Source organism: Nesoenas mayeri (genome assembly GCF_963082525.1).
Source record: "Nesoenas mayeri genome assembly, chromosome: 4".
NCBI lineage: Eukaryota > Metazoa > Chordata > Aves > Columbiformes > Columbidae > Nesoenas > Nesoenas mayeri.
In genome coordinates, this window is record NC_137540.1 from 33603338 (window position 1) to 33747516 (window position 144179).

Here is a 144179-nt window from a genome sequence, read left to right on the forward strand (position 1 = left end):
ATCTAGAGGTCTTTGATTCCAGCTGAGGCTTCACTGATGAGCCCACCCAGGCAGTTTGGAACTGAGTCCTCTGTGCTGGCAATGGGAGAGAGAGCCCTGATAACTCCCACATGCTCTGCGTTAGCGTCCAGGCCCTCGTGCAAGGATCGGAGAGTGGCATCAGACTGGCTGACAATAGTTGTTAAGATTAGATTAGAATGGGTGCTGAGAGGCTGGGCTGGGAAACTCCATAATAGGAATTGAGTGAGGAGTGCAGTGAGAGCACAGTGACTAAAGGCAGACTAAAGTAAGGACAGTTTGTGTAATAGACAAGGTCCAGGCAATCTGGGGTCAGACGGACAAGAGCCTAGCTAGGGATGTCTGCCTGAGATTTGGAGACATAGAAGCAGCTGGGAATGGATCTGGAGAGCAAGCTGCTGTGTTTGCACCACACCATACTGCAGCATGCCGCTGTAGAAAAGAACTATGACAAGACATTTGAGGGGAGGTTGAATGGCAACAAAATGTCACCCATTATCTGTTGTCCTGAGTTTCATGGCTGACGTATAAATTGAGGAGTGTAACTGCAGCACTGACACTATGTATGCCTTGTGTGATTTTGAGACCAAATTTCTCCAATCCATTTTATTTATGCTACCACTTCCCAGCAGGACACATCATCCTCAGAATCTAGGTCATTAAGTGGCCAGTATATGATATCAGTATTTCAGAGCCTCCAAATTGTCACTGACTGTAAGGAGCTAGATCAGATGAGTCAAGAGAAAAAGGGCCTTCAAGGATATTAGGGAAAGTTGATGTCATTTATAGATGCTATAAAGCCCATTAGAAATAAATACACTTCTCCCACCATTACTGCCAGCAGACCTACATAAAGAACATGATAGTTGTCCCTAATATCACTGCACAGTTTGCCGACAGCTTTACCCAGTTCTTTATGCCAATATGTGATACCATGACCTGGTCTCAGCTTCTGGTCCACACCAGCCACAGAGAGAATGGCTGGGTCCTTTGTCAGTGTAGCCTGAGCAGTGTGGCCTGTCAGTGCTCAGCTGCGCTTCCAGCAATGAGGGACTCTATAGTGAGACAGAAAACAGCTTCTGGAGGCTGGTCTCTGAGAGGTACTCAGGGCAGCTCTGCAGTCACATTCTCCTAGATGTTGGACCGGGAACCAGAAACAGTCACTGTCTGGTCTGCCTTCAAATAGATCTTCCTCACATGTTTAGATCCAGATACTGACATGCTAGCCTCAAGACCTCACAGATTATTATTGGGTTGACCAGGCATTAAGAAGGAAGGATTTCAATTAAGATAAGAAAATCACTTCTACTGGCAAACCTGAATGATTTTTTGAATTTATGAAATGAGGAAAACAGGAAAAAACAGGAAAAACTGTGTTCCTGTGCACACTGTGGTAAATACCTATGTATGTATACTGCTAGCTGAAGGAAAACAAAGATCTAAAGAGCCTGGGGTTTCTGACTCTTATTTACCCGATTCTTCTGCCCTACAGCAGCAGGAATTTGGTCCTTGGAGCTGAGCCATCATGCTAGACTTGACAGCTGCAAAAGCCAGTGTCAGACAATTTCTCCACAGTCTGACAGTTCCTCTATGCACTCAGGCTGCCACATATTCTGTTTTCTAATCTTGAAGGAGCAGGGCAGTAGTGCCCTTGATACATGCCTTATTTTAATAGACCAAGGTCTATGTAATTTCATAATGGTAATAAGAAATCCCTGAGTTGAAAACAGCTGGAGTTTGGATAGATATTTGGGTACAGTATAACACCAGCTGGTCCTGTTCATACTCTGCCCTGGCATCTGCCTGTGGCCATCACTGCAGACAGAATGTTGTGTTACAGGGTCCAGTGCTCTGAAGTAGCATGGCTGCTTTTATGCAGTTGTTTGACTATCTTCATCAAATATTCAATGACTGCATGGTCTTCATATGAACAGTATTGCAATTATATTGAATACAGAATAACAGAATAGTACTTTGACACAATATATCTGTCTGGGCAGGCAAATCCCAGCCCTAGTCCTTTAGGTGTTCAAAATGGAATATTTCCCTTGAGTTCTGCATTCAGAGTAACTGCAGGATCTATGTTTTTAACTACTACATTCAAGATAAGCACTAACATAAAATACAGATCCAAACAAAGCATTTCAAAGCACACTTAATGACATAAACAGTTCTATGGAAGGCAATGGCTCTACTGACTTGCCTAAGCTGATACCATAGTTAACCTATATAAAGGTAAAAATATAACATTAATCAGACATAACCTGAAAAGCAGAATGTATTTTTTCAACAATCAGGTTGTTTCCAGCATAAAAATACTCCTCTCTACCAACACTGATGTCAGATTCGTTAACATGCATGAGTCTCTCCTAGTTCAAGACAGGAAGGATAATGTCTTAGAGGAGAGAAAATTGTGCTAAGGATGAAGTAAAAGGTCAGTACATTCTTTAACGCTGAATGATCACAAATGCTAAAACCTCCGCTATCTCAGTTTACAGTTAGACATTAAAAAACAATTAGCAGCACAAGAGCTTTCACTGCAGCTCCTTGAACTTTCAGTGCTAGATTTACTTTTAATGTTGATGTAAGATATGTAATTTACACCGTACATTTTGGGCATAATGTGTAAAATGTTTTTTTCCATAACAAGCTGTCATTGTAGGGTGAATGGGATTTCTACAGGGGCTTCTGGGTAACATATTTTTGGAAGTTTCTGTTTTAGAAATTATTAATTGCTATTATAATTTCTGAGAAATCATGTAGAGTAATAACTAGGCATCAAGTGTATAATTATGATTACGCTGAAGTGTGTTTTTCAAACTAGAAGGACATGGCCTTTCTTGCATGCTTAATTGTACTTAAACCTCCCAGAAGTATATTCAGTCAAGAGGGTTCATATAACAGTGTTTGCTCCAACCCATAATTTTCTCCAACATTCCCTATTCTTGTGTCACATACCTGCATTTGTGACTCAGGCACCTGTTCTTCTTGCTGAGTGGTTTCATTCTCCAGGACTACAGATGATTGTTCTTCTATATTTTAGTTTTCATTGCACTCTTTACCCAAAGAATCAGCAGTCAGGGATCACCAGTTCTTCGGGTTTTCTGAAAGAAAAGTAGCAGAAGTTTAATTTCAGAGTAAATTTAATAGTGCCTTTTAGGATGCTCTAAAGCAGATCCTTTAATCTGCATGGGTCCTTCACACTGCTCTTAGGTGTGAAAACCCAGACATTCTCCTGGAAATTGCATTTACTAGGATGATGTCCATTTTCTGAACTGCTAAATCTGGATGAGGAAAAAGATCCTAAAGTTATTACTTATTATAGCACAAATGTAGAGAAGATCAATTTTCTGAACTAAGAACTAAACTAAGGCCTTATACTGAGATTCTGCTGAAAGAGCTGCCTAAAAGGTAAAAAGAATCTGTTTTCTTTAGGTAGCAGGCACACAATGAATTTTGAGGCTCATGTCCAGTTTGGAGTTGGAACCTGGGACAGGCACAATTCATTATAACACCATGACGGTGTTCTAGAAGTGTTCCAAAGACTGCGACTGAGCATCTTGTAGGTTGAAAGAAATTTGCCCCGCAGGCCTTTGGCACCATATGTGTAGCAGGTAGCTGACAGCTGTTCAGACTGAGTGCAAATCAAGATGAATTTAAGTAAAGAGCAGCTACTACAGCAAAGCACATCGGCAGCGTGACTTAGGCAGAATCCATGAGCTACGGTGGGTGAAAAGGGAATCTGAATATGACATTGCAGGCTGTCCCCTCTTCTGTCCTCAGGAACATCTACATAACTTTTCAATGCAGTCAGCCAGGAGTTGTCCCAAATCATACTTAAAACTTATTAGCTGGAATTGTCTTGGCTTGCACAACAACGCATCTGTCTCTTATTTTTGTTGCTTAAGCAGAGGAAATAAACACAGATACATAATCCTCATAATCCTGTGTAGCACTTTGCATGCAATAAGAGCCTTTAGAAAGTGTTCATGTTGCAGAAAGTATATAATGTGTTGTTGAATGACATTTCAATAACTGTCTTCACAGTTCTTTTCAAGCTACAGCTATATTCTTTATTGATTTCTACAGATAGAGCTGTGGTACAGTTACTCATGAGGCATACACTTCATGTCTGTAATGCTGATAACAATTACTAATCATGCATTAACTCTTCACAAGTCATTTACATCTACCATTTATGCATGAAAAAACACTGCCTCTAAGAACTTTGAAGCTGACAAGTTAATCCTTTTCATCACTGGCTTGTATCTCAATTCTTAAATTACAGTATTATCCACAAAAGAAATGACTCTTGCACTAAATGTGTTCAGCCAATTAATTAGTCAGTTTTACTGAAACACAGGGGTTAAATGTGAGCATAGGGGTTAAATGTGAGCATATGGGTTAAATGTGGATGCACCTTTTGATTTTTTTTTTCTTCCCTAAAACTGGTATGACAACCTTTCTGAACTTCCCAAAACATTATCTTACAGGTAGAAAATGAGCCTGAATAATTTTAGAGAGAAGTTTAGTGGATCTTTTAACATTATTATAAATACATGAATGTGTGCAAAACTTTTTTAAAGTTATTATGTTGACTGTGGGCATTACAAGGTACAGCAGGAGCTCAAAGTTACTTCAATGTCACTAGTAAAACACTCCAACACAAGGAGAGGTGTTTCAGATGAGAGAACACTTCTTTTGACAGTTAATACATTTCTCAGGTTAATTAAGCTGTCTTTCAGGAAAACACAGAACTTCATATAGGAATATTAATAATTCTAGGTACTAGTCTTATTTGCATAACAGGAAATATTAATGTGATCACTTTGGAGTCAGTTTTTGAGGTTGAAACCTCTGCAAGAGGTTTTCACCCACTAATATCAGCAATGCAAATCTTACTGACTTTGGTGACCTGGGATTCAACTTTAATGTCTTTGACAATGACCTTAGAGAACTGTAGAATCAACCTTTATTCACACATACCTCCCTTTTTGGTTTTTCTGTACAACACATTAATATCTGTATTATAATATGTACACCTCTGCTTCCTACACTGATCAACCCTTTCAGGGATTACAGGACGTACTCTGTTCTGTTGTGTGTTGGTTTTTGTTTTTGCTTTTTTCCTCAGCTTTGGGGTCATTGCTACAGTACTTTCATTTTAGCAGTAAGAGAGCAGGGAAAAAGAATCTTGAAGTCATACACACAGCTTGACAATCCTTCCTGCATGGAGATCTGTCAGTGAGGGCACAGCTCCATAGGAAATGCAAGTAATAAAATGCATAAGCCTGCAAGGAACTTATATTTTGGACATCTTGTATGATTTCAATTTTCTGTATACCCATGACAGCAACAAGACATGTGGCTACTTACTGTGAGGTGCAGGCATTATTAATATGATTATGTCTATTATGATCAATATATGCCATTGCTGTTTTGACAAGCTATTTAACTACTGGATACATAAAGCCGAATATAGCCCAGGCTTATTATACTTACCACCAATACAAAGTTTGAAGATGAACACATTTCTAATAGTTTTCTCATTTAATTTTAGTAAATGAGACACTTCACTGTGTACACAGGTCTCTCAAAAGTCTTCAGTTTAGAGCCTCCACCAAGGCATAGTAGTCTGAATTTGCCTGGATTCAGATCAACCCTGGAAGGATCATCTGTCACACTCGGTATCCGTAAAGGAGAGAGAGAGGAGGGAATTGGAACATTAAGGAGGTCAGACTATCATTTCCTTCATCTGATGGTTTGTCTGTTTGTTATTTTGTTCACTGCTGGGTTTGCTTCTGTAAGTTTCTGTATTTCAAAATGGAATGTACATCAGTAGTCTTTTCAGAAGGAAGGAAATCAGGTACCTTCCACAGTTCTGATCACTGGTACTAGAAGGGAGAAACCTTTCATACCAAATACTTATTTTGTCCCTATTTCCTACAATAACCTGAGGATATATACATCTTTACAACAGTAGTAAAGGAAAGAACAAAGAGCTTTCTTTCATCATCCTTTAGAAATTGGTCTCAGGAGCCCTTTAACCCTCTACACTAGGAGTGTCAAACTCATTTTTACCAGGGTCCACATCAGCCTCATAGTTGCTTTCAAAGGGCCGAATGTAAGTTTAGGACTGTATAAATGTAGAAGTTACATTTACACATTTACATTACAGCCCTGCTACATTCTGGATGATGACCAAAGTCCTCAAGAAGTGACAGGTGATTGAAATAAAAAACATCTGTAATCACAAAGGTTGCAGAACATGAAATCCTTTTTGAAATGATGTTTTGTAATTGTGTGAATTAAATCAACTCAATTTATAAGAAAAAATAGTTTGGTGAACTTTTAAACTAATTAAATCTGATTTCCAATTGATGCAGGCCTTGTGGCTGCCTGGTTTTTTAACAGAATTAATATGAAAGATAAGGCATGGGTTCTTCTGTTAATATAAATTTAAAAATACATATTCACTTTCCTGAAAAAAAACCCCTTGGTAAAGGCTTTAATAAAAATTTGTCAGCTATTTGACATTAGAAGTTCTGTTTCTCAGTCATAATTCCTCCTCTAGTCAAGCAGATACTTCATTAATTAAATATGTTTGTATTTAAGAATTTATAATAGCTTTCTCCCAAGTAGATTTTCTGGTGTCCAATAGTCACTCAGGCGAGCCTGACTTCTTTCTCATGTTTTTCCTTTCGCAGGAACATCGACTCAATCTGTCTTCCCAGCCAGCTGTCTTCACAAAACACACAGGACTTAAAACCTCTGTGATAGAACAGCAGAGCTGGACTGCAGGATCTTCCGATCTCTATGTTCCACTACTGCAAACTAAAGAAAGGACTAATATCCCCAGGCTGATCACTAGGAAAGGTCTTCATATATTTTGCCAATGGTTTACACAACCATTTTCTAGTGATCAGGATAATGTTTAAGATGAGGAATTCTTGGAATGATTCCTGAATCAAATAAATTAATGTGGTTAGATACTCCCAACAGTGGACACAACAGCAGTTGCAAGCAGAGGCAAGGCAGACGACTCCACCCCTGCACTGTGAAATACAATTAATCCTGAGACAGGTGGGTCTGCCTTTATACATTAATTTACTAGTAAAACTTCTATTTTATTTACTTATTTCTATTCAATAGGTTCTCCGAAATACAAAACACCGCCAAAATCAATCTGCAGAACCCGAACCATTATTCACGATCAACCAGCTTGCTGATATAAGTCTTTTATAAGAGGCTTTTCTCCCCCAGTCCTTCCCATTTGGGCATTTCTGCATCAGCTGCCACTGTGCTAGGACATCTGAATGGCACATAGGCTGTCCTGCAAGGTCCTGCACATGTGACAGCTTCAGCTTCTCTGCTGGCTTGACCAGAAGGTACTTCCAGGTAACAAAGAGGCTGTCTGTGACCTTGCCCAGCTTTTATATAGTGAGAGGCAGGAGAAGAGGCCTTTTCCCACAGACTCTTCGCTGCTGGCACTTGCTTGAGATTCAATACCTATTCCATTTAAGTGCATTAAAAAAATTCAAGGGTTATTGAAATATTTCTTATGAAACTTGATTTATTTGTGAAATGTAAGGCACTGAAAGATACTACATAGATACCTTTCTGAAGCAGCTCCCTTTTCTTGTCTTTGTCAAATATATCTCACTTTTATAAGCTGTAGAAAGATATCAGCTGTACACTCGAATTTTATATGAACCCAAGGGGTGGATGATATTTATTTCTATATTAGTCCTGTTGAGTTACCACAAATATTCATCCAACCTTAGGTGTCTACAACCACAGCTCCACCAGGAAGCATTTGCAAATACCAGTGGATTTGCTGGCAGCCCAAAGGAGGCCATGAGGTACTTTGTGTACAAGGGGAGGTAAGAAGGAGCCAGGTCTGGCAGCTGCAGAAGGCAGCAAGCAGAAAGTGGAACCTGTGGTGGCTGTGACAGACTGGTGCTGACAGCCATTTGTTCCTCTGCTGCCACTACTACAGCACGTTGCAGATGCTTGTTATGCTCTATCGTGTTAAGGCTTTCTTAACACAGAGGACATGTCTGTCCTCATATCTTAAGCATATTGGTGGCTTATTTTTCATGCCTCTGTCTCCAGTTTCACAACAAAAATGCAGAAAAGTAGAAACAGCATTTGGTGTGTAGCTGCTCCCGAACAGATTTATGCCAGTCTTCCTAGAACAACTGCAGCATCCTGGTTTCTATTCCTGAGATAAAGTTCAGAAGCGTTTTTAAAAAATAACCCCTTTTTTTCTTCATGGAGACTGTGCTATAGGAAGACTTCTGAGCTTTGCTTTCTGCTTCAGGAAACAACTTCACTTTGTTTAATTTGCAAGTTCCTCTGTTTGAGCTGGAAAACTGTGTCTTCAGAGACATGTGGCCTTAAACTGAGCCTTGGAAATAGATTTTTGCATCCGTGTGTGCATGTATGCATGTATATATATGGCACTGTATATATACTGTATGCCAGAATTTTCTGAAGGGCATGGAATTATTTTCAGAGTATATCTTTATTTCAGTTAGGACAGGAACATTGCTCAGAAGGTGCAGCTGAGGGTACACAACACATGGGTATTAGGGGATGTATGCGCTGCTGGCTGCCTTTCATGTCACATGCACCAGGCTATGTGAGCACGTACTTGCCATTTGCCAAAGAGGTGACTTTTTTGGTTTTTTTTAATCTGCCACTGTGGTGTAGCCCAAATCCCAACAGAGCTTCACAAAGGAAGTATGATGAGGATTACAGGACATTGCAGAAATTGTTCATTTATGTATCACACTTAATCATTGGATCCATTCTGAAGAATAAAATGTATTCTCCGGGTGATGCTGCTCTTTCATCTCATGGCAGAATGAAGCTCTGGCTGTGCATACTAGGAGTGGTAAGAAATAAGGCTGTAAGACAAAGACGACTTGGGAACAGTCATAATTTCCAGTGAGTCGGTCACTAAAAAGAATACGAGACATATGGGAGATAATGCCTTTTAACTATAATGGGAGGATGAGCATTTCCTAACCTAAGACCACTTGGCTGTATAACGACGTCTGTCCATTTCCCAAATTTAGGCCACATAGCTAACACAAGCAAGAAGTCCAGCACGTACCTGTATTTCTGCAAGTGTGAGATACAAGAAGCTCGGAAAAGAATTTTATGTAAGACATTTCCATTCCCGTCGGTGGCCCGTCTCCAGCGGCGGGAGGGCCGGGGGCTCGGGACGGAGATGCCCGGACGACCCCTCCCCAGCCCTCTCGCCGCCGGCGACGCCGCTCGCTCAGTGCCCATGTGCGGGCGAGCGGCCGGGACATGCTCACTGGGCGGGCACCGCGCCGCGGCTACCGCACATGCTCACTTGGCCGCGGAGGGCACCGTCGGAGGTAGGGGCTCGCTCCGCCGCCGGGGGAACCGCGCTTTCGCTCCGACCGGACCGCGACATGCTCCGCCGCCCGTTCCCCGGTCGCCACCGGCTCTAGTCGTGGCGGGAGCGGGGGAGGGCGCCGCGGCGGAGCGTCTGGCGGTGAGCGCTGGGCAGCGGCGGTGAGGCCGTGGCGGTGGCGGGGCTGCGTCGGGCCCGTGCCCCCGGTGGGGTGGGGGACGCGGAGGAGGGAGGGTCCGGCCCGAGAGCCGCGTCCCCGCCGAGCAGCAGCTGCCCAGGCCCCGTCAGCACCTCGGCCAGCGCCGGTGGCGGCGGGGCCGTGCCGCGGCGGTGGGTCCGGGGCGGGCGCCGGCGGGGCTCGGGGTGTTGCCCCGAGGGGGAAGCGGGGGGTGCGGGGAGCTCCGCTGCTTCCCTCCGCCCGCTCTGCCCTCGGCGCGCCGGCAGCGCTCGGCAGCACGGAGGCCGCTCTCTCGCCGGTGCTGGGGCCGGCGGGAGGCCTCGGGCCGGGCCGGGGAGGCGAGGAGGCCGGGAGAGGGGTGGGGGGCGGCGGGGACAGATCCGCGACCGTCGCCGGGAGAGGGCTTTGCGGGGGCTGCAGCTCCCGGGGTGGGCTGAAGCATCCCGGTGCCTCCCGGAGGCTGGGGGCTGGAGGGAGAGGGAGGCAGCCACTGCGCCTTAACAATCATTTAAAATAAATAAATAAAATAAAAGCGGAAAATGCAGGCGGTGCTGAGGCATCCGTGAGGTTCCCTCTGGCCTCGGGAGACCACCTGGGAAGTATCTGCGGGATGGCAAACAAATGGGAAGTGCCTGGGGTGTCGTGCAGCTGCAGGCAGGGGCAGGTGGGGCTGTTTCTGGCCGAAACACAGGCTCAGCCCCTGGCCTTCGGGGTGCATGCTCTTGCCCATGAGAAGTTAAAATGTTAAACTGAATGAGAAGTTAAAATATTAAACTGAACACAATGTAATAAAGGACAGTATTGCAGGTTGTGTTTAGTCATCTTTGCGAGGCCTTTTCAATGTTGACTGCAGCGAGAACACTTTGTGCAAAATTGCCATTTGTTTTTAAATTTGGTAGATAAAATTAAATTTGCAACCTTTCCTCTTAACTAGTGTTGCAATGATTGCTATTTTATCTGTGCAAGGTCACGGGGGGCTTGCAGTTCTCTGCCCTGCTGAGTGACTGGTCATATTTGTCCATACTTAATGCAGTTGATCCATGACATGTTTGGTGAGGAATTCTGTTTTCAAGTTTCTGAGAATTTTGAGTTAGGCAACCTTTGAAGGACATGATGTTAATTTCTTAAACACACTGGAGCAAACTTGCTTTTAAATCTGTTCCTCACTGTCAGTCTCTTAACTCTGGGAAGCTACTTGACTCTCAAAACTGCCTAAGTTGGTTCTATATCAAAGGTACACTTCTACAGACTTTCTCTCACAAGGCAATTAAGATCAAATTTCAAAAAAAAACCACCCAAAAATATTTGTTTACTTTTTGTAGGTATGTGTTCCCATTTGCTGTATCTAGCCCTACTAAAATAAAACTCTTTTCTTTTGCCATAGGTTGAAGATTTCTCTGAAGCTTTATCTTCAAGATGAAGTTCTTACTAGTGGTTTTCTTTTTCTTATTGTTCTCCTTATGGGTTGAAGAAGTCTATTCCAAAGAGAAGTCTTCAAAGAAAGGAAAGGGGAAAAAGAAGCAGTATCTGTGTCCATCGTATGTTCCTTATTTCTTTAATGCTTTTATATGATGGTGATCCTGCCATATTTTTGTGTGTTGAAATTATGTGGCAATTGAAGTAGAAGGTGATGCTTTCTGCTGAAAGAATGGGGCTCCGGGTGGGACTAAGAGGAAGAGGGTTTGACCAGCATCATAATTAAGTTCTCTCAATCAGTGTGTTTCTTCTGCAGCAGGTCTTCTGTTTTAATGGAAGGAAAAATCTAACCCATAGTAAATAATTTCTTTCTTTGCAGGGAATTCCAGCCTATTTATGGGGACAAAGTAATGTAGCCCCATAGTGCTATGCTGTCTAGCATTGTGCTGCAGGTATACTGAGAAAAGCGAGGAGGATGCAAACCCGTCGTACTGAAATTCAGTTTCTCGTTAGCTTAGTTCTGTAAGAAAAGGCTTGTCCTTCACACATTCTCACTGTGTGTTGGATAGAACTAATGCCTTCAGCACCTTCAGTGATTTACAGTGCTACAACATGGAGGTGGATTGACTGTTGCTGTAAGGCATGCCCTTATGGAATAATCTCTCTGTAAAAGTACAGAAATTAAAATCTGTGTTTGCCCAGATGATTAGAGAACCTATTCTGGGCACCTGTGATTACTTGATGTTAAAAATACTGCCTCTTTCTAATGCCTACCACGTTTTAGGTTGTGATCCATAGGACAATACAAAAGTTTTATTTTTGAGGGCCTCTTTTGTCGTTTTCTTGGCCAGCCTTGCTTATATTTTTATTGTTATGCTGTAAATATCTGAGGACAAGATCGATGGAGTACAATAAGTTGCCAATAAGCAAAGAAAAGCACTGTGCCTGAAATAGTAGAATTGTTTAGGCAAATTTAAAACACATTTGTTCTTTGATCATAAAAGAAGAAGACTGAAAGATGAGACTGGCTATTTAACATTAATAGACTTTTTCCAAAGAAAACGTAAAAAAAAAAAGTAAAATAACCAGACAGAAGCAATGTTTGAAATATACTTTTTAAAGTTCCCACTCTTTTTAAGTGTTGGCAGTGATGTTTATTTGCAAGCCAAAATCTTTAGAAAGCTTCTACATATGATGTTTTCATTCTTTTTTTTTTAATATCAAACCTGAAAAATGAGATATATCTTTGCATTTGAATACAGTAAGATATGAGTCTCAAATGTGATCATGATACATCTTAAGTGACCCCTACCCATTTTATCCCCTTTGAACAGCTAAGTTGAGCTCTGTCTGGAGCCTTTGATCTGAGCTACTGTGAGGATTTGTAGCAAAGAGAGAAATGTCATAGTTCCCAGGATGGGCGTAAGCACTGAAGTCCGCAGAAACAGTTACACAGCTGGGAACTGAATCCAAATCTTCCATGGTCTCATGGAAGCAGCCAGGATTTCCCCCCTCTTCTTGACTTGGTTTTAATTAAAATTCAAAACTTTGATGTCATTTTATCTTGATTAAGTGGGTAGTTTTTTGGTTTGTTTGTTGTTTTTTTTTCTCTTAAGTACAGTATTTCATGGTACTCTCTTCTTTGCGATAACAGTTGACTTTACAACCATTATATATTATGTCATTTGTCACCAAAAGACTTGAAAAGCATTGAATAAACGCTGTAATTTGTGAAGCAATACTTTCATGTTCCAGTCACTAGTGGAATCCAGTGTTTGTCTGATGTATCACATGTCCAGTGTTGCTAGCTAGAATTAATTGCCATATCAATTAGTCCTACTGGATTTTCTGAATAATGAACAAGTTGTCTGTATCTTACTTGGCTGAAGTTCATGGCCTGAGAGACAACCACCTGTAATGGCATGGTTGCAGGACTGCTGGTTTTGTGGCTGGCATCTAGAAGACCTCGCATATGAATGAGCAATGAAAGTCAATTCTGTCTTGCAAAAAATTATCTAATCCTTTCTTCACTCAGTCTACTGGTGGCAAACTTTTAGTCATCAACCTGTTTTTTATAATCTTTCACAAAACTTCATTACCTCATTACACTTTGTGTTATAAAAAAGGCGGCCTATGCTTAGTAGTTTTTTTCCTGTGGGGAAAAAAAAAAGTGAGGAATCTTTCCTCAGAAACAAACAAAACACACAGTGGAGTGAGAATTAAGTAACACGATAAGGATTGACCAAAAATAGTCTCAAAGGAAGCTGTTGAATGAAAAATTTACTAGTAAAGCACCAAAGAAATAATTTAGAAGAATGCAGTGTATCTTATTTAAAGAAAGTAAACTGGATTTTGCATCATTTATGAAACTGAATAATACAAATTTACAAGTTAAAGTCTTAATCTACCTTTGTTCTACACTGGCTACTAGTACAATAAAATTCAAAGCTTAATTGTAACAAATTATTGTCCTTTGTTTCCTTACAGCATGTGAAAAGCTAAACTTTATCTCCTCAAGAGAACAAAAACCCACACTATTAATTACATAAGGAATAGTCTTCTCTTTGCAAACTTTATAATCAAATTCAAATGTATGCAAATAATTTTTCAGGAAAGATTCAGGCTTGATCTGATGTTTTTGCTTGAGTTCCTTAGTTTGATGTTAAGAAATGGATGGTTATAAGACTGGTTTGGGACTTCAGCATGAATTTGTTTGTATGAAAACTGTGCATACTTGAACTTTTATGGCTCTCCAGAATACAAGCCTTTCACCAAATGTGCCCCTCTGGCATCAAATTAACTACTAATAGAATAAGCTGAAAACAATCTGATTAGAAACACCATGAAAAGTTCGTTATTGTCTCATAAACAGATATTTGCTTCCATCAGTTAGGAGAATTCTATTTTGTATCTTAGAGCAAAACCTCTTACTTGTGATTATTCATAACACTGTAATTCTCAGTGCATTATGTGACAGTGGCTTGATTGGCCATCTTATTATCTTTTATTTCTGAAACTGATTTTCTCAGATTTTTTATCAAGTAGTTTCATGAAGCCGATGCTTAAACACTTGGTTCTTATTTTAATTTAATGATTGCTCAGAACAGATGTAAGATTTCACATCTTACATTTAGATCATTTTCATTCTTACCTCAGGCTTTCCAAATGAAACATAGAGTAATTATACTTGTATCTGATTCCTGAATGTTTGTTGATTAACAAAGAAATTTATATCTTGGGCCTAAAATCCTATAATAGGGAGTATTGCAGCATAAATCTGAGAAGCCAGCTGCCACAGATGCATAGTGCCATAAAATCTACAGCTTTAGAGTAACAAAGCTCTTGCCTTTTGTATCCATGGAAAATATTTAAAGAACCCAAACAGGTCCACCTCTTAGCTTATTTTGAAATTCACGATACTGAATACAGATGATTTCAATATAGCTACAGATGGAATTAGTCACTTTATCTCTTTCTTGATGGTAGACTACCCATCAGCTGTGTTACCTCTATTACTTAGTTCTTATTAATTTCGTCATAGTTTCTCGTAATACCTGTTTATGATAAACATGTTGGATGCTTAGGTGTGACTTTTTCTCAGAGCACTGCTGAGAAATGTTTTTCCTTTTCTTAAATCATAATAAATACTTCAGTTATTTTATGATGTTTGAGCTACTACTGTTATCCCCACAATCCTTAATAGCCCAGAATATCTCTCCTCAAAACTACTTGTAAGATCTCTCGACAAATGAAATTATAAGGAAAGGGAAGTTTGGTTATGACTGTGTTGTAGAAGGCATAGGGATGTAACAGTGTCAAACAGCAGCTAACAAAATCAGTTCCGATTGTGCTCATAATTACAGCTATCCCTGTTAATTATAATTCTATTATGACTCTGCTGTTCACTTGCACAGTGTTCACTTCTGAAGATCCCACAGCATCTCTAATGCTACGGCAGTGTTGAGAGTATGACCTCAATCCCATTCTTTTGTCTGGAAATCAGGACTGTGCTTTTAAAATAGCATCCCTCCTCACCTTTATGCATTTTTTCCATGTGGAGGCTTATGTCCATGTAGAAGATTAACTAAAAGCTGTAGGATATCTATAGAGACTCTTTACCCACAAAGCAGGAATGCAAATCATATTTTGGCGTGTATTCAGTAAAGCGTATCAGCTACTTCAGAAACTGTGAAATGGCCCTCTAAGCCCTCCAGAAAACATGGCTTGTGCCATCTGCCAGGGCAGAAGCTTAGAAAGGTCACGGATACCAAGGTTCAATAAACAGCTTCCTTTTAAAAATAACAACAAAAGACTGGAACTAGGGGAAAAAAGCCTTTGATGTGTTTAAAACAGAGAGTTTTATGAAGCCTGTCCTAAAATGTCTCTTGGTTAACTGTCAGTTTCTGACAGACTCTTCCCGTAAAGACTGAAGTAGAAGTTCAAAGTGTATCTTGGATCCTCTTCATCTTCCCGTGGACAAGGATTTTTTTGATTATGTCAAGTGTTCGGGTAAACGTGGCCTCTATATCTGTAGTACGTGATCATCTCCAAAATGTAAATGATGGGCAAATGGAATCACTTCTGTCTTCATTCCCATCTTGTAGAAGACACTGTTGATTGTTTGTGAACATTTTTATTTATAGGCATGATGGGAGGGTTGGTACAGTTTGTGGGAGAAGATGTAATGAAGTTGAAAGAAAAGCCTGAATCTGGTTGTGGAAACAGTTACATCTCACAGTCATTCTGATGATAAGTACATTGCAGAGCCCAGGTCTGGTTTCTATAAAAATTCTTTTGCCTTATAGTTACAGCAGTTTGTCAATGGTTTAATTATTCCGTAACATGTAACTCTCATGGGAAGCCATGATACTGGACAGACAGGGCCACATTCCAGGAGGTTTGGGAATTTGTTTTCACAGTGGATAAACTTGCTGGGGAGTAAAAGATAAAGCTATGTAAGCAAAACCCAACTTCTCTTGTAAAACAGTAATTAGGCATAGTAGGCTGGTTCTCATTCAGTAATTCATCCTCTCAGTGAGCAGTGTTTATTCTAAACACTGTAGTGATGAGACACTACAATCATCTGGTAAAGTTACAGACTTTGTATTTCATATGTAGCCTCTGGACTGAGAAAATACTTGGATCTGCACGTTAAATCATATCCCCTAAACCTAAGTACAAGGAAAACCACAGGACTAAATTCTGTTCTCAGCTCCACCAAATGCATCTTTGACAGACATGTTACATAGAATGTACCTCCACCTATACCACCATACAAGGTGGTTACATTTTACCAAGATCCATGTATTACCTCAGCATTTGGAAAAAAGGACTGGGACAAGGAACTGATGTGGATATATTTTTTGTAAATGCCTGTAGTTCTGCTTAAACCTCTGGATGCTGATCATTTTTCGTGTCTGCATGCGATCGCAGAACACAGCAGGACACCTGTTATGCACAAGGGTCACTTAGGTGGTGACTTCGGTTGGATGCAGAGATGGCTAAGCTTGGAGCAAACATGCTCATTTTAAAAAAAGGAAGTGCAGTCAGCTTGCTGTGAGCAATACTAGTCAGGCTGGATGAAGTACCATCCTAACCTGGTTCTGCTGGTTTGGGAGCTGTTGTCTCTACAGCGGGCAGATGAATCAGCTTGCTTTTCTCAAGTTTAGAGAATAATAAGAAGGCACTTCAGAGGACCACATAAGCACTCCTTAAGGTGCCTGACCCTGGCAATGTTGAATGTGAAGCCACAGCTGGACTTTGGGAGTTTCTGATAGACAAAGACTGAAGTAGTGATGCTAACTGAGCTATTCACACCACACAGCTTCAGAAAGGTTATTTGCTTACTTTCTCACATTAGGAGACTCTGCTTTTTGGTCTGTCTACAGTAGGAGATGAAAATTGTGAGTTATTTCACCCCCACAATTCAGGGTTTGCAATTCAGGATGCCCAATATGGGTTTCTGTTTCAAATTCCGCTATGAAGGAACCTTTATCTTTGTTCACCACATTGCATTACCTACAAATTTAGGTACTGAAGTTACATATCTAATTTAAGTGTTTAGCTGGAGATCAATCGGAAGAATTCTATAGTATTTCATTGATTTGTATTAACCTGTTTTTATGCTTTGAGTTATTGCACTCAGAAAATAAAATGCCTGCAAATCAGAACACTGATAGTTTATATCAGGGAAATAGTACTTACAATATATGGTGAGATGACAGATACAGCATTTCCTGAAACTTATTCTTAACATTCTCAGATATGCGCTGCCATGTTACATGGCTAGGTTGTCAGTTTTCATCACATAGATTAGATAAACTGTACTAAAATCTGTTGTTTCGGCATTATATAGGAAATTTTACTGGAGATAACTGAACAGTGTGAGTTGAAATGTATATTTTTATACCTGTCAGACAGTAATCTAGAACTATGTGAAGGCAAAGCTTAATGGTATGTTATGCAAGCTATGCACTCTAAGCAAACACCATCAACAGACTAAGCACACTGCCTGGCTGCCTGGGCTGCAGTGCATTATAAGATGGCATGCAAAGATGTCCCCGTGACCCGCTTTTCTTGGTTCTTTTTAAATTGTCATACCATAAGAATAAAGTATATTCATGTTCTCTTCTAAAATTAAAGCTTCATCAGCATAATGAGATCTTAAGAGTAGGAACCAGGGCAGTAGGTGAATTAATACAACAGCAAAGGTTCTACCCCATTGTGTAGAATATTGTATGTATTTTTTTCTCCAGTCATCCTACTGTAGCACCGCATGTGATAAGGGCTCCTTGTAACTTCAGTCAGCTCTGAGAGACTAAATGTCATGATAACCAGCAGAGATATAATGTCTTCTGACACATTTGCTTAACGCAAATGTAAGGTAGCTATATCAATTTCAAACAAAGTGTAATATATGCTGCCTTTTGCCACGCATATCTGCTTATCTGAACTTCTGGATTTTGATTATTAAATTATGAAAATAATGATCTGTTGCCATCAATTGAAAATGTTAATCATTCTTCAAAGGCAATGATAAAATGTGTAGAGATGTAGTGGAAGAGGAGATGAAGACCTTACTGCATACCCTGTGAAATGCAGTATTTAAAGTCTTTCTTTTAGTTATCGATATCAGAAGTAACCTCCCAAAGACCAGAGAGAGGCCAGTCATATCACACAGAGATGTTATGCTGAAAGACTAACCATACTTTGTTGCATGTTTTTTTCCTGGCTTTTGAGGACATTGTTTGTATAAGTGAGAACACTTTTGAGAATACTGTTGGGGATTTTTATTATTATTTTATTTTTTCCTCTCCCAAGGAAAACCAAAACAAAAACATTTTTTTTCCCCCCAGAATTGTTACTTAGGCAAAATTCTTTTTAAGGCAATTTCTAGTTTTACTATTACTTGCTTTTAAATTCCCTGTATAGTAACTGTGAGTCTTCTGTTGCCTTACCCCTTGGTATTCACCATGTCTTGCTTAGAGCTCATCAATTACTGTGAGGAGTGCCACTGCATTTCCATTTCTTAATGCTTTCCAGCAGTTGCACATACATTCAATGCAAGTTGAAATAAATATATTAAAATTGCAATGCATGCTGCAACTGGTGGAAATCTAAGGGTAATCTTAGGCTAGTTATCAGCTTTTTACAGATGTGAAAATTGTAGGTTGAATAAGAAAAAGTGGTAAGTAACTTCTCAATTGGTTTGAGTATTGTTAGACAGGAATCAGACAGCCTTTAGGAAACTGAAGCACTGCTTCTTTCAGGAGGGAGATCTCAGCTCAAATTCTTTTCCTTTTATGTAGTGTACACATTTGCCTGCCATTAATTCATTCCATAATGGCTGATTAAGCAGAAATGGTAGTGGCTTTAGGTAGATATGTTAGCAGCATGAATAGTCACAGCCTGCTTCTCTAGGTGCCTAACCCATCCCATTCACTGTTTCCTTAATTCATTCTGCTCATCTGTCACTCTGAAAGTAGCATAACTACTTAACTCACCAAAAGCTACACATGTGACTTATTGATTTACAGGTGGAATTTAACAATTTTGATCAACAAGGCTGCCTGAAGGAAACACTGTCCTGATGCTCTTTAGTCACGGGTGCTGTTCAGTAATGGTAGTTCAATGACAGCATGTTGTAAAGGACCACAGTGAAAATATAACTGATATGCAGCAGAGGGTTTTTCTTCTAGTAGCTATTCCAACCATTCCGTTCAAATTCACCTTTAAAAAATAGCAATTACTGAGCCTCTGTTCTTCTCTCAACTCAAAACAGCCAATGCTTTTTTATATCACTTGGGTTTTGTATGAATGAGGATAAATGTGTGCACATTACACTCGCGTAAGTTCAAGACACTACCCAATAACTTACGGAAGATGTAATCATGATGTTCTTTACCAGAAGGCAGTGCTGCCACCTGTCCTTCATCCCATCACTGTCTTCCCAGTGCAATGAATCTCCTTTGCCTCATTCATGGATGATTTCTGAACAGACATGTATGTTAACATACTTCTGCAGTGCAACTCTGATCTCATGGAACTACAGCCTTATTCCTCTTACTTGAAGAGATAAATAAACCTGTCAGCTGTATTTGGCTGTCTTTTGCTGTTCGATGCTCACTCATTTCATTTCTCCGACTTCTTTTCCTCATTGCATTTGACAAGCATCTATATTTAATTTATGTGTCCATGTTATCCCATGTGGTTCAAATTACCATCATCACTATTTAATGAACTTTTTTGTATAATCCATAGCAGATTTAAAAAAAAAAAAAATTTAGATAGGACTGAAGCTTGTTCATTAGTTTTTTTGTTTTGTTTTGACATTTCATTAATACTGGGCATATATGATTTAGAAAGGAACTCTATTGGTTGCGCTAAGGAGACCCTGCTTTTGTAAATATAATTTCTCTAGGCATCTGATGTAGATGTTTTAAATGTTAAGATGTGCGACCTTCAAGGAAGCAATGCCATGAACCTTCTTGTATATGATATAGTACCGTGTTGCCTACCTTTCTAACAGTTAAATGAACAGTCTTTCCTGTTTTGTTCCTGCTACAAAATAGAAAATAATCTTAACATTTAAATTTAAGTTTTACTATTGTCAAATTAATGGTAACTGCAAAAAAGCATACAAAGTTGGTGTATAATATTTCTGTAGCAAAGTGTTCATTGGTAAAAGTCATGACTGAAAACAACACAAATCTCAAAATTACAGAAGTAAATTCATTTCTTTGCATAATGGTCCAGATCAAGTCAAATATAAAAGCTATAAACACAATCCTGGGAGAATTGTTTGAAGGTGAATTTATCAATTATTTGAGGGGGTTAGAACACCTATTACTCTTTAATCATTCTGATGGTAGGTTAGCAGATGTTTATTGCATACAGAATAAGGACATACTAGTGGAAGTTAACATATGATACTAAAAGTGAAAAATTCCGCATTTTATTAGTGAACCTTTTATCTCAGGATAAGTTCTGATAGAAAAAGTGGTTCAACTATGTGGTTGTTAAGTGTCACACAGGTTTCAGTGTGTTCGCAAGAGATGTGTGGGGAATTATATACTGCAGCCATTTAATGCTGCTCCACAATTTTTTCTTGTCCTGTATGTTATAGTTCAAACTATACTCATGGATACACATTTTTTGGTAGCTACATCTTTGGGCAACCTTGAGAATGCATGCTAATCCTGCTAGTGATTGGTGAGTAGTTTGAAATTTCAGGGAAGTTTGAGCGGTTATTTGCTGTCATAGCTGAGTTTAGACATGTTTTTCTCCCTTATGTATAACATCAAGCAAACACAAGCGACTAGTTAAACAGGTATGCAGCTTTAGGTTTCTTAAATGTGCTACATACAATAGGGAAAACAGAATTCTGATTATTTTGTTTCTGAAGGATAAAATGCTCAAAGGGTGTCAAGGAGGCTATGACATAATAAAGTGCCGTTATGTTTACATAAATGGTTGACGTGTTTTTTGATAATAGGGATCTCCTTCAGAGATCTATTTATCTGTCTTAGCTATTAAGTGTTAATCAAGGAGATTAAATCTCATTGTGGAGGCATAGCACAAATGCTACCTCGTCAGCAGATCTTATTCAATTGCATGATTTGTTTCCTTATGGTTTGAGTTAAAACAATTGCTTTTAAAGGTGGGGTTATTCATAAGATCTCTGCAAGAGCTGGGTTCTGCTCATCTCCAGTTTTCAATCAAACAGTGATATCATGCAATGGTGACAGTTATTAATTAACTAGTTAATTAATTTCCCCGTAGTCAATAAGGAAGTTGCTGAACGGGAGCTACTATAATTTGGCGTCTTAAAATCAGGAGATCTGATACATTCAAACAACATTTTTTTTTTTTTCTTTAACTATCTAAAAGCCTTCTAGAGAGTTAATATTTTCTTCAATACATTTTTGAATAATGCAGAAGTCCCAGAGGACATGAAGGAGACTGAAGGATGAGAAGAATACTAGAAATGAACCTAGATATTATAAAGAATAATCCATAAGTCTGTTAGCTGACATTGATCTGGGAATGAATAATGAAAAAAAGAAATTAAGTAGGGTAAAGTAAACAACAACAACTGATACTCATTATAGAAAACATTTAGGAAATAAACAGGATCATTTTAAAAAATATATTAATGCATTTGTTTGCTGGAGGTAGTAGTGTTGATGTATATGACTTATGCCTCAGTAGGGTGTTTGTCTTTACATGGCATCTTGGTCACTAAATTATAATGACAGAAAGTCAGCAGAGTAGTCATCATAAAATAAATGGAAAAGTGATTACAAGACAGGATTCAAAATTGGAAAACATCACTGGGCAGGTTCCACAGGCAACACATAAATTCATTTACATGACATTATCAGGCTGCTGGGTGCTTAAAGTACATGTGGCAGGGACTGATGCTCCGTTATTGCTTTTTATTACACTCAATTTCATGTCACCCTTGTAGCTACATTTACTTGTCACAGGTTCTTTTTAATTTTAGTGATGGTTTTTAATTTAACACCCAACACAATAACAGCCAGGTAAATGGAGATGTTTAAATCCCCCCTGCAAAACCGGAGGAGAGACCAAGGCCTCATTTCCTATAATGAAGCTTTTGTTAGCACTTGACAATGACACGATGCGAGGGCTCCAGCTCTCTGTGGAGGAGCTGGCGCAGGCAGGCGAGAGCCGGGGCTGCCAAAAGCCTCGGCGTGGTTTGGCACCTGCAAAGTGCCCGTCAGGTCAGTTACATTCTAATCTGACAGCCGCTAAAAATAGTTCAGGTGGCTGCTTTCTACTCATGAAGAAATCACGTCCCTCTGGATGTTTATATTAGAAGGGAGAGATTAAGGAATTATTGTTTATTTCCTTCCACGTTTACAGTTAAGAGTATATAGGAGAGCTTTCATGTTTGTTACAGTTTCTTGAAAAATACTGAAACATCACAAGGAAAGGAAGACTGTACAGTGTGGAATGTGAAAATATGGAACATGTGTTGCTCATGCAAAGGCATTTATGGCATGACTTTAAAATTACTTAAGTTTAAGCACACAGTTGTTTCTGTCTTAATAGTAACTAATGCATGGTTTTTTTTTTTACAGCCAGCAATCAGCTGAAGACCTTGCAAGAGTACCTGCCAATTCTACCAGCAATATCTTGAATAGGCTATTGCTCAGTTATGATCCCAGGATAAGACCTAATTTCAAAGGTTTGTCAGATATTTCAACCTTCTTTTTAATCTTTGGAATTTAACTTTTGCTCTTTTCACACATAGAAAATCTACATAGAGATAATATTCACAACCTGAATTGTGAATACAGTTATTCAATACTTTAAAGATATGTTAGTAAGACAGCTTACACACTTTGGGATTTCAAATAGGTGATTAATTTAAACACATTTTCTGACTTCAAAACATCTCCTTGGTAGGCAAATGTTGTAGAAGTCTTCCATGTAGGCAAATGTGATTTTCTTAGATATGCAGAAAAGATTGGAATACATATTCTCCAAAAATAATAATTTATACAGCTGTAAGGCATGCTTTCCAGGAACTAGATTATTTCCCTGCTGGAAAAAGGCATAGATAATTTTATTACTTTGCAGAACCTGCAGCTTGCATTTAATTATATGTACAGTAAGATACTTTAACATGCATATCAATAGTATGAGAAATTTGGAAATCTATAATCTTTACTGTACTTTTGCAGAGACCATTTTCAGATGTTCTGTTTAACTAAGTTTTATAAATATATTAAAACTTCTGTTCTTGGCAAGTGTCTTGCTTCTTTCTTATTTTCGGTAGAATCGTATTTATATGTTTTCAGCACTGAGCCTTGTCATGAAGAATAAATGTCCAGTCCCTGCTCTACCTGTTCTTCTGCATGATCAGCTTGTAATCACAAAGCATGTTGCAGATTTCTGTAATCACAAAGCACATTGCAGATTTCTTTATATTTTTGAGAACCCTACTGTCAGTCTGTTAAGAATCAAGATGGAAAGAAAAGGGAGGACAAGCAATGTTAACTCACAGGGAGGTGGAAGAAAAAGAACATTTTCTGACAAGTGGTTTGCCCATGTTATAACATTCCTCACACATGGCTGATTTTCTTGGATGGCAGTTCCTATTCAAATCTGGAAGAGATAGTACACTCTTGGCTACTAGTGATGTGGTGGGTGCTCTGACACATGCATCGGGCACTAAGCAGAGTATTATGCTGATTGCATAACCAAAAGCACCACACATAACTGGTCTGATTTAAAAATTAAAAAAAAAAAAAAGAAAAAAAAAAAGAAAAATTAAAACACAGAGCAAAAGAAACTGGTTTCATGGAAGAAAGTGAAATTGTATTTTAGTGATTTTCTGGTGACCGAAGAGAACTTGCTGAGTTTGAATTTATGTATGAAATGTACACTAAAGTATTGTATGCAGACAAGCAAATTATTAGATGTGGCATACATTACTTTGTATTTGCTGAATTAGTCAAAATAGTCTGCACATATTCTTATATGTCTTTATTGCTGAAAATAGGAAGAATTCCACTGAATTAAGTACTCGTAACAGTGTAAATGAGATCAGATGCATGCATCTAGTGTACATACTGACAATCTCTACATACAGGTGCTAAATAAAACCAGTGGACCAAAATTAGTTTTCACAACCACCAGGCCACTTCTCCCTGCTTTGTGATAACTCTCTGTTAACACCAGATTAAATGACTGCCAATCAGTTCCCACAGGGTGACAGAGGGCAGATGTAGCAGCTGTCACACCATCCCTCTTCAACTACAGGAATCCTGGCTGTGGAAAATAGGAAAAAAATCCAGTCCGTGTTAATATCTTCAGAGCTGCTGGCTTCTAGACATTTTTCTTGGCACATTCGTAACCATTGTAAAACGGAACAGCTTTCCAGCTCTCTTGCACCAAAGCAGGGTAGCTGTGAAAGCTGCATGAAACAATTTTTGTCTGCCTGTATTCATACTTTACAGTTATGTACTTGACTTGCACATAGAAGTATCCTCTTAGAATATAAATAAATATGTCATCATAAATCATAAACAGGTAATTTGGGTTGATAGATCATCTTTATAACCTTGACAGTTAAAAGTGTCTGCCACTAGAAATGTGAATTGCCTCTACCTATTACACTGTGTACAAAGCTAGTACTGGATAATGCATGCTTTGATAACAGAAAATCATGGAATTTGAAAATTATTCAAATTTATGATCTGTGGAATGCTTTAAGCTTAGCACTCTAGACTGAGGAATTTTTTTTCTGTTTTCTTATCACTAGGTTGAAAAGAATTTTTGTGACTTCTATTGATTTTCAATGGAAATAGATCAAACCACAGCTTTTGAAAACTGTGTATATACTAGCTTGAAAAGATAAAATGGTATGACCCTATAAAAAGCCATTTCATATTGTGATACCAGTATTAAGGAGCTTTAAAAGAAGGATAAGGTACCTTTACTGGATTGTGCAGTTCACTAGTTATCTTCTTTTTTTTTTTTTTTTTAAAGGAATTCCAGTTGATGTTGCAGTTAACATCTTCATTAACAGCTTTGGGTCAATTCAAGAGACAACTATGGTAAGACTGCAGTTAAATTAATATAGCACACACAGAGATTTTCTTATTAAATTAAATTTAAATTTCAGTCTGAGAATTATGAACTATAACACAGAAATATTTTTTATGATTGTAGACACTGAGAATTGAGTTTAGTAATTGACTGTGCTTTATGTCATAAACCTATTAATCTCTTTCACTCTATATTTGTCTACACATCGTCATAGCCTTTAGAATTTGAGGTGCATGAAATGAAATCCATGGTTTCTAAAATGCAAGAAATACACTTATTTCCTTAAGTTATTAAGTTCAATGGAAGAACACATTTGGTAGTATGAATTAAGTAATCTTTCTGGGAGTTAATATTTAGGTTGCTTAATGTATTACTAAAGAAGAAACTAGGGCTGTATGTGAAACAGAAAGAACATAACATAGATAAGGCTGAGGCATACAAGTTCTCTGTTTTATGTAGAACAGAAGAGTAAATCATGGAAGAATAGGAGGAGAAGGTGTAAAGGAGTAGGCCATCAATGACCTTACTCTAACTCCTGTTTATTTACTGTGTGAGAAACTGAGGAGTGAAGTTTCTAAAAATGTATTTCCCATTGTCAGAAGGTTTCAACGTGTCAATAACAGCACCAAATAATCCTCATTAACATTTTGATTTTTTTATTTCTGTAGGAAATAAAATCTATTTCAAAACAAGAAGTCATTTCAGCAATGCCCTTCCAAATATTTTGGGATTTGAATACCTTTTTTGCAATGGTATTTCCAATAAATACTGTCTAAATTACTGCCAAAAAAATTATGTTTAGTTGTTGAAGATGTTCTGACCTGATTAGGGTTTTCTTTTATGTAAAAAAGAGGGGAGCATACCATATCTTGTCAGTACGTGCGAAGCCACAGCCAGAGTGTGCACTCAGTGGGGGAGTTCTGAGGTGCTCCCTGAACATCTCATTTAGAAGTAACTTGGGTGATCTGCTGCATCCAAAGCATTGAGGCAGTTCCCAAAATCAGGCTGCTTTTTTTAATGCCGTGACAGCACAGAAGCAATAAAGCATAATAGGGCTAATGAATAATAAAACACCTTTAGTTGTTGTGGAATTAAGTACCCACTTCAAATTCAGAACCCACTTATATGTTACCCTAGTGACATCTCAGTTTGACTGCAAAGCCGCTCAAAGTCAAGCATGTGATGGCCAAAACAGCTTTTGAACAGCTTGGCCAGAAATTTCTGTTTCCTTAACTAGGGGTGAATAAAGATTTGCATTTGATTGCAAATGATAGTAAGTCAACTAATAGCATTAGTGGGAAATTATAGTAAAACAAAGAATGCAAGTATGCCAAAGATACCTTGAAATTTATTTCCTGGAAACAAAAAGGAGGCTGAAGTTTAAAGAGGGACAGGGAGGAGGAGAAGGAAAGTGGGAGTGAGATAAGTGTCTAAGGTGGCAGGTATATTAGGCCAGATGGCCCTTTCAAGTTTCTGAAATTTATTGCATACTTTAAAAAGTGACTTTTGCAGAGGCTTTTTTACAATTCACCCAGATCCAAATAGTAACAAAACATGAATGTAGGGGATGCGCTTCCCTGCCTCAAAATTAAATATGCTCCCTACAGGAATGTATGTCTGTGAATTCCTGATGTGGTCACTTACAAATTTACTGGGATTTTCTGTAAGATAAGTCATACTCTCTTTTATGTTTCTGAATTTCACTAACACCATCCTTACTTTGAGTTATGCATTTATTTAGATTTCTATGTCCAGCCAATCTATGTCCAGCTAAGCATGTTTGGGTGAATTTTGGATTACTACTTGGTTGCCTTAATGTATCACAGGAAGCAATGACAAAAGAAACGGTTGATCTATTCTTTCATGTATCACTTGGGAAACTCTTCCTGCTGCAGTTTTTGCAAAATCTATGTGGGGGTAAAGCACTTCGTTTTAGCCAAGCCAAAAGGACAGTTCCTTCTTTCGGGTGATGGAAGGGTGGGGAAGAATAACCATGGGTGCTAGGTGTTTGGAAGTGAGGTGGTAGTAGAAGCCTCGACAAATAAATGTGCAGAGTGCCTGTGAGAAATGGTTTGAATCTTATATTCAAGGTTTGTACTTGCAGTGTAACCTTTCTTCACTGACTCAAATGGCAAAACAATACTTCCTTCTTCTCCTTTACTTTAAAACACTGTAGAAAGGTCTTTTTAATTTTTAATTGTATAAATAAAAATGATTTCCTTATTTTAATCTTAAAAATTCAATTCTCTACTTTATTAAGAGACAGTGTTATTATGCTTCTTTTCTTTCTGTGAGTGCAGTTCATGTAGAAAAAGCCTGTCATGATCTTCTATGTGCTCCAGTTTGCAGAAAGAGATGTATTGGCTATGCCTGTTTTCTGGCCTGAGGAGTTTTTCTGGCTGCATGCCCACTGTTTAGTAGGTTGCATTTGAAATATTTCCTAGAATGCCTCCCCTTTCAACCTCCCTGAAAAAAACTTGCCTTCTGTTGGAGTTTCATGGGAAGACAAATCCCTGTGGAATACTTCTGTGATTCTTTTTACCTACCAAGTCCTCCTAGCTCTAATGCTGATGAATGTCTCTTCCACCACTGCCCCTAGTTTCAGGCTTTTTAATTGCTATTTAACTCTCCTTTATTATGAAATGCCAATCATTCTGCAATATTCAAAGAATGTTTGTAAAATTTCTAGGAGGAAAACCATGTGCTTCATGCAGACCACTTCTTTAGCCCCTATTGAATCTAATCGTAGTACACATACTGAATCTTAAAATTCAATGCCCAGGTTTGAGAGGACTGGTCGCAGGCTTCTTTCAAATTAGACTTGTACCAGATCATAACGTATACTGCTGTCAGATGCTGTAATAGTTCATATTCTTCTAAAAAGAAGCCCTTCTGGACATCATTGTCTGGCTAGCCACAGTTTTATATCCTGACATCTCTTTGTGTTCTTCTACATTTTCTGTATTGCCTCAAGTATGTTGGTGGCTTTCCTCTCCAAATACACCCTGTCACAAGTTTCTAGTCATTTAGGTGAGTTTGACCTTACCTATCTTACGTTAATGTGATTTTTCTTCCATTGCCTTAAATGGGAACAGAATCAAGTTCTTAAAATATTACAACATCCTGTTGTTAGGTATACTTAAGTTCATTTGTAATAGAGCAAAGAAGGAAATAACATAGCATCTACCTGATCTTATTTCCAATTCTTATTTTGCCAGTGCATTCTGCTTTTCAGTGACATAAACATTGCCTCCTCAATGGGTAAGCTGGAGGCAAGTGTTGGACAATGTTTATCATTTGCCTATGGCTTTCAGAAGGCATTTTATTTTATTAGAACTAGGGTAATGCACTAGTTTATGGGGAAATTAATTTTGCTGCAATTAATAGTGTAATGCTTGTGAGCATGAATGGTATGCAATATTTATCCCAAATGGTTTAATGTAATTGTTTTATTTGAGCCAAGAAGTGCATATGGAATGTGAACTTCAGCAAGAAGAAAGTAAATTTTCAATTATATACATATATTCGAAAATATGCTTTCCGAGATAATGACCTGAATTCCCTCCTGTTCTGACGCTTTTCTATGACAGCCTTCTAGTACAAAGTCACTTCATATCAACTATTATTTTATACTTCTTATTTACTTTGACAAGATAATATAGGTCTTTGTATAAATAAGAGTCAGACTACATATAGTTTTTCAAAAGCAGACTGCCAACAAGTAACATATCTCTCAGAAGTATGCATTAATAAATGTTGTCTCAGTTCTTTCTACTTCATTTTGCTGCTTTCATTTTCCTTAAAGGAAAAACATTACAGATATATTTTAATAAAGAAATACCTGGGTTGATCTGACTGGTGGACTGAACATAAGAAAGTGGGCACTGTGTTCCAAACAGCAGGTTAAATCAACAGGGTAAATTATTCTGCATGAGGTCTTAGCCAAGTGAACTCCTTCCTCCTGGAGTTAGCATGACTGTCTCAACATGGCACTTGCTTTGGACTGCAATGTATACATTATAGGAAGTACAACAGAACTCACATTGTATTAACAGAAAAATGTGTGAGAGGGCATTGAAGTGTAAAATAAACAACTTTATAAAATTAGTTTGCTATGCAGAATACATTAACAAACCAAAAATATGTTGAGAACCTTCACTCACAGATTTCTAGCATTTTGCTATAACTGTAAAGCAGTAGCCATGTTTTCACTTAAAATTGTAAAAGACACTGCCCTTATCTCAGGATGCTTTGTACCTGATAGAGAATTATAAAAAAAAAAAGAACCACACCATGGAAGTCAACTAGGAAGACTGGAGATAGACTTTACCTTACATGTAAAATTTTAGTTTATTTGGGGTTTTTTTTGTGTTGCTGTTTTATTTTGGTTTTTACTTTACTTTACTTTACTTTTACTTTACAATACCTTTATTATTTTTTTCTATATGCAATATGCCTACTTTACATACACATAAAATAGAAGCACTGAGTAAAATGTAAATGTAAAAAGCAAAAAGACTTAGAGGTAAGACTGAAAGATCTTAACTGACATACTCGGTCAGATTTTTCCTTTGGTTGCACACAGCTTTCACTAAGGACAGAACGCATGCGGGTATCATTTTGCCCTGAGACACATGCTACTCCAATTCCTGAAGGCAAAATTAGGCTCTCATTGAGCATGGCTCTACTATTGTCCATCCTTGAGCAAGAGTCCTGCTGAATTCAGAGGGAAGTTTCCTCCGTGTAAAGTCTGATTCTGTCTCTTTGAGACCGGCTCTGTTTCTGCTTTCATCCATGCTACCTCAGTACTTGTGTTGTGAGCTGGCATCAGTTTTCCTCAGTTACCAAAATAGTCTCAAATCACTGTTGCAAGGTCTGAGGCTGTATTCTGGGTGTGTAGTGTAAACTGTATTATCGACCTGGTCTGTTTTCTGCTTTTATAGTGTGGTATTTTGCCATCTGTTTGCCACTTAACCAAATGGAGAATAAGCTGGAATTTTCACTCACGGGATATCCTGACAGAAGCAATGTCGTGCCTGCTGCCTGCAGCAATTTGATGTAGTCAAGTTATGGCCCGCCTCTGTCCTGCTGTGTGCTTTTCTCTATGCTTAGGGAACAGAGGACTACTGTCAAGGAGAGAGAAAAATGATCCCAGGGGAAGAATTTGGCCCTTTAAAATAAAAAAAAAAAGTTACCATATTCAAAACATGAGCGAGACATCACCTACCAATTTGTAGTGAACTTAACACTTGCCACTGTGATTACTGTCTTTGTGATTAAAAAAATCAGGGCATAAATTGCTTTTCTCTTCAGTCTGATATAATGGTTGACTTTCTCTATGGGTTTCTGGCTACATTTTTGGCTTATCTAGTGTTCATGTGTTCTTCCCATCAGGATTATAGAGTCAACATCTTTCTAAGACAGAAGTGGAATGACCCCAGACTCAAACTGCCCAATGACTGGAGGGGTTCAGATACACTGACAGTGGACCCAACAATGTTTAAATGTCTTTGGAAGCCAGACTTATTCTTTGCAAATGAAAAAAATGCTAACTTCCATGATGTAACACAAGAAAATATCCTCCTTTTTATATTTCGGGATGGAGATGTCCTAGTCAGCATGAGGTATTTTATTGATATATTTCTGCACTTTTTTTATTTTCAATTGCCTGATATGCAATATATATGCTGTTAGACTTAGGAATATAATACAGTTTATGACTAATATTTAAATTTATATGGCAGTATGTAAAAGATACTGCAATAAATTAAATGTGTGTAAAGAAATCAGATGACAATGATTTAAAGCATGTCAGTTGACAGCATAACAAGTACTAGAAATTTGAAGTATCTGTACATTTGTATGTCATGTTAAGCTAGCACATTAAGTAAACTAGTATTATTGGAAACAACATTTTAACCCTTTTGATAATTGCTTGGATTCCTTGAAACATAATGAAATGGATATCTGAAGTAAAGCCTTCAGCAAAACAGTATAATTTGCACACCGCTTGAATTTCTACATCAGCAAAAGAAAATGATGATTACTTATTAATGATATAAGGAAAGGCAGAAATTAAAGAATTTGTGAATATACATGTTTTGTAAAAGTATTGGGACATAATCCTGACAAAGTTCTATGCCTTACTGGATATAGATTTTTTCAGAAGACCCAAAAATGTTTAATTTCATTGCAATCAGTGTACAATTTTTTGTGGTTTGATTTGATTTATCAAAAGTACACCATGCCATAAAAATAGTCATCCACTGAAAACAGCAAATTGATTGATTAAAAAGGATGTCATAGTGAATTACAGTTCCAGAGAGTTCATAGACACAATGATTTTTAGAGATTAAGCTCGATTTCACAGAATGAGTGGATTTTCTTCTAGTGTGAACTGGAACATAGTGCCCTGATAGAGGAAAAAATGATTACCTGAATATACTGCAACTTTACCATTAAGACGGAACCACTACTGAAATTACGGTCACATGAGATATTTTTTCTTTGAGTAGAAGTGGCTAGAAAGTAGAAAGATGGGAGAGTCTGGGGTCCTTTTTGCCCATTCCAAATCAGGATGAAAAAACGCAGTCTCAATAATTTGCCAATAGTGATCAGAAAAGAAAAGATTGGGCAATCAAAGCATTTCATTTTGTTCACTCTGAATGTCCTGGTTCTGATTTCTGTTGTTTATCTAGCATGTTTTGAAGTCTGTAGAAATTAATATTTCAAAATAGAAAATCGCTTTCAGCTATAAAAGAAACTTCCATTTTGAAACAGGAAATGTTGAATGAAACATTTAAACTTTTTTCAAATATTTTTCCAGATGGAAGCTATTCATAAGTGAACTTAATTCAGTCAATAGGTTAGGCTAGCGAATAGTGAATATTGAGTGAATACTGATAAATGTGTTTCTGATGGAAAAGTTCTTCTTTGAAAACTTCCAAATAACAAAACCAAATCCAATAAAGTTTTAAAATAATGTCATCCTCTAAAAATATTCTGTCAATTTTAATAATATATGTTCATAAATGATATATGTGCAGGTAAGATTAATTTTTTGAGGCACTGTGCTTTGGTGACATGCTACTAAGATTTTCATTTTTTAAAATACATAATTGCTATGCCTTCTATTTTTAATTTATAGAGATGATATCCTATATTAATGAAAAAATCTCCAGTTATCAAAATACATGCTTGGCAAAATGCATGTGAGAGAAAGCTCTTGCTTGCATAAGTAGTTAAGAATTGGGAAACTGAATGTGGGAATAAACAGCTAGTGCTCACATGAGGGGGAGTAGGCAGTAGATTTCCACAGAAAAATCTCTTCTGGGGCCTGTGGTGTTCAACATAAATTATCTGGAAAACTGGCAGATGCTTTTGATGATGCCAGAATATTTAGGATAGTAAAGATAACAGACAACAGTGGGAATTACAGATTAATCTAATGACTAGGTAACAAACTGTGGCATGAAATTCAATGTAAATAACTGAAAATTATGCATGTCGGAAAAAAATATTTTAACTTTACATAAAAAATGGATGGTTTTGAGGTGGTTACCACGTAGGAAAAAAACCTTTGGGTAATGATGGCTAGTTCTCTGAAAATGTCCACTGACAGCTCAGTGCTGGTTGAGAAAGTGAATTAAATTCTAGGAATATTAGGAATTAAAGAGAACGTCATGCTACTGTATAAATTCATTATATCCTTGCATCTTGAATACAATGCAGTTCTGTTTTTCCTACTGCAAGAAGGGAGGCGTGGATGGTCAAAATTATGGAGCAACATCCTTTGTGAAGACCAACTAAGCAAGGCAGAACTTTTTGCACTGGAAAAAACAAGATAGTTGAGGCCATGAATGGCACAGAGAGAATGGATGAACATTGATTTTTCATGTTCTTTTCCAGAAAAAAAAAAATATGAGGCAGGCTCAAGATAGAGAAAAGGAGATTATTGGAGTGTGTGCAGCTTAGCTATGGCATGCCTTGCTGCAGGATGCTGTACATCATTAAAGTTGCACGGATTCCAGAAGGCAATTGGAAGCAAAGCAGCTTCTTGGAGGGAAAAAAGTCTATTGAGGTCCCTTAAATACTGAAGCATCATGTCTGGTTTCGGAAGCCCTTGAGGTGCAACTCTTGGGAAGCTGCTGGACATGTGGCAAAATACCTTTTCCTGATTGCTGTAGTCTCATATTCTCCTTCAGGAGTCTGCCCTGGGCCTCTGCTAGAGACAGGACTCTGCTCTGTATGGACCTTTGGTTATTCTTAAGACCTATATGTGTTCTATCATGTATTAGTAGATCTCTAATTTGTGAACTAGTATATTTTAAAACTCTTTATAAAATTCTGTTCCCTGACTAATAGGGATAGCTCAATTTCAAACTGCTACTTATTATAACTTTATTTTTTTCTGTTATTTTAGAAGCTGAAAATCGAATACCTGATTTTTTTTTTTTTTCTTACTGCAGCCTACTGCTTATAATGTTTTTAAATTCCATTTCTGTATTTTCAGATTGTCTATTACTCTGTCATGCCCTTTGGACTTGACCTTGTTTCCTATGGATACACAGCGCTGCAAGATGCAATTGGAAAGCTGTATGTAAATCAGTCAGTGCATAAAAACAGTGGCCTTCTAGGCATGCCTGAGAATCAAACAGAAAATGATCAATTCTGTATTGTTCATGTCAACATTTTTAATGAATCTTGAAATTAATATTCAGTAGTTCCTAGCAACATACGTTTCCCTATTAAAAATGTTTCTTTCATTCTCCTATCTGCAGTTATGATCCCCAATTCTACACAGTCCCTGTAGACAAAATTTTCACTGCCCAGTAATTGTTATCATAAAGGATCTTGACAGTTTTGTTATTTGCTTTATGTTCTAAGGGAGTGAGACTGATTTTATGAATGAAGCATTAAAACAACTGATTTTGTTTTATATATTATCTTCCATCATGGGGCTTTGAGACATTGTGATTTTTATTAAGTTGTTATGAATCTTAGAGAAGTTAGCTTATGAACACTTTAGATTTTTTAACCACAGCTGTTTTTCAAAGATAAAATAAAAATCTGTCTAATGCCTCCAGAAGAAGAAAAAGAATGGTTCTGTAAACATTTTTCAGAGGCTTTGAATTGCAAAATGGTGTATTCCAATGCCATCTTTTCTGTGTTTCCCCATCTCTGTTCCCATTTAACACGTACTGTGTTTGAGCTAAATTAATCCGTAATACACAGAAGACAGTAGAAAAATGGCATGTAGAATCGTGATTATGATTATGCATTTTTAATCAATATGGCTTTATGCTTGAATAGTGAGCCTACTTTCACCTAACTTTCTCACTTGGTGGTGTTGCATATATCATGATTTAGACACTCAGATGTGTGCTGAAGTCTGTCCTTACTTGGGGGATCATGAAGGTGCTGAATTGATTTCAGTAGGACTGAATGGAAATGCTTTCATGAATCAGGGCCTTTAATCTGAAAAACTGAGCAGAAAGGTTGTTTTGCACAAAACCCAAGATTCATCACAGTAATTGAGTTGTTAAATCCTTTTGATGTTACTGGGACTTGTGAGTGCTGTTACAGTTCAGTATATTTGTCATGCTTTGCTGAAGCAAAGTGTGAATGAATATGGAGGCTTCAAAGCCATGGAGAACAGAGCTTTGCTTTCCTTGTTTAAACAGTACGCACCGTAACAAACACCTCGGAATCAGTGTAATATTGCTGATACTGTGATGTTCCACCCACCAAGTCCTAATTTAGGTCTACATAAAAATTAAATTGTGGATTATTTCATTTTTGTATTTAATTATTTGAAAAGAAAATAGAAAGAAAAAGAGTGAAAGAAATATGATACATATATGCTAGATTTTCTTTTGAGTGTACTGTGATTGAGACAGTTCTTTAAACTATTATTGTTATTATTATTATTATTTTGTTCTTGTAGTTGGTTACACAACTGATGACTTACGATTTATCTGGCAGTCTGGAGATCCTGTACAGCTAGAGAAAATTGCTCTGCCTCAGTTTGATATTAAAAAGGAGGATATTGAATATGGTAACTGTACCAAGTATTATAAAGGCACAGGTAGGTAATATAAGTGGTAAAAGACTTTAAGATTCCTTCAATTAATGTTTATAGTTAATGGTTAATATTCCAGTTCATGTGTTAAATTTCATAGCATAAAATAGATTACTTTTAACTAACAAGTAGTCCGTGTGGTAGTATCATAAATGATTACTGCAAAATAATTGAAATATAGAAACGTCTATGTTGAAGATGAGATTAAATGCTTATCTTGGTTTTGCTTACATGTCTTTTGATCTTATTATCACCATTTTGTTTCTATAGTCCTAATGCACATTTATGCTTGTGTCTAACTTTTCTGAAAGGATGTTCATGTAGAATCATGCCAGTTGCAGCAAAGTAGGATAACTTTTATATTCTGGTCAACTTTTCTTCCAGAAGTGAATAGTATTAGAGTGTAACTTCAAATGATTTGGCCTGCAGGTTCTTCCTTTCTCTAAGTGTCCTGGAACATCTGTAATTAAAGAAAACTGCTTACAATCATCAGCCCTGTGTTTATTCAATCCTATGATTGTTTTCTGAGTGTGGCCAAAAATTTATCCAATGCTTTCTGTACTCTGGCTTCTAATGATTTATCTTTTCTACTTTGATTGATTCCTGCCTGTAATTATATCCAAAATACTCACTGGAAGGCTTTTTTACAACAACGGAAGTCAGCAGAGCATATTTTAGTCAGTGCTGTTGCATCATGTGAATAAACCTCCCATTAAAACTCAACAGGGACGGCTGTAGCACTGCAGATTCTGAGGATCCTCTGCAAGTTTCTCATTTACTATTTAGCTGAAGTCAAGGGTCCATTATTTGCAGCTGTTCCTGAGCTAGATCCCAAGCCTGAAGAGATCTCAAGTAATGTTAGGAGATCACAGAGTTAATGAATTTAACTTGAAAAATGTAATGAAAATTGAAACGAGATTTGTCTCTTAACTGCAAAGGAGAGAGTTTGTAGCCTAACTACATAATTCAGTATCTCAGGTGATTTACCATTCGTAAATAATGTGAAAGTAGCACCCCTAAGGAAAATTCTGTATTTATGAAAGCACAACCCACTGGCAATGATTGCATTCAAGTCTGAATCTGGGTATGGTAGAAGTTTATGTAGCAATGAAAAAAATATTTTACTCTTAATTAAACAATGAATTTAATTTTTAAAAAGGCTATAAATCCTTTTTGTTTGAAAACAACCATGTTAATCTCATAATCAAGACTGGAATTAATATTTCATTAATGTGAATGGAATATTTTAGAACTCTGAAATATTTTTAAAGCTTGTTTTCAGTAACCAGTAGTTTTTTGATTTAAAATATTTTAAAGCTTGTTTTCAGTAACCAGTAGTTGTTTGGTTTACTTTAAATTCTTATATTGAAGGTACTTTAAAAAAAGGAGATTTTGAGCACATAGAATCACAGAGTCACAGAATGTTTGGGATTGGAAGGGACCTCGAAAGATCATCTAGTCCAATCCCCCTGCCGGAGCAGGAACACCTAGATGAGGTTACACAGGAATGCGTCCAGGCAGATTTTGAATGTCTCCAGAGAAGGAGACTCCACAACCCCCATGGGCAGCCTGTTCCAGTGTTCTGTTACCCTCACTGAGAAGAAGTTTCTTCTCAAATTTAAGTGGAACCTTTTGTGTTCCAGTTTGAACCCATTACCCCTTGTCCTATCATTAGTTGTCACTGAGAAGAGCCTGGCTCCATCCTCATGACACTCACCCTTTATATATTTCTAAACATTAATAAGGTCACCCCTCAGTCTCCTCTTCTCCAAGCTCAAGAGCCCCAGCTCCCTCAGCCTTTCCTTATAAGGGAGATGCTCCACTCCCTTAATCGTCTTTGTGGCTCTGCACTGGACTCTCTCCAGCAGTTCCCTGTCCTTCTTGAACTGAGGGGCCCAGAACTAGACACAATATTCCAGATGGGGTCTCACCAGGGCAGAGTAGAGGGCAAGGAGAACCTCTCTCGACCTACTAACCACCCCTCTTCTAATCCACCCCAGGATGCCATTGGCCTTCCTGGCCACAAGGGCACAGTGCTGGCTCATGGTCATCCTGCTGTCCATCAAGACCCCCAGCTCCCTTTCCTGCTCTCTAATAGGTCACTTCCCAACTTATACTGGAACCTGGGGTTGTTCCTACCCAGATGCAATAATGAAATATAATGTTATAACGAAATATAACAAGGGAAACTGTAGAGTGTTGCATAGTTAAAATTAATTCAGTTAATTTTGTCAGGTAATCAAGAGACAGTGTTGCATGTGCAAGCAAATTTTGAAAGTTATGTCAGCTGCAAATAATTTAATCTTTACTGCCAGTTTATGTCAACTGATGTTTTATCATATTTACCTAAGCAGAAAGATGGTCAACAGACTTGGGGTGACTTTTTGTGGCAATAAATTGAATACTTATATTTGCAAATTGCCTATTATTTGTTTATGAAAATGCATGATAGATCCAAATAGGTCCCCGTCAGCTGAATGGTGGGAGCAATACATACTATTCTCTGCCTGATGAAAGATGATATAAAGCCACACAGAATGCATTTCTGGCATAAAGCAAGCAAAGAATGATTTTGAAGGTCATCCCTCATCTGAAACTAAAACCTAAAAGCATCCAGAAAGTGTTCAGAAATTATAGAGGGGAAATTTTTCAGACAACACATCATTGCAGAGGATAGAATGAACTATGAAATACCATATAGTCTCTTCTACACAAGGAAATTCTTCTTTAATGTTTTATTGTTTTGTTGTTTTGGTTATTGTATGCCCAAACAGCACCTTTAAGATGCCTTACCATTCTACAGTGGTTAATTGATAAAATAGAGAAGATAAATACATATATTTTTGACAGATTCAATCTTCCAAATCAGCTTTGCACCAACTTTATTTATAGATATAGACAGATCTGAATTTTGAAATTGCTGTAATATAATGTGGGAATGCCTTTTACTTGTGATGGAATAGTTTGTGAAGTTGTTTTTACAATGCCATTGTGTTAATATTAACATAGGAATTCCAGTTCTGCTAATTGAGTGAATATATGAATATAATTTGTTTTCTAGTTATTTGACTTCTGGATCCATCTGTTATCTCCAGTAAAACCTCTAGTGTCTGCAGCTTTATATTGAATTAATCTTAACAGATATCTTAAATGGTTAGGTGATTCAGATCCTTATTTTAAAAGACTTGAAGCAATATTCCTTGTTTTCAAAATTCACAGTTTTTAGAGTCTTTTTAAAAAAATCTGTACCAATTTTAGAAGTCACCTGTACCAGCTTTCAGTACTGCAGGAATCTCTTTGCTTAGAGTCATGTTCGGGTCACCTCTTTCCATTCTAAACTTTCTATACTAATATTTCTTAATTCCATCTTTTGCACAAATTAATGCTAAGTAGGATTTTCAGATGAGCTTAAGCTAGTATGACTGCTAGACCCCATTGGTTTTATCTAGACTGCATCTTGAAGCCATCCCTAACTTTAACTGCCTGTTACTGATGTGCTGTGAAAAGGCAGAGGGTGCCTTATGGAGCACAGAGAGTACCACATGCCTGACCACATGTGGTGGTTATATAGATCTGTGTTTTCATCATTTTTTTCCAAACTGAACTCTTTGCCTTTATAAAGAAAATAAAATCATTGAACTTTTGCTCTTAACTTAAATGGAAAAAGGCCTAAAAGATACGGATCTGAAGAGGTTGACCTGCAAAGCACATTAATGCATTTATTTCTTTAAAGGTTATTACACTTGTGTAGAAGTGATCTTCACCTTAAGAAGACAAGTTGGATTTTACATGATGGGTGTTTATGCTCCTACACTACTAATTGTTGTTCTGTCCTGGCTGTCATTTTGGATCAATCCTGATGCAAGTGCTGCAAGAGTCCCACTGGGTAACCTGCGTTTACACATACCATCACGATCCACTTTAACGCCATTGAGCCATTCTCAGTTGCTTTGACACCATGACACTGGACACTGAAAGCAACTTCACTTCCATTATCCGCTCATCGTTTTCACTGAAACGTCCTCATTCCTTGTCCTGTAGAATTCACCTCTGAAACTGAGACTTCTCTTGACAATGGTTCCAGGATTTACATGCTAAGCAAACTGTCTCTGCTCCTCCCAGCCCAGACAAATCTGATCTTACCTGTGTGTGGATGAAGCTGCAGACACTGTGGCAATATGCGGTTTATAGGAACTGGAACATCTGAATATCATTCAGAAAGCAGGAAGATGAGTAAGGCTCCAAATAGCTACCCCTTGGAGCAGTTTTTCTGAAGAGTAATAGAAAAAAAATTATGTCTGGAAGAGAATTAGCATCCTTGTTACCTGATTGGTTTTATTTCATTAGAAACTCAGTTCATGAGAGTACTTCAGGCTCATGCTTTCATGCTGCTCAGCACAACACAGTAGGCAAGCCCTTCATTTATTATGAGACAATAGGACACAGAATTAACTAAAACAATGTTATTTTGACTAATTGAATTGTACACGGGACTCCAGCTCTGGGCTGGCCAAACCCGCTGACCCCAAGATCTCAATGAAATACTGAGCCAGGTTCTTCCATCTTGATGCTTCTCGTATTCAGGTTCCCGTCCCCATGCCATGACCTCTCCTTCCTCATGCTCCCCTTTTCCCCGGCACTCCTTCACAAGTCCATACCCCTTATTTTCCACATCTTTTCCATGTTCCAGAAGGTTCAGTGTACCTGTTTTCAAGATCCCAGGGGCGCAGTTGCAGAACCCTTCCAGCCCCCCACCTTCTTCAGAAACCTCTCACCCACACTTGAACTTCCACACTCCCACAGGACATGAGTCCTGTGCAGCCTCATGTGTGTCAATAAGCACAGGAGACCCTCGGAGTCAGGACCTGCCACATCACCTTACCAGTCCCCTGTTGAGAGTGGGAAGGGTGCCTGCTAAGTTTTGTTAGATGGAAAAGTGTATGGGGATGATCAACTAACTTGTATAGCTACATCCTTGAAGATAGTTGGCCTTGAAACCTATTAAGATTAACATTTCTTTGTCAAGTGGATGATCTCTAATCCCAAAAAAAGTGTTATCAATGGCCGGCCGCTGTGCTCTCAATGGTTAGATATACACCTGATGAGAGATGTGAAGCCACTTCACATTTAATTATTAATATCATAATACAGTCATCCTTAGAATTAAGTATAGTGGGTTACTACTCCCTACAGCCAGTCATCTCAGAAGTTTCCAGGTGATTTAGGGACACAAGTTACTTTGCAAACCAGTAAGCAGCATATGTTTTTGTAGACTGATTAATGTTCTGGGAGAAGGATGTATGTTTGTTTGAAGAAAAAGCCTTTTTCCATGAAGGAACTAAACAAGTTGCAAGCCCTTAACGTTTCACCCAGTTAGATCATGTAGTGGTAGAGAAGTCCATGAAGGACTGATACATAAACAGCTGTTGCTAAGCAGTGTAAAGGCTGATATCACTGAATGCTTCTTTCTAATTAAATGCCGATGTTTCACCTTTTAATGAGCCTGACAAAGGACTCTCCACCTCTTTACAGGTGGGCAGTGTGCCAGCATCTGTTTAAAAAATTATTTTCTTTCCTTCACTGCCATGTGATCCCCAAAAGCAGTAAGATCTTCCCTGAAGCTGCAGGGATCTGAGGGGCATTGGACTGCCCAACAGCATGGAACATTTGTCGAGTGTGCAGGTGGGGGTACAATAGGGTACCCGAAGGCTTGGAATAGCGGTGATGGATTCCCATGTACAAAGCATAGCTAGGTCTGAGGCCAGGCATGCTCGTGCCCTGTCACTCCTGTCCTCACATCTGTATTCGTTCTTGTCATTTCATTTTATAAAATTGCAACAAATGTAGAGTCTTAGAGGAATTCATAAAGATATATGTTAGAACTGCAGTATGAAGAAGAATTGGCAAGAGCATGTCTTTTAGTTTATGAAGTTTAATGAGAGGAGAGAATGCATTAGAGATACCAAGTGATAAGGAAAGGAAGACAGAATATTACCTTTTTTCAATAACATCAATGAGATAAAGCCAGGCATTTTTAAAGCAGTAATATAAACCAGAAAATACTGGTTTATATAGCATATAATTAACCTGTGGAATTCACTGCCAGAAGATAGTGCTGAGGCAAGTAAATTTGATGGATTCAAAAAAGAGAGATTTATTTATCTGGCAGCACGTGCTGAAGTGCTTTGGTGGATTGGCACTTTCTGATACTATCCATATGTAACTTGAGGCAGTATTTTTTAAATAGTAGCCCTATACAATCATGCTTTAGGCTGGGTGCCAACTAGTCTTACTGATAAGCTAAACTTTGCTGTTGAAAGGGATGCCACAGTAGGGGCAAAAATGCAGAGGTATTTTCTAGAAAGACCAACTTTCCCAGTACTTTGCAAGTACAGAGGAAGAAGATCTGTCTGCTCTCTCTCTAGTGCTCCCTGAGAAGAAAAGGGGGACTTTGCTGTTTCCTTTTTTTTTAAATTAAAAAAAAAAAGAGAGAAAAAAAAAAAAAAGAAGTAATCTTGCAGTTTATTTATTCATTCTCCTCATTCAGTTTGAACCCTGAGCTTGGGACTGTGGTAGGTATGTACCTAGTGCAGCTGCTGCCAGAGGAGCAGCTTACAATACTCATACTAGGGTCTTCAAGGCTATACTAACTCTGATCTGGCAGCAAATGGTTGCTTAATAGAATATTTCTATACTTCTATCTCACTTTATTGTTACCTTGAAAACCTAGAAGTTTCTCGAACTCTGAGAATGAACTTTTCATCCTAGGAATCCAGGCAAATGGAAATTAGAGGTGGGTCACCATGATCTCAATTGCCATACTGAACAGATTGATGACAGCTCCATTAAAATATTTTCAGCTAGTTGAATTTGTAAGTTATTTTTATAGAATTGAATCCAAGATTGTAATATCTGGTATTTTAAGCTCTACAAAGTGATTGTAGAAATGTTTCAGTACGAGGCATGATAATAATGTTAGCATATTAAGATAATCAACACTTTTAAAGTTAAGCAGGAAAAAAAATACAATATCCAAAATGCTGGGCAAGTCTACATCATCATGTAATTCAGTTGTTCAGGCTTATGGTAGAAGCTGCCTTTCAGAAGTCTAGCATAGACATGCATAGCACATGATACAAAACACTGGTACAGAATAACAGAAAGCTGGGCATAGGTAGAGGTGTGCTTTATATTTTAAGAGACAGTACAGCCTTATATGTACCTGTTATTGCAGTTCATTATGATCCATAATTAGTGTTCAGCCCAAGACAGCTGTAGTTCGTCAGTGAAAATAAATTAGAAAAAAGGGACACTACTCTATGCTCACTTTCTGTCCTTATGGACGTGTTTGTACTTGAATGCTTCAGATGCAGTAGACAGAAAATAAGCCAGAGTAAATACTGAGGTTTGTTTGTTCAGTACTTGCCATGTCATTCTGATCTGACATAGTGCATCTGGCCATTCTGTATTATCCCAATGGCCACAAAAATCCAACTTTGCAATGATAAGTTGATATTACACATTTGTAAATAAAACACCATAAGATTCTGTATTTTAAAATCGTATGACTGTAATAATTTTTAATACTTTCTCTTCAATGTTTTAGCAACTAGTAAGTTGCCCATTTGAGATTAATACCAAATAAAGTATCGTATCAATCATTAAAATCCAAATGGGAACAGCAGCAAAATAATTTTGCTTATGGTCAATTAGAATTTAATACTTTCATAAGCTGATACAGATACTTTCAGTTTTATTAAGTTTTTCACATTCTCAGTTACTTAAAACAGATCCATAGAAAATTGTCTGCTTCATTGTTTGGATAGCAAGTGTGGCCAACATTTTTCTATAGACATTGATTACATTTTATGAAGCTGCCCATTCATTGTTGAAAGATTTTTGTCATTAGCATTCACAGAATCAAAATGGCACATTCTGAACTGGGAGTTTGAAATAAGTTTTCCCTATGTGAAAACCATTTCTAAAGTTAGAAATTTCAGTTTCATTGGAGCCTTTTTGAGATCAAACTTGTGTTTTGTCTCTTGCAATGTGAGCCCTGTGTTGATTTGAAAGCCTTGTAAGGAGGAATGCTTATTGTAACCTAGTTTGAAGATGAGTGTGACCTTTCAATAGCCTTTGCAGATGTGGATTTTTTTCACCATAAGGGCTTCCTGCAAAGCCCTTTATTTAGAAAGATTCCTCTAGATCCTGTAAGCTTGAACAGGGAATGATCATAGATCCTCAGTCACCTCAGTATTTTCATCTTCACAGTGAATGGGGAATGCAGAGTTTTTTATATGCTGGTACAGCTTTGCTCTTCAGCAAAACCTTCCCTTTTCTCTGTGTATTGCACTTGTGGGCAGGTCATTCAGATAAGTGCTCCTGCTGTAGCACAGTTCAGGTTTCTGGAACAAAAGTTGCTATTGAAGTCTGATTTAAAGGACTTGGAGACTTCTGATTGAAGTATCATATATTTCTCTTTCATCTCTCAGATATGTGTTTTAAGATAAGTCTTTCAAAAGCCCATTTCACAGTGGTATTGTGTGTGGTGGGGCAGGAAAACCACAGCAACCAGTTTAGCCTCACTTTTTTCTTTCTCCATTTATAACATGAAGTATTCCTTATTAATAATTCATCACTAACTGCAATATGCTACCTGAGTATTGTTTAACATGTTCATTAACTGAACGCATGTGCACTTTGTCTACCTCCTGTAATATACACCAACTGCATTGGGAAGCCTCAATCACTGTTATAAAACATCATTCAGTGTTGTCTGCTTCAGAGTAAGAGCACAGCTGGTGTCAATAAGGGCAAGTTTTCTTTAATCTATATATTGTTTTTCTTTTCGTAGGTATTTTCTCAGTTCTCAGCTTGGCATCTGAATGTACCACTCTTGCCGCAGAACTTCCCAAAGTGTCTTACGTGAAGGCCTTAGATGTCTGGCTGATTGTTTGCCTTCTCTTTGGGTTCGCATCCCTGGTGGAGTATGCGGTGGTCCAGGTAATGCTAAACAATCCAAAGAGAATTGAAGCTGAAAAAGCAAAGATTGCCAAGGCAGAGCAAGCGGAAGGGAAAGGTGGAAACACTGCCAAGAAGAACACTGTGAATGGCACAGGGACTCCTGTCCACATCAGCACTTTACAGGTACGAGCTGCGAAGCTGTGTACGCAAAATCAGCATTATCCTCTGTTAACACAGTTCCAGGAATATACTGTCATAATACAGGGTGTTTCAAACAGATGGACCCAATTTGAAATCACTATATCTCTGCAACCATGAATCGCCCATGAATGAAACTCTTACCACTGGGAAGGGCAGGGCATAGAGTTTCAAATTATTAGCACTTGATAACTCATTAAGCTGTTTGTAAATTTTTGTGTAATTGTAACATGTTGCCATTGTGAAATATACTACTTTGAAACTGGGTCCATCTTTTTGAAACACCCTGTGGTTTTGGATAGTGTTTAATCTTAGAAGTACCCAAGCCCTTAAAAATGTGCTGGTAATTAATGGCTAGCAATCTGACCAGTTGGTCCCTAGTTATTTGAGGTCAGATGCACTAGATGAAAAATTTGTCTCTTAATATCCTAGCGCCATGGTTGCTGCTGAGCTTCACGTAAATAAAGCAGCAAGAAGCTTTACAGTTGCTATATTTCTCATAGTAAATAGCAGCTGTCAAACCGTAACTATTCAGAGGACAGGACTCTCAGTCAGTATTTGCTGAGAGTGTACTCAAATAACACCCGTCTCATTGCTTTCCCGGGGATGGCCACAGCTGCACTGCATTGCATGTCAAGCATCTCTGAAGCCAGGGATCCAGAAGTCTTGGTATTTGTAAACAAAAGACAGGTCTGTTTGTCTGTCAAACAGTTCCTGCATTTCTTATGTTGCCAGAAAGAGTTTATGGTTAAATCAGATCAGATCTCATTATACAGATAAAGATGAGATGTACATCTCAGATCAGGCCAAACTTTCTGTCATGATGGTAGGTTCCTGGTGCTGTATAACTCCCCGTTTGTGCTCCAAGAGTTATCAGACATCCCAAGCCAACTGCCCCCAGTCCTGAGTGATATTTAATTGACATTTATTGTACAGAAGAAAATAGGTTATGCTACAACATGGAATATTAATTCAGCTTATAGTTGTCAATGACTCTGCAATTTTAATTCATAAAATAAAGCTATTAGGCCAGATCCAGGTGATTATATTGTTAGCATACAATGTGACTTAAAAGCTTCTTTAAGGAGGAAGTAGTTTATGCCTGAATGGTGGAATCTCTGTCCTAGCATCAGACTGGCATTGCCACATTACTAATTAGACCCAGTCCTGAGGAGCTGCAGATATCACACAGTGGTGCACTTGACTACCATGTTTCTCATCTGGTAGAAGAGTCTTCTGAGAACTGTTCTGGCAGGCAACCAGGCTCAGCTTAGAGCAACCCCATGTCTGCTTTGACTTGTGTTGCAAGTAATTCCCCAAGCCCAGGCAACATGGGAACTGAGTAGAAAGGAAGATAGCTCAGCTACAGTTTTGCTTCCCTGGAACTGAATGTGTTGTTTTTGTGTTCAGCAATTTGCAGGTCCACAATTCAGCTGTTTCTTGTGACAGAATAGTTGCACCAGTCCAGCACAGCAGCATAAAATTTATCTATTCCTGTTTCAGGTACTTAACAAGCGTAAGCTTGATCAATGACAAGATTAACAAAAAAATAGAGTTTTTCAGCGGTGACCAAAACCAAAATGCTAATTTACTGATTCTCCTCAGTGTATACAGTGCCCAAAGTGCTTGCCATCTTCATAGCCAAAAGGAGAATAAAATGATAACTTTTATCACCTGTGATATCCTTCCATCTTTTAATAATTATTTTCAAGAATGCAAGTTTGGGTGTACAGTGAATTTTAAGACTTAGAGGAAGGGGAGTCATTGTTCACAAAAAGTAAGCAACACTCCCCATGAATGGTGTCTAGTGATAGGCTAAAGTTTTTTAGGATTCAGACCTCAGTTTGCCCTCCAGGATCTTGCCGTGTCTCCCCTCCATAATCGTGCAGTTTCAGCTCCAGTACCTCACATTTGATCTGCACTTTTCAGGGTCTTCCCAATTTGTTCTCAGAGACCTTTAACATTCCAATATCTATAATGTCTGCAACAATAATCTGTGTTGGATTTATACAGAGTCCTGGGCATGCACGGCTTCTGATGATCTTTATATGAAGAGTTACTACACATTTGTTTGCTGAGACATATCAGAAATATATATTCATTGCTGTAAAAGTTCACCATGTGGCTGAGTAGTCTCCTGCCCTTATGGCTAATGATGGCTTGTATCCAGCCATCTGTTTTGAAATATAGCCTACCTGAGGAAGGATGTCCTGGGGAGGTAATTTCTGGGAAGATCACCAGGCTGAGATAGAATAAAGTCTCAGACCAATGAATCATTTGACCTCACGATGTGGTAGGACAATGATTCTATGTATTTGAATGCTCTAAATCTGCCTAGCTGAAAACTCCCTCTGAACCAGCTACCACGTAGGAGCACTTTGAAAGCTGTCAGCCCTGGAGAAGCCTGTACTAAACTCTTAAATCAGATCAGGTCTAAATCTTTCAGTAGCTCTGATACCTATTTCAAAACTAGGTCTGCCCCACAAAATTTGGATCATTCCCATACAGAGTTTGTCATGATCAAGAATGCATTTATCATATGGCAAATATGCAAGGGAGGGAAACATTAAAGAAACAGGTAACGGAAAAAAACTGTCTGTTGAAAGGCATAAAGAATATGAAACAAAAGAGGCCAGAGTGCTGTCCCAGAACTTCAGGAGCTGTTTTTCATCAGAGTTGTATAGGATTATGTGTGAGGAGAGAGCAAGTACTGTGCTAAATGTCTGGAAGGACTTAGACAAACCAATGAATAGCTCTAGAATAAAAGGAGGACAACTTGGAACTGCATCCCTCATGTGAGTGTGCATCCCATAGAAATGTTTGAGGATGTTCTCTTTCCATATAGGAGGGGATACTAAGGCAAAAGCAACTGAGGGTGTAGCTGGAAATCTCACCATAGCCAACAGGAAAGACCTGGAAGCAGAAAACTACAAGTGAGGGAAAACAGAGGGAATTAATAATTTCATTTGTAAATGTTTCCCCAGCTGAAATGAAGCACTTTATTATGAGACATTTACTGAATGATGCTGAGACATATCTGTTAGTTATTAGAGAGGAACCAAGTTCAAAAAGATAAATTGCTTTATTTCACTTGAAAATACCCCTGATCCTGATGACAGGCCAGTTTACCAGTGTTCCCCGAGCCGCAAGCTGCGCTCTTGCTGCCCATCGCAGCCATTCAGCATTGCAGAGTGATGTCTCTCCTGGAGATTTGATGAAGGGGCTGGTATGTAAAGTACAATGGGGTTGTGGGGGTGGGAAGGTCCCAGGCATGGGGAGGATTGGCAGGAGCACAGGGAAGCAAGTGGGGCGGTCAGACACCCCTGATTCCAGCCCTCATGGGATAACTTGTTTTCATGTATTTGATCCATTTGTTAAAGGTAAAAATGACATCTGGTCTGGAGACTTGGCATGTTTGATACTAGTGAAAAACAAGCCATAACTAAATCATGTCATCATCCTTAATAATAAAAGTGGCTGTTGTTCCTTTTTTATGACAAGAAATAAAGGGATAAACTTTTCAGTATATCCTAAAAATTAAAAGTTTGATGCCATTCGTAATTGAAAGTGAGGAGAAGAGATCCCCTGTAGCAGAATCTGTAAGGGTCCGCCTGGAAGTTTTCAGTGGAAGGCACTACTGTGTCACTAAGGTCAATGATCATGACCAATAGCCACCAACAGCAACAGTGAAAATGACAGGATGAAAACAATGCTCACAATCTGCGAATCAGACAAAGATGGAGAAAACCTTCCATGGATGCAAACTACTTTTCCTCTCCACCAAATCCTGGATACTGGCTGACGCAAAAGCTGCATGTTTCCAGCATACGCCAAACCCCCAAGTCCATGCTTTGTGACTCATGCCCCCTCCAACAAAAACACTTGAAATGTCAGTGCAATTTTAAGCCCACAGGTTTATCAATATGACTGTCTGATTAAAGTCAAGTGGTCCATCTGGCAAGATCAACCTGAATCTGTAGAAGAAAGTGAAATTCAGCATAAGCACTTCTGCTGTGTTTGCTAGGAGCTGCAGCGGCTATGCATTCAGAGGCAAGAAGCCGTAAGAACAGTTTGGCTCCCTTAGCTCATAGAGGCTGCAAGTAGATGCTGTTCTAAGCAGAGGAGAAAATTATGCAACCTGGTGGCAACTGCTGGCATGTGCCTTTTATTGGGAATCCTCAGTAGGAGTCTGCATGTGTTTCCTAGCAATGTAACATCACAGAGTGAGAAAAACAAGCAAAAAAGGAACTGTTTTGAAGATGAATCAGTTTTTTTGCTTTCACTGGTGGCGTAATTACAGGGAGAGATTGCGCTGTTAACTATAACAACACCCCTCGATTTGAAAAGTCACATTTTCATCAAGCCCATTTATAGAAGCTGTCCCCCACAGGTAATGTGCTGATGACTGGAGAGAACATTTGCTAAAAGAGTGGCTCTGGGGGATGATGAATAGTGCTATGCAAGCGGTGGTAACAGCTCTAAACCCAGTTATTTTTAAAAAGAAGTTGCTTGCCTTATCTTGTCAGAGCTGCATCTACGCTCTGAAACCTGATATGTTTTTTGTTCATCTCTACTGATTTACAATATACCTGACCAGTGGTGGTGACCTGTGGTGGCTTGATCTTCCCATAGTGTCTTTTCCCCTCGAGTGGCACTCCAGACTCAGATTTTTTTTGTAGAACCACCAGAAACTCAGTTCACATTTTATCTTGTACACAAAACCACAGGCAGCAATCTATTTTAATAGTTCCTGACAGCATTTCAGGTACAGGGTAGGTACTTTCTGCTCTAGTGACTCACGTATCTATCCTTGGAGATAATTCAGGACACAACTGTAAAAAGGCCCCAAGCAATCTGCTTTGAGCAGGGGGTTGAACTAGATGATCTCCAGAGGTCCCTGCCAACCTCAGCTATGCTGTGATTCTGTGATATTTTATGTATAAATATTTTTTGTGCTATACTTTGCAATTAGTGGGGTAATGAGAATTTGCAAGGAATATTTAGAATGTGATAGTGAATTCCTGCTGAGCTGCACCAGAAAATGTACTCAGTCTGAATACACACTAATACTAAATAATGATTATTTTATTGATGACCTACAAGAGCAAGAGAAGAGCACAAAACAAGTGCAAGAAAGATTAATGACAGAGTTTGTTAGAAAAATACTTCTTCATCTTGTATGGAAGACTCTTACACAACTGGGAGGACTAGTGACAGATCTGCATGCCAAAAGAGGTTGGGGGCAGCAGAAGAGATGATTTCGTTGCAGAGAAGACATGCTGTGTAGAGCAGAGAATGTTGCATTACAGTCAGGAGGTGCTTCAGCCTGAGGGATGGATGCTGAGCTTGAGAGAGTGCCAGTGCTACAGCATGTTCAAAGCTTTGCTGGAAATTATGGACAATACATTTCTACTCTCAATAATTCTTGAATCCAAAATGATGGCATTTAGTGTTAAACTTCATCCTGATGAATAAAGAGGAGTTGATCACAGGATGAAGAGTTGCTTGAAAAGGATCTTTATTCTATTTGCACAAAACAAATCTAGTCACGTTCCAGTATTTTTGGTGCTGTGAAAGAACAGATTTCACAAATTTGAAAACCATTTTTTCCTGTCTGAGTGGAAGAATTTAAACAAAAAATATGAGTGATGCTAGTGAGCTATCTGACAATGTTCAAAATAGCTACATACCAGAAGGGGAGCTATACTAATTTAAAACAAAACAAAAACAACAACTAAAAAAGCAAACAAAGAAACAAAAAAAATACCCAAGCAGCATGTTCTAAAACACACTCCCAAAGACTGAAAACTTACACAGCTTCAAGCATTTCTGTTTTCTTCTTACTGTCAAAAGAAGAAGTTGATAGCAATTAGTATAAGTTGAAATCCAGAAAATAAATGTAGATAATAGATGTCGATAACAAAATGGGTATGTGGTTAGCATAAGTGGGGGAATTGGAAGTTATTTTGCATGTATAGCAAGTATACAAACACCAGTAACAAGAATGTTGGTCCAATACTAGATGGAGTGTCAAGAAATAACAGAAAAGGCAAAAGTGTTGAAAAAACATTCTGCTCTGTGTTTGGAGAAAAGCCAAATATATGCAAACAGATGATGAAATAAGTTTAATTGACAGCTGCTAATGAGGATGTTAAACAGTAGCTGTTAGACATTTTACAACTAAGATTTCAGCTTAAGTTGCATCTTGGATTTTTTAAAGAGCTGGTCCACGAGTGCTGTGGAACAGGAATGTTGATTTTTAATGAATTCTTTAAAACTGGGAGAGTTCCAAAAGACAGTGAGAAGCTAACTTTGTGCCAGTACTTTTAAAGGCTAAGTGGCATAACATGAATAATTATAAGCTTGACATCAATCAGTGGAAAATATTGCATAGCTAACAGGTGGCTGACTAATCATTATTATTCATAAGTATTAATTATAATTAACATTATTCATAATTCACCCCCATGTTAGCTAGTAAATTTAAATGGGTCAGTGAAATTAAAGCTGACCTGTGTGTTTATTGATTTAATCAAACTGAATAGAATTTTTAAAAATATGATCAATTAGATTGACAGAGGTAATGATGTGAAGGTAAGAAACTCTCAAGAACATTTGACTTGGCTTCATATATCAACCTGGTTCCGTCATCTGAATTATGCAAAATCAAGGTTAGATCTGTTACCATCTGTAAGTACCAGCAGTTAATCAGACTAACTATAGTCACGCCTTGTGACTGAAAATTGAAGCTGAATAAATTCAGGTTAGAAATAAGGTACATATGTTTGTGAGGAACAAGGTCATGGAAAAAATTCTTAATTCTGGATGTTTTTCAAGGAAAATCTGGTATAAGTAGTTTAGGCAGTAAATGTGAAGTGATGAGGAGCACCATAGCAGGAGAGGCAACAATGGGGAGTTCCACCTTCCCATCAATTTGCATGCACAGGCAATGCTGCTTCTTTCTTCATCTCTTTCTCCACTTTCTTATCACATTATTCCCCTGACTCCACAAAGGAAGACTTTCTGAGATGTGTGTGTCTGCCGTAGTGGTGTGTGTGCCACAGCTCCGGCTGCCACAGCATCCATGGTAGTGTCAGGTGCTGAGCTTGGCAGTGGGCACCCATCAGCCTGAACTTTGGAAAAGGTGAGAAAGGCTCATCTTTCTGGCTTTTATGAGACATTTTTAGGTATTTCTGAGCTGTTCATCAAAAGGCAGGTGTCCTGTCTGATATATTGAACCTAGACAACGTGGCCCAGTCCTGGGAGAAATGGGAATGAGGTCTGTGTTTTGGCCCAAGCCCCCAGAGCCACTTGCCTTCCCGTGCCCTCCTCAGCCCTCCAACTCTGTGCTGGAGGGATGAGGAGCAGCTGCCCAGCTCCATGGGGGAGGCAGGGAGGCCCTGCACTGGTTCAGCAGCCTTCCCTTCCCAAACAGCTGCTCCCCATCCCCTGCGGGACCAGAGCCACAGAGCTGGTGGAAGCATCCTGTGGGCTGGGTCTGCCCCACGGGTCACAATGCAGTGGCAGGATAAGGCAAATGATATAAAATATTTTCCAGGGCCAAGTTCTATGTCAGGATGAGGTCGAAAGGGTGTAACATTTAACAATGTTTTACTTTCTTTACAAGTCTTCAGTGCAGTACTGTAAAATCAAGTCCTGCGCTATCATTTTCCACAGAAATTGTTCCTGTAGACTTTGGTAAGTGTCAGGGATATCATTACGCTTCTAGCACGAGCTAAGGCAGGATTAATAAGCAGTAGATAAACTACTTTTAATATATATTATCTCACTTTGTTTAGGGAAAACTGTAGGTCAACTGAAGTGAATTTAGATTAAAACAACAGAACTATTGGAGAGTTGAACAGCTGTATGGGAAGAAATTTAATAATACGTTTAGGCAGTGACTGAATATAGAAAAAAGAAAAACACATTAGATTTGTAAAGCCAGGGAAATGACATAAATTATTTTTAAATATTTGCTAAAGAAAAATTTGGGCCAGATTGCTCTTAGAAGGAAAATTGTGTCACCCTGACAAATCAGTGCTCCAGCTGACACTAAGCAGAACTCTTTGTGAACATGCTGTGAACAGTCCTCTGCTTGTAAGGCAGGGGTGACCCAGAAGCTGTTCCCTCAGTTCTCTGTCCCGCAAGTGAATGAGAACCAATGTGCAACAGCCTTTAAGGGAGCTCTCTCTAGATACTGCAGTTGAACAGGAACATTCTGTATTTTGAATCCGAGCGCCTAGGCTACAATTATTGTCACTGAGCTTTACAATGTATTGCTGGTAGTATGAGAAACAGATTACAAGTTTGCAAATTGAAAAGCAGGCTTATGATTTCATACACGATTCTATTTCTTGTAATAACCTTACTAAATCTTACTAGTTTGGGACATGGAAAAAGTGTAATATTCCTGTGACTCTTCAGTTAACATGCACCCCAATTCTACAAGTTACGCGTTCATTGAAGAAGAGTCTGCTTTGTATCTTCATTACCCATATCATTGAGTATGATCCGATTGGAAGGAACCTCTCCGATCACTGAGTGACGGCCCCCATGTCACCCAGGGTCACATAATCATGCCCATATGTGTCTCAATCACCGCCTTACTAGACAGTTTGTCCCTGCTCCTTCAATATTAAACACTGTCCCAGGCTGTCCCTGACTGCCTCAGTTCTTTTCATCCACGATACCTTGTCAGTTGTGACAGAAAAGCTAATAATGTTCTCCAGAAGGTTTTTCATTCATCTGTAAGTCTGGTACAATGTTTCACTATTATTATTTTAATTACAAAATGTGATGATGCCAGTGTGCTGAACCATCAGCCTAGGATTGCAGAGAACTCAGAGGTGGAGAGAAATGAGAGTAAAATGCCTGAAGGCTTTGTGGAGGAGTGATCAGCTACTGGGAAGGAGGGATAGGCAGCTTTTGGAAAAACCAAGCTTTAGTGTATTGGTGGCTCCAGGAAGCTCTAGTGAAACTTATGTTAATGTCAGTTGCCCAGGTATATAACCTAATTTGTGAACCAGCATTTTTTCCAACTAACTCTCAGGTTATATATGTGTACAAATAGCAGTATTAATAATGCAGTTAAGTTTCATAATATGTATTCTTTTTTCTTCCTTTTTTTTTTTTTTTCCCAAAACACTTCAGTTTGAAGGGTGCCAAATAGGTTTTTCTTTTAAATGTTCATTGTCTGTGGAAGTACAGTTGTCTAGTCTGTAAAAGAGAATGATTCACCTGGGGTGACCCCATAGCACAGTTGTACTTGATCCCCAAGAGCACTGGCAGAGCTGTAGAAAAGGCAGGAATTCATTTCCTGAGTTTAGATGTCCCACTTACACAATTCTCTTGTGTACCAATGGGAAGTGCTGAGAAGAGTGTTGCATCTTTGTTACGTGTCTTTAGAGAGGCACCAAGAAGTGCAGGTACAAAGGAAGTGCCTTCTCACCACGTAAGGTGGTCACACTGGGATGAGAGATGGGATCTTGAGCTGACTACATAGTAGAACCAGAATAAACTCTATTGTTGCATTAAACACTGAATTTTAGGCTTAATTCTGACTATAGCCTCAGGCCTCAGAAAAATGTAAGTATCGAATAGTATCTGTCTTGCAGGTTCATCTGCACAGAACTGATTTGCAAAAATACTCTCTACAGAAATATTCTCTCACCTTCTATCATCTTAAAATTAAGGAATTAACTATAGCAGGTTGCACAGCATGAGGCACCTTGTGCATGAAAAATTACACAATTAAGAATGTTTGGATTAGTTTATATGATAGACTGATCATATTTAAGTACCTTATAATGCAGCCATTCAGCAAATTAGGCTGATGTACTGCAACCCTATCAACAAGTAATTTCCTGTATGTTTGTTTGTGGTGTTCTCTAGCAGCTGCATTAAGTTTGTTAATGAAATACGGTGAGTAGATCTTGATTCCCCTCACACTTTATTTCATAGGTTGGTGAGACCAGATGCAAAAAAGTTTGCACTTCGAAATCTGATCTGAGATCCAATGATTTCAGCATCGTTGGAAGCTTACCAAGGGATTTTGAATTATCGAATTATGACTGTTATGGGAAGCCCATTGAAGTCAACAATGGGCTCGGAAAATCTCAAGCCAAGAACAACAAGAAGCCTCCTCCTCCCAAGCCTGTCATTCCATCAGCAGCAAAGAGAATCGATCTTTATGCGAGAGCACTGTTCCCTTTTTGCTTCTTGTTCTTCAACGTCATATACTGGTCCATATATTTATGATAAATCTTTTATTTATGTTTTTCATATGTGTAAAATATACCCCATTTCATTACTCCTCCCCAGTCATGAAGGCCGCTGTGTGAAATTATTTGCATTTGCAAAGCAATATATTGCATTTTGATGCCATGCGATTGTACTGAACATATGGCATCTGAAATCTGAATGAAAGCATGACACTGCAATGTCTGTGCTCCAACCAACGTTGTATATAAATGTACAGCATACATCCTGCTTTAGGAATATATATGAAGGACAATGCGTACTACATTACAAAGCTGAATAACGCTCTTCAGTTATTAGTAACATACAGAGATTTAAAGTGTTCCTAACAATGAAACTGATGTGCACGTTGAGTATTATTAAAATCAGTATTCTAGTATATGTAGTATTTAACAGCTTTTCTGCTGACTTCCAGAGGGGCAAAAAAAACCAACCAAACAACATCTTGTTCCTGCGTAATTTTAGATGGCACTGTTGAAGAAAAAGCTAAGTTGTAATTCATATTATTTAGACTTTTTAAGTGAAGGCAGCATTGAATAAGCTATCTTGTCTATGTGGAAAAATAAAGATCAGAGAATTACTAATTTTGTAGAATCAGCTCATTTAGAAAAAAGACAGCAATTGTATCCATCAAGCAGGCACACTTAAATGTGTGAGAATATGCTGAGAATAAAACATTTGGCCAAATTTTGACTTCTGTTTCCTTAGGAACAAACTAGATACAATATGTCAATTACAAACAGGCCACTTTCTAGATTGAAGATATCAGGAATTTTGAAGAAACATCACAAGATCCAGTTCAGTATCAGGTTATGTTATACTTTTTTACATTACACTGTCCTCTAGCTCATCTTCTGTAGTGTCTTGCAAGCCTGCAGTATCTAAGTCACAATTTTCTTGTTGTTGTGTTGGATACATCTTACTTGACTTGTTTACCTCCTTGGAAGCTTTCAGTTTAAAGAAACCAGTTACTGTCAAGATGGAATCCTATTTTTACCACTAGTTATGCTTATTTTTTTTTTACCTATTGTAGCACAGATGACCAAAGCTAACACCTAGCTACCAGTAGAAATGAAGAGGCGTCTAAGGGGCTGAGACTTTTAAATAAATAATTTGCCCTTGTGCCTATGTATTAATGAAAGGCTGCCCTCACCAACTCAGTGAGTTGACTGCTACTTACTGGGGAACAAGGTCCTATGCGTGAATCTGTTCTATAGGAGACTGCTCTCTATTTTCCAGTGGAAACCCCGTGACATGGAGCCTGCAGAAACATCATCTCCCCGAGGTGCGTAGTGCAGGACCTGTGGTCTTCTGTGGCTGCCAGAGCACACCCCTTTGTAAGGGCAAGTCATGAGGTGAAATGCAACCAAAGGAAAGCTGCTTAGATGTAGGCATCTGAGTAGTGTGTGTTCCCCAGGAACATGCAGGGCCTGTGCCTCAGCCCTTGTGAGCATCCCATAGCAATGCACATCTCTGCTTGTGAAACTGGGGCACAGTTAGTTAAAATTTGAAAATAAGACAGTTCTCAGTAACTTGGCAATTCATAAAAGGAAATATGGATTATTGGCTACTCATAGGCAAGGAATTGACTGAATTAAAGACCTGAAACCTTCCATAGCATGGAAGCAGACACAATACGACTTGTGCTACATTTCTAGTGCATCCAGGATGTGTTGAACCAATGCAGGCCTCAAGTGGACTGTCAGATCACTTGTGTATTGTCCACCAAGTGAATGTTGTCCACGTATGGCCAGCCTGTACAACCAGGAGGTCAAAAGTGGAAATATTTAAAAAAAGGCAAATCATGCTATGCTGGCTTTCCTGGGCATCTGGCCGATCTACAGGCACCCAGGTTGCGTGGCAACTAACCACTGCCACTTTGGGTTCAGCACCCTCATTGCTACAATTCGTGTTTGGGTTGAAGAGATCTGCTCTTCAGAATGTGGCCGCATGCTTCCCATCAGCTTCTTGGCCACTTTCTGGTGCAGATTTCATGGAGCCACTTTACCAGGTTGCCACAGTTTGTCCTTTGGATTTCTTTCTGATAGGAGGAAATGGAAGGCAGATCCCAAATGTTACTGAACCGTTTTGAGCAAAAGGGAAAAAAATGTATATATCTTTAAGGTCTAGTTCAAAGTTCCAGTATTTCTGTCTGATGAAGGTATTTACAGAATTGTCAGAGACTCTGAGAAGCAATAAGGGTAAGTCAAAGAGAGTAAGGAAGGGAGAGGTAATTTTTATACATACAATCAGAGTGCTATATTTATAGACATTATTTATTCTCATACTTGTATTTTTCTTACAGTACTGGAAGGCAAGAAAATAATTACCCTGTGTTGGAAATTATATGACTTTTGGAAGATTTTTTTTTGTTAGAAATCTTATTAAATGATTTATCTGTAATTAATGTCCACATTCTATCTGTATAATCTCAATTATAGATTTTATTGTTAAATTATTCTTTGTTCCTTCTTGCTTTCTTGCTTACTTGATGGCTTTTGTGTTTTATCATAAAACGTTTAATCAATAATACACTGTAATTGCTTTCCAACTCACACAAAAGGAAGCAAAAGGAATGTGCATTGTTAAGATAAAGGCTTTTCATTCATTACAGCACAAAGCCTAAGGACTGAAGCAAAGTTTAACAGCAAATTTGAAATGAAATTTTAAATAAAACAGTATCAGCTATAAAGTATTAATTTTCTTCTTACTTACACTAGATAATATTCCAATATTTGTATTACTTTAGAATATATTAACTTGTCCTACTGAGCAGTAATAATTGATTTATTTTATTTTTCTTCTTTCCACTAAAGGTCATTGAGAGTTTTGCATGCCTATTACATTATGGTCCTCCAGCACCCTCTAGTTGTAAAATTCTGCCTATTGACTTATTTCCAGAATGAGGTGCAAATATGAAACTGTATAGGCAGTATAGGATGATATTTGATAGTGACACTGTGAAGGAAAAAAAATATTAATAAATTAAAAATAACTGGACATAAAAGCAATGGACCACTATAGAAATTGCCATGCAGTATGAATTTAAAATTGTAGAAATTAAGACATTCAACTAGTAGTAAAGGTGAGGCTCATGAAGTACACATTAGTAACTAGATTAACTACTCATGATGTCTGAACAAACTGCACGACAGCAAAATCTGTTTCTGTGGGAGAGACCATCTGTTTTTCGGCTGACATTTACTTGAAGTTCTCCTGTTTACTGGTAGGAGAGTTACAAATTTCTGTTCTACCCTTAACAGAAACCTCAGTATTTCCTTGGCTCTTAAGCATTGAGAGCTAGGATCCAAATGGTTCATTCCTTTTCTAGTGTTAGGGCCCTTTAGATATCTTTCTATTTCAAGATTTTTGAACACATTCAAACACTGCTTGAGGAATTTCCATGGAGATGAATTAATTAATTTCTTAACTGCATCCACAAATTTAAGCTATGCAATAAGTAAGGATGTGACTTGGAAAGTGTATTAGCTGCTGTGTATTAATTGCCTGTTAGGCTGTGTGAAATGTACTGTGTGGAGTAACACACACCTCACTTGCTTGTACTGGTTCGACTCAAGTTTGACACCCAGTTTTGGGAGCAGCTCTGTGGTGTTTCTTGGCATCTTCTTTTGAGTCTCACATTAATTCTGGCTAAGAGGGTGCATGTGAGTGTTCTGTCTTTTGCGGGAGGAAGGGAGTTTATTTCTGTAAGTGCAGCGTACAGAAGACTGACCACTTGGAAACACTGCCAAGCAGCTTTCGTTCTTCAAAGTCTTCATATCAGTTTGGACTTGGTAAGAGGAAATGTGTGGGTAAAGGGAGAACATCTTCAGTGCCCTGTTACCCATTGAAGAGAAAGGAGTAACATAGCCTTTTGGGGTAGTTTTGATGAGCATGGCCCACGGAGATTGATTTGTCTATATCATCATTTTGAAGGAAGTGCGCTACCAAGTAATTTTTGTTTAAAAGTATTTCGCTCTAAAGAGAGGCAATAACTTACTTAAGCAGTCTATCCTAGCTGTTGAGGTGATCTATTAAGAGATGTTATAATACAGCTGAAATTAAAGCAGCTTACCATTATGATTATTGGGTGACTTGTGCTGTGGATATTTATAGAATAGATAACAGTAAATTATTTATTTCCAAGGCAGTGTAACCTGAATATATGCAATGTTAAGTGATTTTTCAGGCTATAGAGATAGCTTAGTGCTGAAATGAGTACAAATGCAGTGTATAGCAGATAAGGAAATGACAGGATGCTGTTACTTGATGCTTTGGTATACTTATTCTGGGATTAGGGAAGATAAGATGAGAAGAAAATGAAATTCAGATACAGAGAGATTGAATAATAGTTTTGCTTGTGTCTACAATTCAATTTAATTGTATCTAACAATTTAATTGCTCTGTAAGTAATAATATGCCACAACAATATTCCACAACAGTTACCTTCCTTTTATATAAAGAATTACTAAAAAAAGCTCATCTGTTGTGCCAGAAAGATACAGAAACTAGTTCTTTTTGTAGGAAGCTCTACAATTAAATAAGCAATGGAACATACAGAAAAAAATGCAGTTTTACAGATAAGATTCTCATTGTTGTGGTTTTGTCTGTACTGTTCTGTCAAATCAATCACAAACAATCTGGGCTGCTTGCAGAACCCCCTTGCATTTTGACTTACTCTGGAAAGTCACCTGCCCATCTACCTTGCAGCACCTGTCCTTAATCCATCAGTAGCAACAGTGCCAGCAAATATTTTTAAAAAACCACATGGCTATTTTGAAATCTTTCTGAAAACGCTTTCTTGCTATGAACTTGTCTACACTGCAGTCACTAAAATGTCTGCAGCTAATGCGGGCTTATCCAAATTAGCTTTAAACTAGCTGGCTTGGGGATGGCTGGCAATGTTGCCATGGTAACGGTGAGCTGGGCCGGGAAACCTACCTGCTGGCGTAGGGAATGAAATATATACTTTGGTGTTAACCCCCACAAAGCTTTGTGCTGCCTGGGCTTTTGCACTCGAACTGTTGGTTTAAAGTTAGCTCGTGTGGGTGTTCATCAGCCCGTGCCTGCGAAATGTCAACGTACGCTGCTGTGTGACGCACTCTGTGCGGCTAGAACCGAATTATTTTTTCCCACTGGTGATGTGGGATGCCACTGTAAACTATTCTCTTGACGGATCTTGATGACATACGAGATTTCTGCCATGTTTAATTTTGTGTACTGACGAAATTCTTCACTAGTGGCAAAAATGCAAGTCATTTTCCCGAACTACCGTATGTGTAAAAGAATGAGCTGGTTTCGCCTACCAGAGTGTGAATGATGTTGCCTACTGAGTCTAGGTCATAAGACTATCCCTTTTACACACTGAAAGACCCATTCTGTCTAAAGTTCCTCACTCTAATAGTGGATATTGTGTCATAGCCTTTTAAATGAATAATGAGACTGAGGAGACTAGTGAGACTGATGAAACTTACCCCATAAAAGCATTTTTTGGCTTCCATTTTGTTTATGGAGGTCAGCCCTCATTTTGGGGGACACTGATTGCTTTCCAGCACAGTGTTTCTCAACACATCATGCCTGTCAAAGTTCTGGAGAACAGCAATGACTGACAGCCTCCAAACAGGGAAGGTATTTGAAGGGCCTTCAAGCTCTTTAGTCAACTCTTCTTTGGAGTATTGAGGTAAATCTAAAGTCTGCCTCGCACGATTAGCTACAAAACAGAGACAGCACGTACATTAAACAAATGTATTTTAGTTCAATAAAATTTACAGTCTTTCACCTTATTTCCTGAAAGGATGGTTTACAGTGACAGAAAACAACCAGTAAGGCAATGTGGGTTAGTAAGAATTTCTGTCCCACCAGGCAGCTGCTTAAGACACATAATGTGCTGTGAAACAAAGAAGTGTGGGGACTGTGGAGTAGAAGGGATAAGGTTTTGGATAACTGTGTTCCACTTGATGAGTTCTTTGGGCTGTGGCAATGGTTAATGTAGATTTTTTTTTTTTCATATATATCTGTGTATGTCTGTTTCTTTCTACAAATACCCACAGTGGGAGTAATTTTTCACTTGAGGAAGCAAACCTAAGAGGTTTTCGGACCTAAGAAACCCTCCTGAGTATAGCAGGTCAAGTTGATGTACCATTGCCCCCTGCAAAAACCTTTCAACACAGAGGAATCCATCTGTAACACCATAAATTGCGAGAAGAATCCCTGCTGTAACTGCAGCTGCTGCTGAGAGGAAAAGCTGTGTGTAGGTAGGCAGCCCCTGCGCTTCCACCTTCTTTCACTGTAGCATACATCATTATAATCAATAGCACTGTTTAGCTTTTCTATTCTGCAGAGCACTCCTTTTATCAAGACTGAGTTATTTCCTCGGCAATATGCTGGAGCTGTCCTGCCTTTCATCTCCGTACAGAGCAGAGATCGTGCGTGTGACTCCAACAGAGTTCAGGAAGGCAAGCCAGGGTTGATGTTCAATGACAGATTAATGGTAATGTAAGAGAAGACCTGAGACTCCCTTATTTCTCAAATTTTAACATCATCTGTGTTATCCTGTTTCAGTTATGTCCCTATAACTCAGAATATTGTGTTATTTGGATAACACCTCACTACATGCATTATATTTTATAGTGAAGTGTATTGAATTGTTATTTTCTTGTCAAAAGCAGAAATGAAAAAAGTCGTTCATGTGACATTTTTTTAAAATGTTGATTTCCTCTATTAACCTTAAAACTTGTGGTTGACCCTGAGGCTAGGGAAATATATTTCTCAGTGTTTAATAAGCCTTACATTGTCATAACAGATTTATCAGTGTCTTGGGCAGGCTTGTTCTTTCAGATTAATTTGTTTGTTTCTTTGACTCCCGAAGGCCAGCTCATTGGAAAACACTAATTTGAAGACTGGCTGTTTCAAAGGCATCATACTGACAGGAACTGACTGTAAAGACTAATGTTTTTGACCAAGACCACTCTGACATCATTTTCTGCTTTTGACAAAGCCTATCTTGCTACCTGCTCCCGCTTCTGACAAATCCTGTTTAGCCTCAGCCTACTGGAGGGTGCAAAATCTTCATAGGCTTTTTAAAATATCTGTCTGATTGCGTTAGTTTCTGAGGCAGCTCTTTTCCCATTCCCCTCCTGGATGTGCTTCAGGATCAGGTTATTACAGAAACAATCTTCTTTTTTCAAACAAATACAAATGTTATACAGCATCCACTGTGAGCTATAATCTACTTCATGGAATTAAACCTTAGTCTTTCCTTATTAAGTCTTCATATTTTCTAGCTGACTGTTTCCTGAGTTGAAACCTTCTCAAATAAATAAATTTCTTAAATGAATAAACAAATGTGCATAATGGCAGGAGCGGATCACATTGGCCCTGCTTGTTTTCTCTGGGCTTAAAGCTCTTTCCTTGCTGTGGTCTTAAAGCCAAGACGGCTTCGGAGGATCTACTGCTGCTCAAGCCATTAGGGCTGCCCTACAGGAGCATGGACAAAGACAAGTTCCCCTCCCTGCGTAGGACCTGCCCTAAATGATGGCGTTCAGTGAAAAACAGCCAAAGGAAAACAGCTAGATTTCCCAAACCTTGTGCCTTTGCAGTAATGTGTTCATCACCTTCTCCACTTGATGAGTTTTCTTGCAACAGGGAGGCACTTTATTTAGAAAAATAACATCACCAATGCCATAGTAATATTCCCAGACACTGCAGTTTCATGGGAGTATTTTGCACCACTACTCTGGAATACTGAATATCATGAATTTCACCATGGGAGATTTTAAACAGAAAATGCGTATCCAAGTTGGCAACCTTTTATTATCTGTTACTCATAAGCATGACTTTATTGCTTTATTTATCATGTACTTCCATATTGTTCCTATTGTTCCTTAGAAAAATTGGGATTTTTTTCTAAGTATATGAATTATCAAAGCATATTGTGGTTTACCTCATTTTTTTTCCACAGGAATATAAGAAAGAGATAGTGTATTTTGCATTACAGTGCTCTTGCAGCAAGTTTACTAGTCTCTGTGAAGAAAGTCTTGATGAAATTAAATAGGTGGAAAAAAATTTCATGGAGTGTGCAAATGAAAGAGCCAGGAATAAATCCATTTATGCAAGACTCATGCTGAGAGTCTGATGAGCTTTGACAATTGGAATAAATTATTTTGGCTGAAAGGAGATTCCAGCCTTAAAAGACAGGACAACATTGAATCTTTCAACAGTTTTCATTTCTCGGCTGGAAAGGAAAACATAGCTTTATAGAAAAGACCAGCCAGTGTTGTCCATACTGACCTCCTGTCCGCACCTGACCGGCAGCTCTCCTGTAATATGGTCTTTCTGCCAGTTTGTGTTGCAAGAATTCAATAGAGGAAATTATTTATTCTCTGACCAAGCAGTGAAATGACTGCGGTTACCTGGCTGGTACAAGGTGCACAGCTGAAGAAGGCATGGCTCCATACACAGCGCAAGGTTGAACGTCGTGCGGGATGGTCTGTAGCTCGGCACAGTATCCAGTAACTAAAAAGAACCAGATGTCTTTTCTCCAGATCTCCTGAACTAGTCTGGCAATCAATTTCCTCTTTTTCTTATGTTCCTCTGTATTACATGATAGATGATAACAATGCTACTTTTCGTTGTGCTAGGGGCCTTTTGTTTAGATTGGATGTAGCTGGGATGAAAAATAATCTGTTGCTATATGCTGCACACTGCCTTATGGTACTACTGTGAGGAACAGAAAGAATAAAAATTATTTCAGTCATTATTAATAGTAGATTCAGTGGTATACAATGGTGATATCTGTATTTGTCTTCTCCGGGTCTCAACATTTCTGGAAGTCGTCTGGCTCTGATTCCAAGTGCCTGATATTCCCCCTCTTTTACATTGGCTTTACGCTCTCAGAGGAGGATCAAACCTACTGCATGTATACATTCTTCCCTTTAATATTACTCATTTCTGATCTCTAGAAAGGATTCTTAAAATAACCCCACAGTTTTTTCCTCAGATCCAAATTCCACAGAAGAATCTGCAGAATAACAAAGGAAGAAGTTGTATCTTTTAAAATGGTATATTTATTCATTTACAACTTAATGTACATATGCATAAATATTCATATTTAATATAATGACATGCTTAGGACTAAGTTTGCCTGAGAACAGTTTGTCAAGATTTAATAATTTGCCAGTATTTTCCCCTTCCATTATTATTAATTTGTTTTGCAAGTATTTTCAAAATACATCTATATCCTACCATGTATTTTTTCACTTCTCTGTAAAATAAATCATCCTCTGCCATGACACAGAGTGGGCTATGTGGGCCATGGCATATTAAATCACATGCTGGAGTAGCTGCTTCAATTGCAAGCTCAGAACAAGTTTTGTCACATATAATGTAATCAATAAGAACTAAGTGATTCATTGATATCTCATTTTTTCTATATTGTTAATGTTAGTAATGCTATATATAAATTTATAAGAGGGATATTAAAAGGTATGGATAAATTTTCTGGGGTTTGTTGGCTAAATCCTTGAGGTGGGAACCTCACATTAGGCAATACAGTCTCTCATTTATAGGACACTAATCCTACAGCAGTGTAGATATAATCACCTGGGGGCTCATTTATATGCAGAAAATTAAAAGAGAATGCCACATGTCTATCTGACTCGTAGATTGCTTACTGCCTTCACCAGGACAGAATGGGAGCCCAGCACAGCTCTTGTCAGAAAGCAGGGTTTTCCTTTGTGATTGACATTCAAAAGCAAAAGACCCTGGGAGCTCATGAAGGGTGGCATTTTCAACCCATTTAAGTTCACTGTCATTTCATGGGGTGATACTGTAGTTGATTTTCAGTATGCCTCGCACAATTTTTTATCAATAACACCAAATTGTCTGTTTTTCTAATGAGACACTGTATTGAGATAAGTTATAATTAATAAAATTATAAAATAATTAAATTGTGAATACAGAAAATTCCTCTCCAAAGCATAACGTTTATGCTACAGATACATTTTTTGTGCAGTGCTGCAATAGCTGCAAAGAAGTAATATTGCATTCTGCTATCTTGTTCAGCAGTAGCGCTCAGAGTGCTTGTGAGATTTGTGATTTTCCCTAACTGCCTCAAATAACCAAACTCGTCTCACTGTGAAGAAAATCTGAACATTTGGTACTCTTCTGGTATGAAAACATAAGTAAGAACTGGATTATTCTTGATAGATGTTTGAGGCTGGAAGATTCTAATGTCTTTGTATTTCCCTTATTTTTTCTAAAGGAGATATTGTGTGTTTAGGGTAAGCTCATTTCATTGCTTTTTACATTCATTTGCTATAGCTGACCAACCTCTAAAATTAAGGTCCTATTTTGTTACTACTACTAAAACCACAGGGAGTCCAGCAGAATACAGGCAAATGTTGGAGAACGTTCTCCTCCAGAAGATGCCTTTCAGTACTCATGTTTCCTTCAGATACCATCAGCAAAGACTTCAGATAGTTTTAGTTATAGAAGCTGAGAGCATTATATAACATTAGCAGATCTGTTTCTTTTAACAGAAAGATGTAAATGCTATATTGACAGTAGCTACAGCTGGTACTGACAGGTTGGGAACAACCAAAATTTGGGACAAAAGATGCTGGATCCTAATAGGAGTGTGCCTGTCGTTGGTCCACATATTCCCAGCTGTGGCATAAATGCTTTCACTATCTGTAGGTTGTTTTCCTTTGTAGCTGGTTTAGACTCAGGACAGTGATGTTTCCAAGTTCAGGTTAGGTTTCTGTTGTGTACTCTTAACTACTGTCTTTGAGCTGCCTTTGAAGCCCTACCAGCTTGTCCCTTTCTTGTTAAGCCCTTGATGCATTGTGCTGTGTATGTTGACCTGTAATGAAAGGAAACCACAAATTTAAAATTGTTCTGAACACAGCTACCCGCTCACATTATCTCTACGCATACATCATATTAGGGCAATGCAATTAGCAAGGAATAAGGTAAGTCTCAAGTTAAATGGCAACTACATAGACTCTAATAACAGCTCGCAGTTAATCTGTACAAGATAACTTTCCATTGTAACACAAATGGAGTTCAGTAGACACAAGCAGCATTGTTTAGGTTGTTTTTAATGCCACAAATATTGTAAGCAGAAATTCTTTTTCCTATAAGCTCTTCAATTAAAGCCTATCTTTAAAGCAAATTATGCAATTAGAAGAATGTTATTTTCTGCATATTTACTATGTTGTAGATGCATTTCTAGTCCAAAGTATGTAATCAAGTGCCTCAGAAGAATTGGGTTTTTTTTCTTACAATTCTGGTTTGTTCTTTTTCTTTCTGTGAAAGCTTGTCATTAACACCACACTTTATCACAATAAATCTCTGGCTATATATGCCTATGCAGAGGTGAAAGTAAAAATATCTCTTATCTGTGCTGTGAACTAGTTCTAGCACTGAACCACTGAAGTGGTTTTTCTGAACTAAAAATAAACTTCTGTTGAGACAACTCTGTATATTTCCATGATAACTTGAGTGAGCTGTTTCTTAACAGGATGATTTTCTCAGAATAAAAATTATTGATAGCAAACAAGTGAAGGGTGAAACCAAAAGATATTTCTGTTGCTGAAAGATCGTAATGATAATGATAAGAGAGGTGATGTTTCAAATCACAACAGTCCTTTTAATCTTATATCCTATTATTGATGGGATTTTTCAAAGAACAGCATAAAATGCCTGCAGTGGGTATTCGAACAAAACAAACAAAAACTGTATATCTTTTAGATATCTCCCAAAGAAAGGAATTATTATCTTGTCTCATGCAATTCTATCTATTCCTCGAACTTAATTTCTTTTTAATGTTGCCAAGTGCTTGAGCTCCATAGCATAATTTCTGGAACAGCACAATATGTCTCTTACTTATTTGTGTCATAAAATACATTACTTTAACATTTGCTCAAGTGTGGTTTTTTATGATTTACATTATTTTTCTATTATTTTTATGAAGAACATAACAGAAAATGCTTGACTGATTGGTGTTTCATCTCTCACTCACTATAGCTTAAATTTCTCTTTATTTTCCTAGTTACAGAAGCCATGACAAAATTATAAAACTATAAAAGTGATCTAAATAAAATGCACTGTAATACCATAACCATTTTTAAACTAAATCCATAACATGAACATGTATCTTTTGAAAAGAAGGGTTGGGTTTCATTTTGTTTTGTTTTGTTTTTTGTTTGTTTGTTTGTTTTTTGGTTTGTTTTTTTCAAAATTTAAAAAAAAAAAAGTAGCTTCACACAATTTGCTTATAAATAAATGTATGACCTATATCTCAGTTACCTGCGGACACAGGAAACCATATTGCGCCACCAGTTCAGCATGAAGTGGTTACAACTGTCACCGCTGGTGTTGGTATAAATGCAAACTGATGTCCATGTACCTTCTGATACTTCTGCAATGTTCAAAAGGGAAACAGAAGAAGAAAAATGGAGGTTTCATTTACTCGTGTGGTGACTGCAGTAGATTTTATCCTGCTTTACTATGGAGAGAGCAGCAAAGCAGTTTATTACCATCGTATGTTTCACCAGGTTGACAGCTAGCCAAATTGCCTGTGCTCTGCTGAGCAGACTGGAACTGGGCGTCCCAACCCCAAGGGACAGAGCTGACACATGGTCCTTTCTAGCCCCAAGGGATCAAGGTGACACATGGTCCTTTCCCCATCCCCTGGGTCGACTCCTGACCAGTTGGGTCTCCAAGCCAAGAGCAAGGTTAATGCTGGCATTATCATTGCAGCTTTTCTGCTTGTTCAAAGAGCTCTTGGCAAGCCTTGCACAAAGCATGTGAATGAAATAGTACAAATGTTGTTTCAGACAAGAGGTTAAGCAGGAGAGAGTCACTCCCTCTCTGCAAAATATTATGAGAAGCTGTCTTACATGGATTAAGGAGTTTAGTGTAGAAGTTAAGGATTCATTAGTTCTGCTGTGGTTGATAGCATCTCTGAAGAGTTTATTTGAATGCTCTCCTGGATGCTGTGTGAGGTCATAAACCAAATTAGAGTATTGACTAGCAGTGCAATACTGCCTGTCATGACTTCCATTCTCTATGAGAGTTCAGTGCTCATGCACTAATTTTACCTTGTCAGGATATAAAAAGCAGCCAAATCTCCGACATTCTCTGACCTGGTCAAAACACTGGATTTGCAACAGGTTTAAATTTGGAAAAGATCAGCTGATTTCTTCTGGTTTCTAAGGTAGTTGGAGTAATCATATATTTTATGAGTAGTTTTTATGAATAAAACATTAAGAACATGCCTTCTCCATCTCAAAAATTATCATTACACAGTCCATTTCCCACAGGCTGGTGTTTATCCAGAGTCTTTGTCCGAAGTACTGTCTCGGCACACTCACTACAACGACAGAAACATCTTTCTACAGTATTCATAATGTTAAGTGCAGCCATAAGGAATGTTTGAGCAAGCATATACAAAGGTGTTATTACCAACGGCATATTTCATCCTTGTTTTTCAATCTGTCTGTAATTTGCCGACCTGGAGCTGCTCCTCCCTGTCATTGCTTTGGATTCTCAAGATGTGAGATCACTGCATGGTGCTGAAACTGCTGAGGGAGAAAACACCTAGCTTGGGGGAAATTTCTTCTGTTGTACAGAGAAAACGTCCAAAAAGCAAGTGAATAGAAGTCAGAGAATGAGTAACATCAAAAGTGTACCACAGATATATCAATAGAGAGCAGACTATAACATTCTTCTCAGCTTGCCTTTTAACATTTCAGCATGTTTATGAACGCAGGGAACTGAGGTGGAGAGGCAAGTACTGCACCTCAACAGAGTACAGTCCAACAGTATATGAAATCTGATGTCTTCATCATCTTCATATCTCCAAAGTACTTTTTGTCATGAATAACAAGCAATACATTTCTCACAGGTGACAGGATGCAAGGCTAAAGAGGAATATCAGTGACTAAGATCTGACCTGAAAAATAGGTGTAGCGTTCATATTTCAAACATAGACATCGGCATAGAAAAAGGAACAAGAACAGGATGAGAATAAAAAGCAATGCTGGAGTCAAGGCTGGCATTGCTTGTGCAACAGATGGGAGAGGCGGCAGATGAAAAGAGAGAAGATCAAGGCTGTTACAGTCTAAAGAGAAAAACCAACACATTGGAATTAGCTGGGCTCTGCAAAGGGAATGGAGATGCTAAAATCAAAATAACAGCAGAGAAAAATAAATATTCTGATGGCAATGCTTTGGAAAACCACATGGAAATTAGGCAAGGAAGGAGACATCAAGGAAGAAGAGAAGTAGGCAGGAAAGAGATTTGGACAGAAATAAGAAATTTATTCCTTGGGACTGAGACAAAGCAATGGAAGTTATTATACTGTTGGAAGAAAAGGAAATATATTGACTGACAAGAATGGCAAATTTAGCATGCGTAGTCTAATCTGAAAGTATTCCTTTTATTTTTTCCTGGAACCTTAATGTGATTTGCTATGATCTCAGTAGAAAAAAAATGAAGTAATCTATAGCAGGTTTTCCATGCACATGGTTAGTTCATTATATACCTAAGAGATTTTATCACCAAAATAAATATAACATTTCTTGCCAATAACAAGAATGCAAGCAGCTCAAGTAAATATAGTAAATCCCAATTCACTATAAATTTCTCAAAATGGTTGGCTAGGCTAGCAACAAACTGCATTGTCACAGCTACTCTACAGCAAAGGGAACCTGAAGTTGTACGATTATCACTAATTATTTTACATTAGTTATACCACAGCATAGTGATGTTACTTTTTTCACCATCAGAATCATGTAACAGAAGCATAAGCTATTCCTTAGTGTGTGTCATCCCCCAGTATATATACTGTTAATGGGAACAGTATGTGGTTGCTAATCAGAAGAGGAAGCAGAACAAGCATGGGAGATCAGGATGTACTTTTTATTTTTAAAAAGACTCTTGAGATCTAGAATGAACATATGGAACTGAACAAATTAAGAAAGATTTGGAACTCGAAACTTTCATGTATATGTCCTCTTTATTTACATTTACTGGTATTTGGTAAATTTTTGCAGATTTGAAAAATCCAAAGACCACAATCTTTATTGAAGGGAAGAATTTCTTGACTGGCCATAGAATCAAAAGATGCATACATTGATACAGCATTTTTGCATCCTACAAAATCTGCATATTTTAAGATTTTTTTCTAAGGAAAAAATAATTACAATATTTCCAACTATAAAATCAAAATACCAATGGCACATAAGGCCAGAAGGGATCACTATAACCATGTAGTCTGAGTTCTTGCCAAGGATCATCTCAGAATTCAACTTTTCCAACACATTTTTTTGAAAGAGAATCTGATTTTTACTAAGCATTTTCCAGGGCTGAGAAATTCAATGCAATGCTCAGCATGTGATTGTCATGGTCAATGACACATTACTGAAACACCAAACAAAATATAAACTTTGTTTCTAATCTGGATATGGTAATATAATTAATATCAGCATTCAAATACTGTTATTTGTTTGTTTGGCTGGGGTTTTTTTGTTTTGTTTTTGTTTGTTTGGTTGGGTTTTTTTGTTTGTTTGGTTGGTTTGGTTTAGTTTGTTTTTTTTCTGCATCCATCTCCTCAGATGCTTTATATTATCAAAGTTACTTTCCCAAAGCATGTAGTTCATGTGATCAAGTCATTCCTGAATTATCTTTTTGAAAAGTATATGGAGTGATCGCTAAATGTTTCTGAGTGAAAGGCAAAAGCTTCCAGTTCTTCAGTCATTTCCAATTTTCTTTCCATATCTCCTATGCACCTGCTGAAACATATGAACATTTGGTTGAATTGCAGCCACTCTCTCAACCAGAATTTTGCCAGGATGAATTACTGAGGAAATGTATTCCTGATAAGCTCATATTTATTTCTGATTGCCACATATATTAGCACATTTTAGCTTCCTCACCAGCTTCTACCTCATGTTCAGAATATCATCCATTAGAACCTATTAAATCAAATATAGCTGTGATTGAATCCTGCATGCTTTGCAATAAATAGCAAATCTCTCCCAATTTCTGTGGAATCGGGATTAAGCACTTTGCTTTTTTTAGGGGTTTGTCATCCTATTATTTGATATCTGGCCTTATGTCATCTGTCATTGTTTTCATTATAATTTCACTTCTATGTTCCTTTCAACGAGTGATTGATGCTTATTATTAACAATCCTCCTGTTTATGCTTTGTTCAGATTCTGAACTAATGCATTTTTATATGAGCTTTTATCATGGATTTAGAAAAATGCATATAAAACTATAATCTTCTGGTTTTAAGATTACAATCCTTACCTCTTGCTAGACTCTCTTCATCTTCTTGTGGAAAAAAATATTGAATGTGATTTCCAGTAATGCAGTCTGATTTTTTTATGCAGAGTGTTAATGAGTATGCCTATTCTTAGTACATGGTCATAAATTACTATAACCTATAAATTTATTTTTTCTCCTTTTGTCATGGTTTAACCCCAGCTAGCAACTAAGACCATGATAGCCACTTGCTCAATCCCTCCACCCCCTTGAGTGGGATAGGGAAAAGAACCGAAAGAGAGGGGAGAAACTTGTGGGTTGAGATAAAAACAGTTTAGTAAGGCAACAAAATAACAACAATTACTCATTAAAAATACATATAAGATGATAAGATAAGATAAGAGTAAATTATACTCAGTGCAATCCTTCATGAAACTCCAGTCGAACCAACCAACCAGTCCCAGAGAGGGCACCCTGGTCCTGAACAGCCAGTCCCAGCAAGAGAGAGCAAAATGGGCAAAAATGCAGAAAGGCCCAAAGGCTCACTGCAAAATGGCAAAATGGCAAAAGGCTGAAGTAACACTGAACTCCTGACAGAATGGAACTTCCAATCGGAACTAACTGAACTAGCCAGGTAAACTGGCTCCAGCTTTGTACCAAGCATGGTGCTAACAGGAGGAAACATTTCACTGATCAGCCTGGATGTCAATCTAGGTGCTGCCCTGTCTGTGCCCCTGTCCTACCAATTTGCACCTGCAGCTGGATGGCTGAAGAAGTCCTTGGTTTCCCTGAAAACCGCCAAGATTTTCAGCAAGTTCTCAGATTTTCTTCATATTGACTCAAAAACATACAATAGCTAGCTAGTGAAAAAAAGAAAAAAAAAAAAAACATTAACTCTATCCCAGGGAAGAAGCAGCATTTTCTCATTATTCTTATGCTACATCCAAAACAAAAGACTGTGCTAGTTACTAAGAAGAAAGGATTCTAACTGCATGAAAAACTAACTTGATTCCAGTCAAACTAGCACATTTTTTGCCTGTTTACATATTTTTGATTAACATATGACAGTTATAAAAAATAGAGAGTTGAAGAAGGCCTTATTTTATCACCAGCATTTTTCCATGAGTAAGTTCTGATTAAACTGTTTTGTTGCTGATTCACTAGCCCATGCTGTGCTTTTGAGCTTGCTCACCTCAGTTGAAATATTTTATTTTTCTCTGGCTCTCCAACAGTAGATTATGGCCACCTAATCTGACATTTTTTCTACATGTTCCGACATGATGTTACAAATCTGTAATACTAGATGTACATACATGCAAACACATTGTAGGTGATGGATACATGTACATACAATTGTGTAATAGAAAAATATGCATTAGATAATCACCAGCTGGGGTGGTAAAATCAACAGTTGGGGTGGTATCAGTTGTGACTCGCATGGCAGTTGTTTTCAACTCACCACAAACAGTCTGTCAAAACCCCCAGTTTTAATTGGCAATTAACTTCTTACACAGGTCACTTTTATTTTACCTACCTGCTATGCTGTGTTCTGTAGGTCTTTAACTTGAAAGTTGCAGCGCGGACACTGTCATCACAGCAAGTGGGTTCAGGACCTTAATCTATAAACTGTTTGACTCAGGTAAAGGTGCTTGTTGTGTAGTGCCCACTACAGTGAGATCCAAAATTAGTTTAACATTTATCCACAGTTTAGAGTAAACAACAAAATAGCATTTTACTGTCTAACCAGATAAAACATGCATCGCCGTGCATTAATTCTTAGTGTATCTGTCAAAAGTCTTGATGTGCATGTGGAATAGCACTGCTCTCTGTGACACAAAATACACCCCAAAACAAACCAACCAACCAAAATAGCTTAAAGGTCTTTAAGATGTAAATCCTTTCCATAACTGTGAAGACAATTAGTTCAAAAAGTGGGATTCTTCTAGATTTCATTTTTATATTTTGCATCATCTCAATTGTTTTTCTATTTTAGTTAATTATGCAGCTTTAATATATACTGGCAATCAGGACTTTTTGTTTCATTATAAAGTATTAAAATAAAATCTTCAAACTGAGATCTTCGCTGCATTTTAACCTCATTTGATATACATAAGGGGACTCTTCAGAGCTGGGCGAAAAAAAAGTGCATGTTTATGATTTATCTTTGCTTCTACAAATGTATGGATACAAATTTATCGATTGTCACAGTGACACCTTTTGCTTCTTTTACAGAATTCAGCGGTGAGGGAGTACAAAACCTGACTAATGAGGGGGACCAAGCTGGGAGAAAGAGCAAGGAAGGGCTGTAGTCACTGTGCCATTGCACCCAAATAAAGTGATAGGGTCTCTTACATCACGATGTTGAAGCTCACTCTCTTCATCAGACTCATTATGTGGTGGGAGAGACATGATGACACTAGTATAGGCAGAAGCTTGTACAGAATTTCCTGGTGAAATGACTCAAATCAAACTAAACTCATAATGAATTAGTGATGGGCAATGGGCCTCAAACTGCCTACTTCCTTCAGGATATGTACTTACATTGTGATTATCAGAAGATTTGAGAGTTTTCCTTGTATCTGGAAAGGAGAATTAAGACAATTTAATAATGAAAATAATAAAAAAAAGAAGGAAATACAGTGCAAGATCCTTTCCTACACGGATATCCCTCATCTTTATTAACAACAACAACACAATTTTAAAAAATATACCAGCGAATGATCATTTAATAGCAAATTCATTGTCACAGTATTGCTACGCTGCTTCTTTTTCTGTAAGATATGTGTGTGTGTCCATGTGTGTATGTGGTGCATAGCAACAGACTTTGTGCCAAACTGAAAAATGTTAAATTTAGCTTGCAGGAAATAATATAGCTGGAATCCATCTTGAAGAAAAGAAAAAAAAAATCCCATTATCTCTGCAAATGAAATATCTGAGTAGGTTTAAAGTTTCCTGCATATTAACTCTTCTGTTTTGGTTATGGCAGATAAAAATATGCTTTTCAGGTAGATCTGAAAGGTGGCTACATCCAAATGTCATCCTAATAAAGACTAGTGAAATTGAAACAAACAAACAAACAACACACTAAAAAGTAAAAGGGCTTTAAAAAAAAATATTATTTCTGCTTTCTATCCAAGCAGACATACACCGCTGTCACAGAGAGAAACTGGCAAGTGATTGATTTACGTTTCTGATTTTTACGCATCTAGAGCGGTCCAAACGCGAGGCGCTCCGCATGCCCATCGCGCCGGGCCGCGGGGAGGCGTCCGGGCTGAGGTGCCCGACCTCAGACACGCTCCTTCGGGGAACCAGGCGCGGGGATAAAACACCCACCCGCGAGGCAATGCGGCCGCGACGGGACATAGGGCTCAGCCCCGGGGGAGCTGCCGTGGACACTGGCCGGTCCCGCCGCCCCCGCTGCTGCTCCCCTCCGCTCCCCGGAGCGGGGCGGGTCCAGGGGCTCCGGCGGGGCCGCCCCCCGGTCCCCACAGTGCCTCTGTCCGCGGTGCTGAACGGCTGGCGGCTGCGCTCACCGCGGCCGCGCGCGAAAGGGGCGGGAAGAGCGCGCTCCCGCCCGCCCCGCTGCTCGCGCAGGCGCGCCACCGCCTCGCCGGGTGCGCCGCCCGCCCGTTGAGTGCGAGGGAGCGCGGGCGAGCGCGTGTGAGGGCAGGGCCGGTGGCGGGCGCGCTCCGGCAGCGGGAGCGCAGCGGGCGCACAGCGGCGTCGCCGCGACCGGCACGCGGTCACCCCCCGGTATTTCCGGAGCCGGGACGAGGACCGGAGCGGCGGCAGCAGCTCTCAGCGGCAGCGTGGGGGCAACGGCTTCTCCGGCTCCTGCCGCCCGCCGAGGGGCTATTTTCCTTGCTTTCCTCCCGTGGTTGGCTTGCTCCCGCCGGCCGCTCGCCCGGCGCGCAGAGGATCTAATTTGCTGACGAGCGCGCTCCCCGGAGGAGGAGAAGGACGAGAAAGAAGAAAGGGCTGTTTCCGTGGCTTTGTGGATGCTCTACTTTTCTTGGAAATGCAAAAGATTATGCATATTTCTGTCTTCCTGGCTCCTGTGTTGTGGGGACTGATCTGGGGGGTCAAGTCTAACAGCATACAGATCGGTAGGTGCCCGCATGCCGGAGGACGTCGCTCTCCTCCCGACGGATCCCCCGCTCCCTCGTCCCCGCCGCCGTCACTCGGGCATCGCTGTCATGTCGCCGCGAGCCCAGCCCCACCGCGGCACCCGCCAGGCGCCTGTGAGGTCCCCTCCAGCAGCCGTGGCCACCGCCTCCCCCGGCCCCTCGCCTTTCCCCGAGCCCGCAGGCTCCGCCGCGGCGGCCGGCCACGGGACAGATCCGCAGCCAGGCTCGCTCCGGCAGCGGTACCCGAGCCGGCGGAGCCTCCCGGCACCCCCGCCCACCCGAGCTCCGGCGGCGGTAGGAAGGGACGCGGCCCCGGCGCTGCTCTGCCCGTGCCCCCGCCCGGCTGATGTGTGTGTGTGTGTGTGTGTGTTTCCCTGCAGGGGGGCTGTTCCCGAGGGGCGCCGATCAGGAGTACAGCGCGTTCCGCGTAGGGATGGTTCAGTTTTCCACTTCGGAGTTCAGGCTGACTCCCCATATCGACAACCTGGAGGTGGCCAACAGCTTCGCCGTCACCAACGCCTGTGAGTAACGGGCGCCGGCAGCCGCTGCGCAGGGCGCGCTGCCCGGCAGGCTGCTGTGGCGGCGGGGGCGGGGCGCCTGGGCACCGAGCGGCGGGGGTGGCCGTGTGTGGGGGAGTGCTCGTGCGGGGGCACCCCGGCCCGGTGCCGGGGACACGGAGCATGGAGTCTCCGTGCGCTTCGCCAGCCCTCGCGGAGGTTTAAAATGGTTCCTGCCGCCCCCGCACGGCTGTTCTCCCCACGCGTTACATAAAGATGCGCGGCCTCGGGACCGCCCGCAGTGCTCCCCTACCGCCCGAGGGCCGGCCGGGGGCTCTGCCGTGGCTGCGGAGCCTTCCCGTTAACCAGCGTGGGCAGGACTGGGGTTCCCTCTCGACAGTAGTCGAGGGGACGCGGAGCGGGCGGCTGCGGGGACGATCAGCCATTTTACGCCGCGCCGCCCTCCGGGAGCCCACCGCCGTTGAGAGGGGCACCGGGGCCTGCCCGTTAGCCGCCCTCTGGCATCCCCCTCAGCCTCACCCGCAGCCTGGCACTCCCACGGCTTTCGCGGGGAGCCGGCGCCCGGCTGCATGGGCGGCTGGCGGGGCTCTGCCCTGACACCGCCCCCGGCGAGGCAGGGCCCGGCCGCACGCGTGCCGCGTGGAGCGGAGCCTTCGCGTTGCTCGGAGGGGCGATGGGGAAGGCGGGGTGGTGCAGCCTCGTCGTCCTAGCGCGAAGAGAGAAGCCCTTGGGGGGTCCCACAGTGATGTTCGCTTTTCCTTGCCGCTCCGCGGCTGCCCGCCGGCAGCTGCCCGGCGTTTGGCCGGGTCGGCGTGCAGTTTGACCCCGCGGCGCGGCGTGGCTGTCGGGGGAGGACCGGCTGGGCGATGGGTGTTGCGCGGTGAGGCGTGCGAGAGCGGGCAGCTGCAACAAGGGGCGGCGGGCGCTCCCCGTGTGGGCGGTGAGAGCCGTGGACATGAGGCGGGCGTTCCCAGGCGATAAGGGGTGCCCGCCTTACCCCTCTGCCCGACCCGATGTGCCCGTTTCAAGCGAAGCCGGGGGCTCCGCAGCGGCATGGCCAGCACGGAGGAGGGAGCCCGTTCTTGTGCCGTCCTGGCCGCTCCCACTGACCTACGGCTCATCGGTCGCCCAATGCCGCCCTCTCCCGAGGCGTTTTCGCATCCCTTCTGGGGACAAGCCATAAGGGACAGTGAATCTGGAGGTTAGCTGTCAGCAAGAGCAATTTCCCTCCATTTGCGAGCTTTTTTTTTTTCTTCCTTTTTTTTTTTTTTTTTGTTGTTGGTTTTAATTTTTCTTCCCTATGGTAGGTGAGGTGGTGCTGAAAGAGGAGCGTCTCAGCACAGGCATTGGGATAGGTGGTGCAAGAGCTCAACCCAAGGAGCTTTCAGTGGCATGTATAAAGATATACGAGTGTAGCACGAATAGGAAAGGTCAAAGCACGTAGTCAGCCACAGCAAAGCTACTTCACTAATCTTTGCAAGATGTTTGGGGAGTTCTTGCTTCGCTAGGTAATGAAGGTTTGCAGCAGCCAGAACTGCATGTGGTTAGTATTTGCAGTATATGTTATTGGGACTATTGGTGAAGTAAGGCGTTGTGTAGTGGTCTAGGTGGCATTCTATGAAAATACAATAGGTCTTTCTGTGTTTTTCTATTTTGTGAAGTCAGCAAAATCCTGAAAATAATTTGTGTAAAACAATAGATTTTTTTTCTAGTACGAGGGACAAATACAGCCACCTGCTCTTTCAGAAAGCAAGTGATACATATTTTTTGTCCAGCCTCATAAAGTTTCTAGTGAATGTTTGCATGCATGCTCTGCCTTGTTCTTGAGCTTAGCTGTTTTCCTTGAAGAACTCTCACAGTACTCAGATGATGTGTAAGCTGTAGACTGCAGTGACAGACTTTGAGACTTCCAGCAAATGGGAGATGCTGTCCATGTTTCAGGTTTCCCTTTGTCTGAACCTGGTCCAAGGCTTCACTTTTCAAGCAGTTGGAAGAGCACCGAATTAAGACATGAACATGTACTTGCTTCTTGTCACCTCAGTCACCATTGATAGTTTAGTCAAGTCATCTTGTCAATTGGATTTAATTGACTAGTGAAGTATAGGCTAAAAATATGTATAGTGTTTCCTTGGTTACCTTCCAAGAAAGGTTTTATTGGAGAACAAGGTGTTCTGAAGACAAATGCTTGCCATATAAGAAGCCTTTTTTTCCCCCCCTTTATGCTTGTTCTCATTTGAAATATTGAAAAATCTGCAAAATCTGCAAGGTTGTTTGTTTGTTTTCAGAACAGTGTGCATAGAACCTGTGTCCAAACCCATCACTTTCAACAGCTGAACAGTGCAAGTGTAAAAGAAGGTCACAGCAATGCAGGCTAGTATGAAACTGAAAATGTTTTAGTATTTAGTCAGGTATTTCACTCCAGCAAGGTGATTTTCCTTCACAGAAATGTAGTGACAGTCTTATACTGTAATAGAGGTAATGAGCTTTTTCTCCCCCAAGAATAACAAATTTTCTAAAATCGACAACCAAAATATTTCAACTTTCAATTTAAAAGCCCCAAACCATCCAGGTCTCAGAAACCCCAGAGGATGGTGCGGGAGAGGTGATGTGCAGCCCGGCCACCCTCCCGCCGTTCAGTAACCACAGGGCAATTGGTACATACTGTTCATGCACTTTAAAAAGCAAACAAACAAAAAACCTACTGTAGAACTATTTAAAGGAATCTTAAAACTTATGTTCCACACCTGCTCAGAGTTCGTTGATGAAGCAAACAGTCTTTAGATGAACGAGTTGTGTTGCTAGTGCTACCTTTAAATTAGGTTCCTAAACTTACAGAAAGGATGAGGTAGTGGCCATGCACCACTGAAGGATGTTTGAAATGGTGTAAGACTACCCAGTCATTTAAAGGTGACCAGAAGATATGTGTAACAGAGGAGGAATGAAGACTCTGGGAATAGATAACCTTAACTCGTATAATAAATCCATAAGAAATGGTCACTTTAGGTTGCTGGACTGTTGGAAGTCTTGTGTAAAGCTGTGTTGACAGATCAGCAGGATGAAACCTCACAGGTCAGTGTCACTAGGAGGCTTAATGGTTTTGATTGAGAGATGATGCAGTATTTTTTCAGACCGATGGCACAATTAAGAGAAGTGTTCACTGCTGTGATTACTGTTACATTCTTCAAGAGGAATGGGCTAGATGTAGCCCCCTTTGAGAATTTTTGGTGATTCAGAGGATTATAGGCTGGGTGGTAAAGGCAAATGTTAACAAAGCGGTTCAGTTTGACAGAACCTCTTTGGCTTTTAACAGCTGGGGCAGAGGTACAGAACCGTAGGTAATTTGTAGGGTAGAACTGTAAGGTATATTAAAAAAAATGACTTTATTGTCCTTCAGCACAGTGTAATTAAGTCTAGTCTAATTGGAGAAGTGCTGACCACCAGCAAAATCTGATTAAAATAAATGTTAATTCTGTCAAAACAAGAAAAGAGGAAACTGCTGAAGATGAAGTCCTTTCCTCTTAAATCCATCAGCTCAAAGAGGAATAGTTGTATGATGTACTCGCATATATTTGCACTGAAAGGGTATTGGAGTCACCTAAAGAGAGTTTTCCTATGGAGTCCTATAAAACCTCCAAAACTGTAACGAGTTTTTCAAATACTGGTTTCAGCCCAAATGTAATATATGCACAATCTTGGATATTTAATCCTGCTGGCTCAAGAGCCAGTGTTGAGCTTTTCTGTTTTAAATCAAGTCTTGCAGCTCTGCAGGGATCACTGCACCATGACATTATGACAAGGGGATGCTGATTCATGCATAAACCTTAGATCCTTTCATTATATCTTCAACCAGCAGCTTTGAAAACCTATGAATACCTAGCATGTTGCAACTTGGGAGTCACGGCAAAGGTTTTCCCAGCCATTTTGGAATATAATGTTTTAGATTGCATTCTTAAATAGCAGTCAGCATACTGCTGGCAAAATGATTAAAGAATTTAGCAAAAAAACCTATCATGTAGTGGTAAAGATGGAAGAAATTCAGACGTGTTTATTGGAATTAAAATTACTCTGGACAAAGCCCAAATATATTTCACAATACATTATTAGAACTGATTTTAAAGGAAAGGAGGAATTTATTAGATGCTTATGTTTTAATTCTTTTGTATTCCTAGTCCTTCTTGTTTCCTTTTCATTAGGAAACGTTTCTCAGGCTTAGTGAGCAGATGTGAAATAGGTTCTGTACCCCCTTGTAGATAAAATGGACACGATCAGATGGGTTTCTGTGGTAAAACAATGCAGCAAAGCCGGGATGTAGCCTACAACAGGAACTCCTGTGCTTTGGTGCTTTCAAAACATTTCTCCCTTCAAAATCAAGCTCTGTAGCAAACTTTAAACATTCTTCTACTCCTGAGAGTTATTCGTAAAGAAGCCTGGGGTATTTATTGTATGACAGTGCTGTTCCTGCTGTGCATCTTTGCTCCTGGCTCGCAGAGCATTTTCACACAGCTGTGATCCAGAATGTGGGCAGGCACAAATATGACAGTTTGGCTTTTCTACTTCTCAGATTTTTATTATGTGATTATTGCATTAATTTTGTCCATATATCAGAAATAAGAATTTACCATGCAGTTTTGAATATAGAACAAATATATATTTTACTCTTATCAACCTTAAAGTGAGTTATATTTAATAGCAGTTTTTGAGTAGCATATCAATCAAGCCTTAAATATAGCAGTCAAGCTCTTGAATCAATCAATTTGTCAGTGAATCTCTTCAATATATTCATGTATTTTTATGTACTTTTATTTATATTTAATATATTAAAATGTAGTAACTTTTAAATATTTCTACTAATGAAAGCTTTAATTTACACTGACTTTGATAGGACTATTGACTGCATATAGCTGGGGATGTACTTAACTCCTTGCATACATAAGACTTACTGTACTCCCCAGCATGTGTTACACATCCTAAACCAAGGGCTACTGCATTAAGTGATACTGTTACTGCTGATTTCTTTATTTTTTTTAAATCAAACTTCTCATGATTCAAATACTTTTGAGAATTAAGGCATGTTAATCAGATATATAATTCTTTTTGAACAGTTGATAATTATTAGGGAAGAATATAATAGCTGGGAACATGTTACAAATTTGAAAATGCATTAAACAGGTAAAGAATATTCTGTTACCATTATGTAGAAAATCAAGATAATCAACATAATTAATTTATCAGGCATTTTATGTGAGGATATGATTAAATTGTAAAAAAATATTGTTTAAGGAAGATATAATTTTAAATTGATCATTCTCTAATATGGGCTGGCAAGACTACTTTTTATGAAACTAAAAGGGGGAAATTACCCACAGTAAACATAAGCATTTGTATGTATGTATGTGTGTATACACACACACATATAGAAATGTACATACATATATACATATAGAAATGTACATACATATGTACTAATATAGTGAACAATAGTTTATTTTGAATTTCACATAAATAGAAAACCAGGGCATTTATTAAACTCGACAATCCATTTTCTGAAGGGGATTATCTCTGAGCTCTTGCTAGTAAAATATTTTATCACTTTAAGTCAGCATTTTCACCTCTGTGAATTGAGTGCATGAATTACTCATTTTTTATATTGAAGGTTCATGCCCATATTCTGGAACCAACGTCACCGCAACTGAAGCCAAGGAATGTCAGGTCAGCCTGAAAATAACACTGAAAAGATACCTGAATAGGTAAAAAATTTAGTTGCATAGATCAAACTATCTCCATATGTATATGTGAATGGGCTTCTCGTATGACAATTAACTGGAACTTTCATTTCTGAAACGAACAAGATTTTTCCATTATTTTGTAACTGATCACTGCATTTATCAGAACATGAATACAGTGGAATCTGCTTTTAGAAGACTGTGGACAAAGGGTTAATTCTTTTTGCCATCTAGATTTCTGCAAAGTATAGGGCAAAAGCCTGCATGTTTTTATTCAAAATATGTAGGTTTGTGGAGTATCATTATTATTTTGTCTTGAAACCATCATGTTTTCCTTTATTAAGTTCATAAAAAAAATTCTGAGTGGACTGTAAGTGCATATTAGATGTAACCTTGTTAAAATGAAAAAGGATTTTGATATAAATGAATAAGTCCTTCCAATAATGGATTCTTTATGGATGAACAATAAGGAGTGAATAAAAGCATCAGACAAGCATAGTGAATGCACACTGTAAACCAGATAATCAGTAAGAAGTTAAACCAGGTTTTAAATGACCATGTGTTGAACTAATTCATATTGCAACTTCTAAATCAATAACTGTGCTTAAAATACTGCTATTTTATTTATTTGTGTGCCATTACAATACTGTTTACTTCTCTTTATCTATCTGTATCTAGGCCAGCCATAGAACATTTTTGTTTTCTAGTGCAATGCTGCTGTGCCTCCTTGTTTAACAATTATTCCATAACAGACAGTTTTGTTTTGTTTTGTTTTTGGTTTTTGGTGGGGTTTTTTGTTGTTGTTGTTGTTGTTGTTGTTGTTGTTGTTTTTTCTTTTTCAGTGTTTTAAGAAAGGTTCTCAAATCAGGCAGTTTATGGGGAGATTGCCTTTCTCCCCCTGAAGTGCCCATGTGGGAAATTAATATATACAGTTAACATTTCCATCCTGAATCTGATATAATGTACAGATGCTTAATGCATTTACCTATGGCTAGTTGCTTTATGAAAGTGTAAAAAAAATTTACAATGAAAAAGGTATTCATTATCATTGTGCAGCGAGGTGTGGTTCAGCTGCAGCTACTACTATCACCCAGCACCTGCTCCCAAACCTGACTAAGAGAAACTAACAGGATTTTTTTGAGGGTTGAAATGTTACATGCAGTTCAACTAAAGGTGACAAAATCAAACACAAAAATTGTCATATTTCAACTCTAATCTACTATTTCATTTCATCGGAGGAAGGATATGCAGATCTGTATTCATTAACTTAAATCAGTGTGTGATTGCTTTGTATGCTTGGGGTGCTGAGTCTGTAACTGAATTACAAATCACTTCAGCTAGTCCATGAATGACTTACTGGGCTTTATTACACATGAAAATAGTATCTTCATTATTTAACTGCAGAAGGTAAACATGCATGCATTTCACTGCTGAAAAGAAATAGTACCTTGGCATTCATGTTTTAAAATGGGCATATTTTTTCCAAATTGTTCTTCCAATAAACAAGAGTAGGACAAAATTCTGCAAAATGTTCATATTGACCCTGACTCATAAATGTACACTCACACAACTAGTAGAACAGTTTCAATGATCAGTATGGGACAATGACTAATTATATGAAATGTTCAAAATAAATACATGAACATGTGCATGTTATGCTATCCCACCTCTTCAGTTTAATCTCAGGTAGTTAATTTTGCATTGATTTGACGCTGCAGTTTTTCAGGCTGCTGTGGTTCTGGCTGTCACATCACTGCAATTTATTCTCAGTGCTAAATGTGTCTAAAAGTTTAAAACATGACTTGGGGTGGAGAAGATGCCTCTACTTATTGCAAGTGGCATGAACTGATTTTCTTTCACACACACTGAAAATTACGAATAACAGATTCTCTCTAAGCACTTGCTGTGGTGGATAATTTAAACAGCAATCTTTTAGGTAATGTGGAGATTTTCTCATCATCTTATACGGAGAAGGCTACTTTCAGAGGTCACGTCGGCAACAGGGTTGGAGAGCTCAACAGAATGGTATTACAACTGCTTTGCAGCCTGGAGAAAGGATTTGTTTTATATTCTTTGTTTTTCTGTCTTTTATGAATGCATTTGTTAGTTGTAGGACTCTGGTCTATATCCATAAAATGAAAAGGCTATTGTGGTTTACCATCCCATGTAATGTAGTTCTAAAATATTTGAATATGTTTTATTCCCTTGTATGTGTGTAAATTGTCTCAGAATGTCTGCAAATGTATGCTAATGAAATAGACTGGATAGCTCTAAAGAAAGTCAGAGTAATCTGTTCAATAATCTCATAAATCTTTGAAATGGAGGATGTTGAGTGTTAGCTTGCTCAAAATGTTCCTCTCTGGTTCTAGTTATCAGCTGTTTTTGACAAGATGTCTTCCAAGCCAAAATGCTGATTATTTTTTCCTTTATTTTTCCCTCACATGAATGTAGCAAACTCTATAATGCTTTAATAGTACAGTCTCAGAGGGAGTTCTTGGTACAAATGTGGGATCCTGCAAGCAGCAAAACTTTCCTGTATGATTGTGCCGTGTGCAGGTGTTTCAGGGAGTTTGTTCTAGGTATAATGTTTGAAAAGCAGGGTAAAAAAATTGCATGGCTATTGCATACCAAGCTCATACTGACATAGGCTACAACAACATTACTTACAACAGAAGCAGAATTGATCCACACCGACATTACGAGTGGTTTGGAGAATCATCCATTCATATCTTGTTCATGTCAGGCAGAGGACCTGAATTTAACCCTTTGTTTTTCACTTTCCAGTTGAATGCCCTTAGTGCTGGTCCATTTTTGTGTTGATGTCAGTCTCCCTCTTTGTCTGTCACTGTTCTACATTTTTTCTGCCTCAGTTAATTTTTGGTGAAAAAAATCTCTGTAATCTTAATGTTTGTCCTGAGGCAGGAAGGGAAAAAAGTAACTTCTAGGTTTTGGGAGCAGGAAGACAATTTCTTGCCCTTTGTTGTTTTTATGATAAAGCATAGAGGGAGAAGATGACAACATGAGGAAAATTGTTATATCAATTTAAATAATTGCTCAACTAAAAATATTAATTGGCCAGATTTATACACAGCTTTAAACTTTTGAAGCCATTTTAAATGAACAGCTGGAAACATAATAATATAATTATATTTAAAGACTAGATGGATTTGAGGGATCAGGAAATAGAAGAGACTGTGAGTCACTATACATTATAAATTGCAGTATAAGTGTGGTTTTAATTTCACTCACAGCCTTACATCTGCCCTATTTTAAGGTGCTTTCACTTGGTGATAGTGGATCATACTGAAATTCTCAAAAGTCATGACTGAAAAGTGATTCAGTCCTTTTACTGACTAATTGGATTAGTTCATGTATTCAGCAACCTGATCCTGTAGTCTGGGAGTCCAGAGTAATAAGGCCATACTATTTTTGCTCAGTCAAATATATGATCAAGGTTCCGCTCATGGCAGTAGGAATCAAAACAGATCCAAAATTCATATTATTTCTTTTTTCTGTATGAGTGTGGAAGACTGATCTTATTTTTTGTATATGGGGAGAGACAAAGATTAAAAAATTCCTAAAAAGAGCTAAAATGTTTGAGCATCTGTTGAACCTACAGAATATTTTTTCCAGACTTCAAGGTGCATGTTCTTACATGAACCTACTGTTCTTTAAGTATTGCACCTGCTCTTAAGTGCTTTGTCAGATTCAGTGTGGAAACCTTAGAAAAATTATTAGACCTTTTCAAATAAGTATAAAAATGTAAATGGGATTGTTAGCTAAGCTTAAAAAGGAAATATTTGGTCTGCGCTTGTGTAGCTGAAGAGGACAAACATGATGCTTGCTCCTTTCCTTTGTTTGGATTTGATCATGGATATTATTCTTTGGTCAAACCTTTACGTAAAGTTGAAACTTTCAGTTTTTCTAAACCCTTTTTTTCACATAGGAAAAGGCTTTTTGGCTTGACTTCATAGAACTCAGTAGTGTACTTCTGCTAGAAAAGCAAGTGTCAGTGAGCTGCAAATATTGCACTTTTAGCAGGCGCAGCACTTAATGTTTCTTTGAGATTCTGCCTTCTATTTTGATATGACACAAAGATGTTATTCAATGTCTCCACCTGTGGGGGCCCTTCAAATTCACTTGCTATTAATATACCTGAAGACCCAGTTTGTGATACTTGCACTATCCTGTGTGACCTCAAGGTGCAGCTCCAGAAAATGTGAACGTCCTTTAGGTCCTGTAGCACATCTGGCAGCCTTTGGGGATTCCTCAGATACTTCAGTGTCTAAAATGGCAATTGGTACATGTATTTAGTAACCTGAATAATTTCCTGAATTTCACGAGAGAAGAGCATCTCTGTAAACAGCCAAACAATTTTGAGGAACTCTGACATTTTTGTAGGCTGTTAAGTAGTGTTGCAATTAGTTGGCATTTGTAGTGCAAAGCATGGATCCTATTAAGTCATTACTTAGACATTCTGAATAAAAACATACTTTCAAGGATACTATATGCCTGTTCCAACATGATGAAGAGCCTCCAGTATTACTACACATCTGCTTTTCCTGTTAGTTTTGTTGTTCTGGAGATGCAAAAAATGCTTCACTTCACTTTAGGATTTTTATTTTCCTTTCTGTGTGGAACTGTTTCTGGCTTCCTTTTGAACCCATCAGTATGGTGGTTCAGTCAGTGTTGAGACTCCTAGCATTACTTTCCATTTTCTGGTATGCAGAATTGGAATTTCTTCTGCCTGTGTTTGTGTCTTTATCTTGCACTCCAGGAATTTGAAGTGTTCAGTTTTTGCAGTATTTTATTGTTATGTGACATCTTGAAGTGTATATGTTGCAGCCTTTAAACTTTCCAAGCTAAATATCAACTGCCTTAAAATTCAGATGTATTAGAAAAAAAGATCATTTGGTATGTTTCCTCTCTTCATATAGGTGATATATTTCAATAACATAGATCTAACTGGTCTAACTGTGAAGCTCCTCTCCTCCTCTCCTCTCCCTCTCCTCTCCCTCTCCCTCTCCCTCTCCCTCTCCCTCTCCCTCTCCCTCTCCCTCTCCCTCTCCCTCTCCCTCTCCCTCTCCCTCTCCCTTTCCTTTTCCCTTTTTTTTCCTTCTTGTTCTTTTCTCATAGCACTTTAAAAAATTCACCAAAACAAGTGTTGCTACTACTGAGTTATTAAAAACACTGTGAAAGTAATTGTGCTAATTATTTACTTTTGCCACGTCTGTGGTTCTGTAGCAAGAAATTTGTGCCATCTAACTATCTTTGGTTTTGATTTATTTATTTTTTTTTTCCCATTAAGACAAATTCTGGTTTTCTTCTGTAGCTCCTTCCTTTTCCTTCCTTCACCTTTGCCAATCTGTTGTGACAGGACAAGGAGGAATGGATTTAAATGGTTTTAATGTAAAAGAGGGTAGAGTTAGGTTGGACATAAGGAAGAAATTGTTTACAATGAGGGTGGTGAAACACTGGCACAGGTTGCCCAGAGGGATAATAAATGCCTCATCCCTGGAGCACTCAAGGTCAGGTTGGATGGGGCTCTGAGCAACATGATCTAGTTGCAGATGGCCCTGCTCATTGCAGGGAGGTTGGACTAGATGACCTTTGAAGGTCCTTCCAACCCAAACTATTCTATGGTTTGGGAACTGTGGTGCATAACACTGTCATGTGTACAAACTAGGAACTTACAGGAGTCCAGGAATGGAACTAGGCTGAAGGCATCTGTGTTAGCCACAGTGGTGAGAATTAGATGTGTAACAATGACATTAGCAACAGTCAGCACCTAATGGGAAAGACACTAAGTCAGCCTAAATGATAGAAAGCTGCTATTTAGAAGCTTCTGACTGAAACAGTAAAACTGAACCTGTCCTTCCTCTTGAGTAAATGACCACAGGTCTGAGGCAAACAAAGTGGGAATAATGGCCAGAAGCTACTTTTTCAACTATAGTGGCTATAAATGCTATAGTATGGTGCTCTGGATGCTGTGCAGGTCTTCCACCTTTTGGCTGGAATATCCCAAAGGAGTAGAAAGAAGTGAGAGAATCTGATTGCTCAGAGGGTGGTAGAAAAAAGCTGACTTTTTGCCTTATATTGATGGAACACTGTTCTGAGGACAGGGCGAGAAGGATGTTTTTTTTACATGTGAAAAGAGAAGTGGTTACGTGATCAGATCTCCTTTTCTGCAGGAGGTACTACCCTCAAGGTTTCGCATTAGACTGAAGTTCTTCATCTTATCTTGTACTAGTAGACCTGTATTTTTGAATCTAATATTGTAACAGAAAATATGTCTTTCGGCCTCCCTTAGGAGGGATTGCAGTGTGTTTTTGAATGAGTTTTTACTGTGGAGTTACAGTTTGTACTCTGTATTGTATATTTTAGGTGGTAAAATTTAACACTGTTTGTATTTTAAGTTACACTGTCCATGAGCAACATGGTATTTGCTCTTCCCATGAGTCTGATTGCTTCATTGTTTCTAGATTAAATTCAAAGTAGGGAGTTTAATCTGTAGAGTTCTGTGTGTGTTTCGTTCTGGCTGTGTGGACAGAGATTTCTTCTTGTTTAGCTGTTATGACAGCGATGTTCATGGACACTTAAGCTAACAGGCACTAGATTTAAAGATTAGGATGCTGTTGATAGGATGTTTTCTATGAAGGATGCTCAGCCTTGTATGTGATTTTCATGATTGTCAGACAATCTATTTCATCCAAAGCATTTGCTGAAGGAGCTGGTTGGAAAATGAGAAGATGAATTATTTTTAGGAATTATATTTTCCTTCTAGTCATCAGATAAAATAAGATTAGCTTGTTTATTTCTATATAATCTGAATACAGTGAATGTTTAATTAATATCATGTTCTATTTCTATGAAGGGGCAAGTAGTAGATGGCAATAAAGCACTCAGGTTTTTTTGTCCAATTTTTTTTTTTTTTTTTTTTTTTTCTGAATTACTGAGCACAAAGAATCAAAGTTCCATTTAGGGTGAAGTGCATAAGGAAAATAGGTTCCTATCACCCTTTACAGGTGCATTATATATCCTATATACTATGCTGATTTTTCATTTCCTGTGTAGCAACAGGAAACACAATTTCAGGGGAAAAAAAAGCTTAGAAACAAATAAAACAGTCTTGTTAAGATCTGAATTATTGATACATGGCATGAAAAGTGAAAAATTTAAACCTGGAAGTCAGAATAATAGCATGAATAACTGTAGTGATATGCTATTGTATAGCAAATGAGTGCATCAAGAGAAAAATCAACAGAACAGTCTTGTTCTGGTGTGTCCGTACCTTTTTACAGGCAATGAAATAACAGTGATCACCAAATCTTATGAAGCCCTCAGGAACAGGTTTACTAGATTTTGCTTCAAAATCTCTATTCAGTTGATGTAACTCACTCTGACAGCTGCTATAGGGCTGAATCCTGAAAGGTCCAGGGTACTTAGCATGCCAACAACAGTTACCTGGAGCTGCAAAAGCTCAGGAGGGCTGTGATTCACAGGATTTGTGCCAGCCTTCTCCATACATTTGACTACTGTTCATCCCATTTTAGCTCACCCATGTAATTATGAAAAACAAAATAGATGGTGAGCATTTGGAGTTTTAAATTAAGAATAAACATTACAGAGAGTTCACACATGGCTGAATTAAATGGTGAGTTTTCCATTACTAAATTACTATGACTGATGACAGGTAGAGGCTGTAATTCTAATACTGTCATGATACTGATTGGGTACCAGTGCACAGTGCCGTTCTTTTTTGTGTGTCTGGATATTCTTCCCGCCCAGAAGGGTATTTTTGAAGGGACAGTCTGTTCTCTGTTACCTCCCCAAATGTCACCCAGACCAGAGGTGCTCCACGGGGCTCCTGGGCCTGTTGTTCACAGGTAGTCATAGTTGAGCAGAACACAAAGTCCTTATCAAAATCAAGCCACTTGCTTAGGTAGCGATACTAACAACTCTTAGTGATTAATTTGGAACATACCGACTGACTGACCTAAACAGATTTAGTTAAAAAAATCTAGGAATTCTGGCAATTTTCAAGATGGAATTTCCTTTGAATCACTGATTGTTCTTCAGTGCAAATATTCTTCTGGAGATTATTTGAAAACATGACTTAAACAAGAGAAATCTTGTTGAACAGAACAGGCTAGAGTGAAGGTCTGCATGTTCACCTCTCTCTGTCTTTAAAATGATTCGTTCTTAGTTTCATTATCTTTGGATCCTTAGCTATACATCTCCCCTCATAATGAATGTCATGGAAGTTTCTTTTTTGAGAAATGGTTAATTTTAATCACATCTAGTTGTAATCCATTGTAAGCTGTAATTATATTTTAAAAAGAAATAATTTCAATTAAGTAATCAGGATTGTGGTTGTTTTCTGATAAAGTAGCAGTTACCAGTTACTGATTCCTCTAAAAATGTAACCCCTTGATGGCATTTAGTTAAATATTTTAAATTCTTTTCACAAGCTCTTTGACAACAAGTGAAAAAAAACCAAATGTCTCCCTTCAGAAAAGATACATGTGTACCATCTTGTAATTATAATTTACCACTTTTTAAGATTAAGGCAACGTATAGATCACAGAATGGTTATTTTTTCACTCTTTAATTTCTAATTTTATGTTCTGAAACTTGGAAGACTATGCTTATTTAGCAGAAGCTTAATTTAATGTCTGTTGGTTTGTAACTGAAAGGCTGAAAACTGGATTGTAACATTGGAGAAGAGAGCTCTTCCTCTCCCCAGCATGACCTTAGTCTCACTTCTAGGAGACAAAGGTTGCGAGTGGTTAGGTCTTAAAGTAGGGACATGTGTCAGGTTAAAAAAAATAATAAATGTGCGTGTATAGTGTGAAGGGATTGAGGAGACTTATTATAATTCTTAATGTTGTATGTTTAGAGTTCTCCAAAACAGAAGTTATTTTTTAAAGTGTAAGAATAAGACAAACAGTGAAATTTGAAAATATTTTTGAAGTAATTTTTTTCAATTGCATATAAAAGAATATGTATTATAAAGGAATAACTGGCTGGATGTGGTATAAAGTTTTCATGAGTAATCACTTAGGATTATCCAATTTCACCTTTAAATAAACTTTCAAACTACTGATTTGCAATTTGCAAGGAGTCTTCTCTGACTGCTGGAAATACCTTAAAATGTGCTATCATCTAGTGGGCTTATATCCTTAGTTACTTCAGCTGTACCACCAATACAAGTTTTGATCCATACCAGTTAGCCGCAGTCAGTGTCCAGGCATGGTTTAGGGAAGGGTCCCTAGAAGAATAAACAGGTCAGGTCCCGTTTGTAGCAGGCAATCTGGAGTTGGTCAGCTTGTTTGTAAGGGAGGGGTGGTTAGCTGTTTGGGTGCCCCTTGCCCAGCCAACAGCAGTGGGGATGGAGAATGTGTAGGGGCTCATTTGTTTGCTGTATCAGTATTATATTTACTATTTTGGGACAGCAGGCATTCGCCTGGCATATTGTAGGTGACTTCAAATCCCCTTTCCTGCTCCTGAGATTTTGTTTATCCCCCTTCCAAAATAGATGATCTGTCAGAAATACGTTGTAGGCAGGAGTGAATGGGGGCATGTGTCAGGAATGCATCGCTTTGGAACTCTTCTTTGCATAGCAGAATGAGAAAGGCAAACCTCATCAGCATGATGATTTCACACCAACATTCCTGCCATCCACTTCAGGAATTATTAATACAGAGCGGTATCAGAAGTGTCTCTTTTACCATTCTCCTTGTGTGACTTGGCCTTTGGTCTGGAATATTTGATAATAGAGACCAGCTACTCCTACATGATTGTTTTCAGTAATCAAAAGGATGATTCTTCTTGTGCAAAAGAAGATACTTACAAAACACAAAGCAAATTTAAATGCCTTATATTTACATATAGCTTAACAGAAATAAATCTCCAGAGAAAGACATAACATTGCTTTCCCAGTAACATACTAAAATCTTGTTTCTGGTTGCAATGTTCTGTGGTTTCATGTTGCATTAATTCTCAGTTTTGCTGATTTATAAATAAATTCACTAAAATAAAGAGGAAAAAAGAGTTGCTTTGCTATCAAGAAAGGGCCATACACTTTTGTGACAAAGAATTCTGAATGTGATGTATCCTTCAGGGAAACTGGGTGAAGTTTTTCTGTTGCTTTTCTGGAATTCTTGTTAACTTCTGCAATGCATTACAGTGGCATTACAAACCCCAGAGCCTGTTTAAGATGCTCATGCTGCCAAGTTCAATCCGTGTGTAAGTTATAGACACGATACTTTTTTCTGGGAGGAAAATACATTGCTATTTTAAGAGCACTCCTCTGTTGTGTGCTTTGCAGTGCTTTACCTCATGTAGCATTAACAGGAGTAAAATGTTTGATATAAGAAATTAATTGCTTTACTGGCTCTAATTTAGTCCCAAATGTGAACAGCACTGTTTGCATTAGTCTGGAGTTCTGTTTTAACTGTCAGTGGTCTATAACTCTAGTCTGGAATTTGATATTTCCCCTCAAGAAGAAACATAAATTGGACAGAATAGTGGCTTTTTCATACCAAGCTGCAGTTTGAGGGCTTTCTAGTATCAGCCAGTCCTTCATTTACAATGATATTTGGTAGGTTTCAAGGCCTTGCAATTCTCTGAAGACAGACACTTTTTTATTAAATTATGGGCTAGTGTTCCACTAGACTTGAAAAATGAGCTGATTTTTGAAGTGGACTTTTCTTCAAGTGATTCGATGCGATGTTGAGGGTTTTTTTGGGGTTAGGTGTTGTGTGGCTTGTGTTTGGTTTCTTTTTTTTCTCTTTTTGGTGCATGTGTGTGTGTGTATGTATTTTTGTCTTGTGTGTGTGTGTGTATTTTTTCCTTTAAAATTATTTACTGAAAGACTTAGTTCACCTTATGCTCAAGTTGAACAAAGTATATATGCTCTGGAATAAAATGTGTGGTCTAAATTTTAATCCTTAGGGAAGAACCAATGGAATGGGAAATGCTTCTGCCAGTCAATTTGCAGCATAGAATGAAACAGTCAATTACAAATGTGAAGATCCTGATTTTGAATGGACAGCATTATCAATCAGATATCATATGTATAGTTATCTCGGAAATTACATCATTACAACTTATGCCATAAGTACATAAGACTTGCAGACTGATTGTGAATCATTGCTTTTTCTGAAATCCTAGTATTCATTTCAGATTATTTCAGTTTTCTCGTGGGTATCATACACTAGCAACAGAGGCAGTGTTGAAGATGATGAGAAGCAGTTAAGAGCGCTTGGGATATTACATTTAGATTAGTCTGCATCTGTCAGTAGTTTTGAAGAATTTGAACTACACTGCCTTTTTATCAATTGCTTTTTGCATCAGACTACTATAGTATACAGGATTGGTAATTTGAGACTTCTTAGTTTAGTGTTCCAAAAGCCTGAAAGTATTTCTGCATTTATAAGCAGATATTAAGAGTGATTGCTATACACTGAGTAACTGTGCTAATTGTTTCATGGTAGAAGCCTTCAGCAACTGTAAATGGGAACTAGTTTGTACTGCACAGCATTGTCTGTGTTTACTTGCTGGACATTCGTGTCTGGATGTCCCTGGAGGTATTGCAGGTTGATGTTACTAGACATTGCACAGCAGTATAAGTGCCAATCCTTGGCCAAAAAAAGCTCAAAACTGAAGTATACAAGGGAGACAGAAGAACTTTCTTCACTCTTTTCACATGTAGTGCAAAAGAGAGGTGAAGGGAGATTAAATTATTTACTCAAGGTCATAAAGAATGTCTGCAGCAGAGCTGGAAATGAATCTAGATATCCTAAGGGCTGGTGAGAAAGCAATAATTCTGTTTGACAGAAAAATTCATTGTTTTGACGTTAGTTTTCTTTCTAATATATGAGGGAAAACAATCCATCAGAAATTTCTTATGGGTAAGGAAAAAACATGGAGAAAGTTGAAGAGGAGGAGAAAGAAGTAGGCAGGAGGAAGGAAGAGAGGTTGAAGGGAGAGAGATAGGTATGTTAGAGAATTTGTATGAAAGGGGGGAAAATCAAAGTCACTTTCTCCTCTGCATGATTCAGGTACTTGAACTGAAGTATAATTTTAAATAAGTGCCAATTAAAGAACACTTGCCCTTTTTCCCTGTCCTTTTTCTTTATGTTTGTGACCCAAAACTCTATATTGGACCTTAGAAATTCTCTTTTGGGAGGAGAAGGAAGAAGGAAATGGGAGAAGAATCGATTGCAACAAAAAGTTTCAGTTGACAGAAAATTAATGTCTTACCAGCTTTTTTCTGTCCAACTCCATTCTTAAATCCCACTCCAGAGTCTTAGGTTGTCTTATTTCTGTTAATTACTACATTACACTACTTTCAGTCAAGAATCATTCTATTCTAGAAGGTGCACAGGTGCTGAATAACAGATTAACTCTTGTATGTCCTCTCTTTTGGAGAAGAGTCACACTAAGACACATACAAAATCAAACAACCTGTTTTTTTTTCTGGCATGTATGTTTTAGAATCGATGTAAATTTCAATTATTTTTTTTTTAATAATATTTCTAAATTCAATTTAATACTAAGTTTCTGAGTGGTGACATAAAAAGGGCTTTGCATTGATTACTGGTAACCACCACAAACTCTCATTTGTAATTAAGACAAAAGTAAAATTAAGAATGTTGCAGAAACCTCTTAAATATAGACCTTTCCTGGCTATGGAATACGTGTCTTCTAAGGCATGAGTTACAGTATACCATCTATAATGTATTATCTGTAAAGTGCTTAATCCTTTACTTCCTAGCTGAAATGTAAAACTTTATTTTGCAGTTGTAAAATTTCAGATGGATTTTGTCACCTTTATTCCATTATTATCAGCAGATATCTCTAGCAGCAAAGAACAAGTGAATTAAATGTATTTTATATCATTAAAAAAATGTGATTTTTAGGGGGTTGCACAGAGTCTTGTTTTTTACTAGAGAAAGCTTCTTCTCATTCACGAATCGACCTCTTTTGATACTGTTGTGCACAGTAAGAGGACGTTCTGCTGAAGCCTTCCTGCCAAGGTTTTGCGTGATCTAGTTATCTTGGGCCCTCATGGCTGCTCATTGTTTTGACTGAAAACACAGCATTGAGACCTTTAGTTTCAGGCAACTATTAAGGAAAGCAACACTGAATGAAAAGGGCAGGTATGAGATCATGCTCACCTCTGGTCTGGAGGTATTATTTCTGGTTATGATAGTATTAATAGCTGTAAATATAAAATACTTTGAATGGAGATGGTAGATGATCTCCACCAGGGTGGTGAAATACCTTCTAACAAACAATAAGTGTCTGAATATGGAGATAACTGGCTCAAAAAAATAATCATAATTTAATAATCTAACAACCTCCTAAATTTCAGAATGATAAGACCGGTTGCTTTGCATATAAATGAATCATCGAATGGTTTGGTTTGAAAGGGAGCTTGAAAGATTACCTAGTCCAAGCCCCATGAAAAAATGAAATGAAATGAAATGAAATGAAATGAAATGAAATGAAATGAAATGAAAAAAGACCTTTAGCTTTAGAAGCTCAGAACTGTATTCTTGTTCTGACCAATATTACTTTTGTTTTGAATGAGTTCTGTTTCAATCACATGTTGTTTATGTGTAACTGGATTGTGAGTCATTTTAATAATGACTCACATTTTAATGATAGAGTTACTGTGCGTTTTATGATGAATGAGAATAGTACTTTATCATTCTTGTTGACATCAATAACTTTTGTGTTTTCCTGGTTGTACTGGTGGATGTACATCAGTGATGAATATGAGGTTGTCAGTCTTAATGGAGATGTTGCAAGTAACCAGATGGGTAGTTCTGATTCCATTTCTCATTGTCTAGGAAGAACTCTGATTATTTTTGGTATTTTCATACACCTCTGCTTGAGTTAGCAATAGTCTTTGATGGACCCAGTGGAAAGCCAGGCAGAGTAAATTTTATGATACTAACCTTGATTACTGAATGTAAAGGAGAAACTTACAGACCTTAGCTGGTTCCTGTGTCAGCAGCTTTTCAGTAGTAGAAGAAAATTTACATTCTCGGGTTACTTCAGTTGACAGATTATGCTTGCTCCAAAAGAGAGTGGGAAGATTACTTCACTAAATGGCACCCTGATTCTTCTTACTCTTTGTTTCTATTTTGGATTACTAGTACTTATTACAGAAAGTTTGATTAAGTTACGTACATCAAGTCTTGGGGGAAACCGAATATTATTTGCTCAGTAGCATGTAAGTTTTTATCAAACTGAGATGGCCTTAAATGACTGGAAACTTAAACATTTAGCAACTGTTAAATGGTTAGCAGAAGCAATGCTAAAATGTATCTTGATCAATGAGGAACTGTTGTGAATCCAGTGTTATGCAATTATATGCATATTGAAAATGGTGTTGCAGAACGAGGCTTATGGTTTGTGGATGGGAGCTACTATTCCTTTTGTCTTTGACTAATTGACCAAACTATTATTTCCTTCTTGTTTCTATGTCCCTGAAGGTCAGAAATCAACTAACTTATCTGAGACATCTGGCAGAAGAAATTACATAGCAAGGCACCAATTTCAATTATACTAGTAAAATTAATGATTACTTAAAAATAAAATAAAAAAATAAAAATAAATAAATAAAAAAAAATAAAATCCTAAAAATAAAAATAGTTACATAATTAATAAATAGAACTGGATTTATGACTATGGATTTCAAATATTTTTATAGCTTAAATTTATTTGTAAATGGAGACGATTAATCTTATCCAATTGTACCAGTTGTCCTCCTTCCAGTAGCTGAACAAAATTCTCAAAAACCAGAAATTCTGTTTCTGTTGCCATTGCAGAGACATAATTGTTCAAAGGCACTGATTTTTCAGCATCTGTTGTCATTTTTCTGTAGTATTCAGACCAAATCTCCAGTGGTCTGATCAGTTTAAGACTGTTAGGAGTTCTACTGTAGTCTCTCTAATTGCAGGGGGGAGGGGGAAAGGCAATATTTTGTCTTAAATATTTGCTTTCGGTGTGGACTATAACACCTATAGTTAAGCTTATAGCATACTTCTTACTAAAACCAAAGTTTTGCATCCTCTGTATATGAAGTACAGCTTGAAAACTGGTTTGACAGTGTAGTGGTTATGAGACATTTCTTTAACAAAAGTGGGACTCATTTGATCAGCAGTACTTTGAGATATTACTTCTAGAGAATGACTGGTTGTGTAAAGAGGAGTGTAATGAGTCAGGGTTTGTATGAGATTTGTGTTTCCTGGATGATCCTGATGTGATACAATATCTAATAGACTAGATTAAAATAAAATTTAATTCATTCAGGTGAGATAGTGATGTGAAGGGTAGTAGGTTCCTGTGTGTAGAGAGACAAAGGAAAGAAATACTTTGTAATCTATAAAGAAATGATAGGCTAAGATGAGAGAATACAAATTCAAGCTGTCTTCTGCTAATTCGAGTGCCATTTTTAGACTCAACAAACCCAATGTTAAACCTCCACCAATAATAATTCTGTTTTAGGGAAATTAATTTTTACTTCCTCCTCTTTAAAAAGAAGCTACTTTAAAAGTTTCACAAGGATCACTAAAGACAGAGCAGGCTGTAAAACAGAATAGAGAGATGAAAAAAAACCAACAACCAATCCCATCCTCTTAGTATTACTCTTTGTAATTGGGCTTGAATTACATGTGTCAATTCTGTGTTCCTGGGTATCACATCAGCAATAGGTGCTTTAATTGTTAAGCTTTTCCCTCTTAAAGCTATGAATATATTCCACATAATCTTGACCCAATGGTCAGAATTCACCCTGTGATGGTGATATGTGAAAGAGGAGCAGAAGGTGCACCTGTTAAATTACTTTAATCAGCTACCTAAATCGACGGTCATTGATTTCCTCTAGATTTAAATAGATCAGTTACCCATATGTTCCAGAATATTTGGACAGATTTTCCTTGAGAGAGCCTCATTTATTCTGTTTTTCTGCTGGTTTATTTTCAGATGCCAGCAGGTATTTTGTAATAGCAAGTACACATCTCCATAGCTTTTTTCTCTTTGCATTTGGTCTGTCTAGAAAATTGAGTGACTGAACATCTCACACAGGAATTTCTCTCCAGAATATATTTTGCTTTAAGGTCATACATTTATATCTCTAAGATCATGTACTGAAGTCTTGGCATTGAAGAAGCTAGTGGTTTGCCAAGAAGACGATCAGTAGAAATGTTGCGGTGCTGCCACATGCATACTAATAGAATGTCAGACAATGAAGCAATGGATACTTCTATTTTAAATCTGAGTATAATGTTGCTGCATTGGTGTTCGTTTTCTCAATGCATATGTCCCTGGAGTTTCTATCTGTAAGTATGCTGCCCTAAGGTCTTGTTGTGAGGTAGCGTTTGATGCTATATCCTTACTGTCATTGTAATATTTCACTTTGGATTAAAGGGTGATACAGTCTTTACATTTTGGAAAATTGTGTTGAGGACACTAGTCAAGACTAGTCATTGCTCTCCTTTTCCTTTTCTCAGTTTTGTAGTTTTTGTAGACTCATTGCAAATTTCTGCTCATGTAGATAAAAATCTTGACAGGGAGTTTAACATTTCTTATGCTATTTAACAGGGTTGATGCCCTTAGCTGCTTTCTGCTTTCACACTGCTTTCATCTGACCTAATGGCCTCTTTTTGTCATTAGCTTGCTCAAAACTCAAAAGTGATCTACATTTTGCTGTGGTTTGGTAAAAGCTGGCATACTCTGCCAACTCACAACTTGTGAGCTGGGATGTAAAGAGCTTTGATGGGTTCCTTTGTGAGACTGTCATGCACTAGGCTATCATTCACAATGATTTCAGTTTCTGTAGGTCCTTTAAGTAGGTAATACGTTTGGTTTTTTTTTTTTGAGTATAGGCAATATACCAGAAAGCACCAAATTCACGGCAAGCCCTGTCTTCCCAAAGGACCATGAAAAAAGATTGCTTTTCTCCTCTGACTGACCTGCCAGTATTTGGATTGAGCATTTAGTACCTTATGTGAACTTATTACAAGGGATCAGATCACGGGTAGATAGGCTTTCCTGAAATACTTGCTCTTCTCGATCTTAATTCTATTCCCAGTACACATACGATTTTTTTTTTTTCCACTGAAGCCACTCAGCTAAACCACTCAACAATGCTTCCATTTTTATTAAAATAGACTGAAATGTGCCATGCATAGAAGATGATTCTCCACTGAAGATTATATCGTTTATTATAGTAATGGTGGTTCACTACTGTCATTACATTAGTTAAATAGAACTGATTTTCCAATGACATATTCCAGGCCTTTTAACATGAAGGGAAGTCTCTCTGATGTGGGTGCCCCACTTAATCTGCTAGTGTGACATCATGATGCAGGCTAGTCTTTTCCTGTATTGCAAAGCAGAGATGCTACTTCCTTGTGCTTGATATTATATTAGTACCAAATAGTACAAGTTCTGCACAGTTTCAGGTAATTACAAATGCCATTTGCCAATGTGTTTAACCATTCAAGGGACAAAGAATTGTAGGACTATGCAACCTTTGGTGCTGAAACTGGGAGTGGTTGAGGTTATGCCATGTTAAAGGGAGACAGGAAAGTAGTGTATGTAGGACTTTGAGTTGAAGAACACCTCTGAGAACAGCAGCTTGTCAGCAATGACACAGCATTATTTCTAGCTATAGTACCAAAAGAGAAAAGGGACACCTTCAATGGATAAGCTGTTTGGCATAAGAAAACAGCAAGGGCTGTGCAATGAAGTCCTTTTACTGAATAAATCACACTTTTCCAGTTACTATTTTGCAGCTGCTTTTTCCTGACTTTGCCTTTACCTTTCACAGAAATTATTTCTTCTCTTTCTTTTTCTTTTTCTTTTTTTTTTTCCTTTCTTTCTTGTTTCATCTGCCTCCTGCTTTCCACTTGCAATTAAAAGTTTTGCCTTTTCTGGCTTCTTCTTTATTTATAGAAAGTTATATTAGCTCACTCACTCTTGTCATAGACATCCTCACACTGTGGAATGAGATAAGTATAACGTACATCTAATGGTACTGAAAAAAACAGAACACATAGAATTTTGTACAGTCAGCTGTGAGAACATTAGGGCACAAACCTTCTTTGATCTACGCTATACTGTATTGATTTAACTTTTAGTCCACTAATTAGTATAATGACTGTTTGGCCTTTATTACAGCCTTTGAAAGCAATTCGAATATTTTGGCTGGTTTTTTTTTTTACTTGTAGTGAAGGCTTTATTTCTTGCAGAGTATTCCAGAATAACTGTGTTCACATGAGAGTCGTGCTGTAGTAATCAAAAGAGTGTTATTAATTCGGGTACAATTTGTGCTGGTAATAGCTCTATAAATACACGTTCTTAGAGTTGTTTTTTTTTTAAAGGTACCCGTTATTTTAAGGTACTGGCAAGGGGATTTTTTTTTTTCCAAATACCTCTCTATGAAATGCTACTGAGGGCTTAAACATAAAAGCCCACCTTGTAAAAGGTGTTGCTGATACTGTGCAGTAACTGCAGCTTGGCATCCATTAATGATAATGTGCAGGTTAAAAGACTTTCTTTTTGCAGTGATTGAAACTCTGAGCTTGCCTATGCAGACATACCCCATGAAAATTAGTATGGCTTAGCAAAAGTCATAAAGTTAATGTGTATTTTAAAACCTCCCAACAAGGGCATGCTCCGGTGAACTTAACCCCCTTCATTTCTATGTTAGAGCCTAAAGAGAATTTTAATGCACTTTGTCATTTAATGTTACAGCTTTAATTGCTTAGCTCCCATGGTGGGCATGAGACTCCTTCATGATTGGTGCAATTGTCTACTAGGAGATGCCAGTGGGTCAGAAACATGGTCCTGCCCTGGAAGAAGGATGACTTAGCTGAGAAGATTTTTGCAATCTTAAGTCATCTCTGCTGCTGTGATTTTGTATAAAACTAGTAGGAAGTTTTTTGAATCCAATCAAGAAGTTGTCTGTATGGACAGCTTAGAACTCAACACTTTCTGCAGTGCTACCATGGTAATAATAGAAAGTAATGAAAAAATAAAAAAGGCAAACTAAGAAGTTGAAAGTGAAAGAAAATTAACTATTCCACCATTCTTTGAATAAATCGTTCTTTAAATCATCATTTTAATGCAGTTTCACAGTCTGAGTTGGTATCCCCCAAAATGAATCTGAGACAGTAAGCTTTTTAATGGAGTATGTGTGATAAACACAGACCAAGTCACATTTTTACATAAAAGATAAATAAAGTTTGAGATATCCTTTGCCTAAGGTACTTATACATGCTTGCTCAAAATTTGACTTTCATGGTTGTCATTTGAATTTGTGAAGGAAAGCTGTGAGTAGTTACATAAAAAACCACATTTATCTCCCATATTTATGTGAAGCAGGTTAAACCTTTTGCCATCAACAGTGTAGCTTAGCCTTTTATGTTGTATCCCTGCTCCATATTGTTCTGAATATTTATTTTACACTGAGGGTTATTAATCTGTTTTGGCATTGTGTGGAATACAATATTATTTTTCTCTGAAAGCTTATGTAATTGGACTGACTTACAGCAAATAATTCTTTAATTTCAGGCTAAGTCTCTAACTGTCATATTTTACAGCACATTCTACCTTTTTTAAACTAGTAACAAAAGGAATATAAAATATTTTGTATTTTTAAGCACAAAAAATGCATACTTTCTTTGAAATCATAATCTATATAATGAACAATATATCTGCATTGTTTTAGTATATGCCAGAATTACCTAAGTAATTAAAAACAAATAAAAAGTAGTCCCTTTGCAAATATTTTTCACTTGTCTTTTAAATATACAAAACACGTATCTTATGCATTGCATACAGATTTAATAGTCATGAAAACAAACCTGATTTTTGTGTTAGGATAGCATAATTGTCCACAATTGTTCTTGGCACAGCTTTCTACTTAAATGCCTTCCAAGACAATATAAGGTGGTGACTTCAAGCCTCAGGATACTGTATTAAGCAGAAAAGGAGGGGAAGTTGTGCCTTATTTCTGACTTCAGCAGCCTTTGGTTTTCTTCCTTCATTTTTTTTTCCCCCTTCTTCTTTTTCATGTCAACTTTTAAGGGACTATATGATTTATATTTACATTTGCAATCAGTTGACTATAATTTTTGGTCTTTAATTCTTGTAATTTTTTTAATATACTTTTTTTGTAATACATCTTTTTAATTATCTGCCAGCTACATGTAAAACTTGCATGCTGCTATAAAATATACTTCTATTTGATTTGCATTTTTATCACCGTTCAAATTAGAAGGGAACAGTTCCTGTATTCATGCCAGTTGTACTGGCTTCAGTTCAACAATATGGGCTAACAGTTGGTGCAAAAAAGTTCTGCTGAGGGAAGGGATCTGCATATAAATTGATCAAGACATATGGTTAGAGTGTCTTATAAAGGTTCAAAATTTCTCTACCATTCTGGCAGTCTGTCTCCATAGTAAGGGTTGATGAGGTATTTGACTAGCATTTATTTGACAGAAGATAGCAGCAAAATGTTCATTATATCCCCTGTTATTTATGGTTGTCTAAAAAAAAAATCATTCTCGCTGTTACATAAAATATCTTGGTAAAGCTAAAGACCATAAAAATGCAACTTTTTTCTGTATTCATTAAAAACAAATATATCTGTGGATGGAATTGCTCTGCCTGACGATGTAAACTCATAGCTGCATAGTCATCGCTTTCAGTGTGGAGAACCAGAATTTCAGTGGGATTTACTTGGGTATCTGGAAGGTGGTGAGTTGTGTGGGGACTTGAGCCCTGAAGGATTAGGGTGTGTTGGGCACAGAGCCCCATCCTGTAGCTCTTTGACCAGCACTTGCAAAGTGAGGCACAATGGTAGAATTGTTCCCAGGGTTTCTGGGGTAGAAATGTTTTCCAGCCCTGTGGAGAGTGAGGCTTCACTTTTTCCTGCACAGAGCCGTTCTGTACGTTACAGTGGTACCTTGAATTAATCAAGTGCTATTTGCACAATGGTGAGCGAGCTTGCATTATTGAACTTCTTGTGTTTGATCTGCTTCCTGTTTCAGTAAATAGCAAAATTTCCAATCATTCCGATGAGAATAAGATTAAGCTGTTACTGTATTTCATATGTTTGCATAATAAAATGGTGGCTCTTGCAAATATTTCCAGTGATAATTTCAGGTACTGAAACGTCAACTCTGTTCAGGACAACTCTGAAATAGGCTTTATCTGTTTTCTGTGTTTCATAGAGGATGAACCGAGGCACTTCTCATTTTCAGGGCAAGGAGCTTCACAGTATCTCCAAAAAGGGATGCTTGATGAAAAGGTGAAAGAACTGGGAGAAAAAAAAAATCCCAGTACTAGTTTATGCAATAGGTTCAGCTGGATGATGGACAACATTTCTAGCTTGCCTTAAGATAGAGAGCAGCAAAAAAAGTCTTTATCTGTTTGAGCCTTCTCTGATTTATGAAACATTAGAGAGTACCTGTGATACTGTAAGAAACTGGCAGTGTTTGGCTGAAATACAGAAGCCTTTCTGTTGATTTGTGGTCTTTTAGGGGAAGAAGCCTAATAAGCTTAGAAGACTTCTTGGAACAGATAGCATGTAGCCAGGTGGAAAGCAAGGCACAAAGACTGTGTTAATGGAGAGGATCTAGTTCACACATGGAACAGTTGTGGGATAAGAACCTTGGAAGAGCCAAGACTGGAGAAAACCTGCAAGCTGAAATTTTCAGGTCCGCTTCACTGACAAGCGAGCCAGAATATATGAGAGACTGAGTCCATACTGATGGCTTTGTATCAGAGGAAGTTGAAGCTCTTGGTCAGACACTGTAAATCTGTCATTTTAAATGCATCATCCTTGTTCTGGGGTTTACATCACTGTCAATGAGCTTTAGATCAAGACTTGTTCTCCAAAGGGAAATGTTTTTAAACAGTACTCCCTGTAATTCAGTATTTTGTCATACACAGGTGTTATATGGAATTTCTGTTTCTTTCTTGTAGTAAACACTAAATAAGTTTATACAATGGATTGAATATGTGATTAGAAGAGCTGATTTCAGCTTTTTGTCATGTGGGTCATGAATTCAAGTGAGAGAATACACACCTATGCTTTGATGGTGGCTTGCCACCTAGGATGAGCCATATGGTTAAATAAGTGTTACAGAACAAGCTAGGTGGTATGCCTCAGCTGAGATTTAGGCATGCCCTTCACCTCATTGCTTTGCATGCCATATGCTCCAAAATGCTGTGTTTTGTTGCATTACATGCTGGTCAGGTGTATTTATAGAAGCTATTTTGAAAGCCTGATGCTGGATGCATTAGAATGCTGTATGTGCAAAAACTGATTACTCTGGGCAAGCAGTATGAGATACTAGATACTGAACAAACTTATCGTAATATAGGCAGCATTTCCATCAAATACAGTAAGCGTGGCTTATAGAGAGAAATAATATTTTAATAATCCTCATTTGGAATAATCTAAGTGTGGTTTCATGTTCAAACTATGGAAAAATACCAAAAGAAGCAAACATCCAACTGTCCAACTGTCTTATCCAAAATTTGTAATAGCTACTGAATTTCAAGTAGGAAAGAAACACTAGAAAGCATATTCTTCCCTTCAGTATTAGGATAGAACAAAAAGTCTTGGCTGTTTAACTTGAACTTCGGATGTTGATAAAGCTGTTGTTTTTTAGCTGTGAAATTTGTGGTCTCCATCAATGAAAGAATAATACCTTTGTCATTCAAAACTTTATCATCCTAATATTTCTATGAGGAGGTAAAAATATTTTCAGTCTACAAATAAAACCAGTTTGATTTGTCAAAAGTAACACAGGATGTTAGTAGGGCTGAGGCACGGTAATTTTTTAAACTTCAGGAGCTCAGTTGTCTTTTATAGCTCTGAAGTCCCATTATTCAAGACTGTACTACTCTCTCTGCAATGCACAGCAACTGCTCCTGTGGCTTGTGCTACAAATTTTAAATAGCCACTTGTAAGTATAACAGATCAGTCGACAAGATCTACAGCATGATTTACTGTATTTTGCCAGTACCTGGTGTTCACTTCATTAAACAGACACTCAAATGATGACGCTTGGTTGAAAGTCATGAGTTTTTAAAAACAACAGGAGGGAAGAGAGGCAATATTTCTTTGGGAATTGATGCATTTAGGATTGTTTCAGTCAATTAGGATTTCAAACAAAACACCGAACCAGACACTAATGGTAGGAATGTGCAAGATGTCAACATGGGTAGACAGATTTTTTTGTGTGTGTGTGTAAGATATCATATATCAATGTGAAAAATATGTGCCTCTTAAGACCAGAGAGCTAAAGAAGACTTGAGGCTTAATACTTCTGTTCTTGGAGTAAACTCCTTTTTAGAATGTTGTCAGTGAAAGAACCCGAAATACTCAATTGACACTAAATTTACAGAGCCCAACATAACCAGTTCTAGTGATATTCCATCACATCAAATTTTGCTTTACTCCAAATGGAAATATGTTTTTTCATACCTGCTGAAAATGCATGGATGCCTCCACCTGAATGATTCCATTTGGATTAAGAATGTTTTTTTTTAAGAAAACTTCCTAATGAACCCTGATTCTTCTGCTTGATTCTCATCGTGGAGTGGTTTAGGAGCACAACGAACACATTCTTTTTGAATTAAACTCAACTGGAAGATGTGTTTCTGGAGTTCCACCAGTGCACTCAAACTGCTAGTGGGCATTTAGTCCATGGGGATGACTAAAGTAAAGTAAAATTAGCCCAAAGTAAACCCCCTGAAACCCATATATTCAATCTTCAATATGAACTCTCCATCCTACAGATGTGCTCCTAGGGCTTTAAGTTGATGCATCTCTCTGAACCTGCAGTTTTTTCTCATATTTGATACAAAGGAGAAGAGGATTTTCATTTCTGTGATGAAAACGTGCCTGGAAAAGATCAGTATTTTGGCCAGAAGCTCTTAATAAAGAGGGTCAGTTTCAGGTAGCTATTTGCAAGGGAAATTGCAAAGCTTTGTTTGCTTTACTAAAGCAAGTTTACTAAATATTTAATGAATAGTGTTGGTAAATATTTAAGTGTTTGTTTATCTCAGTTAAATTATAATAGAGTTTTAAAGTGTAAAAACAAATCCTTATGGTAATAAAGCTCATTTTCACACCCCACCTGCCTCTCCCCCGCCCTGAGTTATTGATCTTATATGCACAGCAGTTTCCTGACATTGAGATCTACTTTGATCAGCAAAAGGAAGAGGTTTGAAACTGTAAGGCCATAAAATGTCTTCTTTTTTTTTTTTTTTTTTTATGTGTGGGTGTGGGATTCCTTGGTCTCACCACAGAAACAGCCGTTAGGATGGCTGAATGGCATATCTTTATAAAGCCCAATCTAGTAATCCTCTAAGCCTCTGCAAAATTTTTATACAGTGAGAGAGCATATGTAATATAACAGGAGGTTGGCTGTAGAGAACTTAAAGGCCCAGAAACTGTAACCCTCAGATACTATCACAATGCTGAGTGGGAACATGTTTTCACACTGTTTCAAATGTTAGACAGGTTTCCTCTATAAATGATTTTGGTTTTAGTTTGATGTAGTCTATGTGCATGTCTATACAGAGCATGCAGGACAATGTAGATACTCAAATTAGCTTGGGTAATATAGGCAAGATGTAGAGGTTATACAGAGTAAAACTTGACATAAGCAAATTAGCCCTACTCCTGTGAGATCTGAACACAGGAGGAAAAAATCTGAAACTGTAATTTCTGTCACAGTGAAGCATATATTGTAATATTTTCTGCTTTGAAGGATGAATCATTGCTTTGATAATCAAGTAAGTAGCAATGATATGCCTTACAACATCTTTGTAAGTTTTGTTTAACCAGAATGTATTCTACCAGTGCCAAACTGAATTTTCCTAGATAGGAGCTAAAACGTTAGAAACTTTTAATGTGTTTTGAAATGCATCAAGTTAAAGGAGCTAACAAAGGAGAGGCAAGGAATATAAATTTTCTCCCTGTGCTCGTGAGTGCTCATTTTACTTTATCATTTTGAAACTCTCCATGTTGTTTTGTTTTTGAATAACTTCTTCTCTTAATTAAAAAAGTCATATAATCAGGACAATAAGCTGTTCACTAGGGTGCCCTAATTAAGGGGATTTTACTGCATTTCTGATTTGTATTACTAATAAACTTTATTGAATCTTATTTGAATACCTCACAAATAAATAACATTTCTGTTGTTTCTACAATCATTGAAAAATAGGACATGCAGATAGGAAGGTGTGTGATATATTAGACCATTTCTAAATACAAATAAAGCCTAGCAATTAGATTAACAGCTGATTATCCCAATTAATATAATAAATCCATAAGACATTATAGGAAATTAGACTCTGTCTGGAAGTGCAGCCTAAAAAGCTACCACGTGAGTATAAACCATGCTTTGCTGTGTGTCAGTGGTTTGGGTTGGACCAATGCTGGGTGGAAGCTGTTGCAGGTGGAAGAGACTCGTCATTTTTCCTATGAGAGGCAGAAGCTGTTAGACCCAAGACAGTGTAGGGAACTGAGGTCTCTTGTCTTGCTCATTGTTGCATTTAATCATTAGTTTGTGTGAGATATTTCTCTCTGCAGAGTCATGTTTATGCCAAAATTTTTAGTTAGATGATGTATTTTAAAATCAGGTTAAGGCATCTGGAAGGACTGAGACCTTAGGATAAGTGTGACAGGTCATGTCAGTACAGCTGTGTGCTACAGTGCTAGCTGCGCTGAAGTGACAAGGTATGGGCTGGACTGTGTTGGGTGAATGAAGTAGACTCCCAGTTGCATCATTTCAGAGAGAGATATGTAAGAAATAAATGTCTAGGACTAAAGATCTGGCTCTGAGAGTAATGTGTATGGCAGGTCACAAATGACCAGTTGGAAAATAACATTTTGTTCCTTTAAAAGTGTAGTATGAAGTCTTCTGAGAGTAACAGATCACTTACATATTTTCTGCTGTACTTTCTCTGCCTCAGGAAATCCTCTTTATTACTTATAGTGGTTTCCTTAAGGTTTATTCCATTTTTTTTTTTTTAGTATTTTTAAAAGTCAACCTGAGAGTCTTTTCTCCTGCTTGTCCCTACTCTTTTAATAGAGAAAGTCAGTGCTGAAACTATATTTCCTTTCGTAATAGGTGGTATAAGGTGTTCTCACGCAGTGTTAGAAAATCTGTTCGTGAGTGATTGTTGGCCCTTCTAGGTTAAGAAAAGAAAAACAAGTTTCATAAATTGAACCACATTCTGACAACATTTTAACAAAAAATAGTTGTATGTACCAAGATAATATTACCCATTTCCAAATCCTTTTACAAGTTTTCAAATGCACAGTTTAACACAATGACATTTTCTTAGGAATGAGAAGATGATTAGTTTAATGAAATGTAGAAAAGGGATGCTTCCAGCAATAGTGATGAAAAGGAAGAGGAGATGCGTGTTCCATTGTATATTATATTTCTGGTTTGAAAAGTTTGTGAAAATGCTCACGCTAAAAATGGAGAACCATATTTTTTAGTTGGGATAAATTATATTTGCTCTGTTAAATTCAGCGGAGTTATGCTGATTGCACAAACTAAGAGCCTTGCCCTGAAAGAGCTAATTTCTCCATGACCTGCAGCATGGCTCTGAAAAGCCGGCAATCTCTTCTTAGATTTGATTACCTCCTTCTGCATCTAGGAGGTAATACTTTGTTGGCCACTCACAAGTCTGTGTAACTGGAAGGCTGTAATTGTTGGGAAAGATGCAAACACAGTCAGAAAGCCAGATAGGCAGATTTGAAAGGTGAGCTCTTAGTTGTAAAGGAAATCAATGAAATAAATTGTATGTAATTAAATGGAAATAGCATAGTTTTTATTTGGACAGGCGTGGAGAGACAAAGAAAGGAGGCAGGTAAGAGGAGCTTCCTGAAGAATGTCCTGATTTTAAAGACAACAGATTTTTGGAGACAAGATGAAGTTATATTTCTGTTCTTTAACAGAGTTATCAGGTCACCAGATTCAGGGTTCAGAAAGCATTATATCTCCTTCAACTGGCAGTACTGGCGATTTAGACAAATACGCTAGGATCCTAACAGTTCTGGGAAGAGCTGTGTCAGATTTGTGTGTAATATGGGCATTTTTTTTTTCGTGAGCAGACTTGCATTGCATTTTCATTTTATTACAGGAATCTTGTTTTATTTGTAAAAGCATAATTGTTTTAATATGGTGCTTTCAGTGGAGTTTACCATGATTTTTTTCTCATCATGGTAATTGTCCTAGCAATGAAAAGGGTTTTCAAATGCTTACAGTACACAGCCAAGCAATATGTAATTGAATGCAACTGTCATTGAAACAGATTGTTTTTCTGACCTGTTGTTTCTATCTGAACATGATGTTTATTTACCACGTTCATTATTGCAGCCTTAGCATAGAGAGAAGCTCTGTCGTATCATCATGTACTTTCCTAACAGATGGCCCCTAACTTCTTGAAAGCTTTTTTCTACTTGCTTAACATATCCCATATTGGTACAAAGTTTCTTGTCTCAGTGTGAAGTATGATTGACTGGTTGAAAGAGATTAATATGTTACTCCTCTGATCTTTGAGCTTGTTTTGTACTGCAGCAACCCAGGTTTTGAGTCTAATTTTGCCCAATGATCAAAGCCACTTTTTCTAATTACATAGTGTGGGAAGTTCCATTCAGTCACATGATCTCTGAACAAATAGCTCAGGTTATGGCAATAACTGGAGACCACATTTCTGCTAGAAAAGGTGGAAGAAACTTCCTTTGTACCTGCTCCACCATAATTGTCCTCAAAAAAAAACATTCCAGCCTCAGGATTTAAATTTTGTTTTCTTCCCTCTCTGAGGCTGTGAGAATTTCTCTAGTTGTCTCTGCTCAAAACTGAGGCTCCCTCCATGTTACAGATTGTTTGTTTGCTACCTGCCTGGCTGTTGCTCTAAGTCGTGTTTTGTGTTTTAACGCTGAGTGTACATGTGAGTAATTCATCACTGAAGTGTTTATGAGGTCTATTTCATTATTTGGTTTTGTGTTTGAGCTCAATATTTTATATATATATATATATATATATATATATATATGCACAGTTTGGAAAGAGGAAAATACACAGTTTAGATCAGTATTGAGAGGCTTTAATTCCAGGCATGCACATTTTCTTCAATGATTAAAATAAGATAAAAATTCACATATAGTGGTGTTGTAATTAAAAATTGCAAAAAGAGACAAAGGGGAAGGCAATTGAGTGTTTCGTTATACAGAAGTATAGCCCATTTTTAGTTCTGATTGCCATTGATGCTTTAATTCTTACTGATTTGTCTCTCAGCTTTGGTAAAGGATTTCTTGGGACTTAAAAATGCCAGCTATTTATTTGGTGTATGTGTCTTTGTTTTACTGAATCATACATAGCATGAAGCTTTGGTCCATTGTCTTATCTTTTGGTTATTAAGCTCTTCTTTGAGCCTTAGGGAACCTTTTTTCCCAATTCTAGTTAGCCTACCATGCCCCTAGATAAAGTAACTTCATCTCAAGTTGTGCTGTTTAAATACATACTCCTTGATGGTTCTAAATAATGCTTAGGATGGACTTCCTGAAGAGAAGTTTACCCCTCACATCTTGAAGGTAATAGTATAGTCTGAATAGTTAAAATAGACCATACAGATGATATGTAACATTACTACAAAAAAAAAAAAATTCTTTATGCTATATAAGTGTATACAATATACTTTTTGCTCTGCTGCAATTTTCTTAATGGTTTTGTAAGCAATTCATATTGTTTTTTATTTTCATAATGGTTTTCTCATGGGTGCAGTTTCAATCATAAGTGAATTCTTTTGGCAGCTGTGGTTCTTGTTTATTTTTTCTACTTTTGTTCCATCATTGTTTGTGGTTCCTTTCTACTGTCTGCTTGTTCTTAATGTTGCCTTTCAGAAGCTGAAATTACCAACTGGGCATTTGGTTTCTGTGTTTTGTTCCTGGCTGCTTCCATCTCATCTATCGACTTTTCAGACCAATGATTGTTTCCTTTGTGTTTTGGTCCTCTTTTACAGAGGCAGTGATTGACTCTTTCTTTACACTTCTGCAGTATTTTCTTTCTCTTAGATGTAAAAGAATGATTATTCGATAAGGTGTGAATAAATAACATGCACTGAGGACTTATTTCTGTATGTTAATATTAAAATAATTTTGTTACCACCATAGAAAACCAAATTAGAATAATAAGATAACATAGAAAGCCACATTAATATAGATAGCATTTAAAATCTAAGCACTAGATGGCAGATACTTTCTCAGTCATTTTAAATTTTCGTCTTTGGATAGAAACTAAGTATCAAATACAGAAATACTTAGAAAGGTTAGAAGAGTGTTAAAAGAGATAATAATACTTTTTGGAAACTTACCTGTATGCAGGTACTATTAGATATTTGTTTTGGTAAGTTAAGTGGGTATTTTGCTGATTTTCTTTTTCCTATTTAATTGTCAGCGAATGTAGACAATTATTAGGTTCATTACTTTTCCTTTGGAAAGGAAATCTTGGCTTAGGAAGACTTGATCAGGAATAGTTCGTAAGCATATGTATTCAAATGTAATTATTTCTAGGTGATTTTATGCCATGAAAAGAAACAGTCATTCCTAAAATGGCATCACTTCATTGTATAAAGCTAAGCATATTTGTGATATTTTTGTATTTTGAATTTTCAAATATACTCTTCATTTGGCACTTTTTGAGTCTTATGTGTAAGATGATATGCATCACAGAAATATGTTGTGTATGATGAGAGGCAAAGAATGCGTGTTGCTCTATTTCTTTGTTTCTGGAGAACCAGTTACAGCCACAGAGTTAAACATGAGGTTAACCTGCCTATGGAGTTCATTGACAAAACAGGATAGTGAAATGAAGAAAGTATGAAAGAAAGGTGTGAATGCATCACGGTAAAAAGAAAGTCTAAGAAGAAATAAGTGTCGTTAGCAACAGAAGAGCTAATAATTAAGCAAGTAGTTTTGACTCTCCTTTGACAGGGCACTTATTTCTTATTACTTGCTTAAGCTTAATTTTTGTTATTGAACAAATCTGGGCCCTAACTTTTGGAATAAAAGACTTGGTCACATTTTTAGTGTTCTGGAAAACAAGGGCAAACTAGGTTTTTGCCTATGTTAGTAGAAGAACAAGGAGAATTCAAGTATAAAATACTTAATTCTTTAACTCTAGCAAAACCTTCCGGGAATCGTTGTTTCTCAGGTAACTTTAATTATTTACCCTGTTTCTTGGAATTCCCAGTTATTAGCCAGTCTAGCTGAGTCTCTCTAGAACAGTGATCACAAAATGAGCTTACTATATCCTTGCCCTCATGTTGCTAAGTAGGTCATTGATTATTTCTAGAAATGGCAAGATGAATCCAAAGAAAAGCAATTCACGTAGAAGAGCTTGGAAGAAATGAATGCTGGCAGTTGCTTCTGATGTCTTTAATAAAGTAGATCTTTCATGTTTCAATGGCTTATGAGTCCTAATCATCATGATTTTTTTTAATCTAATAACTGAACAGCTTGTGATTCACCATTGTAAAACTGATGTCTCCAAGCAATAACAACATGATTGTTGACTTAGTCTGGGTGGGAATCCTGCCAAAAACAATTACACTTTCTGCACATTTATGAGGTCACCCTTATGTATTTGGAAATACCATCCATTCTTTTCCCTGCTGCTCCTGAGAGACCAAATGTCCCAGAACAATTGCAAGCATTTGTCTTGAGACAAAGTCTAAATGATTACTTTTAGCAAGTTTATATTACATGGCATCGGTGCCCTCCCACTTATCTTTAGAGGACTTTCACAGAGGAAAGCACATCACTGAGGTTCTTCAGTGTACAACTGTGACACTGATCTCACTGACCCACATAGCTTAATATTTGCTAATGTGTGTTATGTCCTTAATTTCAATATGTGTTAGAAAGAGTATTGATCTCACATCCAGGTGGCCCTGCTTGAATTAAATGAGAGTTTATATCTCTATGTCAGTTTTCTTAATTATTTTTACAAATATGAAATGATTTTGCTTTTATCTTAGTGTTTATCAGGATTGAGTACATGCATGTGTAATTCAGCTTTTAATCTGCAGCTCCTTTAAGTAGCAAGAACTGCAGTGACTTGACTTGCCCAGGTGGTGGTGGTGCTTTGCACTTGTCTCTACTGTGCAGGAGTGGAGAGAAAAGTTCCAACTTTACCCATATTCCCCAGAAGATGGCACATACGTGTAAGGACTAATGATTTTCCAGGTTTAAAGACTATTAAATGGAGAACCATTAGCTATGTTAATCTCAGAGAACTGTGGTCAATAGTCAGTAAGTAACTAGTGAGGAGAGGTAGTATGAGTTTGTTCCATGTCAGGATGTTTGGTCTGAATGAACAGCAGTTGTTCGGGCTGCTATGTGTAAAGTGAAAGACATCCCAGCCAGATCTAGTATGTGCCCTCAGTTCATGTTAGAAGCCTAGCATAAGTAATCTGGGCTCTTTTTATTTGCCATCACAAATAATTGTGATGACCTTTTTGTCTTTGTTGGGTGTTGACTGGTTGGTTTGTTTAATCTTTTAGAGGTATAGTGGGAATTTTTGTTTGTTTATTTTTAATGGAAGTTGAGATCTATTAAGTTACATGAATTCAGGAGCCAGGACAGAGCCTTAACTAAAACTTCCCAACAGCATGGGCAGATTGAACTTCATTACCCCAAAGATGATTACTTGAGACCTGACAGTTCCAGATCTCTCCAGTGTCAGGAAAGGAAGGATCAGGAAGGAACTGAGGCAGAAACTGGAATACAGTGCTCCAAAGAGCCAGACTTTTCTCTGTTAGAGAAGGCATCACCCATGGTACGCAAATTTTCTGATGGAGGCTGCTGGCCCTGGTTGTAGGCTGTTGTAGGCAGTGTTATGTTGTCTATGCCTGAAACCATTGACTGGTGGTTGAAGAAAAGCAGGAAGTGTGACAGCAGTTGTGATAGCATCCTAGGAATCAGCAATACTGGCATAAAACTGTTTCATGTTTCAGTGATCCTGGGATGACACTGTTGTTGTCTCTGTCACCTTACATGCAGCATTAAAATGGTTTAATGCTGGAGATCACAGAAGTGGGCCAGTAGCACACACAGTACTCTTCTGTGGAATTCTTGCCCAGGGATCCAAATGTAAGCTGGTGATTTATTTTAATGTGTATTTTTGAAGGTGGATTGTGAGACATTAACACCTTTATTGCAGCAAGTTCATAAAGTATTTAGCCTTTGCCACAGATGGGAAACAGCCGTTCATAAGTCTGTGGGGAGGTAGTGAGTTGATTTTGTCTCACCGAGACAATAGTGATTTGGAATAGAACAAGGAGTTGCAGTAACTTAAACAGAAAAGCTATTCAGAAAATTTGCAGCCTTTTTCAGAAACCTTTGTTCAACATGAGCAGTGTTATACCTTTAATACACTGGAGGTAAATATTGGAACTTTACATAATGATTTGCAGTTGGGACAGGTCTGACTATCTTTTATCCTAGCCCTGGAAAACCTGCAACATCCTTTTATGAAGGGGAGTATTATTCATCAAGTTTGTTAATCACGTGTATTCTCTCACCTGAGGTGAAATTCTGACCTAATTAAAGTTAATAGGTGATAACTGTTGAAACTGGCAGATTTGGAATTTCAGTCATACTGTTTAGGTGCTTTTAATTGGAGTATAGAAATAATTAGGGTATGAGAAGTGACAGTAGTAGCAAAGATAAATAAGCAAAGCTATGAAAAGAGAATAGCAATTAATACCACAAGAGGATGTTATTTAAAAAAAAAATAAAGATGTAACTTTAAAAGAGAAAATATTTTGTTAATATTAATTCAAATCAGAGAGATTTTAAAAATGAGTCAACTTATTTTTGCCCTGTTGTGTATTGATAAGGATCATGGTTGAAAGCATTGTGGAGAAACTAGTTCAGCCAGGAGATGACACGTTCTGCACAGGAGGAACTGCAATTTACCTATCAATGACAAGCTAACGAGGCACAGATCAGGTCAGCTGACTGATACCAGAGATGGAGCATGTGCTGGAGGGCACATAGCCCCTTCTTCTGATATGCCCAGCTCGGCAAACAAAGAGGAAAAGCTGAGACCCTTCGACGTGGCCCGGAACTTGTCCAGACTTCTTGATCTTTTACAATCACACCTTCCCCACGTGTCGTGTATAGAGTTCACTGTCCCATCTGTTGGGACGGGTCATGCCCTTATGTGAATTATATTCAAGGATTAGTGTACCAAATAGCTGGGAAAATTAGCTTCAGTTACGCTGTGATTTATATCTATAAGCAGGTCAGGTATAGCAAGGATTGCAAGGAGGCTGACTCGTTGTTTTTGCTAGAAGGATGTCTTTTATTCAGGGTGACAATGTGCAAAACAAAGAATGCATAGGTGATAAATGATAATTAATCAGAGATTAACTTTTCCTTATTGTACCCTGGTTTTAGAACTTAGGCACTTCTATAGTCTGCAGTGTCAAGGAGAAAAACCCAGGAAGAGTGGTGATCAGTAGTGTTCATCAATGGGCTTGAGTTGTCTCTAGTAATTAAACTGAATAATCAGCATGTTATTTACACCTATGAGGTTATTCTTTCTGCAGCATGGCCACAAGTGTCATCCAGAAGGACCAGGTTTTGCTGAGTCTTACAAGGCAGTAATTAAAATAATGTATTGAAAGAAAAGGGTTTTAAAGCCAATCAGCTCCTTACTCTTCTGCTGTTAATAGATTTGCTTCTAGTTTTGGATTTATACTCCTGAAATGGAAAGTTATGTAAGGTATTTTGCAATTGCTCAGTGAGTCTCGACTTCAGAAACAACTTATTTTTAACATGACAAAAAATTCATTTCAATAGTACTATTCGTGGTCATAATGACTCATTTTATAAATTACATTTGCCATTGATGCTTCCATCACTATTCTTTACAATATAAATAGAATTTAAGAATAATTTGTCGAGTTTTATTTCTGAATTAATTATCTAGAAATGTGAACGTCATGTCTCTGGTTTTTGTTGGTCTTGTTTCTAGTGGAAGGTTTATATTACTGATTAATAATACTAACAAATAATATTCCTCATAGCAGAGTATTACTGTTTTTACATGGTGTTTATGTGTTCAGACAATTGCATTATTTTCCATAAATATATGCATGATAGAATTTTCAATATTTTTTTTAAATTCTCCTACATAATTGTTTTTCTTTCTCCCTCGTAGTCTGCTCCCAGTTTTCAAGAGGAGTCTTTGCTATTTTTGGATTCTATGACAAGAAGTCTGTAAATACCATAACGTCGTTCTGTGGGACTCTTCATGTCTCCTTCATAACTCCCAGCTTCCCAACAGATGGAACACATCCCTTTGTCATTCAGATGAGACCTGACCTCAAGGGAGCTCTTCTTAGCTTGATTGAATACTATCAGTGGACCAAGTTTGCATATTTGTATGACAGTGACAGAGGTAAGATGTGCTACTTTTTATCTGCATGCTCTTTGCTAGATGTATCTCATTGAAGTGCTGAATTAGTATTAGAAAAGTAAATGAGGAAAGGAATCTTTACCTGCAGCAAGTCTGAGAGCAAGCTTAAATTTAGAAATGAGCGTTTGGGACAGAAACAAAGTTATTTAGATGAGAATGAAATTATTAACGTATGTATTAATAGAATTGCAAGCATGTGCTGATAAGCAATGTGAGATTAATCACGTGTTGTAAAACAGTTCTATGAAAAGTTTTTCCTTTTTTTTTAAAGAAACACCTAAAGAGAAAAAAGCTATCTGAGCATGAAGGGCAATCTACTACCTCAGGTTCACTCCACATATGCAAAATCAATAGTTGGGCACCAAGCAAGCAAGAATCTTGGATAAAGTCCCTGCTTCTTTGGTGACTGCTTTCGATAAATACTCAAGTTTCTCTCTCTGTTGAGCTTAGATTTTTTTTGTTGTTGTTGTTGTTGTTAAACCCAAATAATTGTGAGCAATTTTCTCAGTGGTACAGCCTTCTCAAGACCTATGCCCTTTTATGGCTGTAGTTATAATAATGTAATAGTTTATGAACTGGGAAAAAACAATTGCAAATTGCGGTATATTTATTGGTTTTCTGAGAAGAAGCAGACTGCCCCTTCTGGAATTCCATTATTGTTATTCTCTCTTCAGGTTCTCCTCACTTAGTAGTCCTTGGCTAACTTTTTTATATTCATACCTTCTCCTAATCCCTTTAAAAAGGCTATTTTGTGGCTCACCTGCACGTTCATTGGCCAGAGTTGAATATTAAATGCACATGAAATGGTGAGATGCCATTAGATTTAAATAATGGTTGTACCACACCGTGATTTATTGAATAATGAGATGACATTAGATTCTCTGCATTCTGATGCCATTTTGTACATTATGTTGTTCAGAAGCTGAAGGGATCTCCTCAAGACAGTTCTTTATCATTGTTGTAATCACTAAGCAAAACTAAAAATTGGTATGTTGCCGCTGAGAGTAGTATGTAGGATGATGAACCCTAAGACCATTTCTCAGATCCTTTTCAAATTCACATTAAAATCAGAAACATCCACAGAGGTAAAACTACTTGCTTAGCCAATACTCGGTCAATCAGCTCGCAAGTGTGCAGTACATGACCTGCATGTGATTTATGTTTAGGAAATACTGAAAACCACCTAGTTTTTCTGAACTGCACTGCCTGAATCTGGCCAGGAATAACAGCATGAAATTGTTATTTGTAATCACCTTTTAATTATGCCTTTTTTTCTTCTGTGTTTGTTTTAATTGTGGCAAGGCACCCCAGTGGTAACAAGCTCCAAGGCATGAAACTCCTACCTTTATGCTGAGTAAATTGTTGCTCCTCAGTGCTCCCACTGATTGCACAAGGTTAACCTGCAGAGTCAAGCAGTATGTAGTCAGTAACACTGACAAATCCTGAATACACAGCGTCCACAATTTCTATAAACACTTTTGTGTGAGTTTTAATGTAGTGACAGTGATGTATATTTAGGGAGTGATATATAATAGTTTCCACCTTAAACACTGAAATAAAAATAGTCAAAGAGACTGACTCTTCATGGAAGCTGTGAAAGCTAATAGGAATTAGTTTGACTTATTCCAAAAGAATAATTTATTGCTACTTTTACAGCTCCTCTGGGGTTAGAGGATGACTGGTTGAAGTGTAGGGCAATTTCACATCTCATTCTTGTCCATAAGAAGTGGAGCCATTCAGTATATGCATATCCAGGTTATTACTGGCTTGGTAGCGCATTTGCTCTCATATGATGTGGATTAGTGTCCTGTCCCCTCCTTGCCTCTTCTGTGTTGCCCACACTGAACAGTGGGGTTTGAAAAAAGTAGTGACATTATTGGAGGATTCTGTCTGTAAAAGAATTGCTTATTTACAGTCTCTGTTCAGTCCTCCTTTTTAGAGATCACTGAATTAAGAGTTTGTCTCATGCTGATCAGAAGAGGTTCAGGCACATGAGATTCCCAAACAGAAGATTTTCTGCAGTTCAAAAAAAGCAACTGAAGTTGTTAGAGTTTTCTCCTCTGCAGAGTCCTCCTTCCATTACCAAATATTTCTGTGAACACTTCTTTTGTTTGTTTGTTTGTTTTGCATTCTTTTGCAATGTGTTATTGCTATCAGAATAAACTAAACTGTATGGGAATGAAAAATCTGCCACCTATAAAAAGCAAGAAATCCAGGCAGCCATTTAACGTCTCTGTAGAGAGCATGCCAAGAAAAGGCAGTCCCTAGGAAAAATGGAAGATCAGAGGAGTAAGATATAGAAAACCTTTGTAATGGATAGTATTAACATTAATAGTCTGTATTAATTTATGCATAACTGAGTTTTGTTTAGCTCAGAGGAAACATACAGACACATTGGAGGACCTGAAATCTACTAAGTGAGATCTAAAACAATGATTCGGATTGTATCTGTTTCAGTTTGGAGTGGTTTATTTTTTTGGTGTGTGGGGTTTTTTTAATTATTATTTTAAAGTATCATTTAAAGTATTATTTTGAGGCACAGACTAATTTTGGTGCTTTTTAATGTTTTAAAATATCCCATACATCTTTTAGTTTGCTTACATTTATTATCTCTTGTTTTTAGTACAAGTTCTCCCCATTTGTCTTTAACGTGTTATAAATAGTCTATATGTACCCTTGGACTGCAGTTATCTATTATTTTAAAATAAATATTCATTGCATGACACACAAAACTTCATCTCAGTCTTCTTGAAACACAACATAGAAAACCAGAACTATTTGAGATAATAACTGAATTTATGCTTTTGGAAGCCTGCCATTTTCTACCTTTGCTGATCACCAATCTTGCGTAGTGCTTTATGTCGTTACTGTTTTCACTGATAAAACTGAATTACTAAACACTGGCCAATCTTAATTTAATTATGTATTTACAAACTATGAGACAAATTAATTCTCACTACTTTCTATGTTTATGGGCATAACCACTATTATTTCTCATGAGAGTTATAACTTCCTTAGAGCTTCCTTTACATAGCAAGTCAGAAATTTGTCTCAAAGAAATGACTTCTGGTGATCTGTGGTTTCAGGGGAGATGAATGTGCAAAAATGTCAAGTGACTTGTGAGAAGGTCTAATTTTCTTTTTTTCTATAATACTATCTGCTATGCTTAAAATTGCTCTCTAGAATTATGTAGCATTCTCTGGAGGGAATTTAAACATAACAAGTCTAATTCCTGTACTGCTGGAAACTGTTAAAACGGTATTTGTTGTATAGCAGAAATTAATTTCTGGCAGTAATTTTCATGTTTCTGTACTCCATTATTTAATCCTTGAACAGGAAAACCAGTTAAGTAAAATCTTCATTGATTTTACAATATGTTGTAGGCAATTGCATCTGTACAGACATCACAGCTTCCTAGCAGGAACAGTTGATAAAATGGAGGCAAACTTCTGTAGACTGTTTGTAGGAGTTAGCATGGAGCCTACTTATCTATATGAAAAAATATGTCTCAGCACATCTTCTTTCATAATCATGGATATGACTGTAGCCAGCAGAAATAATAATTCCATTAGCATCACTGCAGAACATGGGAATTTTGCCGTAGACCTTGGTGAGGTCTGGGATTAAATACAGTATTGCTCAAGCATTCAGAACAGAATCAATTCAATAGCATTTTGTAATAAGCAGCTGATGCTCTTGTTGTAACTAAAACTTCTCTCCTAGAAGGCCTCTTTCCCAGCATGTGGAATCTGAGCAGTGGATCAGTGAAACCAGCAAAATCCCATGCCGAAGAAGGTTGAAGCAAAACCAAAAGGTTGTCCTTACAAGGCTCTAGCCTGATTCCTTGCAGCAGTGTAAATAGAAATTTCACGCAATAAGAAATGAATGGGCCCACTCATATCTTCATTTCTGAGTCCTAACAATGTGTGACAGGTCAAACGAGTTACAGGGAAATCTTAAATAAGTAATCTCATAAATCACATTCTAGAAGCTTGTTACTCCCAAAGCTTTATCAGTCATATCTTCTGTTTTCTTCTGAACTTCACTAGGCTTATCAACATTGCAAGCTGTGCTGGATTCTGCTGCGGAAAAGAAATGGCAAGTGACTGCTATCAATGTAGGAAATATTAACAATGACAGGAAAGATGAAACTTACCGTTCACTGTTTCAAGATCTAGAGGTAAAAAAGGAAAGGCGAGTGATTTTGGACTGTGAGCGCGATAAAGTCAACGACATTGTTGATCAGGTTTGCTATTCTCCATTTTTCAGTGACACTAGTTAGCTGTATTCTATAAGTAATTGTAATGAGTTAATTTCTCTTGCTCCTATTTTGCAATTATTATGCGTCATTTGGAAGTGACAGGTTTGTATTGAGGACCACATATATATCAGGCAGAAAGTGAACCTACAAATCCTATGATCATTCCTTTTGTTCATCTGGATTATTCCGTATGCTTTTATATCCTGATTATATTAAAAACAAAAGAAACCCAAAACCCAACCAAACCAAAACAAACCCACCAAACTTGTTAAGGCTATTTCACAACCTTAGTAGTGTACCATATTACATGTGTTTGATACACTATTGTAGATGATGCATTACAAAGTTATATTATGTGTAGGAATTAGTTCTCCTTACAACCAGGAAGTGTTTTCTGCTTCTACTGCTTTTTCCAATAAACTTTCCATCTTAGGAAGGCTGCTTCAACAGCTTCTCTTTTCCATTTAACTCCTTTCGTAGTTCATGTTTCTAAGCTCTTTGTCATTTGTACTGTCCTTGGATCTCTCTTCATTTTGCTCCCTCTTAAAGTGTATTAACCAAAATTAGATGCTGTATTCCATAGCTAAGGCCTCCTGCGTTTTAAACAGAACAGAAAATTATGTCTTCTCTCCTCCTTCATGTATATTATTTACCAAAATGATTTTTATATTTATTTATTTATTTATTTATTTAATTTATTTATTTATTTTACAACAGCATCGCAGTGCTCTTATTCAAATTGTTGTCTTACTTTCAAATCCACCTCTTCAGTCCTAGCATCTAAGAAAGTCTTACTGTCTCTCTATCTTCTTTTCATGCATTCAGAGCACAAGGGAAAATTATAAGGATAGCTGCCTGTTGTCTCGAGCTTGACCATGTGAGACTGTGCACATTTGTAGGGATATATCATCAGAGTGTAGTTATATTGGTTTGAAGCTTTTTTGAAGGACTTGTTATGTAACTCTTTCTTATGAAGGTCATTACATTTTGGAGAGGCTCAGGCAATGAGCAGTGTCCTACATGGAGTGCATTGTATTTATCTGTTTTATTTGGAATTCATATCCACAAACTCTTACCCTAATTTTCACGATTAATTAGAATTTGATCTTGTTCTTCAGAGCATTTGCAACCTCCATATCACCTGTAGCTTTTTTAAAATAATATTTTCTTATTTGTTATCCATGTCAAGGAATGTACTGAGTAGAGCAATACTTAAGAGAAATAGTACTTACAGGTCCTCTTCAGCTGGTTCTGTGTGGCTTTTCAAACGGTTGTTCACTTATCTTAAAGTGACTTTTAGTCTTGTGCATGTTGTGTTAAGAGCTTGTAATGATGTCATATGGGACAAAAGCCTTATTATACTCAAGATATGTCACACCTGCTGTTTCCATATTATCTATTAGGTTAAGTATCCTGTTAGAGAAAGGAAAGAAATTACTTTGACATATTTCGATCTTGGCAAGACTATATTGGCTGTTTATTTATTATTCTACAGGTGATTTTGAAATTAAGTATTTTATATTCATTTAATCTCTTCCTTGATATGAATGTTTGTCTGACTATAGGTTTCTTCAGTTTTTTCCTTTTACCACTTTTAAAAGACAAGAACTCTCTGTACCCCTTAGATACCTCTCATTTTTACTGTCTTTGTTGGTTTAGTAATAGAACTACCATTTTCTGTGGCCGCTTCTTATTTGATTGCAGCTCTGGGATATTTTCCGTATCCTAATAGCACTTTGATAGATTCTGCCTTGGTTTGAGATTTTCTCAGTTTATCCCGACAGACTTTTGCTATTTCTTAAGCATACGGATGGGTAAACTTTTGTTTTTGCTCTTTTGATTTGTAAGTCACTGAAGAATTCTAGGTAACTGTGAATCAGCTACACCGGTCAGTTAATATAATTCCAATTAGTTGTTCACCTCAAAACAGTTTACTGCTATGCCCTAGAATATGGTATTTTAAACTGCTGTCAGCTGTCTCATGTGGGTTTAGCCTTGAGATTCTCTTTGCAAGATACTGTAGCAGTTTCTGGAGTTCAGTCTGGTTTTTAAGTCCATTATCCTATTACTCTAGGTCTGCAACTTCCCTTTCTTACGTTAAAATGTAAACTCACTTTCAATTTCTCAGGTAGCCTGAAATAAAATCTAAAATAACTATTTCTCTATTAATTTCCTCTGTCTCTTAAAATGAAGGTCCGTGCTGAACAATGAATTTCTTGGCCTTTGAATGTGTTCTTTTGATTTTCTTTTCTGAAAGCAGAATATGTACTTCAAGTCTTGCTTTGCTACTGGATTTATTATTTTAAAATTCTTTTAATTCCTACTCCCAAAAAAACCTTCAGCAATTTCCTTCTTTTCTTGAGGGTGCACTTTGTATCAGTATCTCTTTTCTTTTTTTCTCTGTAGTTTTACTGAGAGACTTGCAACAGGCTTCCTGTTGACTAGATTTTTCCTGAATACCGAAGTATTATTTGCAGTCTTTATATAGAGAGCAACGACTTTTTTACTTTCTTCCTTGCTTTCTATTCTTGAACAAATCTTCTATTGTAGCACTTTGATTTATTGCACTAACATTGTAAACTGTGGTGGCAACCTCAGGTTCACCTAGTTATGCTCTGTAGACCTTGGATCTTTGTACAGATGCACAGTGTGTTTGCTAAGTCGCTTCATCATTCTTATTTTTTGTTTTGTGTTATAGTTTCTCTTCCAGATTTCAACAGTTTATGTAAGTTGAAGTTGAAAAATATTTCAGTTCCCAACTCTCTTCAGACTAGTTTATATCCCTCTTCTCTGATTTGGCAGGTCAGTGTTACTATGCTCTTCATTATATAGCCTCTATCCTCAGCCAGCTTCCTTTGCAGAATCTCATTTACCCCTGATGATAGCCTTTGGTAAGCTCTGCGATTGCTGCTATTTCTTGTCCATCCCTGCTTGAGATGCTAGTCTAAACTAGGGACACTGCTGAATACCTTTTGTGTCCAAATCTCCTTCATCATGGCTTTTGGATCCACCACTGAATCTTCTCAAAGTTTTAACTGGCAGCATCCTTAATGTTCATATGAAGGAGTGACACATTGCGATGTTTCAGAAAGCTAGATTAATGAAATAGTACCCAGTGGCAGTTAGAGCATGATTACTAACTATTGATCCAAAGACTTGCAGCCACTGATTGTTTTCTCAGATACCAGTGAAGAAGAAACGTTTTATGCAGAAGGACTAATCTGTTTGGTCTAACAAAATTTTCTTTGGAAGCAGCAGCTGCATAAGAAATACATCTGAAGATAGTTCTAAAACCTTTTTATAAGTAGTGAGTTTTAAGTAGTCTGAACCAAATAACTGGTTTAGAATAATAAAGTTCATATATCATGTATATATTGAGCTCAGAAGAGGAATAATTGAATAACTTCTATGGCCCATCTAATGTGATTCCTCTCAATCTTAAACTCTAGTAACATAAAGCTTATTGTTAAACACTGCCTTCAGTTATATTCCTGTAACTTCATTAAAGCAAGTATATGGAATGTTGTTCACTACTATCTTGATATAAGTTACAGGATACCTATTCTGAACATTTTAGTTATATGTTAAATGAGGAAATAAATGAATCGTCCTCTCTTGATTAAAGTTTTTGTCATTGTTCAAAAGATGGAAGAAACCTCTAGAGTCTTCTTATTTCTCTTTCTCCAGAGAAGTGTTTTGCTTCAGATGGAAACTTCCTGTGCAGACATAGTCTTAACTAGGAGTATTTGGGAGAAGAATCCATGGTACATGCTTGCCAGTGGAGACTGCTGAGAAACCACCACCTTTGGGAGAGATTATGAGGAAGCTGTAGGACAGTAAACAACAATTTTAACTCTAAAGACCTCCTTATAATGTAGATTCTTTTATTAATGTCAGTGAGCTTTTAAGCTTTTTTTAGTTCAAAGAATGTTACAATTCTGCTACAAAGGGAGACTAATCTCAGCAGGAATCTCTGAGGCACAGGACTTCTACTGCATGACACCTGCTTCCTTCCTGTCCAGGTTGTACCTTTAATACAAAGCATAGTAATTAGCATTCAGCTCCTCTGCTTACAGATCTTGGGACTTGGACTTCAACATGACTAATTTCCATCAGCGGAGAGCATGTTCAGTGGTGCATTAAGTAAAATAAAAAGTAAAGTACTGAACAAACCCAGTATTGCATACAAGAAAGCTCATAACTAGCTTTTACATCATACTGCATTTTGTAGTTTTTAAGTCTCAGTCCATATCAGGTGAACATTCTCCATTACAGGGATATTTCTTTTTTTACAGGTTATCACAATTGGTAAACATGTTAAAGGATACCATTATATCATTGCAAATCTGGTAAGCATTTTTAATATTTAAAATACATCTATTACTCATTTTACTGTTTATGGAAGCACATCAGCTACTATTTTGTTTTAAATGCATTTTAGAAAATAGAGAAAAGCTAAGTGTCATTTTGCCTCTCTGAATGAATGCATGAGTTGAGATGGTATTTGTTTTAACGGCTGAGTCTTTTCAGGGCTTAAATACTTCCTGTGATATTCCCATCAGTGGGCGTGAAGGTTGCTTAGCACTCTCAGTAGAGCTGCATCCCTTTTTCTACATACTTTAGAAAAGTAGAGTACAGAAATAAAAAAAAAACCACACAACTTTGGAGATTGTAGGCTCACACATTCATTCAGCAAACTAGTATTTCTTCTTCCACCTCCAAAGTATGTAAAAATTACAGTTCTCAGCTTTCAGCTTTCATTCTGCTAGACTAGTGAGTCTTAGCTTTACACATCTTCTTTTCTCAGGTTGACTTGGTGATCAGTTTCAATTAATCCTTTATTGAGCATGGCTGATCACACAGTATAGCTAATAATGTTTTTCTAAGGAGAAAGGTTCAGGAAACTCACTAAATTCTGTCAAGGTCATATTTTTGAAATTTTATCTAAAGATTAAGGGCCATTTTACTGACATTAAAGTCAACAGCACTTATTTACTGAAGGTAGGGAATGTTAAATGTTATCCTTTTTTTTTTTTAAAAAAAATTTTTTTTTTTTATTGTAACAGATAAAGCAAATTCTGCAGGCTTGAGTCTCAGTTATTCTGTTCCAGAAAAAAGATAGCGTTTGGTATAAATTCCAGGAGAGCCCAGAGTACTCTAATTTACACCCTGTCTTCCGTGGTCCTTTGAGGGGCCTGAGAGAACAGAACCATAGGGTGTCTGTCACACTTCAGATATCGTAACTCCTGTCTCTTCCCAACCTTTGATCAAAATACTTCCCCCGTCCAGGCAGGGAGTATTCTGAAGAATCATGTATGTCACTAGACAGATGAGAGGAAGCCTTATACTCTAAAGACCTATTTAAAGGCAGAACAGTGGGATTTCATTTTTATTTTATTAACTAATTTTTAGGATAAAGAAGTTCAGCTACTGATATTCACAAAGCAAACGTAAAATTCTTACAAAATTTGAAAAACTCTCTGTTAGACGTTTGTATTTTTGCATTGCAAATGTTGTATAAATTGTCTTTTAGTCTTAAGGGAAATAAACATTTTAGAACAATTGCCTAGTGTATTTCATTATGTTGACTGGTTGCTATTTTAGCCATAGCTTTAAGCTTGTAACAGTAAGCCTATAAGATCTAAAACTTATTGAATATTGTATTTTAAAGCTGTTTAATATAATATTTGCTTCCTACAAATGTATACAGTTTTAATGCAAACATTGTAGATCTTTTGTATAATATCATATAAATAGATATGGTAATGATTTTAAAACTGTATTTTTTTCTGTCAGAAAGAAAACTTATCTAGTACTTGATCATATCCCATCTTCTTCACTGAATCCACCTTTTTTCTTTCCTTGACTAATAATATGCTTCTTCAGTTTTATCAGCCAGTCAAGAAATTCATCTATTTTAAGAATAAAACATGCTGATAGATGGAGAAAGGATCAAAGTATACAATGAATGTTCCTGTTCAAACTTTAAGCTCACAATAATATTGAAGAAAGTTTCATGACCCTTGTAGAAATGTCTATTAGTATGCAGTGAGACATCATTGATGGGTATCATTAATATACAATATTTAAAGAGCATCTAGTATAGCAATTGTAGCAGCTTCTGAAAATGTGGTCTGAAGTTACTACCTCTGTTTATGTTTCTTCAGTGCATTCATTTAAACTGAAGTGTCTGGTATCAGTATTTTGTGTAAATTCATTTGTATGGACATTTAGGACAAGGTAAAACACAGAACATGGAAAACAAAACGTGCTGTTTGTACGAATGAGAAGTAGTTCTTTATAGTGGAGGGAGGAGGCAGGGGAAACGGTAAGTCCTTCCACATGCTTTAGTGTTCCTAGCAAAAAGAGGACTCAGCTGTGGCTGTAACTATTCCTGACTAAAACCTGCTTGCCTGTTATTAATGTCAGTGTTCCCTTTGTCATGTAAGCAGTCCCATTGAAGTGAACAGGATTGTTCAGGAATGTGAGCATGGCAAGGCCAGATCCACTCACCCCTTGCTCTATAAAGACATATGTCTAGTGAGGATTGAGGGGCATTGCTGGCTGCTGGAGCTGACAACTTAATCCTGGCAGCCCAGGATTAAATTTGGATCCTGTTTGAGGAAAATGTTGGCTTACACTTCTGCAGTAGAAGTCACATGGTAACTCTTTATTTGTATATGCTCTTGAGAGATCTGCCAAAAGTGTTGGAATAACAGACAACGTTTTCTGTGCCCAGGGATTTACTGATGGAGATTTGTCAAAAATTCAGTTTGGAGGAGCTAACGTCTCAGGATTTCAGATAGTTGACTATGATGATCCTCTGGTGTCAAAGTTTATACAACGTTGGTCAACATTGGAGGAAAAAGAATATCCTGGTGCACACACTAGTACAATTAAGGTATGTCTTATATTTGTTTTAACCATGACAGATGTACAGGAAGTGAGAGAATTGGAATAGAAAGACGAGAGATGGAGAAAGCCCTTCAAAATCAGCTGTGTTAGCACAATTTTATATTTCTCTGGGGTACTTTTAACATTCTTTATCCTAGGACTGGTTTAACAAAGATACTGCAGTGTCAAAAAGGTTCGAGACAACTTTAATTTTTCTTGTGTCACTGTAAATCTGCGCCTGGCAGCTTGTTAGGTAATTGATTTGAATGTGATGACATATTAAATATATGCTGACTTTTTTTCTCTTCCTTTGTGTTTCAAAATGTTTTAAAGGCAAATATGTAGTCATACATAGACTTCCAGGGAGCACAGGTCTGGTGCTTTCTGCTATAACATAATCTCCCAAAGAAATGGTAAGACAGTTGTTTTGAGACAGATGCCTAAATCCCACAGAGACTGTTAAAATTCAGCGATATGCCTGAGGTGCAGAATCATGGTCTGTTTTCAGGCCTGAGTGACACCAAATGTGACAATGCACAAGTGGTTAAAAGTCCTCACCTTGTTTTTCCCTCTGGATAAAATTGGATTAATAGTGCCTTCTTACCTCATGTGAATGTTCTGAGGATCAATTAGTGCTTGCAAGATGTTAAAAAGAATAATGCAATTTTAATGCTAAATAATTTTTCTTTTAAATAGTATGAACAGAAATTTTATTAAGAATAAGTATACTTAAATAACTCTAAAATGTGCTAAGACAAAAAGATAGATGGCAAATGTTCTAGGTATAACTTTTTTTGTGTTATATTTTGAACATGAAGCATATTCTTGATTTATAATGAGATGGATAAGAAGCTTGAGCAAGGAATGCAAGAATCATTTTTTAAATTCCTAGAACAAAAATCCTGTAAAGTGTACAACCTTAATTTAAATTAAGAAATAAAGTTTGTAGGTTCCCTTTTTCTGAGGCCAGATTTGCAGGAGACTTAGCCAAAGCTATGATTTTTATTTTTTTTTGTGGGGACTTAGTCAAAACTGTGTTTTTTCTGTGGTTATATTTTTATTCGAAAATGTTTGACAGTATAAGTAAATTTCTCATTTGATATTTGACAAAATAAACTAGAGTCTGTGTCATGCCTTTAGATACATATTTTACATTGTATGTAATATGAATGTAATATGTATTGCTCCCATTTAGGAAAAAGTGAAGGGATATGGTTGCTTGACCAACCTCATAGCCTTTTATGAAGATATAACGAGGTGGATAGATGATGGCAGGGCGGTGGATGTGGTCTACCTTGACTTCAGTAAAGCATTTGACACAGTCTCCCACAGCATTCTCATAGCTAAACTGAGGAAGTGTGGTCTGGATGATCGGGTAGTGAGGTGGACTGCGAACTGGCTGAAGGAAAGAAGCCAGAGAGTTGTGGTCAATGGGGCAGAGTCCGTTTGGAGGCCTGTATCTAGTGGAGTGCCTCAGGAGTTGGTTCTGGGGCCAGTACTGTTCAATATATTCATCAATGACTTGGATGAGGGACTAGAGTGTACTATCAGCAAGTTTGCTGATGACACCAAGCTGAGAGGAGTGTCTGACACACCAGAAGGCTGTGCTGCCATCCAGCGTGACCTGGACAGGCTGGAGAGCTGGGTGGGGAAAAATTTAATGAAATATAACAAGGGCAAGTGTAGAGTCTTGCATCTGGGCAGGAACAACCCCAGGTTCCAGTATAAGCTGGGGAATGATCCATTAGAGAGCAGTGTAGGGGAGAGGGACCTGGGGATCCTGGTGGACAACAGGATGACCATGAGCCAGCACTGTGCCCTTGTGGCCAAGAAGGCCAATGGCATCCTGGGGTATATTAGAAGGGGGGTGGTTAGTAGGTCAAGAGAGGTTCTCCTTCTCCTCTACTCTGCCCTAGTGAGACCACACCTGGAATATTGCGTCCAGTTCTGGGCTCCTCAGTTCAAGAAGGACAGGGAACTGCTGGAGAGGGTCCAGCGTAGGGCAACCAAGATGATTAAGGGAGTGGAGCATCTCCCTTATGAGGAAAGGCTGAGGGAGCTGGGTCTCTTTAGTTTGGAGAAGAGGAGACTGAGGGGTGACCGTATTAATGTTTAGAAATATACAAAGGGTGAGTGTCACGAGGATGGAGCCAGGCTCTTCTCGGTGGCAAACAATGGTAGGACAAGGGGTAATGGGTTTAAGCTGGAACACAAGAGGTTCCACTTAAACTTGAGGAGAAACTTCTTCTCAGTGAGGGTAGCAGAACACTGGAACAGGCTGCCCAGGGAGGTTGTGGAGTCTCCTTCTCTGGACACATTCAAAACCTGCCTGGACACGTTCCTGTGTAGCCTCATCTAGGTGTTCCTGCTCCAGCAGGGGGATTGGACTAGATGATCTTTCGAGGTCCCTTCCAATCCCTTGCATTCTATGATTCTATGATTCTATGGCTGTGGGTGATTAATACAATTCTTTAGTCTCTCTGATTCTTGAGGGCCCAAATTTACCTACCTACCTGCTAATGTTGCAGAATCATAGTCTGGAAATAATCACAGTTAAATGCATGGCTAATGTAAAATACCTAACAGAAACCAAGATGCTGTTTTTCCTCAATGGAAAACTAAGTAGGTGGCACACAGTGCTAAGGATTCTGGCACCTCAGATATTACTTAAAATAGCTGGGGAATTGCATGTGTGTTAGATAAGATGAAGTGGTTGCAATTTTTTGTTGCAGCATTAAAATCTTTAAGTTTATCATGGATAAACTTTATTTAAACCTTTATTTATTCCATGATAGGTCCTTTCAATACTACTAGAAATTGGAAGGGTTGAAGGAGAGTTTTTGAAAAAATCTTATGTTTTCGAGGTTTATTTTATTATGGATAGGAAAAATAATCTAATTGAAAGATTTAAATATTTTCATGCATGTCATCAACTTAAAAGACAGTTTAAATTCAATTCAAAAGTCTAATCTGTCTTTTTTATATATTGTCTGCTCAAGAAATATACAGGATCACACTGATCTTCAGTGACAAGATTGAGATGTTAAATAACCACATAAATATATAAATACATATAAATGCTAGAGGTATTGATGGGGGTAAAAAGTAGATGTATATTGCAATGTTTTGAGAGGTTGATTGTATCAGTTACTGTATTTCTTAATGTATCTTTCTATCTTTTGCCTTTATATGCATATTACTTGTCATTTTGCCTGCCATCACATGTGAGGACAGAGCTGTGTCACATTTCATTTCTGTCCTTGAGGGAGCCAGAGCAGAATCATAGAAATCATAGGAAAAGGTGTTTGAGCAGTCAGACACCTGGTCCATCCTCCCTTCCTGAAGGCAGAATCAGCTATACCTGTGCAGTTCCTGCATATAGTGATTTCAAAACCTCCCCAAGCATTCTGTTGCAGAGCATACATGGTCTTGGTTTTAGTTTTTTTGTTTGTTTGTCTTAAAGTAGCCTTTATATTGCCTAATCCATTACTCCTTTATCTGTTTCTAATGGATACGAGGAAGTTCCCGGTTTTAGCTGTCCTATATTTGAAGATGGCTGCTGTATTTGTCCTTGCTCTCCTCCCTGCTAAACTAAATAATCCCTTTTCCTTTGAATTTTCTCCTCTCAGATCCTGTTCATCATGTTGCTCTGGAACCTTTCTAATTGGTACTCATGTTCTTAGAAATGCCAGACTGGGACTTGGTACTGCATCACATCTATGTGCTGTGCTGTAGAGATCAAAATAATAGCTTCATGTATCTCAGAGACAGTACTCCTTTCAAGGCTTTCTTTTGTGTTACTTTTGGTTGTGGTTTGCTTTTTGTTGCGTGGGGTTTTTTTGTGTTTTTTGTTTGTTTGTTTGTTTTTGTCTTTGTTTTGTTTGATTTTTGTTGTTGTTGTTGGGGTTTGTTTGGTCGGTTGTGGTTTTTTGTTTGTTTTTTTTTTCCCTCACCATCATGACACTGTTGGAAAATATTTATCAAGAGATACACACTAACATCCAGATCTTTTTCTGCATTGCTTTTCTGTACTACTGCCAAATTAGACACATTCATACCATATCTATGCACTTGATCATTCCTTTAAAGTACGGAATTTTTCATCTGTTTTTGTTGAACTGCATTTCCTACCTGTTCTTCCTAAACATGCCATTCCTTCTTACATAAATATTCTAGCTGTGTTCGTTATCCTTTACTTCTTGGAACAGTGTATAAACATCTAAGTTATTTAGCAGGTTTAACTCACTGGTCTCCCATTTGTCCCTTCTGTGATCTTATGAATCGTATTTCTCTCCTTTTGATTTTAAGGCAGTTGTTCAAAGTGTCAGTGGTTATATATGAGCTCTTGTCACTAGTTCCCAAAGAATCTAGGAAACTGTCACTGCCAATTGTGTATGAAACAGGAAGGCTAATGAAAGTCCTGTATTACAAATACAGCAATGAGAGGAGGTTACATGCCCCTAGCAGGTAATGTTAGCCCTGAGATTGCAAATGTTATCTCATTGCAGGCAATGGCATCGCAAGTGTGTTGTATTACCTTATTTTTGTGATCCAAAAAGGAGTATACATTCCTTTTACATTATAAAATGCAAGTCAATGGAATATGACTGAGCCAATGTGACAAGACATATCACAGCACTCAAGTAGAGTCCTGAAAATGTAGAAAGACGCCTCTTTCTAAAAAAACATGCATTTTAAAGCAATGAACTTTTCAAGAAAGAAAAACGGTGTTGAAAACATGTTCTACAAATTCCCAGAAGAGGACCTGAATCAAATTGCTTTAAAAATGCATCTTCACAATTTATAAATTATTAACTATAAGAAATTGCAGTCTTAGAACATGGATGAGAAGAGGCACTGATTTTATTTGTTGCTGCACTGTACCTGTACTGATAAAAGCCACAAGATTTAAAGGTAAAGCAGAATGCTTAAAACTCTAGTGCTTTGCTGCCTTTTTACAAAAAGTATTTTCATTTTTCAAAAGTAAAGCTGATATACTGTTTACCCCAGAGTAAATTTAAAACATATCTGTTGTAATTTAAGGTGTTACCAGTCTCTGCATGCAATTCTAGATGAGCCAGTAATGTGTAGATCTTGAAACCTACCACGGAGCATCCGGGTGATTTTTTTTGTCATGCAGCAAAACAAAAGCCACATTTAATTTTATGAAGGCCTAATAATAACAAGCCGAAGTCCCCTTTTGATCCATTATTGTATATTTACAAATATGCTGGGCTTTCTTACCCTTAGTGCGTCAGGCTATAATGTCTGAGGCAAACCTCTTGCCATTGTGGAAGGACACTGAAGGAAAACACATCCGTTCACATCCAACTGTTCCAGTTCCTAATCTGATTAACCCATTCTGTTTGGGGGCAGCCTTTGGTTTAATTCCAGGAAGAAGTTCAATTGGTACCTCCTGAAGGCTAGGCAGACTTAAGCACTAAGTCATCGTACTCTCTGATGAGCTTTTTTAAGAGCAACCTGAGGCTGTGTGTGCAAGTATCTGAGCCAAGTTGTGTATGATATATACAGAAACTACATGCAGCATGCAGAAAATAATTTGGGGCTGCCTGGTTGAAACCCCAAGGCAGTTCGGACTCCTAGAGGATACCATTGTGTTGGAAGATGGTAACACCCCCAGTACTTATTGCAGCTGTTTTCAATGGATTAAACTGCTTCATGCTTGTACATGATGTTTCAGATGTTCAGAATTCATAGGATTGCATTTCAGGCTTCATAATGTCTTTCCCACACACACAATCAATGCATAACTATGGTAACAAAATGAGAGATTGGTTTTGCCTTCTGATTTCGCCTTTAGTAGTTTCACCTTTTCAAGTCTCTTTTATAGCCAAGTCATGTAGTCTTTTAGAAAATTATTATGAAATCTATTTTTTTTCAAAGATAGTGTGATTCTAGAATTTGAAGTGTTTGTATAGTACCAAACAGTGTTCTCTTTATGATGAAATTGCAAAAATTGAAAACTGCCAGTCTTAAACTGTAATTCAGGAAGAACGAGGCTTGTCATTCAAATCTGCTGTTTGAACTCTACTGGTACCAATTTACCTCAAGTATGGAATACGGAGAACATGCAGACAAATATAAAAATGCCTATTCAACTTGCAGAAATAATTACAGTTCAGATGACTCACTGATAATAACAAACAAAGAAGAGAAGAGTGAAAACATTTCTTCAAACTAGAAATTCAGATAGAATTTAGTCTAGATATAGACAACTAAGCAAAAGCGTACAGTTAATGAGTTAAACAATACCTTCATTTTGGGGCATGCCACTTATGATTGCAGTGTGTTGGAAAATGCTTTTATAATACCAGGCATTTTATTAAGAGTTATAAGTGATATTCTGTTGTACCTGCTATGGTTTTAATGGAAAATTGTGATTGATTATGCCTCAATTAAAGTAGATTATAATGATTTATGAATAAATTTTTTTAAAAAAAATCAGCTAATTTCAGTATTTATTATGTGATTTAGTCAGAAACTAAACTGGAGTGTTGTTTTTTTTTTTAAGTGTCCTTGTAAAATTGTAATTTTTTTCTGGCTACATTTTCCAGTCCTTGTGTTTTGGTTTCCTGAGCATAAAAATATACATGTCGCAGCTGGCATTCCAGCTACTTGGCTTTTGAATCCTACCGTTCAATCTTCTCTACTTCCAAAAAAATATACGAAAAATGTAGATGTAAGAAATTTCAGTGTTAAACTTACGCTTCTTTTTAATACCTTGAGGCTCTTTTCCATAAGTAATCGCTCATTCCAGCATAGTTGGTTCATTGTTTTTTTTAAAGAAAACTCAATTAAAGAATGGAACATTTAGTCAGTGAAAGCAGTGGATGGTTTGAGGCAATATCTGTAGATTTGTCTCAGACATACAAAGGGCCTATTGACCCAGATCCTTCGATCCTGCAAGTGAAAGTGCTTGAACTGTGCCAAAGCAAAAGTATTCGCCAGGGTTCAGAAAACTACAGAGCCAAGTCCTGATGTCCCTATGCAGCTCTGTTTCTTTGAATTATTAATAATTATAAGTGTTTAAGGATCTTCAGCCAACAAAGTGCAATGGATTCCTCCTGCCTGTTTTCCCAGGAACTCACTTATTTCAACCAGCACTTCACCTGAATGTGTTCTTTTTCCCTGCCCTGATAAGTGAATTTGTGCAAGGTATATTGTCATGTCAGGTTCAGGTACCTCTCCTGCAGATTGTTACAGAGAGTAACGATGATTCAGAATATATTAAAATCAAATTAAAATATCATTTAGTGTGGCTTTATTTAATAGGCTGGTGAAAAATTTCAATCTAAAAAATCCTCATATGAAGTTACAATATAGAATCATTTCTGTTGCAGTGTTGTTCAAATTCTAGGGTAAATAGATTATTTCCATTAATGTATATATAACTTTCTGTTGGATACGAGTAAAAATAATATAGCTGAAGAGCCAAATAGAATTTTCAGGTTATTATAATTCATATAGTATTAGTCATTTGATAAGACAGAATAATCTGTTCTCTAATCTCTCTTCTACCATTTTCTTAATTGCATCAATCATGAATTATTCTACTAGAAAAAAACCTAAAATACATTTTTATAATAATCATAGTAACTTTCTTTGGGTTAAAAGCTCAACTCACAAAGGATATTTACCATAGATAATAATGCTTGGATGACCATTTGTTTTTCATAAAAAGAGCAGTGATTGAAGACCACATTTCAGTAAATATTTTAGAAAAAGAGCATTTTATATTTTAAAATTTATGTCTGCTCTAAGTCACATATGGTTATTGATTTATGACTAACCTCAGTTTTTTAAGAGAAAGTGACTTTTGTGATAGAATATAAGAATTTAAAGAAACTCAAGTGTAGTTTTAGGGTAAAGTGGATTTAAAAAAAAAAAAGAGAAAAACAAAGCCCAGAATAAATCCCCACAAAAGAACAAACCACCACTCCTCCCCCCCAAAATAAAGAAAAAAAACCCCAACAAACTCCAGACTTTAACATTTTAAACATTCATACTAGTTCTTTCAAATCCATTTCTTATAGCATGATTTTTCAGATAAGTCTTTTTTGCCTTTGTATTTGTACATTTTATTCTCATTCTCTGCTTAAATTTTCCTACTTGTTCTATTTTCACTATCATAACAGTAGGCTTCAGTTTTTGCTGCTGGATACTCCTGATTTATAACACTATGAACATACTTTTCTCTAGCTTAACCTTGAAGAAAAATATTTTATGTATTCGTATGGTGATAATTAAAAAGGCATATGTTCTTTGTGGTTTACAGTAAATTAAAGGTGATTTTATCATCAGTGGCATTGCTGTTTTGCAAGTGCATCCTGTTTAAAGTTAGAAGTGCGATTACACAAATAACTGTAAAATCTTATTTATTTTGTCAGTTTAGGTATTTTCCACAGAAAGTGGCATGGGTTAGAAAACAACATCATCTTTTTTTATAAGTAAAATGCTGTGGGTCTAAATCCAAATAATTATTTTTATTATTTCTGTCAAACTCTATGGATTCAAATCCAAGTAATTTTTTGTCAAGCTCTGTGTGTTTTTTGGTGATATAAAGTTCACCAGGAGTAAGTTTTAGGTTTGACAATTAAGAGGGTTTAAAAAGCTTCTAGAAAAATTGAAATAATAGGCCAAGAATTCATAGACTTTATAAGGAGCTTAATAAAAAAAAGTGAGTTTAGATGGTAAACTTTTCAGCCATTGAGTAATGACTGGAGGCTTTAAGAACCTCCATGGTTTGAGGTTCAAATAAGCTGTTACACAACTGTAGTGAATGTACAGTTTACAAAATAAGTGCAAAATATTTAAATTATGAATAGTGTAATGTCGTTTCTGCCTTCACTGTAGGGAGAGATTAGGTATCCTCCTGATTTATTTATTTTTAATTTTTTAGGATTTTTCAGAAGGAGAGGGATGAAGATTAAATTCACTGCTGGTCTCATAAGCCTATATGTATTAGGTAGAGAGAAAAGATAGTGTGAAGATTTTCATTAAAAACTACTGTACTCCTTTCAAGTTCTTTTTTATTTTTGTACCTGATAGTTATCCTTTCTCATTAAAAATGTGTTTAAAAGAAGATATTTTTGTATTGCAGCATAGTATGATAGATTTAGAAAAAAAGGCTACAGCTGTGAACGTTTTGTTATTATTTGGTGGGGTTTGTTTGTGTTTGTGTTTTGGGTTTTTTAATACTAGCATAGAAACACAGAATCACAGAATCACAGAATCACAGAATCGACTGGGTTGGAAAAGACCTCAGAGATCATCGAGTCCAACCCTTGGTCCAACTCTAGTCTGTTTACTAGATCATGACACTAAGTGCCATGTCCAACCTCACTTTAAAAACCTCCAGGGACGGCGAGTCCACCACCTCCCTGGGCAGGCCGTTCCAATGGCTGATCACTCTCTCGGTAAAGAATTTCTTTCTAATATCCAGCCTAAATTTCCCCTGGCAGAGTTGAAGCCCATGCCCCCTTGTCCTATTGCTGACTGCCTGGGAGAAGAGACCAATCCCCACCTGGCTAGAACTTCCCTTCAGGTAGTTATAGAGAGTGATGAGGTCACCTCTGAGCCTCCTCTTCTCCAGACTAAACAACCCCAGCTCCCTCAGCCTCTCCCCATAGGTCTTATGTTCAAGTCCCTTCACTAGTCTTGTTGCTCTTCTCTGGACCCGCTCCAGCACTTCAATGTCTTTCCTGAACTGAGGGGCTCAGAACTGAACACAATACTCCAGGTGTGGCCTCACCAATGCAGAGTACAGGGGAAGGATCACTTCCCTTGTCCTGCTGACCACGCTATTTTTGATACAGGACAGGATACCATTGGCCTTCTTGGCCACCTAGGCACACTGAATGCTCATGTTGAGCTTCCTGTCAATTAGTACCCCCAGGTCCCTTTCTGTCTGACTGCTCTCCAGCCACTCTGCGCCCAGCCTGTAGCGCTGCAGGGGGTTGTTGTGACCAAAGTGCAGCACCCGGGTCAAAAAACCCAAAATTTTGACGGTGACACCAATCCTTAAGCCACCTGTTGATGAGATGGGCTTTTCTACTCCTCTCTTTATTTAGCTCCTCATCCATCCCAGATAGCACAGGAACTGAGGCAAATATCACTTGTGCTCCCGTCCCATGAACTGATCGACCCAGTGCTTTAAAGTCTTTCTTAATTATCTTAGTACTTCTTCTGTTGATGTCCTCGCTGCCAGCTTGGACTACTAACAGAGGATAGTAGTCTACCATGTTGTTTTTAATGGCACTGGCTAGGAGGACATCTTGCAGAACTTGGTGTCTGGTTCAATATTTCATTTATTTTAGATTGCTTATACATTATTGTTGGAACAACAGCAAAATAAAAGCCTTGTCGAGCAGTGCACTGTACTGTAACATCAGTACCGACTGCACTGAGTGAGCAATATTGAGTCATCGCAACCTTTGTATGTTTTAGACCCATTCACCACGATCAACAAAAGCTGAGACAAAACAACATGGTGGACCCAGAGTAAACGGCAGGAACTTCTGAAAGCATCTGCCCATCTTTCTGTGGACACAGATAGCTTAGTTGATATGAAGGTTAAAGGACTTCTGAGATTGAATGACATGCCGGAGTTCTCTGTAGTTCTCTGTAGTGCGTTTTCAAAAAATAAAGGAGGCAGAATGTTAGACTAATTTTACCTTCTGGATAATGGAAGGGATAAATTCCCACGCAACTTCTCCATTAACATTTCTGAATGAGTGCAAGACACACAAGCTGACTTGCTGTTCTGGATAAAGGTCTGGAAGTTCAGTAGATCCAAATACCAGTGCCATTAATAAGATCTGGCATTACTCTGTTTCTTCCTGGAAGACAGAGGGTTCACTGGATTGCCAAGACTTTTGTCCATATCCGGAATTTTTTTATTCTCTGACATCTTTCTGATATTTTGAAGAAATATCTATTTTACAGTATCACTAGATCTTCTCTTTGGCCATTGCACTAAATTTAATGGTACATTAAAATTTCTGTCCTCAGTGCAAAACCAGAAAAAGAAAATTTGGGGAAAAAAAAAAAACAAAAGGTACCTGTACTCTTTTTTTCTGCTGAATTAGAACCTCTGATGACTCCATTGAGTCATACTGGAGGTAATCTTGGGGGAGGAATTACAGTCTAGGAATCTCCTTTCTGTTAGAGTAGTAGTTGAAATAGGTAGAAAGGCCAAGCACCTTGGTGTTCATAAATCTTGTGATCTTTGCTATATTCAGTTTTAAAAGGAGTTAAAGAGGTCAGTTTCCCCTATAAATATCCTACAGGGGGACTGTTGGGATGATACAAGTGCCCCAGTCATGTCAGTGTCTGCTGATGTGCTGTGGGCATGTCTTTCAAATAGGAGTCAGATTCCCAGGGCTGCAGGCTCAGGCAGGTGCCTGGCTAGAAACCAAAGCTGTTCTGGGGTGTGCTGAGAAAACAGCCTTTCTAAAACAAACACGGAGATACCTAAACAACATAACCACATCACAAAATTATCAGGGTTTCTGGATAGCAATTTTGCACATCAACACTGAAATTTTTCCAAGGTGACAGGTTGCTTAAGGTGTTCTTTGCTCCTAATGTGCTGCTCAAAACATTATGACATTTCAGATTAAAAATACTTATTATTTGTTTAGCTGTTCTGTGCACACAGAATGCTGGAATTGCATTTAAATAAAGGCTATCATCAAAATGTGAGTTGATGTGACTTTACAATGTCTGAAAACAAAAATTAATGAAGTATATCTGTTAAGATAAATAGGGCTTGATTTCAAATACCATGTTTATTGAGATTAATTTTAAAATCCAGTCATTTTACATTTTTTTCATTTCTCTTCACTTTTAGTCAGGACCAGGATTGTTATTAAAAAATTTACAAATAATCAGCTGATATTTCCAAATATCTTGCATATATATGCAATATTTTCATCTGGAAGCAAGTTTGTTGTAAAAGCTGCTTGTTTTCACAGGAGGTCCAGTCTAATGTAAAGATTAAATAGGAAGAGGCAAGCGTTCAGTCTTTTCTGGGTTCTCTGACCTCTACCTCATGTCCCCAGTGTTTGAAACATGCCCACAGGTAATGAAGATGCTCCTGTACTTAAAGCCTATTTGCAGGTTGATTGGCATCCAGCCTGACATGCTGCTTCATACAGACCCCATTCATGCTAATGCCTGCACAGAACAAAGGAGCATGATGCATGGTTATGTGCACATTTAAAAAACATCTGGATTTACAAAGATAGTTATGTGTACAATATTTGATAATGTCTCTTATTTCTATCAGAAGTAACTATTTCCATACCTGTGCTCTGTAGTGACAGTATACAGTGGATCACAAGAGATCCTGAAGGAGAATTTTCCTCTTACTCTTTCATCTGCCAAACAACTTTCAAATGTCTTCCAAAGTGTGTGTAATACTGACCATTTCAAAATAGCCCCAAGATACATTTTAAGACCCTTAAGAAATAGGTGACTGAATTGCATTAGTTTGACTACATTGAAAGACTACAGGAGATAGTTGTCCAGATCCTTTACTAGTTCTCGACAAATAAATTTGTGTCTCGTTCTTCATGAATATGGGTTTACGTATGTATAGACCTATTTTTTATATATATATATATATGCAAGATATTAAAATGCAGTAATGCGTCTGTATCTATAGCCCAATCTCTACCACTTACTTCTGAAATTACCAATAATTTGATAAGAGTTTTGTGAATGTTTAGACAAAAAAATGCAATTATTGTACAAAGCACTATGAAAAGGCAATTCTGCTTTTATGGTATATACAAGCCTTCAAGTAGAGAAATACTTTGTTATGAGAAAAACGCACAAAATTCAAATGAGAGATTTTATTGAATATAATTCTCAAAGCAAAATAAAGTTGTAACATGCATTAAAGCGAGACACCATTTGATATCCCAATTTAGTCTGTGTATAGTTCAGTGAAGTATTATAAACAAGGTGCTGAAATGCATAGTGAACCATTGGAAAAAAATTGATGGTGTAAAGCAGTAAGTCAAACATGTAATATACCCACAAGCAACAAGAACACACAAGTTTGTCTTATTACCTTTGATATATATTTGTTGGTATTTAAGTATATTTAAATTGTTTAAATATAGGGAACAATGCTGAACATTTGTTTATACCCATTGATTCTACTCACTTGCTCTTGCAGCAAAGAACATTTCCTATATTACCTTGCTTTGAATCTTACCTGTCTCCAAGGAAAAATACTTTTTTTTTTTAGACCTCCTTTCTCTTAACCTCTATTAGTGATACAGTCTCCCTTCTCCTGCTGCTGCAGTAGCAACCCCCCATACATGCTGAGGAACTTTCTTCTGTGCCTGTTTCAGACCAATTTCAGCTTTTTGAACAGTGCTTCGGCTGGATACGCCGTTCTAGCAGAGGTCTCCCTAGTGTCTTGTATACCCGCACCGTGTTCTTTGACTCTGTTGGTACAGTCTCTGCCCAAAGTATCCCATTATTTTTTAAGTCTTTCTCACTGTTGTGTTAGATTAGGGCTGAATGGCTAGTTCAGAGTCCCCATGGTTTTAATTTGTTTTTAGTGTGTCTACAGTGTAGATATATGTATCTAAGCTGATCGCCCTGCACTCCTCCAGTAGTCTCAGAAGTCACTAGAAATCAACTTAATGGAATCGAAGGCAGGATTCATTTTATTTTAAGGAAAGTGTCTAACAAGTCAAATGAATCACACCTTAAAATGGTTATTTCTCTTCTCTGACTGTAAAAAAAATCAACTAGTATGTCAAAGATAGATTTAGACATTGCAGATATCCAGATCAAGAGGAAAAATAATTTGACTTACTGTGATTAAGAATACTTTTTTTTTATGTCTTCACATTTTAATTTATTTTCTATTGCTTAAGTATATTCTTTTAATGTTATATTCTAAATCTCTAAGTGTATCTCTTTATGACTTTAGCATGTGGACAGGCTCTTCCCTGCCTGTATTGCTCTTTGAGGGGCACCAGTTCTTCCAGATATCTCAGCCCAAAACCTGTTCTAACATGGTGCTGACAAGGTACTGCATACTTGAGAACAGCTACCCCTGAGTTTATCTATTCAACAGATAAAAGTTAAGCATTGGGTTAAACATGGGACTAACAAACAAAGATTACATCTTTCTATAATATCTTACAGCTTTAAAATATACATATAAAAAATCTGCTTCTGGGACTGTCATCTGCAATTTCATCTTCAGAAGTTTCAGTTACTGATTGTACAAGGTAGGGTACTGAGCCTTTTAGTTAAGGATTGCTGGTATCTTCTGAATTACAGATTATTAATAATTATTAATCATTAGTAATAATCTGGTAATAATCTGGTATCTTCTGAATGACAGCTAATGTTACCAAAGTTTATCTTACCAGTTTTTCTTGGACAGCACATGATTAATGTCTTCTGCTTAGTCTGGGATGACTTTCTTTTGTCTTTTCAAATTTATCTTCGCGATTGCAGCTTACAAATTTTATTAAGGTCTATAGTACATTTTAAATTTAATTTGAAGAAAAAATCACGTATGGACCTTGTCTTTTCTCTTCTTGGCAAGTAGGGCATTTATTTAAAGAGGGAATTCTTTTCATATAACATTGCATGCAATCCATGTTTCATAGCAAATAATGTTCCAGTATTTAAAGGGTAGCTAAAAAGAAGATAGAGACTCCCTTTTTACAAGGAGTCACACAGAAACGATATGTTGCTCATGGGGAGACTCTGATTGGACACCAGGGAAATTTTTCACAATGAGAGCAATTGGCCATTGGAATAATCTCCCCAGGGAAGTGGTGGATGTCCCAGCATTGGACACTTTTAAGATTCAGCTGGACAGGGTGCAGCGTCATCTTGTCTAGACTGTGCTTTCGCCAAGAAAGGTTGGACCACACTATCCTTATGGTCCCTTCCAGCCTGGTATTCTGTGAGTCTATGATGATATCTTTAGGCACTTTTGTGGATTATATTATAGTTTATATATCATTTTTTATTATCATAGTCCTGGAATTAGGAGAATGAAGATTTTTTTTTTTTTTGCATATTTTTTGCCATACTTTAATTAATACGGGTGTTTCTGTGGGAACTATAGGGTAGTACCTGTGCCATTTTGTGTTAAAGTTGCTGATTTTTCTCATGTGAAGTTGAAAAGAACTGAAATGAAGTTATGAGATTTACACTGATGTAAAAGTAGTAGGCTGTAAGAGCCCATCCCACTTCCACAGAATATTATTCCAAATAGTGGTCCCAATTATTTTAATAGTGCAGATCAGAACATGAATGAATCTCCATCTCTAAACAAAGTGAATCAAGACAGGGCTAAGGCATCCTTTAACTTATGACATTTTTATTTCTTATGCAGACACACACACAGAGACACCCCTCTGCATGTGCAGGTTGTCTGTCATTTCTTGTTTATGGTAATGAGGTCACTTGGTTTTAGTTTGTCAGCTTGACATCTATTCATTAAGCTATGGATAGTTTTAAAGAGCCCTATGAAGGTTGTTAGGAACTGAAAGTGTATGCAGAATAAAGCAGTAATAAATGATGCATGGGCTGTTTGGTTTTTTTGGCATCTCCAACAACATGTAAAATGCTTGTAAAATATTTTGAGATCCTTAGATTAAAGCTAACTTAACGTAAATTAAAGCTTGTGGATATATGTGATGACATGTATATACATGCAGGTATGTATTGATAGGCAAACCCCTACACAAACAGAATTTATGACTGAGTTGTGAATATTCAGACCAGTAATTATATACTATACGGATAGTATTTTTGAGAAGACACATTAAACTTATCCCAATGATCAAATGAAACATAGGAAACTGAATTAGATAGCACTATAACTTATCAATTTCAATCTCTTATTTTCTCTGATACTCAAAGTATGTTTCAGTGGTTAATGACAGTGCTGTATCCAAAGTTTCTCAAAATGCTAGTGTGGTACAATATGTTTCTGTACTGCAAAGAGCTACACTTAAAGAAGTAGTCTGTCTCAGAAGAAAATGAGTCAGGGTCCTTTCTCTTCTCACTGTGACCTTCTCTGAAGCTCCAAATCCATGTCCACCACTTAATCACTATTACTCCAGTAGCAGAAAGTAGTTTCAGCTCCAGCCAGTTTCACACTTGATTCTGCTGCTGTTCTGACCGCTTTAAATACTTCTGTACAAGTCACTGAGAGAACTTTCTTGGGAAGATTCACATTAATCACCAAGTAAGCTTATATATCTGAAAAAAAAAGAGTTCCACCTTCCTTTTCTTCCTCTCCAAGGTCTAACAGTTGCATACAAAAATGACCTCAATTCAGGAGCCTGCCTTGGTTACAATTACAAGAGCCTTCTGCATGACTTGAGCTACCTAATTAAAATTCTCATTAAAGTCTGAGCCATTGAAGCAAAGAGCCAATATATCATTTTCTCTACTTTACAGTTTATATATTTTCAGCATCTAATAGCCTTCATAGGGATCATTGCATTCATTCATAAGGCTATAAGTAGTTATGTTCTGGCCCATAATTCCAAAAATGTCTCTATATTTGGCATAATTGCAATGTTCTGGACTCATCAGGCTCATCCAACAAAGTCCTCAGTGTACGTGTACATGTGGTTTCTGTTCAGTTAGTTAGTTAAGATGTAAAATTTTCCAGTCACTGAAGTTAACTGCTTTTGGCTGTTTAGCCCCAGCTTGTGATGCATGTGATCACGGGATTCTCCCCTGATGTCTGAAAAGTTGTAAAGCTCCTTGTGTTGTGGCAGATTAGGAACATGGGGCTCTTCCCTGCCTATATTGCTCTTTGAGGGGCACCAGTTCTTCCAGATATCTCAGTCCAAAACCTGCTCTAACATGGTGCTGACAAGGTACTGCATACTTGAAAATAGCTACCCCTGAGTTTATCTATTCAACAGATAAAAGTTAAGCACATGTATCTACAAATGCCTGTTGTTTTGTGTGTATATATGTGAGAGGAGATGTAGTCTACAGATCTGTGTATAAATATGTCTCCCAAAGAGCGTAATCAGGAATAATTCCTTACTTTTAGAGGCTTACTGAAGTTAAATAGTGGATTTTTTTTTCCCCCTGTCACATCCATGGGTTTCCAGACATTGCACACAGAACTGTTACCCAGTTGTAGTGAGAAAGGAATGGAATACACACTGAAAACAGATGTAAATATTCAGGTTAGACTTATTAACACTG

The 144179-nt window shown here is 37.8% G+C and overlaps 2 protein-coding genes across 3 annotated transcripts in view; both read left to right on the plus strand.

Moving 5' to 3' along the window:
- Positions 1-11003: 11003 nt before the first annotated feature.
- Positions 11004-54588, plus strand: GLRB (glycine receptor beta; the record flags this gene model as incomplete). The annotated part of the gene is made up of 9 exons (XM_080344375.1): positions 11004-11125; positions 22610-22716; positions 25026-25093; positions 30480-30709; positions 33598-33680; positions 35032-35172; positions 38900-39052; positions 44021-44313; positions 54292-54588. 9 exons carry the CDS (start codon positions 11004-11006, stop codon positions 54586-54588), a joined length of 1494 nt encoding a protein of 497 aa, XP_080200501.1.
- Positions 54589-74880: 20292 nt separating this feature from the next.
- The window catches only part of GRIA2 (glutamate ionotropic receptor AMPA type subunit 2), a gene marked incomplete at both ends in the record, with an annotated part of 91112 nt that continues 21813 nt past the window's right edge, over positions 74881-144179 (plus strand). For both annotated transcript variants that reach the window (XM_080344517.1, XM_080344518.1), the window contains 6 exons: positions 74881-74968; positions 75370-75510; positions 115523-115762; positions 119830-120026; positions 124337-124390; positions 126781-126942. In XM_080344517.1, the coding sequence (XP_080200643.1) occupies positions 74881-74968; positions 75370-75510; positions 115523-115762; positions 119830-120026; positions 124337-124390; positions 126781-126942 (882 nt within the window). The remainder of the gene's footprint in view (positions 74969-75369; positions 75511-115522; positions 115763-119829; positions 120027-124336; positions 124391-126780; positions 126943-144179) is intronic.